Genomic DNA, 144,179 nt, shown 5'->3' with positions numbered 1-144,179 from the left:
TTCCCTTCTTCACTACCCATTAAAAAAATCATCATTTACTGTGTCCCTGATGCTGCCCTGAATACATTCAGGAAAACGTGGCAGGTAATAATAGTGGCTACCTATCCGTACCCTCAGTGTCAAGAGAGGTTCCTACAAATCATTATGCATATTTTTCTTCCAACAATAGGCTTCTCAGGAAATACCTTTTCTATCATTATTTATGTTTTCACAATTTTCAAAAAGATGGGTTTCAGTGATCTTTTCCCACTCTGTTTCCACAGCTAGCTCCATTATTTTATGATTTGCTGTGAAGTATTGGAATTATTTGCTTTTGATTGGAAGGAAAGAGTGGTTAAATCACTGTTTCCAAAGAAAGATGTCTAATCATAATTTACAGAGATCCAGTTTAGAAGTCCTGTCAAACCTGAGAAGGACAGGTTGTGGATTTCAACAGCAACTGCTTCTCAAAAAAGCAATCAGTCCCTTAGAATCAATGTACAATTAGGGTCATCCTGCCTAATTTTTGGAGTATCACATATCAAAGGACTTTATCCAGCATTTTCTGCAGTGTAGAAGAAGTACTTAATGCTTGATGATGTTTCTTAGATACTCATTCTCATTTAAGCACTAAAATGATAAGTCAAAAATCTTCCGCTACCATAGTTCTTGGTAGTTAATTAACTGTTCAAATGTTTCACTCCATTCTCAATCCGAATTGATTTGTCATCAGTTTCTAGAGCTTGGCAGGCACTTTGTTCTCTTAGGTCAAAGAGCATGTACTGACAGATTTATTGCCTTCTGTCAGTATATTCAAAATTTCTATTTGTATATATATCCAGTATATCCAATATTTGTATTTGCAAACAAATTAGTCTCAGTTACGACATCTGAAACCAAACTGAAAATCTCTCACTTCTTTTCAGAATGCTTAAAAGTTGCTTGATAGATTTAGTAGAAATATTCCAGTAGTGGTCTTCTCAGTTCTGCACATGACTGTAACATCACTTCTTTTTTCCAGCTAAAGTTCCTGTGAAGGTAGATCCAAGTACCATGCTCATCTTCACCTACAACACCACACCATATATTTGCACTTGATCTTCTATAGATCATGTCCCAGCTCCTATCTCAGAATAATTTTTCCAAGAGACTATTTCTTACCATATATATATATGGCCTTTTTCCTTAACTTTCCATGTAACTTTCTTAAGAAGCAAATTATTCATAGGAATGCTCCAAATGCAGCAGTAGAAACCTATTGGTACATTTGACCCATCCTCCAAGTTTCATGTTGTTTGAAAACTACATGTGTGTTAATTTTTGTTTTCTTTTGAGCCACATTAGCCAGCTCAGAAACATTGGCCAAGACTAACAAAAAGAAAAATCAGATGCTTGATGATTTGTTTAAGAAAAATACAAATCACATATATGCTGCACTTAGAAGCATGAGTGGAGTTTCAAGAAATTAACATTTATAAAAATATACTGGTATCATTGCTTTCCTGGAGACAATCTTAGCAAGTTAATAAACTTGCCCACAGACCAATTTTGAGGACTTAGTATCCTGAGTATTCGTGCCACAAGATTTAGGGTGTTTAGATATTGCAATTACTTGAAGTTTAAATAATGTTATGAAGATTTTAAACTCAAACTGGAGAAGAGGAAACAGCCAAAGAGCAGAGAAAAACAGTCATCAGTCATTCTAACTGAGATAAACAGAGACTGAATAGCTTCACTTCAGTATCGTTTTTTTGGTTTTTTTCCTGGCAAGATTTTCTGTTTTCAATTTCCTAGACCAACTTGTTGATTTTTAAATTTATTTTTTTTTTTTAATATTTGCCTGTCTAGAGAGAACTGCACATGAACCTAAGGGAAAAGGAGATGTACTCAAAACAGTAGCACAGCATAAAATGTTCAGACACTGGATAGGGATGACCTCATCCTATTTTGCCTGAGTTGACTGTCTGTAAGGAGTGAGCTTGCCATTAATGTGTTCCAACAATTCTTTGGGGAAATGAAGTTCAACATTAAGAGGCATAATGCTATTCCTCTTTGTCCACAGTAATACAGTGGATATTTTGGAAGTTTAAGATGAAAAAAAAAAAATGAAAGGAAACTAAAAGGTGAGTTCTCCCAAAGAAATATTAGGGAGGAATTATGATTAACATCATAAATTAATATATCCCAGCATGTACTGTAAGCAGTAAGAGAAATTTTTCAAGATACTGTTCCACAGTAGGGAAAATCTTGAACAAATTAGAGCAAATAAATTCACTCCTGAATGCTTGCACTCTTGTTATGACATCATTTAACAAGAATATGGCTTTTAATCTCTCTTCTAAGAAAAACTAAGAAAAAAGCTGCTTTCACATATAAAATGAAACTGAAATGAAAATTATCTAATCTAAAAGCTATTTTCTAGAGAGACTATCTCTGAAAATTCATCTCATGCTGTTTGTATTCCTGTTTTCTGTCCTCCAGCATGCTTAAATGAGTTTCCCAAACCCATAAAGCTGCACACATTATTCAGCTTTATTATCCCTCTCCATAAAATCAATCTTGTCACATTAGTCAAAGTCTGAACATCTCAGTCTGTTTTTCTCTTACCTGTTTATTAAGTTCTGGGAAACAAGGTATGTTCCTCACATGCTTACCAACAAAAACCTTCTCAGAATAATCAGGACTACCTTTCTAGCTAACTGGGAGAAGATGATACATGGCACTAGCAGAAGCAAACTTCTTAGTTGTAGTTAGGCACATCCAGAACTATGTCATCCACTTACACACATTGACTCCAGAACACAAATCTATTTTCCCATCAAGCTTGGACATAGATTTTCTCCTTTTCTGAAGGAAGTGAGAAACACTGGGGTCTCAGATTGCAACAATTCTACATCTTCCTCCTCGTTGCAAAAAGGTGTGGGTGCACACAGACACAGAGATAACCTCTCTTCTATGTTTTGAAAGAACACAGCAACGAAACATTTCCCCAAACTACATCTTTTTTTGTAATTCATATTTTCAAATTAAAATTACTTTGATTCATAGAGGCATTTATTTGGGGTTGTAGGAATTTTTTTTTAATCAAGACAACATTGCATGGTCTATAAATTATGTTTTCCTGACAGTTCTTAACACATGAATCACCTTCTAGATGGTAAAGCAGAAAGCATGGTGGTTTCTTCCAAAGAAAATGGAGAACAGCTTATGCAAAATGTGCAGCCTGGTTAAAGTCTTTTTTTCCCAGAAGAGCAATAGAACAGTTCTGAGTAGTCCTAGAAGGAAGGGAAATGTTTTATTCTCTTTTTACCTTTGCTTCAGAAATAACATCTGTGCCAAAGACATGAAGGGATGGATGGGAAGTGTTCAGAAGTGGAAAAATGAGCAGATTTAGGTTGTTCTAATTCAAAGTGTAATAGGAAAATTAGAACTACCATAGAGACACAAAAATTATGAATATGAATGAGAAAATTTTATATATAATTATTGCATCGAGAAGTATAATTAATTATATAATGGGGGAGAGATTCTTCTTCCTAAACATTCCTGAGTAGAGTACCAGGCACCTTGATACACAATCACAGGAACTTCTGTATTTTAAGCAGTTCAGTTTCTTCACAGAGATGTTTTCCTCTGAGGAAAATTGTAACTTTCTAGAAGGCTGACAGACATAATTTTTAAGATAGATATCTGTGAAAAAAGTCACGATCATCACAATTTGGAGCAGAAAACATTATTTTGCATTGAATTGACTCTCTATTACAATATAATGTAATATTGTCCACTGCCCAATAATAGAAAATTATCTCCATAAGTCATCCATTAACCAACAACACAGGACCCACTAATTCACAAGAACATAAATATTTCTTATTATTCATGTGAAGATAAAACAGTCTGAAATGTGTGAGAAATTGAATGATGCAGTAATAAAGAATAGACCATGTACAAATACAAAAGGGAAACGACAATTGTCAGAGTTCCCAAATAGTCTCATTCTCTGTCAAAATAAATCCATTCTCTGTCCATTCACTGAAGCAAACAACATGACTGGAAGGAATCTCTTCAATCGGTGTACTTAGACCTTTGAGGAACCTTGTGGAGGTTTATTTCATAAACTGATTATTTCTTAAAATTAACTCTAATTTCCATTCTGCTCTTCTTGTTACTATTGAGTAATCATCATACACCTTCATTCTTCAGAACCTATATGCTTTCTTTTGCTATCCAGCTGAAATGTATTTACACTCCCTGAAATCTATCCTGAATTTGTTCCAATATTCTCTTTCAGTTTAATTTCTGTTTTTCTAGTTCTTCCTTTTCAACACTATGACCTGCCCACTCAAACAAACTCTGCTTTGATAAGCCAAATATAGAACAAGGATATTTTCTGGGGTGGTCTGAAGTCTTGCATCCCACATGTGTACCAAGGTTGAGTTACGACTCTTTCCTGGAAAGAGACCGCAATCATAGACAAGTTTCCAGAGCCTTGGTCAATAACATTGATAATTCCTTTGCTCTGGTAGAAACATGTTGTTCAATATATCACAGCATTTTGTTTGTTGTTTTGAAATTCTTTACTGAAGCCAAGATAAGGGAAATTTATTGTGTCTCTTTTTTTAGCAAAACCCAGAATTCTCATCAGAAAAAATGTTTGGGTTACTGGTTGTTTGTTCTTGGGAAGTGCATGTTGCCTTTTCTCCATTTCTCAAACACAGTTCATGGGTAAAGGATTTTCTTCTTCAAATTACATTGTAAAGTCTTTCATACAATCACCTCAGTCTAACAGAATCAAATTCTATTTTATCCTCTCTACAAGTTGCATTTAACTTATGTCCTCTCTTCTCTTCTTCCCCCACCATTTGGCTGTAAATCTCACAAATACACTCATGTTTAAAGCTATCAGAATATTAGAATTCTGCAATGAAATATATCTCACTCTCCCCATATACACACTTTCTCCCTTGGATGATAAGAATCTTGAGATCAGCTTCCACTCAGTTCTAGCAATTTTTAATCAAGATATTGATTGAATGGAATTTCAGATACAGCCGTTTGCAAGATAATACCGAAGCTACTACTTAGAATTCCTGCAAAAAGGAAAGTAACTGTTTCTTGTATTAGGGAGCAGCAAGAACAAGGCTGGGAAGATGAGCTGGGAGCTGCAGATGATCACAGCAGAGGCTTTCTGCAAGGCCCAGATATCTGAGCACACCAGGATATTGATGACAGCTGTTCTGTTGGCAATCCCAGACAAAAGAAGGTGACTTATCCAGTCCAACATGTATCTAAGGGGTCCAGAGAGGCAAGAGACAAGCTGGAGGCAAGACCAGAGACAAGCCAATGAGATAAGAGACAAGACTAGAAAGGTATGCAGTATAGCTTAGGCAAGACATAAAATCAGCCCCAGCTTAAGCCGAGCTCCTGGAGTAAAGGACAGAGGACAGGGAGTGGAGGTTCCAGTGGGAGGTCAGTCAGGACATTAGGGCCTGCAGGTCACTACCCTACTTCAAATCACTGCATAGATTTGACAAAAAGCAGACCTAGAAAGGGAAAGGATGAACTATATAAACTTGAGAAAGAAGCTAATAATAGCATATTCAAATTAATAATTCCTTGATGCTCACCCCTTCATAGCCACCCACTTCTTCAGGCATCCAACAGACAATAGAACCCCTTCACTTTTTGTATTAATCTTACAGCATTTTAGGACTCGCACTATCAAAATATCATGACAATAATTTCTAAAATTATGGTGCCAAACCTACAGTCATGGACTAGAGTTTATTATTTTCATTAGGATATGGCTCACCTGTCTCCAAATAAAGAAAGCAGTGATTTGCCAAAGATTTTCTCCATCTTTGCACCATTTTGGCTTTCCATTATGCCTAGATACAACTGTAAAGAAGCCTATTTGTCTCACCATATTAATAGTGATCTCCTAGTAGAGACCTTCTGCATAACAATTTATCTAGATAAAATGCAAGTCTTAAACCATCAAAAAAAAGAACAATTTCTAACATTCACCTCAGTCTTCTGCCACTTTCTCTTTTTAAAATTGCAGGCACATTTGATGTCATTTCTAGATTCTCAGTAATTGTAGTGGCTGGATTTTTTTTTTACTGTTGAGAATCTCACCAAAGGTAGTACAAGGTGAAAATATTGCTACAATGTTGCAGAAGATAGACTGAGGCTGTAATAACCGGTAATGCATATTTGGATTTTGAAGGATTCTGGGATTTACAGGTGGAAGAGCATGGCCTGAAGCAGCAGGAAGGTGTTCAACCACTAGCCAGGGAACACCAATGACAACAGCTTCCACGTGTTTGAAAAAGAGTGGGGCAGAGCTATAGGAAATAAATAAACTTCTATCAGGTAATTTGTCATGGTTTAGGATTGATAGTCCCCAGTTTAGTGGTCCTGCTGAGACTCTCCAAACCTCACTGTCACTCTCTCCTCTGCGGTGGGCTGTAGCGGAGAATTGGAGGCACCAAAGGAAAGGGGTTGAGGTAAGAACAATTTACACAAAACAGCAATGAGATAAGAAAACAAACAGTAACAGTAATAATATTAATAAAGAAACTGTAGAATATAGACTTTGATTCTCATGCAAAAATGCTCACTGTGAAGCTTGACCCAATCCCTTCCACAGCCATACCACCCTGACTGGTCTCTCCATCTCAGAACTGATGATGCCCAGCCTCTCCCTCCAGCCCAGAAGCAGGGCCACACAACCACTCCCTCTGCCATGCTTACTGGACTGCAAGGAACCCCTCCTCCTTGGAAGGGACTCCTTCCCCCTGCCCTTCTCTCTGTCCTCAGCAATGACATGAGTTGGTATAGAACAATCTCCAGGTCCTGGACATGGCCACTGCAAAAATTAACACTGACCTGCCTGGAAGCAGGATATAATTACATAAAAAAAAAAAAAAAAAAAAAATCTCCCCATTATTTCCTTATACAGTAACATTGATGGATTGTGGATTGATGGGTGGACAGTTTTGGATGGAACCTCCAAATCTACGTGTTTGTATACAGGGCTTTTTCTGTTTCATAGTCTCTTTTCCACTTTCAGTTGACTGCATTGACACAAGTGTTGCTATTAACTTTCATCACTGAAGTGTTTTACATGAGGAAGTACAAAATCTGGTGACACAAACCTAAATCAGGACTGCAGTCATAGTGCTTTAAAATTAAGACAAGGTTGATTAGGGAGCAGTTTTCTTTCTCTCATCTTGCAGACAGCTCAGTCTACATTTTGTAGCTGGCTACAACTTCTGTCAAGAGAAAGCAGATGGGGACATCATGATATTTTCATAGTGAGGATCCTGAAGCACTGTAGGACTAATAAAAACAAAAAAAACCCTAATGATATACAAACTGCTAATACTTCCCTTGTTGTAAGAGGCAGCTTTAATTAAATATATTTACAGCTAACTAACTGCAGATTGGAAGGAGTACTGAGACTGAAAGGTTGCCAGTGAAAAATAAGCAGTGACAGCCAAGAGTCACATTGAAAAAATAAACCAAAACAACAACCCTTCTTTTTGGGCAGTGCCTGGGGAAAGAGACGATTTCTCACAGGTGATCTGCAAAGTTTTGCCCATTTGTGAAACTTAAAGCATAAAATATGGCTCAAAAATAAATAAATCCCAGTAGCAGAACCCAAGGATGCCAAATTCAGATGGTGGAGGCTTCAGCTGCAGGGTAGAAAAGGTTCCCAAGACAATCTTGCACTGCTTTGAAATGTCACCTCTCACTCACTCTGTCTTTATTTAGCTTTCTCTTGAGATCTGCCAAGGCCAGTAGCATTTCCTCCAGAAGAACTTTTTTATAAGCCAAGGAGTTATTCCCAAAGGGAATGAGCCTTTATTAGGGAACAAAAAGGGCATCTGGTTCAAATCAAATAGTAGATCAGAGAGCAGGAATATTTTGTCTTTACTGATACAAGGCTTCTGCAGTTTCCAGTGAACAGAATGGGGCACAGAATGCCAATTCAATTAAGCAGCACTGTTTCCTCTGACTCCAGCAGGGAAGTTTGCTGTTGCAAGGCAGAGACTCCTGGGAGCTGCTAGCTACTTCCTATGTGACGCTGGGCAAGATTCTTCATATTCTCATGCTACAGTTAGCTGGCAAGAGTGTTGAAGTCTTAATTAACATGGGAGAAACATGAAGGAGACTGTAGGAAAAGCACAATTTTGTCACCATAACATTCCCATTTGGACTGGTTGACACATCTTTTGCTCCTATTGATCAGATTCCAAAATTGCCTCAGTTTTAAAGAAAATAAAGTGGGCATTTTAATACGCTAATTTATAAAGTAACAATTATGCTACAGCTAGTCGAGTTGAGTCTAGGGGCTTCTTGAAAGAAGCAGTCAGGACTCTCTGAAAGAAATAATCAGGACTCCCACCTCCTCTCTGTCTCAGTCTTGCCTCATGTTCATGCTTTCCTGAGTGGTTCATGAGCTGGTAGTGCTCACTAAAGGCAGGAAAAAACTCATCTCCCCACAAGAAAACGTGGATTTATAGAGCTGACCTGTCTCAGTCAGGTCAGCTGAGATCTTGAGACAAGGTGCAGCAGGAGCACAGTTCCAAGGAGCTTGTGTGGAGTGGAAGGGGAATGGCAGCTCCATCCTGTGATGTGGCTGTGAGTTCCCCATGTCCATCTTAGGTCCAGGAAACCTCCCCTCTGTCCAACCAGACATCCCCACAAATTATTCATTTTTTGAATAAGAATCTCAAGACCAGATCTTTTTAAGATGCAAGGGAGAACCATCAGATGGCAAGAGGCCTCAGAAATCCAAAACAATTTTAAAAACAAGCTCACCAATGCCTGTTTGGCACTCCATGGTCCTGGAAGCTGATTCTGCTGCTTTCTTTTGTTTACTTCTTTCAGAGCTCTTTCCAGGGAGATAGACAGCTGATAAGTGAGCCTGGAGTTTTTGCACAGGAAAGTATAAGACTAAATTTAAAGTGTCCAATAAATATTTAGACCATTTCATCATAATCATGCTACAGCATCAAGAAAGCTTGCACAATTACTACAGGAGATGAAGGGCAAAAGAGAAGGGAGGAATGCAGTGACATTTCAGAGGGAAAAATGTTCACATTTTCAACTCTCTGTGTTTCTTCCCAGTGACGACTGTTAAGGAAAACATAAAGTGGAGAAAAAAATTGCTTTCAAGATAGAATTTCATCTGGCTAGTGTACATCATTGATTGTTCTCTCATTTTTTCAATACTGTTCAATCCTTTTGCAACAAGCAAGAGGGGACAAAATAAAGGGAAAAAAAAATTCCAGTTCACTGGAAAAAAAAATCATCCATCTTCTGGTCATTAAGCCTTTGCTTGGCCTAGTGGAAGAACATGACTTCAAAAGCTGGATTTATATTTTTATTTAATTAAAGTTATTTAAGTGAAAGCTGAATGTTGACATTGCAAAATCAGTAGTATTGCCTCTAGTAGAAGGGCCTAGAATGAAAAATTGCATCAGTAGTTGTTTTGGTCCAAGGCATATTCATACTCTGTTTTAATGTTTTTAAAGTAAAAATCTACCAGTAAAGGAGAAAAAAATCTTCCTCATGCTTAGTTGTTCCATGAAATTAAAACTAGCTCCTGCAACTACTGATGAATCAGACTGATATACCTACAGTGCACAGGCATAATAACACGATTCCCTTTGTTTGGCTTTAAATTAAGAGTTATGATTAGTTATCCTGTGGTAGTTAAAAGTCAGAAATTGTTCTTATGATCTTCCTTGCTTTTAGAGGAAGACTGGTGAGAACCAAACTATATTTCATTGTAATTTTTTATTTTTGTTCTGCTTGTTCCCACCCTCTTTTGAAGTCCTCTGAAGTTGGAACTTGTCATATTTGTTATATAATAATATTTGTTACATAATGATTGCGTAATCTTCCATTTTTACCACCCTTAGTCCTTATTTTTAAGGTTCAGCCACTAAGGGCCATAAAATAAAATAAAAAAAACCCAAAGCTTTCACTCCAGAATAGACACATTGAGTTGATCAGCTGAAAGGACCTGTCAGGCAACATTGCAAAGATAATTCTGTTTCACCTTAAAACAGGAGAACTAGGAGGTACTACCAAAACATTGAATAGCATGCATTCACATTGATTAGCATAAGAGAAGGCATTTGTCCTTCAGAGATCTGACCTGTTATCTTCAAACATATGTTTGAAATAAACTAGTTAACCCCAGAGGATAAATCGAAACATTTAACATACCACTAAATCCATCATGAACCTCTTACAGATGAGAAGCTAACAAACATATCCCAGACTATGTACTTTGGAATTTTAGCAGAGAGAGACAAGGCAGATGCTTTCTGACCCATATTAATACTGATGTTGGTTCAGAACCAAATGCAGTGTGTTATCTATGCTATTATGTGTGCAGTGGCTCGGGTCCATTGGAAGCTGACCACTTGCTCTCCAGTGAGCATAAGGATATGGTTCTGGTGCAGCAGGTGTGTTTTCTCTCCATGCTGTGCATCCATCCCAACCAAGATGGCTCTCTAGCACTTTTCAGCTGCTGTAAAGTCTTCGCTCTGAACTGAGGAAAACCAGAAGAAAAGCTAAGCAGTGTAGTCCTTACCCAGGAAAAGTACTGTAAAACTATTGTTCACATAGGAGTTAGCAGAGGCCTTTCTCCTAGGAAAAGGGAGTAGGCTGTTGGTCTTTTTCTGCAGCAGGTTCTCAGCAGAAATAAATAGACTAATCAATTGCCCTCATTCTTTTCCCTACTCTTGTCATGGTCTTTTCTGCTAATTGCACATGTTTCTGGAATTCAAAAATCTGGAGATTTTTTTGAGATCTAATTCATTCAGGACACAATGGAAGAGGAGGCTGTTACCTTTAATGAAGAAACAGTAGTAATGGCTGTGATCTTGAACTCCAGTTCCTTTCTCTGTAAACTACAGAATTTTTAGGAATATGTGTATTTTTTTTCTTCCCCCTTCCCATGCCTACACCCCCTCCCCCCTTCCTCTTTTTTTCCTTGTAGAATGTCTAAACCTACAGTGGTAAAACAAAGTTAAAAAAAAAAAACAAACAAACCTGAAATCAACATTGAGCCTATTAGGATGTAATTTGCAATGCAGGATGAGTAGATTTTGTAAAAGATATGGGAATTGTCTGAAATTTTAATCCCTCAAGTTATCAGACTCACCAGGCTACAGTGATTGTGAGATTAGCAAGGTTAGACTCTCAAGGATCAAACAAAACAAAGACTGTGTGCTTGTACAATGATAAACTCCATGCTACCCTGGTAAATGACTCTTTGCATTCCAGCTTAATAAGTGAAAGCAGGAACAATGAGACTTCACTGACAACATCAGTTCTTCCAGCTTCATTGTCCCTTCCATCAGTAAGGTGGCCCATTCACTCATTAGCCTCATGCATTAAGAAGTAGATTTACCTCTAATGTACTTAGCGTCAAATAATTTATGAACAGCTCCATCCTCAGAGCAGAAGGGACAGGAAAACTTGAGACAGTAAGTTATTTAGCTGTCCTAAGCTTTCCTATATTGCATGTGGCTCCAGGGTCCCCATCATAAAAAGGACATGGACCTGTTTGAGCCAGTCCAAAGATGCTCAGAGGTCTGGAGTTTCTGTCCGGTGAAGACAGGCTGAGAAAGCTGAGGTTGCTCAGCCTGAAAAAGAGAAAGTTCCAGTGAGACATTCTAGGATCCTCCAGTACATTAAGGGTCCTACAAGAAAGCTGGAGAGGGACATTTTACAAGGGTGTGTAGTAACAGGACAAATGGGAATGGCTTTCATCTCAAAGAGGGTAGGTTTATATTTGATATTAGGAAGAAACTCTTTGCTGTGAGGGTGGTGAGGCACTGGCACATGTTGGCCCATCCCTGGAAGTGTTCAAGGCCAGGTTGGATGGGGCTCACATCAAGCTGGTGTAGTGGAAGGTGTCCCTGCCCTTGGCAGAGGGTTGGAACAAGATGATCTTCACAGTCCCTTCCAGCCCAAACTATTTTATTATACTTACTCACTCATTCCCTTTAGGTTCCATATGATTTTCAGTAGGTCCATGGACAGCCAAGAGAACACACAAAGAGAAATAGTTTAGACACCTGAATCCCATGAATACATTTGCTGTAAATAAAACAATTCTTGGGGTTGCAGAACCAAATGCATTTAGCTCACACATGACTTTATATAAAATGTGGGAGGCTTTATATAAAATGTACAGCCTTATAGACTGTGATTTTGTTTATAAGACGAAAGGGATGTTGTGTCCATCAGAAGGGCTTCTTCCTTTTTAAACAGTCATACTTTGGTAAAAAAAAACCTTTTACCATTAATTTTTAACAGGTTTAGTTACCATGACCCAGAGGAGTACAAGTAGTTGTGTGAATCTCCAGAGCACTGATTAATTTTTATGCAGCTGTGAGAACTGTTATAATTCGCAAATTTTACACCAATATAAAATAAAGTGACCAAACCACTAACTCTGAGTTAACGCCATTAGACTTACAATAATACTTTCTTGGATACACAGCTTACAGCTGTGAGATTTACAGCCTTTGCCCACCCAGGACAGGCCAAATTTTCCTTTTTATTTTTAAAAAACTATTAATAATTCATATTCATGGACTGAGCATTAATTTGTTGTATCAAAATTCAAAAACAGGGTAAATTTAGCAGATGCTCTGATAAACATCTGTAGCTCCTGGTAAAATAATAAAAACAAAATTTGTTTTCTTGGAAGGTCAGCCTAAATGTCGCCTTCTGTTTGCCTTATCCATAAAGATAGGATTTATTTAGAGAAGCAAATCATATAACACTTAGTGTTCTAAATTCCTAGTCCCAAAGCTACCAAGAGTGTCTCCTGGCTTTCTTACAGCTTTTGTGGCTCATCTTTGCAATTGTTGCCTTTAATATTTAAAAATAAATGCATCAATACTCCTTTAAAAAAACTGAGAAGGACATTCTGCTTTTAAAAAGAAGCAGTTATACTGTGTTCTGCTTAAACATATTGCTTCTAATGAAAAAAATGCAATGTGCAAAAAGAAGAGCTTGGGTAAGGCTATGTGTACAAAAGTGATTTTTTATCAAGCAATAAATGGCATAACGGTTTATTGCTTGATAGTCATAAACCTGAGGCAATTTACTTCTCAGCTGAAGGTGTCTAAAACTGGCTATCACCACCCTTCAACAGGCAGGTAGGAATAACAACAGAACCAATCATTTTTAATCATACAACCAGACTTTCAAGAATCTTGGCACAAATTTAGAGGCAAGGATTCCTGTGGTCTCAGAATCACCTACACTGCACTCCTCCACTGGTTGTATGGAAAACAACTCAGCTTGCCTGCAAGAAGCAGCCTAGTCACAGTAATTCAGAGCTTGAAACGGTGATTTCTCAATGGGGAATCAGAATACAGCCTTAGAAACAAAAGAAGCAGTGTTACTTCAGATCTCTTATCTAAATAACATTAGATGTTTTGAGAATTCAGACGTGTACACAGAATAGGTCTAGAAGAGTTAATCTTTACATTGGATAGTCACAACCCCCTGAATGTCAAAAAGTCTTTTTTTTTTTTTTTGCTTTCATTATTTCATTGTTTTAATTCTCCCAGCCATACTATGATGTTAGTGCCTACTTGATGTATAGGGTTTTAAAAATGTCTTTGCATATAAAGTATTTTAAAATATTTTCAATTATGCCAATGGGACAGTATAAAAGGGAGAAAAAAAAATCTATATTTATGCTTACTTAAATTGTCAGCTTAACAGGGAAGAAGACTATAGGGAACCTGAGCTAATCAGTGTTTTGTAAGGATTATTGCTGTATAAATAATCTCTGAAACTCTTTGAAATTCTGGAATTGCTGACTATTAGTTATTTTGTATAGTAAAAGCCTTAGAAGGCCAAACTAAACAAACTCATTTATTTTAGTGCCATTATTAAATAGAAGAACACAACCATGGATCCATTACCAACCCTGACATAGTTCAGTGCCTCAGCTTTCCTACTGCAGGTCACAACTGTTCAAAGACCTCTCATTTCTGTCACATTACATAAATAAAAATATTTCTAGCAGTTTCACATTTCCTGTTGAAGAGAGCTTGTAAAAAGGAAATGCAGTTCCAAAGCCATATTCTACCCTCAGTACAGAACACAAGCTTGGGAAACACCTTCAGAATTCATTTTGAGCAGTCTTTTTAAATGCATGCTGCCAGCAAAAGCTAATACCATGATGGAAGCAAAATTGTCGGTGTGAAGCATTCTGAGATAACGACTTAATTAAATACTTCAGTTTCAACACAGAAATGAACTTTAATAACTATTCATATTAAATAGTGATGCATAAATCAGGACATATAGTCTCTAGAAATACAACTTAAAATACCATATCTCTGTTTCTCAGCTGGGATAATAAAATAACCAAAGAAAACAGAACTAGGGGTATTTACTAATATAAAGTAAATGAGCCGAAGAACAGTTCTTACTCAACTTAATTACTTATTTGATTGCAACCTGCATTGCAAACCTTCTCAAGTGCTATATATTGAGTGCACAGGTTGAAGTCCAGAGTTGGAGTAAGAATTAGAACTGTATTTTAAGGCTTGATAGTGTTATGCTCCCCCATATTTCTCCATCTGTGTTTAAGAGGCAGTATTTTCTTTGGCTGTAAAATCAAATAACATAAAATTATCCCCCTGGCTTAGAATGCAAGCATCAGCATCAATGCTAGCATTTACTTTACAGAACAAGAAATAGAGATAAAAGTGAAAAGTGATAAACTTTAGGGTGATGTAGCACACTTACTGCATGTTCTTCACAAGTGCATGCCTCTTCTCACTATTGAAAAGAGCCAACACAAAACATCCTCAGAGTATATTTCAGCATTTATATGGGGCTTTTATGCAGCTGCCCACTTCTGGCATGGTAGGCTGGGTAACCTGTCCAGCTGCAGCTCAGTTCTGTGGGTTTTAGGTGATAAATTACCATCCACAGATACTATTTCAACTCAGTGTGAACAACTTTGGCCAGAATGTCTTCTCCTGTCTGCCAATAAATGCATCCTAAATCATTATCAGATTGTCTATCCTTAATGTGCAATCTGGTGCTTGACCTAAGCAGACAGCATGTAATTTATCTGCATAATATTCTTAGCCCATCTGTGTGACCAATAACATGAGCTCTTCACATTTGTCCAGTCTTTTCCAGGCTGTTTCATTAAAAAGATATAAAGATTACAGAGAAGTAGAGTTTTAGACACAGAAACTACCTTGCTACCTTTGTTAGGGTATCAAATTTATATATTTGTATATATAAGTTTAAAAATGTTTTTAGATGGACTAAAAATATTTATAAGTATAATAACAGGGTGTGATCATATCCAGTGGCCAGGCAGTCACTCATCCTTTTAAACTTTTTATTCTGAATATGTCTTTTAATGGATAGCTTCCTAAGCATATCAGAAAGAATAAATCCAACATATAATCACATGACTAATTTTGGCTTCCTTGGAGACATGGTATTGGTACTGAACCTTGAACTAATGAAAAAGATAATGTACAAAAATAATGATTAATTATATATTTGTCATTTTTTGTTGTTGTTTATCAAAATCATTCTTTGTTTCATCATGGATTTTGACAGATTCACAACAAAAGTTTAGATTAATGAAGTTTTCATAAACTCTGCTGGACATAACCTAATGAAACAATGTTTTTTAACTACTCAAACATGCAAATAAAAGGATAGTTGTTGATACAGTTCCAGTTTAAATAAGATGGATCCAAACCAAATATCTGAGATCTAAAACAGAATAGGAACTAAGTTGTACACCTTGATTCATGGAAGTATTTAGCCTGCAAAGATCCAAGCTCTCCCTCAAATCTGTAGAGAATTCTAATTTCGCCTCTTGAGCATACTGCAGATCACTCACTATGGGACCAGAGTCACCAATCACAGACATTATTTCTAGCAGAGACTTGGAAACAGTGGTTCCTTAGTTCAAGCTGTGATTAAATGTTTTTGCATAGAAAATTCTTGGTTATGTCTCTGGGATGTCAGTGCAATCATGGCAATCTGTGTCATGGAAAATGAAGGTAGGGCCAAAGAGAATAGTCCTGTAGTAGCTGTTTCATTAACTCAGAGATGACAAGTTTAAGAAGGGCCCAGGTGTTAAGCAGCTGACCTCCCAAAGAGCATCTGCTTATCCATTTTTGTTTTGATGGTGATTTATGGCTGTGATTCTTGCATAGCAAGTAACAGCAATACTGCCTCAGGCCACATGTCATAAGACATAAAGAAAACAAGCCTGTCCAGGAATTGTATTCCACCATTTTCCATCACAGATGTGCATTCTATAACAAAATAAAATACAGATTAAGAGACACATGCCTAGCTACATCACCTCCTCACCTCCCTTCATCCTTGAATTCCTCACACACTGGCAAGTGAGCAAGTCACTCTCCATGCCATGGGGAAAAGGCTGATGCCCAGCTTGCGTCAGAGGGGGCCAGCCCCTTAGTCTAGAAGGTTCTGGAGGGGACTTGAGAATTTAGGTGAATTGTGAAGGTGCTGAGAGCCCCCAAACAGAGCAGGTTTCCCATTGTGGTATGTGCCATTCTCATGGCAAACATCCCTCTGCTGGAAAGAACCAACAGTGTTAAAGCAATCTGTGGCAAAAAAACTGCTCACATCTGCCTTTCCTCCTCTGTAACCCCAAGAGGGTAGAGTGGAGAAAGAGCAGGAATGTTCAAGGCAACTCTAAGCATTTTAGCTAGTAGTAGTGAGATTTTTTTTATTTATTATGAGTTTTAAACAGATAGAATTTATGTTGAGTGCTGTGTGGGATGTGCAGAGCTCAGCCCTCTTCACAGTGTACAAATAGAGATTCCAAACAAACATACTTTAAGGTTTTGCATTTAAAAATAAGTAGGAGTGTGTTTGACTGATCTCATACAGTTTCTGATATGGGACACAGGGCCTTATTTAAGCAATTACAGGGTAGAGGCACAAGTGATACTGGAAAGAGTTATAAGGTTTGTGTTATTGTAAACACAATTGTAAATTGTTATATGTAAAAATTATTTACTTTTGTTCCATCTCTACTGTGGAGGAGCTTTCAATTAACTTTATTTGGTTTTCTCAGTTAGTTAAGTGGAAAAAAAAAAATCAGTGACATCAAAGCTCTTCAGCACCTTGTTTAAATGTGACTTAACGATTGAGGAATGATACCAGACAGTTCAGCCTACTGGCAACAGAGGGTACATTCTTATTTAAATTGAATTACCTTATCTTAGTTTTATCTTACCTTATCTATTTTTTCTCTAGAGCCTTAATCTGTTCTCCCTATATACAAATACATTTATACTTATCCACACACAGGCCCATTAGAAATCACTAGAATTACTGGGAAGCTTGCTTGCTTGCTTTATACACGTGGTGCAAAAATTAATATCACACATTGGATGTGTTAGGCACTTTCAAAGCACTCCATAAGATCTCTTCATGAAAACATTGACATTCTGTCAAAAAATTATAAAAATAATAAAACTGTCACTGCTCCCTATGGATCAAGAACTCACCTGAGGACATGACCTGAAAAGATACCATCAGTGTGTACTACTTGGGCTGAATGTGCAAGAACTCTATATATTTATCCATTAATATTATGTGGTCCTGATATGAAATATAATAATGACTGGACTATTATACACTGCCCTGCCCTTTGCAGAAGGATCACTGTGTTACACTACCATAAATCAAGGGCACAGTTTAAGGGGTAAGTCAAAGGAGAACACAGCAGGTGCAGAAGACAGCAAAACAAGTGGTCTAAGTCTAAAGAAAGCTGTCCTTGTCCAGAGAAAGGAAGCAATTCTCTTCAGCACTCAGCAGACAGACAAAGCACTGTCACAGTGTTGGTAAAGCTCCTTTCCAGTTCCCTGGAGATCAAAACTCATTGCTCAGTAGAGACATGCCTATTGAAACTGGTTTGTTTGTAAAAGTAACACTTTTACCACTGGAAACAGCAGAAAGAGTTAGGTAGCTAAAATACACTCAACATAATAGAAAACATATGTCTTCTATTACAAGACCCAGCTGTAAGATCAGGGGACATCACCTACAGTCAGCATTGCCAAGTTCATGTAGTTTCATCTATTGTCTTTAAATAGTCATCCAGTTATCCCTATTGTGCTTAGTTTTCTTAAAATAACAGTTTGGTAAATATTACTTCTTTTTAATAATACTTCACCTTGGAACTGTTTGAGTGTCCATAACATGGAGATGAAATAACAATGAAGGCAGATACCAAGAGATGCTGTTCTGTGTTTTACTCTTATTGCTGGACTCCCTTAATGCAAGGGAGAGAGATTCAGTGAATGCTTTCCAGGTGTCCAAGCTCCATAATCTCAGCCACTTTCAAGTACACAGTTGTTAGTTAATTTTCCTCTAGTCCATTGCCCCCACATTCCAACATTTTATGAGAAGATTAATCCATAGGTATCTTCATAAACAAGAAAGTTGGAAGGAATGGCTCCATTTCTTTTAATGAGCATTCATTGCAAACCAATAATCCCTCAGAGTCTCCAGTTTAGCTCTCTTAGAGGGAAAAGAAAGTTCACCCTTCCCTTTAGCTCCTCTTTAACTTCACTTCCACTGAGGCTCTGCCCTAAGCACAGTCAACCCTGGCAGCTGTTACTCTCTGAAGAGGTGACAAGAGAGGGTGAGGAGGCACTTCATACAAAACCTCAACCATCAGAAGCACATCTAGCAATGGAAGTGTGGCTGCTAGTGGAGGAACCAGGGAACTTTGCCATGTCTTGTCCTTCGCCACAGACAGATAGTTTCTTGTCTCATTTTTCCAAAAATATCACCCAACCAAGGAGAATAAGATTCTACATATCTACATATCCCCAGTATTCCAAAAGAGGAACTCCGACCTTCAGGAGGATATGTTGTAACCTGAACTTCAGAGCTAAATCTAACATCCATAAATTCAGTAGCTCTCCAGTTTTTCTTGTTAATTCAAGCTTTCTAATAAGTAAATATTTAAATCTAAGAGCTGTCCTTGGAATGCTTTTCAGACTGGGGAACTGACGGGACAAATGAGGTAAATAAAACTAATTGTCTCTCTTTTGTTACATATTGGAATAGTCTAGCATTGCACCAGGGGCTAATTCCACAGTAGTTAACATACAACCATGCCAAAAGTGTTTTCAAACTCTGCCAAGAAATTTCAGAAATTACTGACATTCAATCTTTATATCTTATTTAGCAAGAGATCAGTTTTAACCTTGCTTTGTTGTATAAGATGTTCTTTTCCTGGTTTAAGGGTTATAAAAATATTTTGATTTTACCTTTGGATGACAACTTAGCTACCAGAAGATTGCCAAAATCAAGCAGTAAAATATATCTATGAGTTAGCTCCAAAGAATGCAGTAGGGGGGAAAAGTAATTAAAAAGGCATATTTTAGCATTTAAACATCTAAGCTACTTTGAACATGTTTTTGAGGTTTAATCTATAAACATGAGGTACAGTTACTTTCTTGATTTTTTTTAGGGAAAGATACAGTGTAATTGGGACTTTTACCCTGAGCCAAACGATATTTGTTTAATCGAATTCAGCAGCTGACAAAAAGGTTAGTATCAAATTCCATGTAGACTTTCCATGGCCAACCATTTCTACCACCACAGACCATTTAAGTCTTAATATATTTATCCTCACATAGTTATCCCTTTGAGGCAGGGCAGTGACTACATCTGAGTTTCCCAATCTCTCACAACAAGTCTAGGAACAGAACTCTGGCATTGTTTGCTCTGTCATAGTAGTTTTTTTTTTGAGAACAGTTTTTCACATTAGACAGCTATTTTGTTTTTGGCCCCACAGCACTGACTGAGCCAGACCTTGTTTACAGTTTATTCATCAGAATTCTTGAAACCAAGACACCGAGGTTCACACAAAACTGAAGAAGTACAACAGTCAGAACTACATTCCAGGAATCTTGCCTTTCATACTTTTTATCTTCGAATCAAGCATCCTGCTTGCTATAAGAGGTAATAGAAATCATCCAAAGTAAGATATGCCCTACTAACATGCCTGTTCATGAATAATACCACTGAATACATGAGTTGATTTTCAGCTGAAGAACTTGTTACTATGTATAGAAAGAATGGAGAGAATTGAGGATATTTAGGGAAATGAGTGGATATCTAAGAGATATTGGCTTCAGTCCTATGTCCTGTACTAGTACAGCAAGGCATGCTGTCTGATTGCTATGTCAATTGTCTCTCCCAAAACAACAGGAATTGTGAAACTTGTCTGGGATTGTGAAGTTTTTTGGAAGCTGAAATTAAAAAAATGTCATACAAAGAAGACCAATATTTTCAGCTAGGAAGCATTTCCAAGAAATAAATGCACATACTTTGTAGAGAGGAAATACATATTTTAAATCATACAATGCATTTATACAGTCCTGGATTTCCTCACAACTTAGATAACTTGTCTAATCTTCAGATGAACAACTTTATCTATAGTATTATTATTTAAATTAAATTCTAGAAATTGGAAAAGAGAGTTTCATTGAAACTATTATTTCAGGAAAAATACTGGTGTCAGAGAATAAGTATTTTTGGCTCCCTGCCTTTTTACTCTTTCATTACCTTTACACTCAGAATGAACAAAGAAATCCCAACAAGCTTTACCCCATTCCGTAGCAAAAGCAAGAGAGTAACTTCTAATGATGACAGGGGAAAATGGTTATTCTGGGAAGGGCTACTCAGGAAGATACCAAAGTTTAAGTAAAACAATACTAACAATTACACTAAAATCAGTCAAAGACAACTGGAAGGGTTTGATTCCATCCTGATGCAGTTTCTAAGCATCCATTTTTTTGAGAATATTTTAGAAGAGTATTTAGAGCTGCACATCAAAAGCAAAAGCCAAAAAAAGAAAAGTTTCAGTGAAAGCAGCTGCTTTTGAAGAGCAAGCTATCAAATTTATCAGTAAAACTTCCAAATCACGCATACACACCTTGAAATCCTTTCAAGTTCACTTCAATAACTCAAACACACACACAACAACCAGAGCAGAGATAGCCCCAAACTGCTGCCCAAATTTCAAAGCATACATGTGTTCAGTAGAGATGTGCAGGATATGTGTCCCCAGCTTCTGCTGAGCCAGAACATTCCATGGTTGTCTGTGTGCTATTGAACTATTTGCCATTTAGTTCATGTCTGCACTATTTATATGTGTCTTCTTCAGCTCAGAGAGACTGTAGCATCTCAAATCAGATGTTTTGCCCTCTGAAGAAAAGAGTTAAGACTGAAGAAACAATGTGCTTGCATAAAAACTTTCAGGTTTTGTTTTCAAACTTGAGCTTTCAAACTTTGTTTTCAAACTTACTCTAAATCACCAAGCACATCATCAAATCAAGAAGAAAAGCAGAACAGCAAAGTGAAAATGAATTAATGAGCACAGCAATGCTTTATGGAAAAGAACCCCGAATCTCAGCAGAGGATTGGAGAACGCTGAAGTATTGTTTTCTGTTCTGCAACCTTCCTTGGCACTGAAATAACAAACCTACATAGGAAAGAGTATTTCAGGACAGTAGAGGAGGTAGTGATTTGGTTGTCCCAAAGAAATACAAAGAAATTATGAATAACCACTTAGGAACATGGAGTAATTAAAATAAAACACTTGCTTTTCAAAACAGATAGGCCAGTAATGAGTAAATATCTAGATTATTCTTAACTGAGGAGCCACTTAAAGAAGAACATAACAGCAGAGTTTTTAATGAGAAAGGAATATAGCCAGAAGAGCTAGTGAAAAAGAATGAGTTCCTAGAATTATTAAATCCTCAGGAAAACAAAGAAGAAAAGTCAATGATAGTAATATATTCCAATGAACCATAAAGTCTAATATTAGACAAAAAGTAGGGCAATGTTAAAGGAAAACTGAAAAAAAAAAATCAGAAAAAAGTTGTCTAAAAGAAATCTAGTTGCAGTCACTAGCAGCTTCTAGGGGATAAAAATTATTTTGTTGGATTAAAAAAAGTTTAGAAGGAATGCTCTCATGCAATGGCAGATAAGTGGCCTATCCTTATCAATTAACATGGTAATATCAAAAAAAGATAAAGACAAAGAGAAATAAAGCACAAATAAAACACACTCCTTCAGAATGACCTAAGAATATAAAAGTGAACCCAGAAGAGAGAGATCAAAACAATCTTATATAGGATGCCTTTACATATGCACACACATTGCTGTCAGCAAAATTCACAGGACAACTCTCTTGCTAATTTTCCATTGTGAAGAAATAAACATAAGTCAAGTATCCCAACTTGGATATATAACCCAGTAGAGCAAATTTCTTCAAAGGAATTGAAGTACACAGGAACCAGAGCTAAGAACAGCCTCAAAACAAAGGCATGTTTATCCACAGCTGATCTTACTCAAGACAGAAAAAGCATTACCAACAACAGTGCAATTCATCTGCTCCAAAAATCAATAATACTCATATTTATCTTCCCACATACAAGCTGGCCAGCTCTTCTCTGCTACAAAGTAAGGTGCATGGAGTGGAATCAGACAAAAAGAAACACTGTCCAGTTTCACCAAAGATGCTTCTCTAGATGGTAATTTAGCTATGCTGAACACTAATATATCTCTATGCTTTCTGTGAAGCTTCTTTCTTAGTGGAATAGGATATAGCAGGGGTCCTCCACATAACATCCTAGTTTAAGGTCTTAGTGGCTGATGGGGAATAAGTGAGAGCCCTGGTCCTGGCTGAGGGACAATCTGACAGACTACTTTATTGTCCAATGTGAAACTCAGCCTGTAAACAGATTACAGGATTCAAACATACTATCACTAACAAAGAAAATCCCATCAATAGCCCTAACAACTGCCAAAACAACTGGAGATGATAGAAAAAAATAGATACCTAAATGAGGACACACATTATATCCACTGGAGAGCATTGCTACAGAGTAGGTCTTGACTTAAACCAAGTTATTTGTCTAAAACATGCCAAACAATAGCTAAGAGATTTTTTTTATCATATTGTTTCAGTGTGCCTTTTGTCTATTATTACTAAGAATTACAGCCTACTCTTTTGTCAAGGTCAGTGCTGGAATATGTATCTAGATAGTACCTCAGCTTTTTCTAAAGCTATTAACCACAGGCACTCAGCACTGCAGACATCCAAATTCTTCTCTCTCCCTTCTTGTAAAAAGGGCTTGTGATATAATTGATACCAATTCTAGGAAGCAGAGAAGAAAAGCAAATATTTTCATTGTGGTGTTTGTGAATTCATTTTCAGTAAGTACATCATGTTATTATGAAGATGTCCGTAAGTGCTTTGCGAGCAAGAAAGAGCAGAGCATTTTAGATTGGTTGTTTGAGAGGAATACCTTTAACAACACTGACCTGAGAGTGCCTTAAATGAAGCAGAAACTATGCATCTAATTAGGTTCTGTATGTGAACCATCAATGTCAATCACTGCTCTACAGCTGATACTCACTGCAGAGTTGAAACGCTTAATTACATAGAAGCCTATTGTATTTTGTGTTTGAACTGAATAAAAAACATCCATCAGAGTTGTTCTAACCACACCATTACCGGCTGGGCTAATAGAAGGACAGTATCAACAAAATGTTCTTACATATGCTTTTCTTGTTAACCCAGATGACCAAAAAGGAGATACCTGTGTCAACAATGACTACCCTGCTGGCCAAATGAAGCTTATGTCTACACCAGATTTCTACCAGCAAAAGAGGATGTTATAGCTTAAATTTCCATAGGACTTGTATTTCAATAGGACTTACATATCCAAGTAATATTCACAGCCCCCAAGTCAGAACAGGTCTCACAGCTGCAGCTCTCACTGTAGTTAATGGAAACCTCATCTGTATAATTGTACCAATGTAACCAATTATAGAATTTGATTTCCAATGCAAGATTTCGCTGGATTGTTTTGACAGTGCTTAGTTGATAAGACTGTGGTATCCCTAGTAGTTCTATGTATTTGAACAGACCTATTAAGAGAAACAGGAAGGATACCATAGCAAGCTCTACAATAAATAGACTGCCAAAATTCTGTTTCAGTAGAAAGAAGCAGCATGTCCCTTCATACAGGTACTTTGTGTTCTACGATTCTAGAAGATTAGAGGACAAATCAAATTGAAGCAGAGTCAGTCTTCAGATGAACAAGTTAAAATTGAATTTCATTGTGTTACCATCAAATCTCTGGATCTGTATCTCCAGATCTCTGGATAAAGCCTTTACATCATGATAAACACAAGAGAAGGCAAGGAAAGAAAAAAATTTGGAAGAGACACATATCCTTGATTAAAAAATCAATCTTGTATGTAAATTTTAGATTTTTTTTTTCAGCTGTTGTCAAAGAAAGGATAACATAAGGTTATATGGTTTTGGATTTTTTTTTAGATTGCCCGCAAGAGGATGTTTTAGTTGTTTCCATTCTCAGCAGACGTTGAGGTTATAACATCTTCTATCAGACCTCCAAGAAGCCTTTTTTTCCACACTTGCAGAAATGCACATCCCGCTGGAGTCAGACAGCTCCCCCATGACAATTCCAGGGCCTTGCAGCTTCTACTCCTCTCCCCACTGGTTTTCAGACCAAGGAGACATTGCACTGCCTGGGTCTGAGGTGGCAGCCACGTGGGCCATAGCAAGATAGCTCCCTTCTCTAATGATACATGAGAGAGAACATCAGCTGTGGGACCTAGGGAGTTAAGAAGCAATTAACTGATGAAAAAAAATTCATAATTGAGAAGACATCTTGCCAAGAACAGGACTGACCTGGGGATCTTCACTCCACACTCCATTCTGCACCAAAAAATTTGGAATTTTAAGGTGCCTCAGATTGCCAGCAGTGGAAATAATCTGTGCTTATCCCAGTGAAGCATGGATTTAACAGCAATGCTGTGTTGCCTTTCACAATATTGTGTAGGACAAAGCAGTATCATACCACTCTATCAAAGTACTGCACTGCAGATAAATTTTGTCCCAGCTTGGCATTCTGCTATCTCATCTTCCAAAAACATAACTTTCTGAATTCCTGCACTATAAAATTTTACAATCAAGAGATCAACAACTTGTAACTGTATTTCCAGAAGTAATAAATTAATAAAAGCAAACTCATGCATCTAATTTCTGTCCGGTTTTGTTATTTTTTGTGGGTTTTTTCTTTTTGTAGGGGGTGACTTTTGTTTGTTTGATGCTTGGTTTTGGTTTTTTTTAACATTTTTGCAGGGGAAATACTTTGCTTAGACAGAAAACAGCCGCTGAAATTTCTGGATCATCTGAAAATTGGGAATTCCAACAGTAGCAAATAAACTCATTTATTTCTAGTCCTTTTCCTTCAACAGCTAGTAGTAGACTGATTTACTGACAAAAGTAGCTATTTTTCCCCACAGCCTGATACAAAATAAATCAGTTCCCTTTACAATGCAGTGCACAGAGCTTAATATAATGCTGCTGGGACAGAGGGCACCTGCAAAGGAACCAGATGTTAGATCATGAAGATGACTGAGCAATATACTTTTGCACAGTTCTCATTTATCTGTGAGCAGTCTGACAGAACATCTGGTGTTGGGAATTCATCAGCTATTCTTCACTGATATGCTTTCTAACAGACTGGTCTAGGGGTGACAGTGAATGCTGATCATATTTCCTTAGATTCCAGTGAAATCACAATATGTAAGCAGAATATAAAGGAGAAGAAATAAGACATGGACGTGAACAACATAAAAAGAACATAAACAAGTAAACAGAAAAACAATTGTGGGAAACAGGAAGAAGCAGGTAAAAGCATAATTATATTTATTGTATTTTAACATCAGAAACTGTGAACTGATACGAAAATATGCAAAATCATTCTATATATAATATTATATATATTTTGGCAAATAAAGTTCCGCAAACAGCACTATAGAAGCATCTACATTATCACAGATTTGGAATATGCATGTGCTTTTATCTGTGCAAAACCTTTATTACTGCAGTCTATTCTGACACCCTTGCAATTAGGCCAGCACCTCTTCCACCTCTTTGAAGTTTGGGCAAAAAAAAACAGGAGACATATCTCATGTCAAGTATGATCATGTGCTTGAGCAATGAATTCCTTTCTTTTTTATTTAATCCTTAAAGAAAGCATAATAGTTACCACACTTCTGCCTATACTTGCTTTTCACTGAAAGAGCAGTTTTACAGTTTCTTCAATCATTTGGGAAATTTCTCTTCAAATTTCTAAGGCTTTGCTACAAGGACCTCACTCACAAGGCTCTTCCCGTAAAACTGAAGACTGAAGAGTTTATTTCTAATTCTTAATCTTCGCTAGGAATTCATCACTCTGGTTCAATATTCTCTCTCACAGGAATTTAGACTTTCAATGCTGCAAGAAATTTAAATTCTTGCATCAAGAGTTGCCCCCCATATTAATTAGCAATTGCACTGCCTAACAAGAAAATTTTTTTAAAGCTTAGGTAGCCCAGAACAGAAGTGGTGGGCACAGACCTCAAACCTGAAAATGCTACATAAAATTATGTAAGTTGCTGCAGTGATTTGCCTAGTCCATGTGCTGGTAAGAAAAACAATAAAACTGCCCAAAAAAACCCACCAAAAATCCAACCCCAAAAGCAAATCATGAAAATGTCTAAAACCATGAAAATGTCTAAATCTCCTTGATAGGAAAGTTGTGGAATTCTAATATTGTAAAATTATGGAAAGCTGTGCACCATCTAGCCTTACTTTCTTTGTTAGTAAAGGTATCTGCCTTCTTCCTCCTGGCTCTGGACTCAATTTTATTTTTATGGATTCTAGTTCCAGCCTGCTCTTTTTTGGTTTTGTTTTGTTTTTTTGGTTTATTTTTTGGGGTTTTTTTTTGGTTTGTTTTTGATTTTGTTTTTTGTTTTGTTTTGTTTGTTTGTTTGTTTTGTTTTTGTTCCCACAAATTTGACAGTATTCTAGGATAAATATCTTGGGGAAACATAGCACATGGATTACCCTTTCCACTGGTACTAGTGAAGTACCAGCTTCCGTGATCTCTGCTGTGCTGCGTCAAAGGCCATTCCACTTTCTTCTGAAGGGCTGCGAATTTTTTTTCACAATTTTGTGAAAATTGTGAAAAAGAGAGAGTCAGACCTGCCAATCATGGTAGATCTGAAGAGGCCAATATCCAACTAGTACTCCTACTAAACCTCAGCTGTGACAGAAGTACAGTTCCAAACTGATCCCAAGACTGCTCTGAAAGCAATTGTCCAATGAATTTGACAACTTCTTATACTTTCTCATGTTCAATTTTAACAGTGACTGTCAGACACCACAACCTGCTACATCTCTCAGGGTACAATCTATCTTTCTGTCAAGAAGTGTTTAAAACTATTTAATCTACTTGTCTGCAGAGTCTGGTGCTCCTGTCCTTTTTTCATAACCAGAACTATTGATTATATTGCAGATTTCTTTCATGGTTGAATTGTTCAATAATGGTATGACTTGGGATAAAATCTTTTCTTCCCTGGAAGAATAGTGTTATACATGGACCAGCTTTTACCTTCTGTCCTTCTCATATTTGGCCCCATAGTAAATTATGTAGTTTCTGCTGCCACAGTATCACAGACTGCCTGAAATTGGAAGGGACATCTGGAGATCATCTGGATACAAACTAAAATATAGGAGGTTCCCACTGAACATCAGGAACCACATTTTTACTGTGAAGGGGACTCAGCACTGAAATAGGTTGCCCACAGAGATGGAGTATCTTGGGATTCTCTTGGGAGGCATTCAAAAACTCTTTGGTCTTGGTCCTGGGTAACCAGGTCTAGATGACCCTGCTTGAGCTAGTTCACTTTCTACTGCATGCCCATGACTTGCATCATTTCTAGACCATTTCTAGACCAATCTGAGAGAAATTTATTCAGCTTTATTTGGCTTGGGTGACTTCATTTGGTCATTCATATATGCCTTCACACCTTGTCATTTGTTTGTGCTACAATGATGAACTAAGAAAATAAGCTGTCCTTATGCATTTTTATATAAGCTGGAACGTTCTGACATCTGGCCAAGCAACAATCTCTCTAAGCTTTCTTACTGCTACAGAAAATACTTTTGTGACACTGTGTTTCAGCCTGCCCAGACATTTTGCATTTATTGTTCTAACAAAATTATTCAACCATATTCTATACATTCACTTTATGGTAATAAAAATACAAGAACATTTGGATTGATAATAGCTCTTACGCTATTTGTTCCACATTATTATAGATGGGTCCCAGCTCGCAGCATTTCTTCTTGATACTTCAAGTTAACATCCTGATAAGAAAGAAAAGATAAATTGGATTTTTAAAATCAGGTAAATTAAATTTTGAAGAAGGTAGGTGACAGCATATATTTGATGCTGCTGGTGGTTCATAAGCATCCAAACTCTATAGAACACAAGAGAAGAAGAGGCTTTTTTGGCCTATAGCAAGCATCTTTCTAGCAGTCTTCTAACTCATTCTCCATGTTTCTAAATTTAAACTGATTCTATCTTCCAGCCTCAACTCCAATCTGTTCTTTTTCCATCTCAGGGTGTATCACACACACCAAATATCCTCCACAGTGTTTATGCTAACTACTGAGCACTGTTACACCTTCTTCTCTTCTGGGCAAAGTATGTGGTGAACTGTCTTTTATAGCAATATTTAAAGGGAGAGCAATTATTTAGTAAGGTGTGTCTTAGTCTAGTGCTCAATCTTATGCATTTCATTGTTTATACAGAAAAACACTAATGAAGAAAAGTTAACAGATACAGTTCTAATTCCTTTGGCTTTTCAAATAAGCATTGTTTATTGACTGAATATTTCTCAAGCACAACATTATAATCTGAATTTTTTTTACCCCATTAACTTACAAGTAAAATGCCAGGTGTTTCCAGGAGGTACCAAACAAAGTTTTCAGTTTTCAGCAGAACCCTATGCTTTTGAACAAAATCGGTGTTGTACTTCATGCAAAATATTGAATATGAGAGAAGCATTGACTGTAAGGAGCTCAGTGATAAAACTGGCATATTATCAATCATTCCATCTAGGGTATTTGTCTGTTAGAGTGACTACTTCAATCAGCCCAAAGTGCAATAATCCAGTTGATTGATGCTAACAGCCTGTTCAAAAGAAACGACAGCTACTTCGCACTTCATACCTTCTAAAGCACAGAAGTCTCAGCTTCACAAGGGTGTGGTGCAGCAGAACCTGACTCTGAAGATATTGAATTCATAAAGCAATTGATATATCATCTGGGAATGTCTGTCAACTTTATTTGGAGCTCAGATTTTGATGAAGTTCAATGGCAGTTGAATGTCTGAAGCAAGCTCAGCTTCACCTATGCCTGCATTTCAGTTTTTCATATGCATGAATCTGGGAACATTCCATTCTTGGAATAAAGACTATCATCTATCCTCTGTATCTCTTCCAGGACACCTCTTTACATGTCTGGTATGTACAGTCACTGAATTTTCCACATGGCAATCTAGAAAGGGTGTGGATTATCTGGAGAAGGTTCAGAGAACAAGGCTGGTAAAAGACAAGCAACATTTACTAGAAGAAGAAAATGGAATTGTTTTCCTTAGAGAGTCAGGACTAGTGAGATGTTTATTGTTCTTTTCAAATATTTAAGAGGTAGCCCTGTCATGATAAAGGGGATAAACACCTTCCATGCCCACCATGAATAACAATATTAGTGTTTTCAATTATAGCAGTAGAGCTTTGTTATCTCTACTAACAACATTGTCCAGCACTGGAAAATAAAACCTTTCTTGCAAAAACAATGAAGAGCAAGAATGTTGTCAATCAAAGTCAGAACCTCCATCCCAGAAGATTTTAAGCATTTGTTGGATAGGTAACTTTCAGAAATTAAATCCATTTCATGTACACCTACTTTATGATTTCATGTATATCTTCATGCATACTGTCCTTTATCTGTGCCCATTTCCACCATGTTTTCTATGATTGAATTCTCCCTTTAAGTCAGGTTCAGACAATTTTTACAGGCAACCCAATCTGCTCCAGAAGGCACTTAGATATCTGTCTATGGCTTTTGATGTACTTCCAACTTTAAAATTTTCAGATAATCCAAAGAAGCATTTCAGTTGAAGATACATTGTTTGATATTTAAGTCATGGATTTTTCTGTGGCTCTGAAATGCAATTGCAGCCTCTTCAATATATGCCATTTATTCTCTCTTGACATTTCCATTGATTGTGTAGAGAAAGATAGCTTTGACTTGCAGCTAATGACTCTATTTTGCTACACAGATAAAAAATCTAGAAGAGATTGTGTGATAAGTGGATTTTAGTTCTTTTTATTAGTGTCAGGCCACAAAATTTTGATTATGCTCATTTTATTTCTTATCTTTCTTGCCAGATTTTTTGCTGCACAAGATTCAAATATATCTCTACTGAAAGTCTTATGAGAGAGAATACTGATAGAAAATTAAATAACAGTTTATGAACCTTTCTGATAAGAAAATTTTAAGCTGTCAAGATTCATCTGAATCAGTTCTGGGAAAAGAGCAAGGCTGCAATAATATAATATTTTTCTAGTTCACTTGATGATGTATTTCATTAACAAAACAATTTGCTCTAGACCTTGGAACAATTATTGCAAGGTACAATCAGCCGTTGCCATGGTTTAACCCCAGTCAGCAGCAAAGTCCCACACAACTGCTCCCTCACTTGCCCCTAGTGAGATGGAGAAGAAAATCTGAAGAGTCAAAGTGAGAAAACTCATGGGCTGAGATAAAGAGAGTTTAAGAGATGAGGTAAAAGGTGCTCACACAAGCAAAGCAAAACAAGAATTCCTTCCCCAGTTCCCATGGATAGGCAGGTGTTCAGCCATCTCCAGAACAGCAGGGCTCCGTCACAGTAGTGGTGGCTTGAGAAGACAAATACCATAATTTCAAACATCCCCTCTTCCTTCTTCTCTCCCTAGCTTTATCTGTGAGCATGACACCTTGTGGTATGGAACATTGGGTCAATTGGAGTCAGCTGTGCCAGCTGTGTCCCCTCCTGACTCTTTGTGCACATCCAGCATCCCATGGGGTGGGCTGAGGAGCAGAAAAGACTCCTTAAAGTGCTGCCCAGCAATAGTTAAAATATCCCTGTGTTATCGATCCTGCTTCCAGCATAAATCCAAAACATAAGCCTCATGCCAGCTACTGTGAAGAAAATCAACCCTATCCCAGCCAAAACCAGGACAACCACAAGGCCTATCACTCTTCACTAATGAAAGTTAGACTGATTTTGAAGGGCAGAAGAATGCTCCATTTCAGAAGAGAAAGTTTTCTGTAGTACTTTATATAATTTATTAAAATTTTTCAGTCTATATAACTTTCAAAAATTTTCCTTATGCTTAGCCTCTCTTTTTACCACTGGAAACCATGCACAATTCTCTGTTCCTCATGGTATGGTGGAAGTACAGAGAATTTTCAGCTTACTTAATCTCCATTCTTTTCCCAACTCTTCAAAATATTTAAGAAACTTAGAATATGTAATAAAAAGGCATTAGCACAATTTTTAACACTAAACAGTGACCTTGGAACAAACATCTAAGTGTCCCACATGATAAAAACCCCACACCAGAGACCCAGATCCAAGTTCACAAAAATATATGCAAGTAATGTAAGAGTTATTGTATATTCTTCTGCTAAAAAATGTATAGATCAGCCAAGGATTGATTTTCCAGAGCAAGCAGCTCCACAGGACACGTTTCCTGAATGATCAATATATTATTGCATATTCAGTAAGTGATGAACCTTGGCTGCTTCTGAGAGTATTTATCTTCCCTTCTTCCATAGAGAAGGGCCATGAGCAGTGGGTATTTGTGACCCAAACACAATCTACAGTGGCAATGTCATTATCATATTCTCCCTGGTGGCTGGAATATTCCTTTATGTCACTGTCACAAGGGACTGAAGAGATACTTCAGGATATGATTTTTACAAAGAGCCCACTCTTCCCTTTTCCTAGAACATTTCCCCAGCTTCTGATATTGAAATCATGAAGCAGAACTGAAGGAAGAGCTCATGTCTCTGTCTAGTCATTTTCCTTCTCCTCAGAACCCACATATAGTTAGGTTGTAAAAGCTTACAGAGATGATGTTTAGAAAGTGATGAGTCTCTTCCTGTTTTCATGCAGGAGTTAACTAATTGGGCTAAGAACAACTATACCAGATCAACTCAAAGGTCTTTTTAGTCCAGAATCTTATCTCCAACAGTTATAAACACAAGAGTATAATAACAAGACAAACACACTGTAATACTACAGCACCTCTTTAGACTACAGTCACTGGCTGTAAAGAATTCTGCCTTAGGAAGCCAGAGTTGATTAATGGCTTGGGTTTTTTTTTTGGTAATACACAACCTAAGACTCAGTTTCATGAGTGTAGATTCTGTGCAGAAAACCAAAAGTCTACCTAGTTATTATTGAAACAACCTCAGAGTTAATTTAAGATTCAGTGTTGCAGTTTATGTTGTAATGATTATCACTTGAAATGCTTCAAAGATGTTCAATTAAGGTTCAGATTTTATATCCCATTGCACCTGTCTCCACCACTATCACTTTGCTGCTGTGGCTCTTAAACTTCAGTATGCTCTGAATTGGGCTCAGGAAAATATTGAAGTTGTAACTTTTGGGAATTGCTGCCAGGAATAAATCAAAGATTAATTAAAAGTATTTCAGAGTAGGACTTCCTTTCTGCCACTGCTTAAAAAAGTGTACATTCTTCTTTTTTCCAAAATACTTTTTTAAAATTGATTTCTTAGCTTTAGGAATGTTTTCATTTTTTAGATGGACAAAAATTATTTTGTAAATAAAGAAATTAAAAATTGCAAAATCATTACTTAAAAAAAAAATTGCAAAAATTATGCGTTCTTTTTCTAATCTCTTGAAAGAAAAGCATTTTAAAATATTTCTTTCTTCCTGTCCAGCTTTCTTTCATATATTGCTTTCTAATTCAAATAATATTCAAAGAGAAAAAGCCAACATTGTTTGCCATATGGAAGACGACAAGAATTGTTAATGAAATACTTATGCACCAATATAACAGGTGCTAAAATGAAAAAAAAAAATAATTATTTCTTAAAATTATTGCTTGTCTGCTTCTAAAGAATCATTCTTTAATTAACATTGACCTAACACTGTCATTTTGCAGATGCATATTTGCCATTTTCTTCTTTATTTTGATTTGCCTGATTAGTCTCTGCCTCATGTAAAAATTAACCACATTAGATGCCTGTGTTCTGCCATGAATAAGAAGCTAGGAATATATCAAATGGATCAGATAATTCAGCAGACTAATACTTTCAGTAACTTCAGTATAAAGATTTTGGATCATCTCTGCAACATACTCTGAAAATACTAAAATTATATCTCAGAGTTTTGCTTGTTAGCTAGCAGATAGACAGCTGAAGAAACTCAGGAGACATTAACATGGAATAATCTATTTAGTACAACTGGCCTATTGTTAATGTAGTTAATGTATTTCTTTGATGTGAAAAATTTTAGATGCAGTGGAGATAACATAGATATTCATTCATTTTCAGATATGCATTTATTATGTCTGAAGGCCTCTGAAGAGAGACATAGTTCAGAGAGGCAAATGCATAAATTACTAGTCTACTTAGACTGCCAAAAGACAAATTATATATAAAAAAAAAAAAGTATTCAAGTTGCCCACTTTGTAAAATATCCAAGTGAATGAAGCACCTGAGCAAATTTTGGAATGCTCTGGGCTGAGAGCTGACAACCAAGCCAAGCTATGAGGTAGTTTCAGCAGTTCTAGGTTTTCTGTTTCTTCCTCTCCTAGCATGGCTCCCCTTGGATGGCTTCAGTTAACAAGCTGTGATTTTAGACTTCCAGGAAAAAAAAAGATAAAAGATCAAAGAATAAGGACATTTTAATTTTAGTTGCTTAAAAAGTACTGAAATCATTGTTAAAGGGTAAGGACATGAACACTATGTTTAACTACAGCTATAAGGAACAGCTTTAAAATACAAACCTTCTTATTTTTCCAGTCATGGAATACCCATGAACTTATTTAACTTTAAGGTGGTGTGTCAAGAAGAAAAAAAAATGTACATTTTTAGTGCTCCAGAGAGGAAATAGAACTCACATGTCTTTGCAAAGCTTCAGCTGTTTTGATTAGAGGAAGGTTTCTTTCTAAGGAAGCTGTTAACTACAGGAGTTTAAAAATGCTATTTTAAGATACAGAAATAAAGCAGTTACACCTCAGTGAGCTTCAGCACATGATTTCTGGCTGCTTTTAAAGGGGTGCAGAGGGGTTAATTGGCTTTCTGCAAAAATGCAGAAGAATATGCTGACTGATCCAAGAATTATTTTGGAGACCAGATAAGGAAATACACATGCACACACAGTTCGTGGAAGCACTGTCAGCTAAACCAACAACCATTTAAGTTGTGCATTCACAAGATGCCTAAAACCCTGTGAAAACACCATATAAACCTTAGAGGAGGAAAAGACAGCCTGATGAGAGTGGCTTGCTCATTTTATGGGTACACTGAAAGGAAAACTGGGATCCTTCTCCAAAGAAAGCTTGGAAGAGCATGAAAGGTTTCTAAGAGATTTTAAGAGAAATGTAAAGAGAAAAACATCTACTTCATGCAATTTTACAGGTTTGCCTTTTGCAGCAGATACCAGGGATGAGAACCTCTAAGCCTCGGTGACTATGGAGCTGTTTCAGTCAGCCTGAAGGCTTTGGGATATGAGTTAGGAAGTTTGTCAAAGCTGTTTTCTGTTGCAGATCAGGTCAGTCCTAGACCAACCATGTGAATGGGCTTCAGTATGAAATAGCCTTAGCAGCAGCTGTAAAAAACCTTCTGAGGGGATAGTGAATGTGCAGCAAGTCTGGTGACTTTCTGTGCATACAAGATTTATGCACCAGGCTCCAAAACCACCATGATCTTCCCTGACATTTTTTGCCCCACCATCAGTTTGCCATTGCAGAGATAGATTCATCCAGATACACATGCACCAAGGATGTTTGCTACTTTTGCCACAGTGAAAGGGAAAAAGGACAATGACAATGGTGGCTTCTCTCTCCCACAAGAACAGAGACTGAGGCAGCATCCTTGTCATTCCAGTAACATTAAGAGCACACAGTGCATCACTTTGACACTCAAGTCCAATAAGCATATCTTTCTTGGGTTTATCTAAGTTCATCACCAGTTCTGCTCTCTGCACTTCTATAAACTCATCACTTCATACTGGCACTGTTTTTATATCCACCCTGTCTGATGCCATCCATCAAACATGCAACAGAGACACTTCTTGTTTTCAAGTCTTTCCTTTATACTCATTTTAAAGCCAGGAAGGGGCGGCCAGGCCTCAGGATTCCTGCTTCAAATTTTACAGTTTACTCCAAATAAGATGGCAGTAAACTTCTGAACATGCCCTTCAGCGACAGACTTTGCTGCAGAAAGGTCTGTGCCCATTTCAGACTGTGAGTGAAAGCAGATTTCAGATATTTGGTCTCCCATGAAAAAATCATCATCATTTATAGTCCCCTGGCACAGCTGAGTCAATGTGCACAGCTGAGTGCTAGAAATGCATGAAGGCAGATTATGGCATTTGATCAGGGTTAGAGAAATGTAACCCAATCATACAATACCAAGGCAGACTTAAAAAAGTTATAACCAAAAAATAATACATTTAATTAGACCTACAGAGTGAAGACACTGGTTGATTAAAGATTAAAGATTAAAGATTAAAAACTGAGTCAACACTTAATTTCTATTTAATTTTTATGGAAATTTTGCTGAATAGTGAAATTACTTCAAGAAAGACATAAAAAGAAAAGAAATTAACAGAAGAAAGCAGATATATAAACAATAGGTAAATCCACAGTCTAGCCCTCCTAGGGAATCTCAGGGATATTTTTCACCCTTCTTTTGGCAAGAAAACATTTCTCTCATTATGCAGGGCAACACTGGTACTTTACTGTCCCTAATTTCTTACCAGTTAGTGTGCCTGACTGCCCAGAGAAGAAAACATGTTAATTTAAAAACTAAATCTCAGGGCAATTTCTTTTTGCTTCTGCTACCATATCTAAAGAGATGGATATACCGCATTTTGCAAAGTTCACAAAGGGCTGGTATCACTACTGCTATTAATTTCAGACAGCTACTATAATGACAAGTATAAATGTCCTGGGAGAAAAGCATGTTGGCAGTATGAAATATTATATTTGAAAATCTTTTTGAGATTGACCTGGCTTTCAGTTAGTGACAGCTTTAATCATAATGGAGGCTTTGTGACAGTCTTCAAATTTAAACTACTCATGAGACACACACATTAATCCTGGAGAATAAAGGCTATTAGTCCTGCTTTTCAAAAAATCTTTCAAATCTGACCAAACTCTTATCTAGCTTAGAAATAAACATCCTAAAGAACCCTAATAATGGGAAAGATAACCCAGATCATGATTTACAGGAAAACATGAATTTCCTAATGTAGAGCACTAATCCCACAAAAAAAAAAATCCAGTTTCTGTGTCAAGAGAAGTGATTTCACTCCTATTATGCAATTCTACATTTGAAGAAGTATTGCTGTTTCAAATGAATTGCTTATTTCTTCCTTAGTGGTTTCACATTTTGGCCCTCAGCATAACACAGAATTGTAATCTGCAGGTTACAAAAAATGTTATGGGAAGTTCATTCTAAATTTAATAAACCACTATTATTTAAAAATCACCCAAGAAAATGTATGCTTGTCATATACATAACCAAATTTAAAACCTGAATATATAATGTGACATCAAATCACACCATCTTAAAATTTCTTCCTATCATCTAAGGCATTTTGTATCTTCCTTAAAATAAGTCCTAAACAAAGAGATATAGCTTTGCTTTCAATACGGGTTGAGATTTGTCACTGACTTTAATAAAAGCAGGACTAAAATCTATAAACACAATGTATTCAAACACAATGAGAGAAGACAGACATCTAACCATGCAGCTGACTCATCTCAAATAAATGGTATATGGTTTAGAAACTAATCATCATCTGTCTTCACACCCTTTCTTGAAAATAATGGAATTTGAAGGAGTTTTATCCAAATATCACTACTCCGGAAATCATCATGAAAAGTGTTCTGAAAGCATTACATCAGAACACATGCCTGAAAGTTCACAGAAATTTTCTATGGAAGAGACACTGGGCAGCAGCTTTAAGAACAGGCTCAAAATTTAGCAGTTGTCTATTAAATGTAAAGGAGTACAGACCAGAATGCTAGCAAAAATCCCAAAAATTTAAACAAATAAATAATTTTCAATGCAACAATATTGCAGTACTTCTATACATTAACAAGGCAGTGTGCTAAGAAAGATTAAATTCAGCAGTATTATTGCATCCTAATGGTTCAGTGGGTAGGATACAAAACTGAAAACTCCCGCATGAAGAGAAAACAGGGAGTTTCATTGACTCTCAAAGGAGTTCACACTATCAGGACAAGGAAGGCACATGAATATACAGAGAATTAAAACCCAAATGTTGTTGGGGTTTTTCCTGAATAATTTGAAAAATGAATAAAACTTTTCAAAGCTTTTATAAATTCTATGACACAGATTTTGGCCAGGAAGGAAGTAATTTCTCATCTCCTGATATAGTTTTATGACAGTGACTTTTACAGGAGCACAGAGCAATGGAAAGCAATTGACACAATATAAGCAGATCTGCTGACCTAAAATAGAAAGGGTTGTCATTCATAAAATAAAGTGCTGAGTATCTGTTAGCAGTCTGCAGAGATCACTAAGGCACACTGATGTGTGTTGCTAAATGATGGGTAGAAAGAGAATAAATAGGGTATAGGTAGAGGGAGCTTTGTTGTCTGAGTGAGGCAGGATAGAGATGGGATGTGGCGGTCCATGCACTTGATGGAAATGATGCAATGCCACAGCACAGATGATAGTGTGGCTTGAGAACTCTGCCTTCCACTTAATTCTCTTTTATTTCATACACAGAGGGGTGTCTGGGTCATGTTACCCTAGGGTACATTCAAAAACCCTACCATATGTAAGTTAGAAGACAGATATACACAACAGCATGACATTCCTGAAGCACTGATCTTTAACTTCATAGCTCATTCACACCCCTCAGACCACTGGTCTTTTTAGGGTTTCTGGGCATCATAAGTATTTAGGTCCATGGTACAGAATTGCAGAGACCAGTGGTCTGAAATGCTACAAAGCTTTCTTTGAGATATGACACGGAGAAAATACTGCAGTCCTTTAACAAAAATACCCTCCAAATTGTTTTTGGCAAGAAATTCAAGGCAGTGAATCTGACTACCCAATCTCATCTTGATCTAGGCTGTTCATTAGCTTTCAATTCTTTCAGCTATGCCCATCTCATTTTCTGCCTCCTCCCTTTGTTCTAAGAAGCTTCATCACTTTCTCACTTTGCTTTACAGTCTTCTGCATAGTAATAGGAGTACAAATGAGGGAAAAAACAAGACCTGTTTCACTGTAATATTTTTCATTTGAGGATTGCTTTATGTGTTTATGTGAATGAAACTGAAATGTGAATAAAATTGAGTGGGTCTGTTTTATTTTATAAAAAACAACAAAAATAACAGAAGGGATAATTTTCCAGTTGACATAGCAAGTCAGAGCCAGAGATCTCAGGTTCTCAGATGCGAACCTTCAAACACCTCAGAAAGAATGATTTGCCAAAAGTAGACTCAAATGCCTGTCTGCAAAATCAAATTAACAACAGCAAGGTAAGATCTTTTGCTTTCCCTCAAATTGAAATATTGCAATAACTGGGCATATTTTAAAGTTTAAACACATATTTCCATTGCATTTGTTAAATAACACTCTTCCTCAACATGCCTTCCTGTGTGGCATATGAGAAACAGGCAAAGACATAAGGGCATATATTGTAACAGATACAGTGGATGGGGCAGTAAAAACAGAGGTATTTTCATGTCATCTCAGAAGCAGTACCAACATTGTTCACTGAAATATAAACAGATAACTTTTGTAATAGTAATAAAATTTCAAGATGTTTCTATTCTAAAAAACCAAATATTCAGGATGGAATTTCCTCATGTATAACGTCTGGTAGAAATAACCACAGAGCTCTTCTGTTGCCATGTAGCATGAATATGTAAAAAAGGTCCAAGAGTTGAGTCTCTTGCACAATCAGCTCCTGAAGCAGTAGGATCAAGACAAGGACCAACAGTCAAATTGAGCTTCACAAACATTTTTCCTGTTAAAAATGACTGGCTGGTGAAGCACCATAGCATCATTCTTTACTAATGACTCCATTTATAAAATGAAGAAATATCCCAACATCCCAATAAAATACCAGATAAAGAAGTTTGCAAGGGTACTTTATCTAATAAAAACAATCTTCCACCCCCAGCCTAAGCAGTTGGCAACTTCAAGGATTTTTATAATTTAAATATTCCACAGGCAGTATAATTTCAAATGCATTTTTAAAATATAACATTACTCTGGTTTTGCAGCAACAGGACTCTGGCAAGTTATTTAAAGTTTCTGCAGTCTGTGTTGCTCTTCAGTAACAGGAATATAATGTGTTTGGGTTTTTTTTCTGTGTATCTATATATAGAAAGTGAAGAAATCAGTAATATAGCAGCTATTAGGCATCTATAAATTATACAATATATATTCTAGGATGGCAGATTCTACCACTGCTCTAGTCCAATACAAAGCTGAATAAAACCAATTTTTTTATTAAGAATAATTATATTGTTTTACAGCAGCAAGTATCAGTTTTAGCTAAGTAAATTTACTTTTGTGTTTGTTTGTTGGAAATGAACACTAGCTTAGCTATGCAAGACCTGACCTTCAAGACTGGAAACAAAAAAGCACCAACAGCTTGGGGTGTTCATGCTGGTCTCAAAACATCCTGAAGATATAAGGATGTGGCATCTTTTGTTTTAGTGAAGAGCTGGCAGTTAATATCCAAAGCAAAAGCCCTAATAGGCATGTTCTTTCACATTACCTAAACTGAAGGCAAATGATGACCTTGCCTTAGGGCATGAGTAACATTCTTTTTTCCTAAGATGTAAATAGAAATAGTATTGCCAGTTTAGCTTTCCAGAAGAGAATGATCAGTAACTGCTGAAAACCTTCCCAGTCTACACGTGTGGAATAAAGTAGGTCAGGAAGCAGTCAATGGCAAAGCCTTTCAGAAAAGCTACCGGCAAGTGAAATGTGTGGGAAGGAAAGAAGTGGGCCTGTGATTTCTCATCCGTTCAGCCTTTCAAATGTGTAGGCTGCTGTTTAAGGTAGAACTGAGATAAACAGCTAGTTAGACATCAACTTCATAGTTGGAACTATGTTCCTTTTGAAGACCAGTTCTCAAATCAAAACCAAGGATAAGAAAACTGGAATACTGCAGTGAAAGCTGCTCACAGAACCAAGACAACCAAGGTCACCCCTTTTGTCTTCTCCTTCAGTCAACATGAAAGAAAGAGGGCATAAGCACAAGGGACCCATGCCAGTGTCCCTCACTTTGTGCTCCCTCCTAGGTACATCAAGCTGTGGCATCACAGCTTCTTTCTGGCTAACTGACTGAGTGTGTTGGCTGCAGCTGGCTGGCCTGAGCTGCATCCCATCACTGTGCTGCTCCTTCCTATCAGACCAACAGAGCGACAGAAGAGCCTGTGGCACTGCGCTTCCCCTGCAGATTTACAGTCCAACAGGATGCTATTAAAAAGCACACTGGCCTACTACAAGATATTTTGATCTCAGTAGTTTAATACACTTTTCTGTTTGAGCTTGTACATGCCTCGATTTCCATCAGCCTGGAGTAACCTCAGAGCTGCTCTAGAGCTTGATGAGCCAGGAGCTTGCTGGAGACCAGGATGTCATGATGGGGAGAGATTAGGTTTTCCTATGGAAAAGTAGTTCTACAGAAGGGAGAAAACCTTCCCTTTATTCATCCACATCACAAGGCGACTGAAAAAACAAAAATTATGTCTCTTGGCTTCTTACTACCTCAGCCTATACAAGTGCAAGATTCCCCAGTTATTATCACATCCCAAACATGCAAAAAGTTTCATTTTTTCTTTTCCATAGATAAAAGACATAAACCTCCTACCCTGCACCATTCTAGATTAAAAGGCAGTTTTGGGGAAGTTCTAACATTATTTCTTGTCATCCACTCAGCTGTGCAACTTTTCCTTTTGGGTTTAAGCTTCATTTGAGGGATGGCTTCCTTTTTTTCTTTTAAGGATAAAAGGTGTTCAGAGATAAATAAAAATACAAAAATCCTCTTAGAAAAATACTGTCAAGGCTGGCCAAAGTCCAATTAGATAGAGAGACATTTTCTGCCCTTCCTTGAATCAGAGAAACTATACTAATACGGAAAGATTTTCTCTTGAAAGATGCAAATGCCATTTAGTCACTAGGCCACATTTTGTTTAGTGCTCATCTCTGTCCTTTATGATCCCTCCCAGGCTGCTCACTCAAATTATCCAGTGGAACAGCAAGACTATTAAAATTCTGGAGTTTTCTATGTCCTCCAAATATTGCCAGCTCAGAAAACCTCTCCGCACACAGGCAAAACAAAAGCCAAATATAACGCACACATCTGTTGGGTCTTAGGAAAAATCAGTTTCCCCTGTTGCTATTCTTGTGTCCTCCTTGGACAGTAAATTCTAAATTAAGTAGCCACTACATGAAAATTAAAACCAGTTCTAAGAGCTACAGAAAACAACAGGCTTAAGTGATTCTGCTTATAGAGTGAATGCTATGGTGTTAGTGACCTGGAATACCTGGGATCTCTCTTGGTTCTGTCTTGAAAAACTCTGTGATCTTGGACATGTCTCTTCTCATTCTGGTGATAGTTCTCCCACACTATTTAGACAGCAAACCTTCTAACAAAGTCCCATCCCGTGACAAATTTGCACAGGGTCCAGTCCAGCAGAGTTACATATCTGCAAAATGCTGGCCATCATCTCTGATTGAAAAATTTAGCCATCTGCTTTCAAAGTACCTAAGTCAGACTTCAATTTTTTTGCTCCTGATGATATGATAGTGAGAGAACTAAGATATTTTTTTAATAGTGGCATAAAGGAGTGGAAGACTGGGCTGAAACAAGGAGATCCTAGCAGGTTCCTCACAGGAGGAATTCTCCAAGCAAGCTCCAGTGCACTGCTGTGTCTCCCACACAGTAGGCATGACAGGGAATGAAAGAAGATATAAGAAGTCAGGAAAGAATGCATGAGTGTCAAAAAGTCTGACCAGAGCCTCTGACACTGAATGGATGAGATTTATCAAGTGTCAGTGTAGTCAGTGGGCTGCATGTCACCGGATGCTGTCAAACTGGGGTTATTGTTTCCATGAGCTTAGGCCAGTGTAAATAGATTGAATGTGTATCATTGTCTCTCTCCAGAGAGCTGAGGACCTGACCTGACCTGACCAGACCAGAAAAAGAGCTGTAAGGAGAATGTAACCCTCAAAGAATGAATTAATTCCATTGATTTAAATGCATTACATAGGCACACCTTTGCACACACATAAAACCAGATTCTTCACTTTTCCAAATGGTAAATGCTGTAGCTGCACTTACATAAAGCAAGCATAACTGGAAATCAGAAGAACCAAACTGCTCAATTTACAGTTGCATTTATTTTTGCTGACTTCCTTGAAAGCAAAGCAGCTCCTGTCAGACTGTTCTCGGGTCATAGATGTTATATAAATAGGAGGTTAGTATGCACCAGTCAGTGGGCAGTCTGTGGCTGCCATCTGGTGGGTAAATGTAAAAATTGCATAAGGAAAAGTAATTCTCGATCATGCTTTTTAAAACCACATTTTTAAAGGATATGTGTGTATTATCAGTTTCTTTTATTTCTGGGTTAGTAACATGTACGAGGTATTCCAAGAGTCATTGTTCACATATGCAAGTTCTCAACAATTCTCCTATTTTACCCTTTTGCTTCCATAAATCATCAATTATTTTGTTCTCCCTCTCTGTCTCTCATGTAACTTATGCTCTGATGAAGAGCTCTAAAAATACTTGACATTTAAAGCTCTAAAATGTAGTTGCATATAGAAAAGCAAGAGATTATCATATGGTCCTCATCCTTTGTCTAGCAGAACACCAGCTCTGCAGGCACATCCCTGGATTCTATAGAATCTAAACAGTATTGTCAGACAATAACAGAAGGTGTTGGTTGGTTGTGATGTCCTGGAGGCTCATATTGAGACAGTCAAGAGCACCAGAAGAGGAAAAGATATGCACATTGTGAAGCAGTCTAATGACTGAGGTTTCATGCTACTCAGGATGCAATTCTATGAAATTTATATAGGATAGATTGTTCGCTTTCACTTCCCCATCAAAACCCTTTCAAATTAGCACTGTTCCATTTATATTTTCAAAATAGCATTAATTCTCCCCAGATTCCCTATTTCTATGCTGTCTTTTCAAATAACTTTGGCTTGTTCCAACAGAAGAAAAAGTTGCCATTGGAAATATTTCTTTTTTAACCCCTTTCTGTAGGACTGTCTGAAGGATTCACCCTGGGGTTCAGAATGTAGAACACAATTTCTCCAAGGACTCTGTGAAATACTGTAAGTCTGACTGCCTTTATTTAAACTCTTCAGGTGATGGAGAAATGGTTACACATTTTGATAAAATACCCATGTAAAGCCTTCAGTCAAATATGTATGGTTACAATTCCATATTTCACAGGCATCCTTATATGCATAGCACCAGACCCACCTGAGGATGCGGGTGTGCCCCTAAAGCACAAATTAATAATACAGCACATGAAATTTCACATATGTTCCACATATGAAAACTAATGTAATTTTATTCCAATATCACATTTATAGATTGGGATGCTAAATGTAGTGTACCTTCACAGCTCCTTCTTAGCAACTAAGAAATATCTAGTAAGTTCTCATCAGCTTGTATATTTTTAGTAGTCTTTTAGTAAGCAAACCTAAAGTCTGCATCAATTTCATTGACCGTCATCACCTGCTGATGGGACTTACTGTACTGATGGCCATACATACCTACTGCCCTACATCTTTTCACTTCAGTCTTTCACTTTCCATGGAGGTGCAGGAAATGTGTTTGGTTTGCATTTCTCACATCTGCGAAGAGATCTTTTTTTCATGATAATGATATTCAGCAGCAAAACCAGACTAAGACATGAATGGGACCTGATCTCTCATGCCTGCCATTCACACAGAAGGAAACAAAAAGATAGACATGGCAGATCTCAGAGTCACTGTTTTTTACCTCGTACTTGAAGGTTCAGAGTTAAATGTAATTTTAATTGAACCACAGGAGTGTAGGAATTATTATGTTATCTCCTAACAAGAGAAGAAGGAAAGGCATTTACAAATGAAGTAAGTAATCTCATACTGAGTGAGGGAAGAAGTGAACCCCATAGAACCAATTTCATTCACCCTGAAAGCTTCCAGAATCTCATTTCAGTCAATTTAGTTTAGTGCTTGTTTCAAGCTCCACTAGAATGATGCATTTCCAACATAAAAAGGCTCAGCAGAAGAAGGTTTTCCTTACACTACTGTGTAGGACAGCCAAAGTGACTGAATTCTTGAAGTGAATTTCTTTCTGAAAACAATATCAAATTCACTGATTGAACATGGAAAAACAGATGTTAGCACTTCCTTTTCACATAGAGTTTCAGAGAACTGATGACTTCTCTTTAGAGGTCAGGGCAGGAGAATGCATTTTTCCCCTTACACTGCAGGACTTTCACAAGAGGTTTTTTAAAGAGTTGTTTATTTCTTGCCTTGCCTTTCTTCAGCCTCTGTCTTTAATCTGAACTCTGTCCTTTGCTCACATTTTTTTTTCTACAGCTGCATATACTTTTATTGCACTCCCAATTGCTTTTTTTATCAAGAGGTTGAGTGCACTTCAATTTGTCCTTCACACAGTGATCACAAAAAGTTCAGGAGTCTGATTTACTTGTGTATCATTCCAATTTCATGCTGGTGCAGTTTCTTTTTAAGAAGACTAGAGAATAAAACTGCTGTGGTTCAGGCCAACACTACAGATTTGTATGCAGTACTGAAAATCATTCAAGTATTTAGGTGTCTGTTTGGGAGAGAGTTCCCAGGCCACTGGGATACTCCTCAAGGAAACACAGTGTTTGGAATATGCAGACAAATGGAGGGGAAGAAAATCCTCCACAGTTTTTACTGACAGTGGAAATTATGATATTTTCATAATAACATAATATATAGTCAGTGGAACTTTCTCTGGTAGCATTTCATTTTTCTACATGCACATAGTTCATAACTATCTTTGTCAAAACTATTTGCCTTTGCAATAGCAGCAGTTGCCCATACAAAGTATTAGTTAGCTCATCATCTGAAAGAAGATTTGAGATATAAGGAATACTACAGTCTGTCTTTGGAATACTGTAGTCTTGTGGCCAGGACACAGGGCTGGGAAATCAGAGAACTTTGTGTCTACTACAATGACCTCAGATAAGTCAGAAAGACTCTGCACTTCAGACTCTGTAAGGATTAAAAGAAGTATCATGCAAGGTTTTTCAAACAATGCAGGAAAAATGGTGCTAAGGCCAAGTATTCTAATTTCTCTGTATAAGAAAAGGAATAAAAAGAAATAAAGGAGCATGAAACCTTAAACCACAGAATTATCCTGAATAGGGCAAAAATTGAAATAGACCTTGTAAACTTCTTGTGCAAGTACTTACTTCTTACATCTGACCGCAAAAATCCCACTGAGAATTATTAGGCTCTCATTTCTGAGAAAATAAAATTCACAACAGGAAACTGTTAAAAAAATAAGCTTCATATTTTGCATTACGATGTAATCACACAACAAACACAAATATCCATAACAGCAGTACCTATTTTTAACTTGTTTTTAAAAGTTGAAGTCACTATGTCTTGTTCACCAACAGAATTGAAATCGTTTCCTGCTTCTGTCTACATATACTAAATCTCTTCCAGCTGCAATAAAAAATCTTAAAGAATAAGCAGCTAGGAGCAGACAAATAGCCAAAATGCATACAGCAGCGATAATCACAGCAACAAAACTATTCTGTAAAATTCCAAGAATGCATGCTGGCTAACTGTGACTCAGTGCCAATAAGGAGGGTTATTTAACAGGTACTACAATTTAAGTCTGTGCAAATAAGCACAGAAAAAACCCTCTTTTCTTTTGCTCCTGTAGCATGAAAAAGCTAGAATATTTGTAGGCTTCAGAGCACTCCAGTGAAGCTTTAAGGAAAGCAAAAATGGTCAGGATGCTCATCTTAAGGCAGCTGCAACACGACTAAACTGCAGTTTATTCATTTCTCAGACAGGCACATATTTTGATATTAGCTATGCTCTAACATTTGAGAGCATTTCCGTGCATACATTATTCTGTTCTATTCTCCTTGTTTTCTACACTGGCACCCCAATCTCTGGCGCAAAAACAAAAAGAAAATGCACTTTCTGTACTTCCAATATGGGAGAGATCATTGTCGTGGGAAGGCAAAAGCTGAACACAGACACAGAAGAATTTCTGTATATTTCTGTAAAAACTTCTGAAGCCGTAAAATGATTCGAGGCAACTCAGCCATGGTGAAGTCGATTCTGCAGTAACAACAAGCCATTTCTGTTCTCATGGTGCCATTAACACAGGGCACCTTGAGCTGGTGTGACATTCTGATGCTAGAAAAGGGGCAGATACTCTCTTGATCACATTTTGTCTCATATGAAGCTTGTCTGACCCCTCCACATATCAAATCAACACCATAATCCAGCAGTAAATTGAAGTTGATAGTAGTAAGTACTGTACCATAGTGATGAAACCTAAAGAATCCATTCATAAGCAGTCCAGTGAGTATGACAACTGGAAGAGAACTGAGTTGTGAAGCCAAGAGCAGTACTAACAGCAACACCTCCTCATTCAATATGAACAGCTTTTAAATCAGCACAGCACCTTCCCATCTTGCAGCACTGGAGTTTCTGTTAGAACTGGCTACAACTGAGAATTTCCTCCCCTCTTTCCATGTTTAGCACAGATCCTTATGGGCCTTTACGCTAGCTCACGGTACCTTCCTCATCCTTCTTTCACAGTGAACTACCCCAAAATGTTGGACTATTTGAAAAACCAAACTCCCTTCTGCAAACAGATGGATATTTACTTCTATGACCTTTGTAGAAGTTAGTGTTTCAGCATTTCATTAGGAAGCCCCAGAAGATGGGAGCACAATTATTTCAGACACAATTACAAGCATCACCATTCAATACAGAAGAAAGCCAACAAAAGAGTGCACCTGAACAGGTAGTTACTATGGCAAATTCATCACCCTTTCCTTTAGGCTGTAAAAACTGAATCCCTTGGAAATCTTTAAGAGCTAGAAGAAGAGGAAAGAGGATACAAAAAGAACCCAGAGAGGAAAGTAGGATAAAATTAATGAGCCTTTACAGAAGAAAAGCAGCCCTGCCCTGCTGCTTTTTTGATAGTCACCAGAGTCATAGCAGAAGGTATCTTATCACAGCAAATACCCCACAGATCTCTAAGCTAACAGCATAGGGTCAAGGCACAATCCTAACAAGGCAGGTAAAAAACTCGACTACCAAGAATTCAAGGAGGTAAGAGAAACAAGGACAGACTTTTTTAGTAGGGTCTGTGTTGATAGGACAAATGGAAATTATTTTAAACTAAATGAGGCTAGATTCAGACTAGATATAAGGAAGAATTTCTTTACTATGAAGGTAAAACACTGGAACATGTGCTCAGGAAGGTTGTGGATGTCCCATGCTTGGATAGACTAAGGCCAGCTGATGTAACATTCTGAGCAACCTGGTCTAGTTGAAGGTGTCACTGCCCATGGCAGGGTGGTTGGATGAGGTGGACTTCAGAGGTCTCTTACAGTCCAAACTAGTCTGTGAACCTATGATTCTAGGACTGCCTCGTGCTTTAATTAGGCACAGAAGCAGTATTCTGATTTCTTTACACAGACACCTGTAGGGAGAAAAATATTAAGCAAGCTCACATTTTCTTTCCAGTACATTGCCATGTGTGGCACCTTGCAGAATGGGATGTTTCAGAAGCACTGTAGTGACTTGTGAAAATCAAAAGCAGCATGGTTTCTAGGCACCTTCAAAGTTTTATCTATGTACTTTCTAATGCAAATACAATGAGAAGAGTATACAGTGTGAGAAAGGAAAACATGAGTTATAAACTTACTTATTATTTGCATGCCCTATATGAATAAAGTGTGAAATTGATATTCTGAATTGTTTGAAAATATGAAGCTAGAATAAAGTGTAAGAAAAGGTTTCTAGGTGAAAAGTCTTCTAGGTTTCATTTCATGCTCTTCTATTGACATTTTATAACAATATATGCAATTTATTTCAGTCATGAAGTATATAATAATGACTTCTATCCAAACCAAAATTTAATTAGTGATTGCTTCTATAGCCCAATAGAGACTTGGAATGCAGTAATTTGTTTATTTCTTTTTTTTTTTCTTTTTTTTTTTAAGGAAATGATTTAATCCTACAGAACCCCTGGGAAAGAGGCAAGTGTTTTTATTTTGCTATCTGTTCCTTAAATTTTTGACAGAGAAACACAGACTTTAACATTTACAAAGCAGCCCACATCTTAATCCACAAGCAACTCTCTATTAAAATTAGAGAGTCATAAGAAAACATTAGAAGGAACCCCAGAAAGTAAACTCAGACCAACTCCTACTCAAAACAGAGCTAGGATCCAAGTTAGATCAGGTTGTACAGGGCTTTGTTCAGGTGTTTGGAGAAGCTCCAAGATTTTTTATACCACATCTTTGGGCAGCCTGTTTGAGTGCTCCCATGCTGAAGGCTCTGTAATAATGAAACTTCTAGTTGTTTAAAGAAGGCTTGACCCATTTTCTCAGTTTGATAGAGCAGTCAATAGCAGGTGTCCCCCATGATGTCTCCTTGCTGGCCTCCTCTTAGACCCTGACATGATTCCACAGAACTCCATGCATTTAAGAATCTTCCTTTCATTCACTTTCTCAAAGTTAAAAATGTATCAAAGACTGGCAGCTACAAGAAAACACACCTTTATTTGACAGGTTATAAAGGCTGGCCTTGGACACCACAGTAATGTTACCTCCACATTAAACTGGCTGTTCCTTCAGTGGGTAGTAAATGACATAGCTACTTCCACCTTCTCTCTTTTCTTTCCTAAACAAAAGAATTTGGAACTTCCTAATTCAATCATCTGTCAAAATAGCTTTGTGACTCAGAGTAATGAAAGGCTACTGCAAAAACTATCAATGAGACAACTTGTCCCCACGCTTTCTTAAGTCCCAAATCTGAGCAAAATCAGAAGCATAGAATTAGTAGGTATACGAAGAAACCTCGCCACAAATATTTCCAAGTGTTATGTGCAGTAAATTATGGTGACAACATTTTCACATGCTGAAGGGCTAACAAAGAATAGAGTTATGGAGTGGGTATATAAAAACAAAGTAACACAGAAGTTGAACTTGTATCCATGTTTGGACAACACCTTAACATACCAGCAGGTTCCTTAACAACTTCAAGCAAAGATGCTACCATTGGTTGCAACTGGAACTAAGGAAAACAGTGTAATGATACTTAAGTGGATAATCCTAACCAAACCACTGACTAAACTTTGCGTCTTAAAACCCAGCAAGTTTGTTTCTTCAAGCAGATGTATTGAAAAACTTTCATACATTCCTTGAATCTCAGATAAAAGAAAAAAAATATTTCTAGTACTTTGATTACTAGAAGATTTTTCACAGAAACAGAAGAAGAATTAACTTTTCCTACTTTTGGCTTAGTGAAATGGCTTTGCCTACAAAGTGACCTATATGATTCTGTATAGAACAAGCATAACATTTAATGCATTTATCACAACTGCCATTTACTCTTGAATAAATTTTTTCTATGACCTTTGCCTGCTGCTATTGTAGTAGTGTTTAAAGTTCATAACGTGCTGCCCAAGCTGCAAGCACACTGGAAAAAAACTACATATAAAACATCTCAAAGCAGTAATTCAGAACTTCTAAGTGGTGTGGGCAGGTCAGTTCATTTTAGAGTAATAAACACCAAACTTTTAATAATATTCCCATCTCAATTGCCTCACTGCTCCTTTCCATCTTATTACACTTGAAAAACTGTGGCCATAAACCACTGGGATTGATTAAATCCCTCTAGAATACTAATCAAGAGATATGTTTTTGTTCAGTGCCTAGTCCCATAGAGCTTCATTAACCTAATTTCCAAGTGCCTCAAAAAACAATTAACTGATCCAGCAGCTCTCCCAAAGATGTTTTATGCCCAAAGGTCCCCTGGCCAAATTAATCTTTCTCAGAATACCAGAAGACATGTTCATTCTTCAGTCTACTTAACACTGCCTTGGTTTCATCATCCACCAGTGAATAGCAGAGGGGTAACAAATACAGGCACATTGTGCAGGTACAGGAAGGGGAACAAAAGTAAACAACAGGGCAGAAGTAAAACCTTCCACCATGCACACTTCCAAATTTATGATCCCTACATATTACAGGGGAAAGCTGGGGATTCCAGAATGGTTTATACAACTGTCAGTAAGCTGATGGCAACTTGTCAGGCGTCTGAGTTTGACTTGACAATGTGATGGAGTACCCTGCTCAGAGTATCAGAAGCAGGGCTTCTGCACAGCAGGGTCAGACTGCATACAATAGTCCTGGAGACAGGACCAGTATCACAAATATATTTATTTATTTGTTTGTTTATTTATTTATTACCTTCTGGTTGGTCATTTGCAGGGTTTTTTTTGTCTCTTAGAAAATTTCAAAGCATGTTACTATTGTGTTATTGATGTACTGCTTTTTGAAGCAAAGACTTCTGCTTTCCACAGTAGCCCTCTAGTGTTCTTCTATCAAGATTTCCTGGTGTGGTAGGTTCTTAGGTTCTGCAGATGAGGCAAGACAAAGTCCAATGTCTGGAATTCATCCTAGGTTCAGGTTTTGTCTGCATCAGCAAATAGCATGGCACAGTAGGAGCAGTGAGTGCACAGTCCTTGCACTGCTGCTGAGTACAGACTGCCTGTACTGTATGTGGACATAGGTACAGCACAACTTCAGACTTTTTGTGTTAAATGTCAGCTGTCTCCCTAGCAGACACCCAAGCAAGGGTTCTGAGGATGAAAATCTATGCAGAGCTGGTGAGGTTGCCTCTTCAGGCAAAGTTCCACTCTGTTCATTGCCTGAAAGGTACATACTCCTCCCAGTTATGAACTCTGAACTGAATGGAGAGGATTTTTCCAAAATCATGCAGTGATAATTTTAAGAGGTGGAAAAAAAGGACACCAACAAAGTCAGAAGCGGACAAAGTTTCAGCCTTGCCCTCAAATTGTCAAGTGAGTGTACCCACTCTCTTTGGGGCAGTGCCTCCATAAAACGGAAGGAAACACAGGGCACGGAGATACATGGTAGCCAACCCACCCTCACAGCAGCACATATCTCTCTGAAGAACCTTAATAGCCTGTCAGAGTCTGTCAGGTATTGGAGTAAAATGTTTCTTAAAGTGTATATTTTAAAACATTGACTTTTTACATTTCTTCCTCCTCAGATTTGCCCTGCTGGTGTTGCCAGCTCTGGTGAGTGACCTGTGGAGGATGCTGTGGCATGGCACAGTGTAAGAAATCCATGGCAAACCAAGTGTGGAAATCATCGCTCTGCATTCTCACGGCCCTTAAAGAAAAACCAAAAGAACTGTGTGCCCAGCACACAGTGTGGCCAGCAGGAGAGGGAAGGGATCATCTCCCTGTCCTCAATACTGGTAATATCAAACCTTGAATCCTGTGTCCAGTTCTGGGCCACTCCATTCAGGAGGGACATTCCAGTATCCAGAGAAGAGCAATGAAGCTGGTGAAGGCTCTGGAGTGCGTGTCCTGTGAGGAGCAGCTGAGGGAGCTCAGGGGTGACCTTTTCAATCTCTACAACTGGCTGTAAGGAGGCTGCAGCCAGGTGGGCATCAGCCTCTTCTCCCAGGCCACCAAGAACAGAACAAGAGGGCATAACCTCAAGCTGTGCCAGGGGAGGTTCAGTCTGGACACTAAGAAAAGTTTCTTTGGGGAAGGAGTGATTAGACATTGTAATGGGCCCAAGGAGGTGGTGTAGTCACCGTCACCATCCTTGGAGATGTTAAAGGAAGGACTGGATGTGGTGCTTGGTTCCATGGTCTCGTTGATGTGCTGGTGTTCAGTCATAGGTTGGACACAGAGGTCTTTTCCAGCCTATTTGATTCAGTGTCTCTGCGAAACACGGGGCGGCGGGACACGGCAGGGCTGTGGCGGAGGGGCAGGCTGGAGCTCAGCCTGGGCCTGCCGGCGGCAGGCGGGGCCGGGCGGGCCGGCGGGAGGGCCTTACCCCGGCGGGGAGAGCGGGGCCGGCCCGCCCGGCCTCAGGCGGGAGCCGCGGGCGCTGTGGGCCCAGGGCAGCCATGGGGACGTGGCTCGGCGGCCGCTCCGAGTCGGCCGGCCCCAGGGCAGCCGGCGGCCGCTTCTGGGCTGTCGTCCTGGGAGCAGCGGCGGGGCTCTTCCTCTTCGGGTTCCTCATCGGTACGGTGCGGACTAACCCTCCTTCGCATCGGGGGCTCGTCCAGCCGGGGGACGGGGCTCAGGGCCGGGGTGGGGGGAGAAGTGGGTGGGTTTCCAGCGCCCTGGAGTTTGTGGCAAGGGTGCCCGAGGTGAGTCCGTGCTCAGCCGGCCGGCACCGCGCTCCGTGCCTCCCTCCCTTCACAGCGGGCAGTCACTGACCCTCGCTGGGATGTCCAGCTCCTCCGCTGGAACAGGATTTTCGTAGCTTTGCCTTGTTTTTCTATTTACTTCTTGTTAAAGTAAGTAGGAGTAAAATAGTGTCGTGGGCAAGAGAAAGGGGGTCTGGGTTTGTGAGGAGGGGACGAAGGATGTACCTACCCCTAGATCCTACTGCCTTGAGACAGCACCAGCCGCAGCCAGAGAGGCAGGAATGTGAACATGGGGCTGGAGGGGCACGGGCAGGAGGGGAGAAATAGCCTTTCAGTGTCTCACCTGCTCCTCGTCCCAAGCAGGCAGGACTGAGGGTCGCTGCCACAAGAGATTCCCCCTCCCTACCTTCCTTTTGGTATCACATATGAATCATGACCAGCTTACAGAAGGAAGGAAAACAAAAGAGCCGCTTGTATTTTGCAGTGCCATTTGGTGTGTACTTGGGATTGGTGCCATTGGGAAGCCCCGACTGAATTCCTCTCTCATGTGGAGCCTTTCTCTGTGCCAGTAACCAGTGCCTCACTGGTGCCAGCTTGTTACCCTCTTGAACCCACTGGTTCTCTCATTCACACTACCCATATAGCTGCTGTGGTACATGCACTGAACGTGTCCAGTCTGACCTGAAAATGAATGTCAGGAACACTTCTCTTTCTAGCCAGCTGTTCCTCTCATCACTTAATCCACTAGTGCTTGCTCAGAAAGGGAAGGATTCCAGAAAGGAGCCAGAGAGTGAGAAAGAAGTTACAAGACATAGGTTCCTGAAAAAGTGTGCCTGTGTATCTGTGCATTTTTTATAAAGCTGCTGCCTTATTATTGAGGCTACTGTATGACTGACAGCATGATGTTCTGATGCTCAAGGAAGATAGATAATTCTCCTTTACATCTACAGGAAAAAAAACTGATGAATAAATATAAGATAGTATTTTATATCACTCAACATTTACCTAGACAAGTAAGTTCTCTTGCCATTTGTTGGACTAATACTGCCATTACTTTGCAGCCTGCATTAGGTGGTATCTGCTTATATGTGCTGAAATAAAAACAGTTCTAAAATGTAAAACAGTGAAAATCTTGTGGTGAGACCGAAGAGAAGTGGTGTGTGTCATGGGAATATTGCTCTGATATTTTTACTTTTGTATTTTCATGTGTTGTACAGGCTGGTTTGCAAAACCTACAGATCAGAAGACATCTCTGAGTACTCATGAGGACATGAGGACAGCATTTATGGCTGAAATGAAAGCAGAAAACATCAAGCAGTTTCTTTAGTAAGCAGTGTGTAGACTAATCAGTTCAGACAAGAAAAAAACCTTCAGGTGGGAGCCAGCCCAATGATCACAGAATCATAGAATTGGTTGGAAGGGACCTTAAAGATCCTCTGGTTCTAACCCAGCTGCCATGGGCAGGGACACCTTCCACTAGACCAGGTTTCTCAGAGCTCTGTCCAACCTGGCCTTGAACACTTCCAGGGCTGGGGGGTCCACATCTTCTCTCTGCAACCTATGCCAGTGCCTCAGCACCCTCACAGTAAAGAATTTCTTCCTAATATCCAATCTAAACCTGACCTCTTTCAGTTTAAAGCCATTATCCCTTCTTGTATGACTAAATGCCCTTGAAAAATGCCCCTCTCCAGCCTTGTAAGCCCCCTTCAGATACTGGAAAGTGCTATAAGGTCTCAGAGCCTTCTCCAGGCTCAGCGGCCACAAGACTCTCAGCCTTTCTTCTCAGAAGAGATGCTCCAGCCCTCTGATCATTTTCATGGCCTCCTCTGGGACTTGTTCCATCAAATCCTTGTCCTTCTTGTATTGGGTCTCAGAGCTGAGCAAAGCACTGCAGCTGGGGTCTCGTGAAGCAGAGCAGAGGGGCAGAATCACCTCTCTGACTTGTTAGTCATGCTTCAAACAGTTCAAAACAATGTAACATGACAATATAAGTATTTTAAAGTCTATTAAAATTTAATCAATGTAATAAGTATTTCTAATTTAGTAACTTAGAAGCTTTAACTGCAAGTACTTGTACTTAATTTGTTTGTTTTAGGAAACTTGTAAATGGATTATTTTTCTTTTAAGAGAGTGTAGTATTTGTTAAAATCTTAAATTTATTCCAGTCAGTAATAGGCCACAAGTTATTGTATTATTTATTGATAGGAATTTAATTTCAGTTTAAAGAAAATGCATCCGCTGTTTTAGGAATGATCAACAAATTTAGATTAGCCTCATACTTCCAGTCTGATTACATAGCATGGAGTTGTGCAAAATGAAGTTACTAAAAGACCATTTTCAGTTTATAGGATTGTGGCAATCTCACTGTTTAGTTTTAAGTGTATTTGCCATGAACTATTGCAGATAAATTAGCTGGAAAGTGTGGTTTCTTTACTACATAGCAGTCATATAGTACTGGACTATAACATACACATTCCAAACCAAAGATTTAGGAGTTTTTAGAATCTTACCCTGTGTTTTGGCTCCGGCAAAGTCAACTATTGTTAAACAGCTCTGTGGAAGGACCTTCCTGCCCTCTAAACTCCCTGCCTCTATGTAAGCAGAAAGCATTGTACCTCATTTGCTGTCATGTGGCCAGTCCTGCAGTGAAATACAGCAGATGTTTAGTCACTGCTCAGAACTACCAGTACAGGCAATCAGATTAGAAGAGAAAATGAAGAAAAACACAATATTCAGTTAAATGGGAGTGTAATACAGGGAACTGTTATTGCATAAATCAACTTCTAACAAAAATGTGCTACTTAAACACTTGTAACTCCTATAGAAAGCAATCATTCTTGCTCACAATAACACATAAGTGTGCTTTTGGTTCAGTATATGTCATCCAGAAGACGATGCTATCACTATAACAGTGACTTTTAGTACGATATTAGATTTTGGAATGATCAGAGGAACGTGGTTTTATCCAGCAGCATTTGGCTGCTAAGGATGTTGTCTAGTTTGGAGAAAAGGAGGCTGAGGGGCAACCTCATTACTCCCTACATCTTCCTAAGGAGAGGACATGGCAAGAGAGGTGCTCATTTTCTCTCCCTGGTATCCAGTGATAGGATGCATAGGAATAGTTCAAAGCTACACCAGAGAAAGTTCAGACTGGACATGAGGAAGCATTTCTTTACCAAGAGGATGTTCAGATTTGAAACAGGCATTTTAGAGAGGTGGTCAATCACCAAAAGCTTGTCAGAAGACATTTAGACAATGTCCATAACAACATGCTTTAACATCGTCTGCTCTGCCATGGTAAGGCAGTGGGACTAGATGATTGTTGTAGATCTCTTACAAGCAAACCTATTCTATTCTATTCTATTCTATTCTATTCTATTCTATTCTATTCTATTCTATTCTATTCTATTCTATTCTATTCTATTCTATTCTATTCTATTCATGTATAGTTCTTTCAAAGTGGCTTTCTTTGATGGCTTTGCTCTTATTTGAACTCCAGAATTTAAGTTTTTCCTAATCTCACACCCCTTCATAATCAAAGATACAATTTCCTTCATTAACACCAGCTGGTGCCACACATGCTTCTTTGGCATGTTAATGGCATGGTCATATGATAGAATGAGGACATCATGATGACAGCTTCATTCAACTGAGGGTTTTTTCAGCTGGCTTCACAACTGGGCTTTCACAATGGTCTGGACAATTTTTATTTTATTTATTTTTTTAAGACAATGGACTGTTCATTATTTATGGTCTCTTTCACTGTTTGTTATTCATGCTGGCATGACTTTTAAGTCACAAACTGGTGATTTTTTCTGTTCCTTGTTTATATGGTACTCAAAACTCTCACTTGCCAACAAGACACACTTGGGGTGAACTTTTAGATAAACCAATATTTGTGCCAAAATTAATTAAAATCACAGGATTCAAGGAGAATATCTAGTTAAATACAAGTAAGGATCAGAGTAATTATGCACATTTCTAAATTGAATACACAAAAATAACTGTACTCAGTTATTTTATCATTTCACAGTTATAAGGTTTTACTGTGTATAGGAGTGCATAGGCCTACTGTAGTTCAGAAGACAAGGAGTAAAGGACGAGACCCTGTAGCTGGTGTCATCACACCATCCTTGCTAAAACATGCTGTAAGGAAGATTTAAATACCTGTGCTAGATCAGGACAGCCTGAAACCCTTCATCTCAGTTTATGCATACAACATAAAAATATGTAGATGCAGGGAAGTCATAGTCCTTTTTTAGCCTGAATATATCTGATCAGCAATATGAGGTTTATTTCCAGCTAGGCTAAGAGGAGTTCTAATTATGATCTTCAGTGCCTGACCCTGCTTATTTCTTCCTTTTCTCTAGCAATTTTACACAGCTTCCTCACCTAGCAGGAACAAAGGAAAATATGCATCTGGCACAGCAAGTCCAAGCTGAGTGGAAGAAATTTGGTTTGGATTCAGTTCAGTTGGTTCATTATGATGTCTTGCTCTCTTACCCTGATGACACTAAGCCCAACTACATCTCAATAATTGATGAGCATGACAATGAGGTACAAAAACCACCAGTTTTTCCAACGAGGGAACAAAATCACTTTCCTACACCTGGGAAGGCTGTGAGGAAAAACTGTCCTCTGTTCATTTAATGGTGTTGGGTCTGGTACAAAGCTCACAGAAGTCAGGGATTCCAGTTTACTTTTATATTTTGCATCTTTGTTTCACTATATATGTCTTAGAAATACTAATATTTACCCTGATTCATACAATATCCTGGCATATGGATTAAAAAACAATTATGTAAGGGAATTACTTCATGTAATTCAATTGTTTGAAAATTCCTCTGTTACTTAGAAAGAGGAAAGAAACCCTGGTCAGCACTATTCTTTGCATTGATTCATTATTCAGTATCGATGATTCTGCTAAATTCAGTTTCTGGAAGATTAGAATTTAGGTCTCAAGATGTGCTATCACAAGGGGAATGAGTTTGTTATATCCTGGCTGAAGTGTACGTAGAAGCTTCAGGAATGAACCTGAAGCTCATCTGCTGTGATGATGATGATGATCTTCTGTGACCTAACCTGTTCTTACCTGCTGTACCCAGACCACTTCTGGGAACCCTGTGTTCATTTATGCAGGACTGTGAAGAATGGAGATGGGATTTCTAAGTTCACACATTGAGCATGCCTACTGGAAAAGAGGCCCAGTGCTTGCTAAAACTTTGCCCACTTCTTAGGTAGAACTGTAAAACCAGAGTCCTTTAGATTGCAAATACTTATGAAATGTGCTTGTGAATAGAAAGTATTTATTTTCTATATTGTCTTGTTTACCTTATTCTTTTTCTCCTTTCCCATTAGATTTTCAACACATCACTGTCCGAGCCTCCTCCTCCAGGATATGAGGCTGTTAGAGATGTGGTGCCACCCTACAGTGCCTTTTCAGCCCAAGGAATGCCTGAGGTAAGGTAATAGAATGTTACATAGTAAAAGAAATAGCGGTAGGAACAGGAGTAGGAAAAGAAGCAGAGACAGAAATAGAAATAATAGAAATGGAAAAGATGGAATCCCATAGTGTACTGTGTGGCATTGCACAGAATATCAGAGAGCAATACAGAATATTTTGAAATTCCTTAGGCTTTAGTTCATAACCCAACTTATCACCAGTAGGAAAAGTGACCTGGCTTCGATTTCTTGGGATTATTGTGATGAAGCAATGTTCAAATTGAACAATCATATATATGTTTAATTTTTTCCTCTAGTTTGAGTCAGAATTGGATTTTATTTTTCCTTTTCCTTAAAAACTATGGTAATAAGTCTTTAATATCAGCTTCTGTAAACTTCCTCAGACATTTCTGTAACTATGCACCATTATTTCTCATCTTGGTGAGCAAATAGACTGTTACATTTACCCAGCCAAATGAACAATCTCACTTTTCAAAATGCTGCTTGCCCAAGGCTCACACTGACAGGTATAGCTGCACAGTGTTGAGTATGCTTGAAAAACTTTTGCTAACATTTCTAGCTAGTGATAAAGGTGTTGCTGTGATCTGAATTTAGCACTAATCCTTCATGTCTTGTTTTAAAGATAGTATCAGCTGATGGGCTTTCTTTGATAAAACTGGCCTGTGTAACAGGATTTTTCTGTTCTATAATCATTAGGGGTTTCAATTAATATTTTGTAAGATTAGAATTTCTTGGTGGTGTTCTCAGTATCTTTCCTGTTTATATGCAGAATAATTTAAGTTAACAGAGCCCTGGTCCAGGCTCTGTTTTAAAGTTCCATCTGGAAACATGCTAATGCTTCTACTAACACAGCTCGGTATTATAGCAAGAGTCATGTACTTTGTGATGTTTGTTAGTAAGCTTCAAGTCCACAAAACAAAAGGAATACAGTATTCATTTGCCTCAAAGAAAGTTGGAAAACCAGGCAGATAATCTACCCAGGGACATATGAGCTTTGAGTGTTCCAGGAATTGCAGTGGGAATTTCAGAACAGTGTAAGATAAAATTAATGGGGTTTGACCTTTTATCATAACATATCACCAAAGAAAGACAGAATAACTTCACTGCTTTGCTTGGTTTTTAGAGAGCTACAGTAAGTGATGAGATGTGGTAAATGATGAAAACAAGTTTAAAAAGCTTCAGCTTTCTTCTCTAGGAAATAGTTTTATTTTAATTAAATATAGAAACTTTGTTTCCAATAAAAGCAATACTTAAAGACAAGATAGTATTTTCCAAATGTGATGCTTATTTTCACCTTATTACATAATAGTTTGACAAGACCTCCAGGTACTTGTCTAGTGCTGTTAGCAGTAGCAATCTCCAGTGAACAGCAAACAGCACAGGTTTTTAGGAATACATACAGGAGCATGTATAAAGTTCCTCAGTAGGAACACTCAGTGGGGCCAAGGCTCTTCTGGGTTCTTGCAGGCCAAGAATTTTATGTTCAAAACCACTATTGTCTTATTAAGTCACATACTCCTTTCAACATGCTCTATGACACTACTGTTTCAAATCCTGCCCCTTTCTCTCAGGGTGAGTTGGTGTATGTGAATTATGGCCGCACTGAGGATTTCTTTACGTTAGAACGTGAAATGGGAATTAACTGTACAGGAAAGATTGTTATTGCCAGATATGGGAAGATCTTCAGAGGAAATAAGGTAATCTCTGTGTGTAAAAATGTTGCTGCCTTTCTCATTGTTACTCCTGCTTCAACTGTGCTGCCCTTCAGTGTTTTCAAGAGACTGAAACACTTCCCTAAGGTGTTCTGGAGATTTTAGAGTAACTGAGTTTTCACAGACCTGTGTTCAAAGGTGATTCTTTAGTATTTCTAGGATAAAAGAAAATCAGTTGGAAAATATTCCGTATTTTAATATTCATTTGCATTCTATAAATTGTTCCAAAATATCATTGATAGAGTCATACACTCTAATTCTGAGCTAGATTGTTCTTCCCTGTTGGTTCAGCTGCTTTTTTCCTATGTCTATATTGAGTTTCTTTATAATGGTTTCTGTACACCAGACAGAGACTATAGCTATGTGGAAGTTATTTTAAATTCTGTATTTGGTTATTCAACATCCCTGTCATATGAATTTATTTTTAAACTATGGTTTTTGCAGATTTCCATGACCTAACAGGAAAGGACATAATCCTGTACATACTTCAGGCATGCACTCAAGTTATTTTCTCAACAGAGATGTAAGAAAATGGTCTATTTTAAGAGTTTGGCCCTTGTACAATAACTATTTTGACCCTAATTTGAGAAGAACTGTAATTTTTATTTGTCAGTTACCTAAGGGTGTCAAGCACTGAATTCACTGGATACCAATTCTTATTATATACTGTTGATTAATCTTGTGTGAAGCTTTTAAATAGATAACTCATTGGTTTGCATACCTATTTTCACTGGTGAAAAGTGGTATATAATTCATATTCTGGGCAGATAATATTTTCACTAAATTGTTTTCCACTCCTAAAGATACTATTTGAATTGAAAAGACTTAAAAATTGAAGAAGTTATTACTGTCTATGAATCTTTCCTTAAAATGAAACACAAATATCTTAGAGTTACTAGTATCTAGAGAAGCAGTTTTTCCTGTGGCTTGGAAATGATATGCCCTCTTTGACACAAAGAGCTATTCCCATTCTTACAGTGATATTGCTAATGAGTGCTTATAAACTGAAGAATTTGATAGCCTATATAAAATCTGGAGAACTGTTCTAGAAGTTTTTCAACTTCCTAATGGTGTGAAAAAATAGGATAGAGAATGAAGGCAAGTACTGTATTTCCTTAAAAAAAAAAAAAAAGGAAAAAAAGCTATGATATTTCTGAGTTAAAATGCCCAAATTTAAAACTGTTGAGGATTACTTGTCACTCTGTCACTACCCATCACTGTCATGTCTAGTAGCAAACCAGATTGGGATGTCAGAATGATATACATTATACAATAATAAAGTCACACAAGAACACTTTTAAAACAGCATGTGGGTCAGTCCTTCTGCCATAATGAGCCTAAAATGCGGGCTCTCTGGAGTTAGTCTTGTTCACAGCCAAAGGCAGTTTCAATTATATTTAATTCAATTATATTCAATTCTCCAATTATAATCTTCCTGTGTAGAACAAACCCTGAGATACATTCAGAGATGGTTTAGATAAATAAGGTAAGTACAAGACTACCTGAAAGATACTGTTGCATTAATGTGATACAGTTTTTTCTGTTCCTGGCATGTACAGTCTGATAGTCAGCTGATTGTATTGATCTGGATGACAGAATGCAAACTCAGGTTATGTAGCAATTGTGGAGAATGTTTTTCATGTCACTGATGTTATCTCCTAAGTACAACTCAAAGCAACAGAAAACCTTATACTTACATATGAAAGCTAAACCTTTTCTTTTCATATGATATCTGCATATATATTTTTCAGGAAATTATGAGACAGTTGTGGGCCCTTGACTAATCCTGCAATTAATACTTCCTTTTGCCCCTTGAACTCTTGGGGTCAACCTATAAAGGAGTGGATAGGGACAGGAGATGTGCTTTGCAGGTGAAGAATGCTGAATTGGCAGGTGCCAAGGGAATTATTCTGTACTCTGACCCTGCTGACTACTGCGCTCCTGGAGTAGATCCTTATCCAAACGGCTGGAACCTTCCAGGTGGAGGAGCCCAGCGTGGGAATGTATTAAACCTGAATGGGGCAGGGGATCCTCTGACTCCAGGTTATCCTGCAAAAGGTGAGTGACTCTAGAGAAGGCATTCTCTGAGGGTCTGGTATCAGGAAAGGGCAGAGGATGTTTTCTCCCTTATACCAACACACTTTCTTAGTCTTTGTTGCTAAAAGAGGCAGCTTCATTCTGTATTCACCACCTTCACCTTAGGCTTCTTTAGCTGCTTGAGTTGTGCCTAAGCTGTTTCATTTAGCAACTAAACCAGATCATTTTGATTTATATTCATTAAGAACTATTTATGCCAGCACTTGGCCAGCACATCTGAGAGAGACAATCACCTCAGAAAAAGTAGTGCTTATGTGATGGACAATGTTGCCTCTTGGCAGCAGAACGTGTGCTGGAAGGGGACACATGTTCAAAACAGCAGGTAGAGCAGGCCAAGAAGAAAATTTCTGGTCCTCATGCTATAGTCAGTGATCACACAGGTGAATCCCTGTCTCCCTCAATCACAAAGGGTCCTGTGAATGTTGTATTAAGGATGAAACTATTCTATATATGCTTTTGTCCATGTACTGACAGTTAAGACTTGTAAAAAAAATTTATTTGTATTTGAGCTTTGTCAGAACACAATCTAGATTTTGTTTTGTACACAAAAATGCCTGTCCAGAATACTCAGTAGTCCAGTGTATAAGATTTTTTATGCATCTCTTTATCAACTGGCAGATTTTTTTGGTTCCCAGCTGAATGTTCCAAGCATCACACATGGGCTCCTTCTTTGCTTTGTTCTTTATGTGTAGCTTAGTCTAAGCTTCTTTCCCATGAAGACAAATATTTCTACTTAAAAGTATTTCAGCAGAAAAAAATGAACAAATAATTTTAGAATTTCCAGCCATGTTTAAATGCATGACTGCAAACACTATGGGAGAACATTGATTAGTGTCTCTCTGGAAATATGTTGATAAAGAACAAAGAATTAAATTACTGGGAAGATATCAGCTCAACTTCTGGGAAAGTGAAATGATTTTTCTTGACTCTAGTGTACTATGTGACTGTGCTATGAATTGTACAGCTTCTTTCTGAGACTTGTAAATATGAAAATATCTGTCTTTTGCTTTCAGAATACATGTACCGATTAGACAAAACCAGTGGTGTAGGCCTCCCAAAAATTCCAGTTCATCCTATTGGCTATCATGATGCAGAGTCATTACTGAGGTAAGTGCATGGGAGACATGAGGTATTTTTAGCAGAATGTTTTTTGAAAGTTACAGGAGTATTTGAAAAGTGGCTAAAAAGACTCTTGCACTCTGCTTCTCCTGTAGCTGTTGAAATAATAGGTTTGTTTCTCATTAGGACCTCTGCAGGAGGTAAGTGTGGTATCTATTTTTACATATGAGGTATGTTCAGACTTATCTGGAAAAAGTAATTTTTAATGTGGGCTGATATGTCTTCAAATTTTCTTTGATGTAAAACTTTTTAGTTATCACTGTTGTCAGGGTAACTGCTCATGATGATAAAAGTATAGGTTAAAAAACCTCTTAACCTCTTTTATCTACTGCCAACAAGTAGTGATAGAGTAGATTACTTTGTATAAATATGATGTAGCCAGAAAATTCCATTCAATAAGTATTAAATAATACTAGAACTTGGTTTTAATAATTATAAATGAAACCTAAATCCTTTAAAAATACTGGGTCCTTGTTTTCACTTTTGTCTTGAGAAGACATAGCATCTTGTTATTCTTGCTATCATATTTTTATATAAACAATTTACTCAGTGCCTGAAGACATGTTGAAGTGTTCTGTGGAATAAAGTTTGTCTGAAGTATGTATTTACAGTATAAGACATGCTTTCATTTACAATAAATATATTTTGCTTCCTATGAACCAGAAGATCCAGCATACTCTCTTTGTCTCTCAGAAGTTCGTGTCAAAAATAAAAGTCCTTCAAGAGAATAAGTCTGGGTGATTGCAATCCCCTGAATTGCTGCATTTCCAGTTTTGTTAACAGGAAAAACATGGCACTTTTGACAATGGAACAAGAATGTGTGACTTGGACTGATCTGGTCATGTTTCTCTGCTTTAGCTGTCTGACACACATCCACTGTCTGTGCTAGGAGATTAAACAGTGTGCAGGGCCAGGCACCATGAAACTATTGCCTGTGTTGTTAAAGTGTTGGAATGGCCCAAGTTGCTCTCTGCTAATTCAAATGCAAATACAGTTCAAGGTAGTAGAATGTTCCAGGGACCATTTACAAGAGGCATTTTATATGCAAAACCTCTAGGTCAGCACTGTTTTCCAGGGTAGCTGTAGGCCATTCCAAGCTGATCTCTATGCCCAGGGTTATTGCTCTATGTTAATTTACAAGTATTAGTGCAGCTAAAACTCCAGATTATTCTCCTGCCAAACCTTGTAGTATAAATTGTCTAAAACAAAGACCAACTCTGGTTTGTGTTTGCATGGGATCTAGCAAAGTGTGGTTTCTGGTTCCTCATTTGTTTGGTGCTGTTGTAAGATGTCTGTAACTAACAATGATTTTTTTTTCCATAACAGTAATATGGGAGGACAGGCACCACCTCATAGTAGCTGGAAAGGAAATTTGAATGTATCTTACAACGTTGGTCCTGGTTTTACAGGAAATTATTCTACAAGGTCAGTTTTGTTTCCTAAGGAGAGTGGTTTTGGGATCAGAGAAATAACAGGTAGAGCAATAGAGTTTGACCAAAGATAGAGTCTCTGGGTTTATTGATATCATTCCTCTGATTTTGGCTATTTTCTTTGCTGAAATATGCTCAGTCCAAAGCACTAGTATGTTATGTCTTGATTGGATGTATATGGCCTACTTGCCTTAGTTTCCAGCTAGTCATGAACTATATGAACTATAAACTATTTGTTGAGAGTGACTTTTTAATTATTTTTTTTTTTATTTTTGAGAACTTTTGTTTTCTTTTTTAAATTCATGTAAGTCCATCTTCTGGACTATTACCTATTGACTTATATAAAGCAGTATTAAACTGTTTAAATTAAACAGCTGATAGATGCCAATTTTATTGCTTCAGATTGTTTTTTAACTGAATTAGTAATTACATGTGTATCAATGTTGTCTGAGTAAAATGCACTGACTTCATATGAACTGTTTGACTAAATATAATTGTTCATACTGAATTTTATATGAACCCTTGGGGCTGAGTTGTTGTACCTTCAGCTGTGGTACAGATAAACAACTCTTGATGCTGTAAAAAAAGTCTCTTGATGCAACTCAGGTTGTATCAGGTTCTCTGATGCTGTCTCCCTATCTGACATTCCAGGGAGAGAAGCTCTGATAAATACTATGCTAGGGAAGTATTCTTTGCCTGCCTATTACACATAGTAGTATGGACTGTGCTGGAATGTTCTGGTTTTGGCTAGGGTAGAGTTAATTTCCTTCAGTGGCTGGTATGAGTCTGTTTTTCATTTTTCATGAACACAGGGTTGGTAATACAGAATTGTTTTTGTTATTGGTGAGCAGGGCTCACACAGAGCCAAGGCTTTTTGTGCTGCCACACTGGTGAGGAAGTTGGAATGGCTGGGAGGAGACAGCCAGGATAGGTGACCCCCAACTGCCCAAAGAGATATTCCAGATCATCTGACAGCATGCTCAGTAGATAGAGTGGGGGGAAGAAGGAGGAAAGGGAGGACATCTGAAGTGATGGTGTTGGCTTTCCCAAGTCACCATTACATGTGATGGGACCCTGCCCTTTTGGAGATGGTTGAACAATTTTGCTCTGCTTGTTTGTGTGGCTTTTGCTTTGTGTATAAAATTGTCTTTATCTCAACCCATGAGTTTTCTACCTTTTACCTTCCAGATTTTCTTGCTGCTAGTGGCAGAGTGAGTGGCTGTGTGGGGTTTTCTTGCTGGCTGGGGTGAAACTAAGACCTGGAGTCAGTTCTGATTTGCACCAACCTGAAGAAAATTAGATCTATTTACCTTTTTAACATTAGATGCTTTCCATTTTTCTTTCACTATTTCAAATTTACAGACTAGCTGCTAGAAAAAGATCTTTGGAGTTCTGATCCTGTTGTCTGTATAGATCTTATGGACATCAGAAATATTGCATAGGTGTCAAGGGCTAAATGCTGTTCTCATTTTTGCAAGGATGAATACAGAAAAAAACAACACTGTAATATTTTCAGATTTACTTTGGTTTAATAGGTGATAAATTTGGTCAAAATGCTTTCCTTGTCATTTATATATTGTACACTTTTGAAAGGTGTCAAGATTTTTATCATCTAATCTGGTGTTTTTATCATCTAATCTCCTTGTGTTTTCTTCCCAATACACTAGAAAGGTGAAAATGCACATTCATAGCAACAATGAAGTAAGAAGGATTTACAATGTGATTGGTACCATCAGAGGCACAGTGGAACCAGGTAAAATCATTGTCCTTCAACATAATCTGAGTGACCAGTGACCTCTGCATGTACTTCGTGGTTACAAAGGGGACATGAGGAATATAGTTTTCTCTGAAATACTGTATTGTATGATCTTTTAAATGGTGTTTGCACGGCTTTCATATGGTTCAGGGTTTGTCAGCACTTTCATTTTAAATGCTGATTTTCAAGGGGGAGTCATAAACAAGATGGAAATATTTGTCTGCAGGCAAGTAACTCTGCAATTGAAATAATATTTTTAAGTGGATATTCTCCCCTAAGAAACATGGGAATGGATTTTGTGTTCCATTGGAAGGCACTATATCCACCGTTATTGACTTTTTATCTATCTTACAATCTCGTAACCAGTGTGATTTTATACTCTAAAAAACCGCATATATAGACATCCCTAGAATGATGATAAGATCGTTTATCTTCTAACTGCACCACTTTCCTTTTGCCTAAAAACAACTGTTAACCATATTATAGTAGCATGGAAACCTAGTCTGAATTTTATCTCAATAATCATATCTCTGTCATGATTTGGACAAACCTTTTTTATGATTGATTATATATATCCAGAGAAATACTGCATTCAGCACATGAATTCACAATGTTGTGAATTTCTGTTCTGTACAGATATAATTAGTGGATCATCTTCACCATGAAACACACTATTGTGAAGTATGGAAAAATGCTTCTCTCTTTAGAGGAAGCATGTAGTATATTTAATAATAGAACTAACAACATAGAGCCTGAGGTTTTAAGTCTCATGGGATCCAGTTACCGGGTTTGAAAAATTCTTCAACACTAACTAAAAATACAGAAAAATGTCTCCAGAAATTTAAAACGTTTTCTTCCTTTCTGTCACGTATATTATAAACTATTAATCTCTGTTGCTTGATACATACATGTAAAATTAGAAATTACTTCAAGTTAATATCTCTGTGTCAGCAAAAACTATTCCTAAGTAAACCTCCAAAATTAATTTCTCTAGACAGATACGTCATCCTGGGAGGCCACCGTGACTCATGGGTGTTTGGTGGCATTGATCCTCAGAGTGGGGCAGCTGTGGTTCACGAGATTGTGAGGAGCTTTGGAAAACTGAAAAAGAAAGGTAATCTAATGAAAGAATAAAGCACATCAAAGTAGCTGCTCTCAGCAGTGCCCATTGATTTCTGTGAGATTTAAACATATGCTTGAAATTAAAAATGTGTATCTCACTGTTGTCTTGAATAAACGCACTGCTGTGCACCTTTGTTGTATGTGAAGTACTTCTGCTCAAGAGGAAGTACAGCTACAGGGACACAAAACAAAATGGGGGATGCTGAAATTATCACAACATTTAGGTACAATTGACTACTCTGTATTTGAGGCTGGTCAGATTGGATATGTTGGTGGTGTTATAATACTGACACAGTGGTGGACTGATAAAGGCTTCATCAGGGCCACAGAGAGAGCCTTCTCAGCACTTGACTGTGGCTTGGAGGCATACTCGAGAATGAGTGAAGGATGTCAGTGTAATGCTGACAATGAGCTTTGCAAACATAGTAGGAGGTAATGGTTAAAAATACCTCATGCCTACTTGCATTAGAATATAGGAACAAATGTTAACTGCACCAAGTTATTGTTGCTGTCAGAGAAAATGCTGTCTCCCTATCTGACATCCCATGGAGAGAAGCTCTGACATAAATACTATGCTAGAGAAATGTTCTTTGCCTGCCTATTACACAGAAAACCTTTTGACATTTAGTTTTATTTCTATTTCTTCCCAGTAACTGAATATCAGGGGAAGCTCTCTGGAATGCAAATGGGAAAAAAATTAAAATTTAAAAAAGAAAGGGAGTAAAAGATGAAAAGGTTCCAGTAGGTTCAAAGAAAACTTTGGGCTGAGATACAGCATCAGGGCAATAGAGGTTGTTCTGTTTGGCCTGGGTTTAGATTGAATGGAGGACTTCAAGTGAAAGATTTTTCTTTTGAACGTGATCTGTCAAAGTTACAGAGAATTCCTTAGGTTTTGAAATCTGGTATTTGAAAGACAGGTCAAAGAAGTTCTGTAATAGATATGAAAATATGCCACTTTTCTGTCAGAGTAGAGGTTGATATATAATGTATACTAAACTGAACGTAGCAAGACGATTAGAAAAGCCTTCTTTCAAGAATTTGTGCGCAGCACATTATTTTTCCTTGGTCTGAGTTATAGGTTGTAGAAAATTTTCTTGCATTTAAAGGTGAGAGACCAAGTACATTATTTTGCCCAATATTGAAATAGAAGCAAGATTGCTACAATAGAAAATCATTATTAAATAAAGTTACTAAAGTCTCATGTATATCTCTTTCCCCACAGATCATGGTAAAAGATGAGTCCCCAAAAATGCTATGTTTTCACATTAGACATGTAATGAGCAGCCTTTATTTTTGTAATACAGTTTTCATGGTCTCTCATTTCAGGATGGCGACCAAGGAGAACAGTGATATTTGCAAGCTGGGATGCAGAGGAATTTGGCTTGTTAGGATCAACAGAGTGGGCTGAGGTAAACCAAGAGTGTTCAAAAAGAAATTTGCATGGTAGCTGCTCTTTGAGAAAACTGCACTAGAAAGAAGCACTTCTTCCCTCCCCCACCCTTTTCCTTAAGCATGCATTCTCTCTCTCCCTTGAATTTCCTTTTGAACTACCAAGAATCTCTAGCTCCTTGCAGTATATCATACCCTTCTCTGAAACAGCTGTTTCTTTTGTGAATGGGAAGATAGTTCTGGGGGAAAAATGTTTATCAGCATTTTCTTCCTTTTTTTCTTTCTTGTAGGAAAATGCCAAAATATTGCAAGCACGGGGAGTGGCTTATATCAATGCAGATTCTTCTGTTGAAGGTACATGGATATGACTTGTGTTTTACAGAAATCTTGATGGTATGATGGGGAGGGATTTTGTGTTGGAGGTTCATGAGACCTTCAATGTGATAATTTTTGTTGCATTAATTCAGAAATGAATATGGCTTGGAATCATAAAGTATCCTTCAGGTATTTGTGTTGTTTCAGGGAAAAAGTCCTTTACAGTAGCTACACTATTTGGGAGGTCATAAGAAAGACAAGAATTGCTGCGCCCTGAGTTCTGTGACAACACTTAAAAGTCAGGTTCTTCTCTTATAATGTGCATAATAATCATGGGGACATAAGTAAAGCTTTTAAGACTTTCTTCAGAAACTGGGCTCTAATTCATCCTAACCAATGAAATGCACTGAGAAGATCATAGGAAGACCTCTCAGCTTGCTCCTTATAAAGAGTATAGCTGCCTAGTCCCTTTCTTATTAATAAATAACAGCATGGAGTTGCAGCTGAGGGAACTTCCTTCTTCCAGTATATAGTTTTTCATGTTTTTTCAGGAAACTACACACTGCGAGTGGATTGCACACCACTGATGTATAGTCTGGTTTACAGTCTGACTAAAAAGGTAATATCACTTGAAATTTTTAGCTGGTATGTTCTTGCTACTTGATGGGGCTCTGTCTGTAAAAATACGGTGTCAGATCTTTCTTTTCTGACCGTTTTTAGGTCAGTAGCTAAGGAACTGGAGCTCTTTCCCAGGACAGATAAGGGGATTCCAAATTTACACCATTAAATTATTAACTATTCAGGATTAGGGGATTTTTCCACTCTTCCTGTGAAAGCATCCCTTCTAAGAACAAAAGCATAAGAGCATGCTGTCAACCACAGTACAGAAACATATACCTACCTGGCTGTCCAGATCCACTAGTAGAATGCCTGTGCTAGTAAGAGGCTCTGACTCCCTTTAGGAAGGGGAAGAAATCAGGGTGGCTACCATGTTTTTGTGTGATGTGACAGGTTTGGTCAAGTTGCTCAGCTTCAGTGTAACCTGTTAGTTATTCTTTTTCTCTGACCATGATGCTCTCACGCATTTGTGTGGCACACAAAATTTAGAGGTAGGGACCTTTCTCAGGAAATTGCCACACCATCTTAGATGTAAAATGTTCCTTGCTTTGGGAGTGGATCTTAGTCTGGCATTTTATTTCTGGAGTTTTTTTCTTTTTTTTTTTAAACAGTGAACATTTAATGAGTTTTTGTGTATGTTTTAGATACCGATCAAATGTACATTTGACTACTGTATATATTCTGTGAATTTACTTTTATCTGACTTTATCTGCTTTATGTATTCAGATGTTCAATAATTTATTATCTCTTGGAAGCTGGCATTAGACTGGTGCAAAAGTAAAAGAAAAGTAGTAAATAGGTATAATAATTTTCTGGAAATTAAAAGACAGCAAATAAAATGCAGCTCTTTTAAAAGTAGGTACCCAGATAAGCAGACTTGTGTCCTGAACTCAAGAAGAGTTGATCACCTGCAGTTCCCATGGTAACCTGCTAAGTGAAGGTGTTCAGAACTGTCAGGAAATCAGGTCAGCAGAGTCTCAGTGTGGACACCGAGAGCAATCATTAAAATCTTGACCTAAATACCAGTAAAAATGTTTGTGTAACCCTTCCTCGAGCTGGGAAGCAAAGACTGAAGAATGCATGTAACCACAGCTTGTTGGTAGCTGATGTCTGAAGAGAATGCTGATGAGGAAGCATGTCCCATGTGATCCCATCCATAGTTAATCTGTGGTAAAAAGTTTTCATGCTAATAGGTCTAATGTGCTAATCTGTGGAAGATTTCCTTCATGAACAAAACTCCAAATAAATAAGTTTTAATTTGATTCCCATTGTGGAGTAATTCTTAGGTAGGTGATAGATTAATAACAGAATATATATTAATAATCTTTAATAGATTCAAAATAGTAAAACCTCAGCAGTCCAACAATATAAAGGAAAGATGAAGAAACATCCACTGTGTTTAAACTGCTCAGTTACCTGCAATTAGTCAGTGATAGGAATCAACTTTAGAATAATTGTGATTTGTATATGTCTCTAGCAGCTATGATGATATAAACACCAGGTACTGTGTCCTTTGCCCTTCTAAGGTTGCTTCTGCATCCATAAACATATTTTTGTGAACTGAAACAAGGTAGAAATAATTTTGAATTAAACTAAGACAAAATTGAAATTTTCTGCCAAAGTAAAGCAAAATGTTTTGGTTTTGTGAGGGATTTCTCTTCTGAATATTTAAATTAAATGGCTGAAAAATCTCATAAAGAAATATCAGAATTTAAATATTGACTTGAAATGTTTTTCTTTCCTTATGTTTTCTTTCATCTAAATTTACCTCTTTTTTAGCAAATAAATTATTCTTCTGGAAAATGCTATGTATTTGAAGTGTTAAAATGGAAATGCAGAAAGGTTGAGGGACTTCAGATGATGTACCTCATTACTCATTACTCGTAGGCTTTGTCTGATGACAGGTTGTTGACTTTCTGCTTGGTAACATTTAAAATTGTGTCCTTTGTCTTTTTTTCTAGATACCAAGTCCTGATGAGGGGTTTGAAGGAAAATCTCTTTATGAGAGCTGGTATAAAAAAAATCCATCAAGCGAATATAAGGAGGTTCCCAGGTCAGTGACAAAAGAAAACAAATTACATACCAAATGTTATTATAACTTGTAGAGTGTGGGTTTTAAAGAAATATTCATGAAAAACTGAGTCCTGAAGAGAAATGGTGTGATTCTCAGCTGGTATAAATTTCAGCGATGTAATGATTGCAGCTCATACACTATTGTACAGCAGGTTTTTGAAACTGCCTTTGAAGATGAACAAGAGGCTTTATTTAATTTATAGAGGTTTAGACAAAGAAGGGTAGTATGCACAAGCCAGAGGCAATTACACAAGATGTTAACTCAACAGCTTTCCTTTGCATTTTTTTCTAGTCTTCTGAAAAGCCTCTCAGTTTGGGTGGCGGGGGAGCATACCAGGCAGGATTTTATGAGTTTGTCCTTCAGATTTACTGGGAGGTTTCTACAGAATCTCAAAAACTGATTTTATTCCATGAAGCCATGCTGGTACTGCTGTGATTTCTCTGAGCTGAGAGCTTTGGGTAGTGGAAGTTCAGCAGGAGGAAGGTCATTGGTTCTTGTCAGTGATAAAAAGACAGTGAGGTACGTTCTCCTCTTGAGAACAGGATATCTCTGACCCTGAGAAGGGTGACTTTGCTCCTCTGAGAATGCAGTTGATGAGGTGCAGGTAGTGCAGGGGTCAGAGGTTCATGGTTCATGGTGTATTGGCAAACGAGAGCACACTGGGAAAAGACTATGTAGTGATTGCTGAATAAATAACTGCCATGGGATACTTGGAAGCAAACTAAAATTATTCCTTAAGTATTGTCACTCAAGGCATTTTCCTCTTTCTTGTTTGAAGAATAAATAAACTGGGTTCTGGCAATGACTTTGAAGCATTTTTTCAACGTCTTGGCATTGCTTCAGGCAGAGCGCGTTACAGTAAAAATTGGGTAAGTGTGTGTCTTTGTAGTTTGGTCTCCTTTGTAACTGCCTGAATAACATCACCTGTAAAGGAGCCATTTAGACTTCCAGCTTTTTAGGATAGTACAGTTCAGCATGTCAGTGGTGTCTAATTGCTACAACTCTATGTGCTACCTCAACACCAATATGTAATAAATAAGAATGATCAACTTGTTGTCACTTAGACAAAAGTACTTTTGCTCAGGGTAAATGGATGTGCTCAAAATTACCTGTGACTGATTAAGGCTTCTGAGTAGCTTATGGTGACTTTTGAATGATTTGTAACACTTTACAAAGCTTGGAATTCAAAATGGTTAATACTTTATTGAAAATATGGGTTGGGCTCCGGAGCATACTGTGAGAGGAGAGTAACTGAGAAATGTTCAAGGAGAAAACTATTCAATGTGGTCATTTCCTCTGAAAAGGAAGGAATGTCCAAGGACACAAACAAATGATTATTGAATCCAAGAAAGAGAAGAAGTCCAATCTCGCCTGGATTTAGCCAACTGAAAGTGATATGTCTGTGCTTAGCTACCTTCTTTGGGCTGTGTACATGGTCAGTGGAGAGAGATTTCTCCAAATGACCATTCATCTCAGCATAGGTTAATGTCTAAGAGAGACATTACTGACCAGTTCTGCTTTGACTGTCTACTCTGGCTACACAGGATTAGTGTGACCTGAACACTGAAACTTTACCATGCCTTGAATACCACAGCAAAGATTTTCAAAAATCTAAATAGACATGTCTGAATAATGGTTTTGTTTTGGCTTGGTTTCCTTTGTTTCAGAACACAGAAAAATACAGCAGCTATCCAGTTTACCACAGTGTCTATGAAACCTATGAAATTGTGGAACAGTTTTATGATCCCACGTTCAAGAATCATCTGACAGTCGCTCAGGTACGGGGAGGGCTGGTGTTTGAATTGGCCAACTCTGTTGTGCTTCCTTTTGACTGTAGAGATTATGCATCAGCTGTGAGCAACTATGCTCACATCATCTATAATTTGTCAAGGAATCACGAAGAGGAGCTGGCAACATACAATGTATCCTTTGGTATGTATAGTCTTTCATCACATTCTTACTCTGTTAATGCTAACAGTGCCTAATACTGAATGTCTTTGTCCCGACCCGTTATTTACCTTGTATGAACAGTAAATAAAACAACAGCAATATCCTCCATTAATTTGAAATGGGAATATTTTATCACTAGCATGCCTGTGTGGGGACTATGCCATTGCCAAATAGAGCTAACACTTAGAGTTGCATGTTCTTTGACCTGTGCATGATTCACCCGTATTGACAGCAATGTATCATTGTCATGTTTCCTTTAAAACAAAAAATCACACTGTTTTGCAGCTTATCGTGTTGGATAATTCTGTGCCTGAGGAACCCTTTTTTTAATTAGCAACATTATAGAACATTCAGTTTAGGATTTGGCTGCTAATGGCCAATATCAGGTACATGTGCATGCGTGTACACTCACACACACTTTCTCTGTCTTTATCAAAACTCTGTGTGGAGGGGCATAGCAGTAAAACACAGATTTCTGGGATCTATAAAATCTCAGACATACCTGAACAGTCTGGTTCCATGATCCGGTTTTTAATATTTCTGTACATTTTTAAGTAGCAGATAGTAAACAACATTCACAATGATACTAATTGCTATTGTTTCTAAGAGAGGTTTTCACATAGAATTACAAATTATTTAATGTAGGAATATGGAATTATCTTCTTTTCCTTCAGCAAGAACTTTTAACAGTTCATGATTATGGTGGAAGATAAATCTTTGATTGTAAAACTTGATTTGTTTGAATTTGTTTGAATTTGAGTTAAATACTTTCCTCCCACTCCCTCCAGATGCTCTGTTTTCAGCTGTGAAGAATTTTACAGAAGTTGCTGCTAGCTTTCATGAGAGACTGCAACAAATAGATATCAATAAGTAAGTTCAGCTCTTATTTTCTTCCAGTCAAATACTCCAGTTAGTCCTCTGAGCTCAAGAGGGCTTACTCTTCGCTTACTGACACTTAATGGAAAAAAAGAAATAAGCTATAGTTGTGGCAAGCTTTTTGATGAGCTTTCAAGAAATTCTATGCACCATCTATGCCAAAAGGCCTAGTTTGCACTTGACTTACTTCTTAATTTATTCTTTGTAGGCCATGCCCAGAATGACAAGCCAAATTTCCTTTTATGTATACATATATGTATGTTCCATTTCTTGGGAAGAATCTAATTTAGCCATATGCTTACCCTTATGGAACACTAACTGAGAATAAAAGCCATCTTTTTAATGGCAGCAACTTTCAGATAAAGGAGTTAACAGTAATCTATTATGCAAAAGATGACATTTATGACATATGACATCTATGTGACATTTTCAAAATGGCTTTATTGATGGATGGGCTAAATCTATGCTTTAATTCAACCAGACTGTTTCAGTTTCTGTTTACACCACCATAAACTTGAAAAAATTTCCTTAATAGTAATAGACTTACTCCAGGTTTACTGTGATATAAATTTTAACACTTTGTATTGGTGAATGCCTTTGAAGGTCTACAAGTCACTTTGGATGTAAACCACAAAGCCCACATATATTCTGTGTAACCTCGTCACAGCTCTTTTATTTGTTAAGCATCAATAGTATGTGCAGGGCTATTAAAAGCACACAGACACAGATGGTCTCTGCTCTAGGGAATTTAAAATCTACCATCAGTAAAACACAATTCTCGGATGGCTCAGAAGAGGATTTTAACATCACAGAGTTCCTTTTTCTGGTATGTTGTGATTTTACATAAAAACAAATGCAATATTATTGAAGTAATTTGTGGCTGGCTGAGTTTCTGGAAAAGAGGGTCCTTAGAAAACTGTTGTACAAAAGAAGAGAATGGTCTGCCTAAGCATCCCCATGGAAAGGAAATAAAGGAATAAAAGGAGAGAAAAAAACCTGAATCCCTGTCTTTTGACACTATCACTTGGCCTTTAAAAATAGCTTTAAGCTTTAAAAATAGGTTTTATTTTTTTTCCTGTTATGAATTAGTCTCTGTCACAGCACAGATCAGCATAATTCTATTATGCAGGTTAGCTGACATGTGCTGTCTTTTGTGGGCTACACTTGAAGTTCAACATCACAGATATGCTGTTCTTCTTAAATCCAGATATGTATGCTTGGATAGGAGTATGGCAGATGCACTGCAGGTAACATATTCAACATATTCCCTTTTTGTTTTTGTGTTTTTAGCCTGCTTACTGTCCGGTCACTAAATGATCAGCTCATGTTTCTAGAAAGGGCTTTCATCGACCCTCTTGGATTACCTGGCAGGCCATTCTATAGGTGAGAAAGGCTTATTTTTCACTTTCCTCTTGAAGTGTGCTATGAAAATTCCTTTAAGATTTAAAAGTCTCTAAATAGAATTATAATGATTTTATTTAACACAGCAAAAGTACATGAGAGAGGAGGAATAATACTGAAAAGGGGAAAGGACATTGGGGAAAACCTCAGTGTGATGCACTATATAGAAAGAGGAACATTCTTGTTGGAAGCCTATTCAGAAAATTTCTCTTGGTTTGATTTGGCTTCTAAACCGATGTAAAAGTTTAGCCCTGGAGTAATTTTAAATAATTTTAATTGAAGGAACTTCAGGAAGTTGTTATGTAATTGAAGCACCTAAAAGTTGATCAATTTTAAGAACGCAGCCATGCAAGTGTAGTGTGGAGGGAAGTGCTGAAACAGCAGGGAAGGAATTCAGTGGTCCTCTCATCCAGCTCAAGAAGTAAATCTTCTTTAAGAGGCAGTGAATCAAGTCTAGTTTTTGATGCCTCTACCAGTCTGCATAATTCAGAATAGCAGCCTCTCCTATAAACTAACTGAAGAAGGAGAAATCTAGACCTGCAATCCTTGTACCTCTCATAGCTCATGCTTAAAATCTGTTAAGTCTCTTGTTAAAAGTCTTTTTTATGTCAAAGCATACAGGTATCTGTTGGAGACTGTGTATATCTGTGAGAAAAAAAAAGCTGGCTTTTTAAAAATCTTTTCATTTCATCTAAGTTGAGAGAAAGGAAAATACTTTAGTTGACTTTATCTCAAGTATCTATAAAGCTGTGGAATTCATATGGCATATGTTATTCTCTTGCTTCATGGACTTAAGCTACTATTGTTGCAATAATTTATTTATTTACATCTTCAGTGTCAAGTGTTTACAGCTGGCTTATAAAACATAAAATAGTATGTTTCATTTTCCTAATGCATAATATTGTTATTTTTGTCCCTTGACTTCCCTGCAGACATGTTATCTTTGCTCCAAGCAGCCACAACAAGTATGCAGGAGAATCCTTCCCAGGAATCTATGATGCCATGTTTGATATTGAAAGCAAAGCTGATCAGCATGAAGCCTGGGAAGAAGTGAAGAGGCAGATTTCCATTGCAGCCTTCACTGTGCAGGCAGCAGCAGAAACACTGAAAGAAGTAGCATAAATATGAACAATATAGGCATCAATGAAGACTAAATGTGACAGTTTACAGAAGCCTTAAAAATGGAGCGCTTGAAAACACTAGGAGGATTATGACAAAGAACACAAATCAAAAAAAATCTTGGTCTTTGCAAATAATATACCCAAGTGGAATGCATTTAGTAATGTTAACAAGGTAATGTACTCCATTTTCAGAGCTCAGGATTTAGATATCTTCTGAATTGAGACTGATAATGTTTCAGGTTTTCTCTCAGCTTTGTATTTTAAGAATTGCTAACCACTGGATTTACTTCCAGAGTTTTGAATTTTTCTAGCTTGATTATTATAGTGATCTCCATAGTTATTCAGGAAAACAGAATTCATTTCATGTTTCTGTCAGTTACTAATTTGGTTGTTATCTTTTCGTTATTTACCCTGGGTATGCATGATTATACCTCAAGACAGGCCTCTCAGTCCTCCTTTTCCACAAAGATTGAGATGGATATGGAGATGGGAAAACTGTCTCATACCATATGCAGGATGGATAATAATTGTAACAAGTTTGGGGCAACTGGCCCATGACTCATCCATGACATTCTTTTCCTCACATGCTGAACCTTGCAGCTGATTGCAGATAAATTTAAGCAAGAAGCTTTTAGTCACTGGAATAAAAACAAGGCAATACATCTTGTCAGACATATAGTCATCCCACAAAATGTCGTTCAAGATGAAGACCCCATTGTTATTCTTTTAACCAAAATCTACCCTTGCTATGCCTTGTCCCTCTGGAGGTGTTTTAAATATGAAGACAGAAGCAAAGAATATTCATCATGTCCTAAGTTACAAAGGATACCAAATTATTACCATTTTCATAAAGTCTGTATATCTGATTATCATGTGCTGCTTACTCTTACGATGGACCATAACTGTCTTGGGACAACCAAGATCAGACAGATAAGACTCAGAAAATAAGATCCCTTCATCTGAAATTTTGCCACTGGACTATTACTAACCTCTAGTTCAGCTAGTATTTTGTGTGATTTGATGTGCCATATTAGCTGAGGCCTCTACCATGTCTTAAACTACTGTCCTGTGATCTGATGGTTTTCAGTACCACAGCATATTATTTTCTTTAGCATGAGGCTTCATTTAATCATAAATATTTCTGCACTTCACATTAAAGCCTTTTAGACATGTTACTATAATTAAATCATTATTTTGCTTAACTGTTGGTCTTTCTGCTAAAATAATCTAGTTTGCCAGATAATGGGAAATGCTCTTATACCCATAGTTATTGCCCAGTTACTTTCACATTTTTTATGAAACTGATTGGAGTAAAATGATGAAGATGTCTTCCCCCGAATCCAGTGCTGATGGGAGACATTGCTGACTCTGTTTTGTCACTGCTGGCTGCTCTACTACTCCACTTTTACCAGTGGAGAATTCATGACATCATAATCCACCTCTGAAAAAAATTAGTCAGCTTAGTTTGGTTACCTTACCCTAGATGATTTGTTATGCAGCAATCAGGACAATGATAAGCCAAATCCACCATGCAGAGGGGAGTAGCAATAAACAGCTCCTGTTGACCAGGTGGATGCAATAACAATGTTTTTCTTTTGCTGAGGAGGATAAATTGAAGTGTTAAACTCCAAAATTGTGGAGATCTTTTCCTACGTGACCTGTACGCTGCTCCAGCAACTTTTTCTTTCAGTCCAGAAGACATAATTTTTTAATCTCTGGCCTAAGCATAGCATTGTTTCATTTAAGTTTTTTGGAAATAGTTAGCAGATAATATACAATGTCCTGGCCCAGGACCACACAAAATACAGAAGTAGTTACACTCTTAGACTACAGAAACATCCATTAAAAAAAAAATCTAGGCCTGTTCCCTAACCACTGCAGGGAAGAGGACACAGGAACAGAAATTTTCTCTCTCCTGTTGACTACGAGCTGGGGACATAGGCTTGTGTGAACCTCATGAAGTTCAATGGGTGCTGCACCTGGGCCAGGGAAATTCCAAGCACAAATCCAGGCTGGGCAGAGAATGGATTGAGACTAGCCCTAAGGAGAAAGATTTGGAGGTGTTTGTGGATGGGGGAAGCTCATTGTGACCTGGCAAAGTGCACTCGTGGTCCAGAAAGCCAGCTGCATCCTGGGCTTCACCAGGAGAGGTGTGGCTGTCAGGCTGAGGAAGGAAATTCTGTCCCTCTGGTCTGCTCTCGTGAGATCCCATCTGCAGTGCTGTGTCCAGCTCTGGGGCCCCAATATAAGAAAGACCTGTTGTAAGGAATCTAGAGAAGAACCATTAAATCACAGGCCTGGAGTACCTCTGCTGTGAAGACAGGCTGAGAGAGCTGGGGCTGTTCAGCTTGGAGAAGAGAAGACTGTGGAGACCTCAGAGCACCTTCCAATACCTAAAGAGCCTAAAGAAGGCTGGAGGGGGACTTTTTATAAGGATGTGTGCAATAGGACAGGGAGGAATGGCCTTAAGGTGTCCCTGTGTTCAGTGCACAGTCCTTTACTCTCTCAGCCTCACTGGTTACACTCCTCTTGTGGAAAAAGGGGTCAAAGTTTGCAAGCTGCACTTGTCAGCTGCCAGCAATGTAAACTTTTAGTTGGAATCTGGTAATGATCTCCTGAAGCTCAAGATAAGAAAGACTCTGACTCAAAAGTAACATCTACTAGTGTTTTAATCTGATGGAAAGACTGAAGAGGCCGTGAGAGAGTTCAAGGGACTGTACAACTGGCAGAGTCAGAAGGAAACTACTGATTTGAAATTGTGGTTGAACATTACCCTGTTGCTAGTTTTCCTGCCAGGGCTGTCTTTCCCACAGATCAGGGTCTCTTGATCTCTCAAACCACAGGTTCAACCTTTAGTCAGACAGTAGGTCAAGCAGCACAACAGTGCTGTATCTTTCTTGCTGCAGATATAAAGCTTTAGGGCCCAGTTACTGAGCAACTACAACCTACGCTTTACAAGCCCTGGCATTCATTCTGTGTTTCACATACCATTACTGCCTTTACTAGTTGGCTGAATAGCAGAATGATGCATTCAACACACAAATGCTTGCTAGTTTTGCATTTGGCATGTGTATCCTTGCCAGTTTTTGAGCTTTTTTAGTTTACCAGGCAGTTATGTGTTTAGTTAGTTATGTAGGTAGAGTATATGTAGCTACCTGCAAGGGCTCCTAGCTTCAGCTGAACCTCACTCTGGTTTTCACTGTCAGAATGAGGAATTCTCACTGCTCCTGAACTCAGCATGAGGCATATGCAGTAACTAATAATTTTCATGATAATTCTAAAACTGATACTAATTCAAAGAAGTACAGTATGTTCAGGACTTGATGGTGTGGACCCTTTTTCTCACCTGTGCTAAGAAAAGGAGTCTTTTTACACTGTAATATTTCCACAGTTTGTTTTGCATGATTTCTCTGACTACTTTGGGTTGGTCTTATCTCCTTTTAGCCTCGAACCTTTGATTAAGTGGGTGTTTTCAAAATTGAGTAAAATACTCAGCTCTTATCAGAAGTGCACTTTTAGAGGTATCTCACACTGGTAATATCTTAGTTCTAGCTGGAAAAGCCCCATGTAAAACAACAGGGTGGCTGATGGATGTGGCCTTGATTTTGCCAGGAAAGGACTCAAAGGAAGATGAGTCTTTTGGGCTACTGATCATCTCAAGAGCTCTGAGGTCTCTCCTTGGGTATGAAATGAGATGATCAGTAACAGCTAAGGGTAAGATGAAGTTTGGGTTGGAGCAGCTTCTTCCACCTTCTCACACATGTGACTTTGCATTCCTGACATGCTTTATTTTGGATCTCCAATGTCAGGATCCTTTTTCCCTGACTCCAGTTATTCTGAGGAACATTTGTAAGACTTTATACTACACCTTTGGCTTTATGATTGAGTAATGTGTGTGTATATGTATGCATGCAACCAAACCTCATCTTGCTTCTGTTCCACCTGGGTGAATGGTAGATACTCAGCCTTCATATGCTGATTTTCTTCCAAGGAGTTTGTAGGTGAGACAACTCAGGGATACTCCCACAACCGGTCAGCAAACAAATACAGAATATTTGTATATAAAACAGATACGATCCCAGGGGGACAACAAAAATTCTTGTGTAGTAATGTCAATCTTTCCACTGGCCTCCACAGCACACCAGGCTGATTCATAGAATACAATACAGCAACTTGGGTTGGAAGGGTCCTCCAAATACCATCTAGTCCTCTCCCCCTCCGCAGTGAGCAGGAATATCTTCAACTGGACCAGGTGGTTCAGACACCTGTCCAAATGACTGTGAATGTTTTCAAGGATGGGGAATCCACCACCTTCCTTGGAAACTTGTGCTAGTGACTCACCACCCTCACTGTAAATAAATTCTTCTTTATATCTAGTCTGAATCTACCCTCTTTTAGTTTGAAACTGTGACTTGACCAATTGCTACAGACCCTACTAAAAAGTCTGTCCCCATCTAGAATGGGTTTGTGTGGCAGCATTTTCATAGTGAGGGGCTACAGTGGTGGCTTCTGTGAGGATCCCTGGAACCTCCCCCTGTATCTGGCAGAGCTAATGCAAACCAGCTCTGAGATGGCTTCTGGGCAAGGCTGAGCCCATCAGTGGTAGTGGCACCTCTGGGATAACAGATTTTAGAAGGGAAAGAAAGTTACTGTGCAGAAGCAATTAGAGTCAGACTAGGGAGGAGTGAAAAATGTGTGAGAGGAACAGCCCTGCAGACCCCAAGGATAGTGCAGAAAGAGGGGAAGGAGGTGCTCCAAGTGTCAGAGCAGAGATTCCTCTGGAGCCCATGGTGCAGGTCATGGTGAGCATCCTGGCTGCACAGAGCAGTATTCAGAAGTCTCACCTGACCTGTAGTTGTTGCCCCAGACCAGGACACAAATTTTGCCCTGTACAGATTTGCTCTGTCTAAAGGTTTAGGACCCTCTGAGCTCTTTAGGAGCTCCCAAATGGTACTGGCTATTTTTCTGTCAGAAAATCAACATTCTCAGTACAGAATAATTCAAGTGCCTAAAGTTAGGTGCTTATCACACTTTTGATACCCTAGGATGTCTGGCCTGATCCCAGGATGGCCCCTGTGTTGCATATGTCAGCCCTAAGGCACAAAGGACTTGGGAGTAAAGAAGATTAAGCTGAAAAAAATGGTTGCAATGAAGACATCTTAATTTTTCTCACCATCCAAGTCTATTTTATTTTGTAATAAATTACTTTTCCCTGAGTGGAATCTATTTTGCTAATGATGGTAATCAGCAAGCGATACACTTGTGTTCATTTCAACCCATGAGCTTTTTCATCTTATTTCCTGCCCCAGTCTTGTTGAGGAGGGCCTGTGGTTAAAAGTGGATTTACACTGTACATTATACTTGCATTTAATTGTAATATAATATACCCCACATAACCCATGCCATGTAGGAACATATCACAACTAATAACTAATGGTAATAGGACTTTAAGTGGTAGAAGCCATTTGGCTGCTGCTTCTTGTTCAACCTCAGCATTGTTAATGCCCCTGTCACTTTAAAAAGACATTCACGTAGAAATAAATGCATTTCATAGAGTCTCACTGTTGCTATTCTTACCTTCTTCCTCCACTGATGTTATTATCATGTGAGGTCTAATTCTGATAGTAATCTCCAAAAGCCCCTGTCACTTTACTGTCTATTATGTGCCAGTCCTACACCTGTGGTGCTATATAAATGCTAATAATACATCAATATGCTCATTCTTTATGAGTTCTGTAGGTGGAATTCCATCTGGTTTGTATATGTCAATTCAGATGCTGGTGTGAAATGTCATTGCTGTTCAGAATTTGTCATGGTTTATGAGCAGTTGGGAAATGACAGGAAAAAAATCACAAGACTGGACCTGCTTGTCATTTGAACAAAGACTTCCAGCCCTGTGCTTATGACAGTGGCTGTGGCTTGTGTGGAATACCTAAATGGTGTAATTTTTCTCTGAATTAATTAATTAATAATTAAGTAATTAGGATATTAACCATTTTTTTCAGTTTTTTCTGAATATTTTCAGCTCATCATAATGTATTTAAGAAAGTTTTGATACTCAGAGTACTGACATTTCTTTCAAAAACTTTGTCTACTTTGGACTTTGGGAGTGAGTGATAGGAATTTGGAACATGCCCAGGCTCCCAGAAAAGCTTTCCTGATGTCAGCCATATAACTGGTCTCAAATGGACAGGCCCTCAGTTCCAGAAAGATCAGTCTTGGCTTCCATGTAGCCGTGAAGGAACTTGGCAGCTGGGAGTGATGTGCACATGTGATTATTCTATTTATCTACTAGTTATCTACTGAACATATATTTTAACTATTCCCTGGGCTACAGTTGTTTCCTTCCCCATGAGATACTTATGGATTTTACTAAATTAGACTAGGAAAACTTGATCTTAAGAACCTTGTAATCTTAAGTGCAAGTAGCTAGAGAATATAGCAAATAAATTTATGACTTTTCCTAGCTGCAAACTGGATGATGTCTGGAAGTGTTCTTTCTGGCCAATCTAAATTATGTTCTCAGATGCTCTAAGTATACATTTTTTGCTAAGGATTAATGTTACCATAGATTTAAAAGGGAAGAAATTCAGTGTTTTGTTGGTAAAGAGGAAAGAAGTTTTCCCTTAATTTAATCTCTTGGCCACTTCCACTGGAACAGATTGTAAACAAGCCTAAAACAGGAACTTTCCAAACCAGAAAGTCCTAATAATTAGTAGAAATTAGCATCTTAAATACTACACGTACATTGCTTGGTGCACTGCCTAGATACAGATTTGTTGCAGAGATACACACCCAGCTACACAGGGGCTGTCTGGCTGTCATCAACATCACTCTGGGATTACGGCTGGTTAGGAACTGTGAGAACTGAGAAGCAAAGGAGGCAGGGACATCCCTGGGGCAGAGGGTGGAATGAGGAGGAGGAGGAGGAGGAGGAGGAGGAGGAGGAGGAGGAGGAGGAGGAGGAGGAGGAGGAGGAGGAGGAGGAGGAGGAGGAGGAGGAGGAGGAGGAGGAGGAAGGCAGCTGCCTGCCAGCCCTCAGAGCTTGCCAAGCTGCCGGCCAGTGCTGACCAAATGGCCAGGAGCCTCCGTGTGTGGCTGGTGTGCCCTGGGCTGCTCGGCTGTTTCTTGCTGGGTTTTCTTACGGGTGAGTACAGAGACCCAGGGGCTCAGCCCCCAGCTCCTTTCCCCTGACACTTGTGTGCAACTCCTGTTGTCATTAACTCACCAGCAGGGAGATTATGCTGCTTCTTCAGGGACGTGACAAAGTACTCGTCCCACTGCTTTTTTAAGCTTTTCTGTCTGGCAGCTTCAGGGAGCAGGGAACAGAACAACTCTGTGCTTCAGTCCAGAACAAGCTCTGGTGAACTGACAGCTTCCCAAAACAGGCAGCCAGGCATCCAAAGAGTAAATACAAGAGTTGGAGACTTCAGTGATTGCAAAATCTCACAGATTTTTTATTTTTAATTTTTATTTCCTGTTTTTTACTGAAGATAATTTTAAATGCTCCTTTTCAGTAACTATTTTAGAAATTAAGGGTAGAATGTAGAGGAGGAGTTTGACTGACAGCCAAGTTACTGAAGTTTTCGTCATGCATAATGAACTTTACTAGAGGTTCTTTTCTGCAGTCACTTGCAGCATTTGATTTTAAATTAAAATACAAATCCTTTTTAAACTTGTGTTGTAGCACAAACCTAAGACAAAAGCATGAAAGAAAAATCCATGAGGACTATTAAATATATAAAATATCAGTTTAATTTAGGAGATCCCTGAGCTGCTATTTTCTGGTGCTTGTGCTGTGCTTATACATTTCCCTGATCATCACCTTTTGGCCTTGCTCCAAAACAGGATACTAGGCAAGATGGACTTTTGGTCTGGTCAAGCATCACTGTTCAGTTCAGAATGTTACTAGAAGTGTAACAGGTCATATAATCTGTGCATGTGACAGTAGCTTTTTTTGTCTTGCTTATGAAAATTTTCCCAGTTTGGGATTGTCTAGCTATAATAATAAAAGGATTTTTGTTGTTGTTATTGTTTTTAAGACAAACTCATACAGTTGATGTACCCTCTCCTAGTACAATTTATGGCTACTGAATAAACATTTTAAAACTGGCTTGGGTGACAGTTAACTTTATTGTTTTAATTATTAAATAGACTAAATCCACACTTCCCCAAGTCTGTGATTATTACAGTGCTGGCAAGGTGGCTGTTGAGTCCTAGACCTTCACTTTAAATAGGCTTACACATCTATTTTAAAATATATGTGTAAACTAAATAAAGTAATTTCACCATGAATACCAAGAGTTCAAACCTCACACTACAAACAGTTAATTGAGAATTTAAACTATAGTTTAAAATTAATGAGAGAGGAGTCTGCCTTAAAAAGGGGATTTACAAGGGATTTAGAGCTTACTCTTTTCATTATGTCACTTTTAGGCATTTCAATCAATGAAATACATTTTATTCTCTGCTTAAGCCCTCTGACACTGACAGAGGGTGCTCTAAGCCCTGTTCATCATTGTGGTTGTAACTGTTTAGTACCACAGGTTGAACCTGTGCTCAAACATGTGAGGGCATCCTTGCTAAGTAAGAAACATTTCAAATGTGTTTCAGGCTGGTATACAAAACAGACCGAGAAAAACCCCAGCTCTTCAGATGTCCATCAAAATGTGAGACAGAAACTTGTGGCTGAAATGAAAGCAGAGAACATCAGGAAATTTCTTCGGTAAGCCTTGTGCATTATTTTTTTTTGAACAATTTTATCAGTCCAAAAAGCCAGAGAGTGATAACATCAGCTCCAAGGAAGGGCCTCTGAAAGCAGAGCTTTTAAGACGCTTTGGAAGTATTTCATTTGTATGCAATGTCTGAGGGAAGAAGGGAGAGGCTTGCAACTCTTCTGTTCCCCCCTCCCCATTTTTGAAGTTGCCTTTTTGAAGTGGTTGTACTGTCAAGTGTACTTCCCTCAGCTGCATTACTGCTAGTGCTTACCATTCTTCATTATTTCCCATCTTCATGATTGAATGAAGTGTGCCTTTTTAATTTTTCTTCACAAGTATCTTAAGCTCTAACCTCAGATAACTTTGTTTTCTTTCAGACTGAGATGATTTTACTGTGTTGATTGACATGAGTTACATCTGACTGATCATCTGTTCAGTGTCTCTTTAAACTTTCAGTTTGAGCAGCTAGTCTAAGTAAAAAATTAATCTGTTAAAAATTAGTGCTACAAAAAAATACATGGCACTGAGCTGCATTTATACTCACAACTTCTAATTCCTTTAGTGTGGCCATACTGGGTAAAGTGTTGTTGATAGGGAGCTCTGACATCCCATTATATCCTGCCTTCTGTTTGAGAGATAAAGGTCTCTGTCAATGGCCATTGTGTGTGTACAGTTGGTTAAGGCTTGCATGAGGTAACTATTATAAATATACATTTTTTTTTTACATCCACACAGTTCTTTCAAAACATCTAAAATGCTAGGGACATAAAAATACTCTTGTTTTGCCCACTGAAAATTAAAAAAACCCACATTATTGTGTATATTTTCTATAGAGGAACAAATGTATTCACATGAAAAGTAAATAAATACTAACTCTGGTTAGTAAAATGTTTGTATTCAGCACGTAAGTCAGCAGCTGCATCAAGAACATGAAAGGATTACTGACAAATTTGATTTCTATACATTTATTCTAAAACCAAAAAGTTTCATACCTAACATAAATTAGCTTTTAAAGTCTACAGGCCTAATCTTATTTTGTATGTGTTGTTTTCAGTAGATTGGAGAGTTCCTGAAAATTATGTTTGAGTGAGAATCTAGGCAACAGAGCATGAAATTACTGTAATTATGCCAAAATCTCTTGGCCATGGGATATTAATGGTCTCTCATTTGTCTGCCTGCTTTGGTGATGGGCCAAATGCCTCATGTTGTTTGGGTTTGGTTTTTTTTTTTCCCTAAATTCAAATAAAAATCAAGAAATGCAGAGAAATTGTATTAACACAGTATTCAAAAAGTTTGTTGGAAGCAGAAGAAAATATGAACTTGAGAATTTTGATCCATATTCTTAGTTTTTCAGACTACTACATCTGCTTTTATCACGTGGGGAAAAAAACTTATGAGTCTCAGAAAATGCAGACACTTTGTTCTTAGCTCTGGAAAAGATTAAACTGCTTGGAAGGGAAAATCTGAATAAAAATATAATCATGTGAATTTTTCCTGATGACATATGTAGCATTTAGTATGCTTAAAGAATTAAAAGGTACTTAAAATACTAGTGAGAATTAAAGTGCAAGAAGCAAATAAGCACCGGGGTTTGGCAAAGGTTTCTTTCCTCACAGTTTAAAGAGAGGGAATGACAACAGCAGAGAGCAAAAGGTTGTAGTCTACTTAGAGAATCTGAATGCATTCAAATCCTGGGGCTGTGAGGGACTCATGTGAAAGATCTTTATGTCATGATCGTGATGTTGCTGTAAATGAGAAGTTCTGATGACTGAAAGAGGCCCCAGGTGGCTGAAAAAGGCTGATATTGTGCCTCGCTTTTAATAAGGAATACTTGGAGGGGACTCTGAGCTGGTCAGCTTCAGGTTCAGAATGGTGACAAAACATCCTTCTGGAACCTGTTTTCAAACACACAAAGGACAGAAATATAGTTCAGAAGAGTCTGCATTTATTTACAATTTGTTTGCGTGGTCAGCATATTGCCTTCTGTAAGGAAATTACTGCTACGTGCGTGAGTGAAGACTTTACACTTGACTTTAACAAGGCTTTGAACATCATTCTCCTGTGGGACCTGAGGAAGTACACACTGCAGAACATGGGTTGAAAACAGTCTGAAATGACAGGCTGAAGGGATATTAATTATGGTATTTGCTACTGCTAATTAATGGTGATTGCTGGCATCTGACATCAGTGGGGCAGCCATTGACAAGTAGCCTATTGGGAATTGGAAGCTGATGCAGAGTACCTGGCTGACTAATGAGCTTTCACCATTCCTTACTTGTTCAGTGGGCTGAACAAACTGCACACAGATTTCTGTAGGGTAGCCCAGAGGAACTAGATTCTGTTCGTGACTATTTATCACCATTATGTGTTATATCTGATATGGAAGTAAATGTTGGTAAGAATGTTTTGTTATTCAGGTTTTTGATTAAGGAAAAAGAACAAACCTGTGCAAATAATTTAATGTAATGATTTTCAAAGTAAACTTATTAGGACACGTTATGACAGCAGTACAAATCCATTATCAGATACCAGAATTATCTGGAAGGCTCTTTTCTCAATGCATAGCTTTCCTGTATTTATTTCTGTGTCTTGTATACTGCTGATGTTCTTTTGCTAAACCTTTGCCATTGGTTTTCACTGCTTGTGTGTAGATGTGGCTATTGCAGTTATGCAAAGAAAAAAGTTCAGTTGACTTATCTTAAGGCCTCAGGAAAGATCTTCTTCTCTGAGTATATTTTGTACATGTCCTGATGCAGACTCTGATAAGCAACCATGTTATACAGCTCAAACTTTAAGACCTTACTGTCTATGCAATGTGTCTTGAAGACTAGCTTTATACACACTGAACCTATTTCACTATTGTATCTCTGCATTTGCTGCTTACTAGTGGTTTTCTGTTTTATTCTAGTTCATTTACCAAGTTGCCTCACCTCGCAGGAACAGAACAGAATCTTCTTCTTGCCAAAAAAATTCAAGGCCAGTGGAAGGAATTTGGACTGGATTCAGCAGAACTTGTTAATTATGATGTGCTTCTTTCATACCCAAATGCAAAGCAGCCAAACTACATTTCAGTAATTGATGATCAAGGGAATGAGGTGATCTTTTCAATGACAAAACTATGTTTATGTAAAACCAAAAAAAACCCCAATGACTTCCTGTTAAAAAATAGTGTCTTCCTCTGTATTCTCATCTACTCAGCTCAGCATGTGCTTTATATTATTAAAAAAACCCAAAATCCAGTGCAAAATGAATTCATATTTAGAAATGGTTTCCCAAGCTATGCAGAAAACACAGCAAAGTGGCTGAGACCTCAGTGACTCATATGGAAGAGCAAGGATGTGTGGAGAAGCTACAGTTAACACCAGCAGACCATAAGGTCTTAGAAGGGTTCAGCTTAAGAATACATCTAGGTTAATATCCCGTTCCTATTAACAGCTTTAAACGGATGCACAGGGGTGTTTAGGAACAAAGAAATGTATTTCAGGCATGCAGCTCTTCCAGCATCTAGCTGTTTTCAGCTCAGGGCTTCTCTGAAAGTGCTGCAATTAATCTCTTGAAAAATCCTCCCTAGACCTTTTCCAAGTCTTTATCCAGTCAGTGACCCCTATTACATCTCTCTTCCAAATACCTATCCAAACCCTGCTTGAACATCTGTACAATATTTGCTTTCACAATATGCTGAGGTAAGGAATTGCAGAGATACTCCTTTTTTTTGCAGTGTCTCCTAAGTTAGTGTTGGAAATACTATGAGCTAGTCAGTCTATAGACATCTTCTCCCTTTTGAATACCCAGGGAAATAAAGAAGTAGATGTAAATTTTAACAAGGATCCTGAGCAAGGAGAGGAGGTGGAACTGCTAGAGAAGCATCATGGCACATAGGTAGGGATGAAGTGCCAGGGTAGAAAGTAAGGAATATGTGCCCAGGGATGACATGACTTTAGAGGTGGAAGGATGAAATTCTTCCAGAAGCCCTGTAACAATGTCTCAGCTACAATCTCACAAGGTGACAAAAGGTGGACATGCACCTTAAAGCAACATGAGTGCTACAATACATAGTGATAAAAGGTAGCACGTTTAGCTGAAGTATTACTAGGCAAGAAATAAAGAGAATAATAATGCAGGAAGGAGAAACCTCGAAAGACACCTGGGATGGCATGGATGAACCAGATGTCTTTCACTGTCACCACCTCTTGGCAATTTTCAGCTGCTTCTTTTCTTTAGGTTCAGGCATTGACTGATGAACTTCTTCTGACACATGATCTGTCTCTGTATTCATATCTGCATTCTATTACAAAATTTCAGCTCTGGATCTCTACCCGGTTTTTTGTTTGAACTTATGTGTACTAGTTAAAACTATTTTTTGCTATCAATTTATGGAAACTATAGCTTTTAAGTGCTGATAAAGCTAACTAACTTGGCAAAAGCCAAGGTTTTTGATACTTTTCATGCACAGGACTGCAGTATTTTCAAATAGTAATTATTTGACAAGGAGTCTGATGCACAGAAATGGAATAACTGTCTTTTCTGACTTTAAACTATAATTAGCATTTGCTTAGTGTGTGAATCTGTGCCTAGAATATTTGACCAAAAACTGCTGTTATTTTTTGGATAGGTTTTCAATACATCATTGTTTGAACCACCTCCACAGGGGTATGAAAATGTTACTGATATACTACCACCATATAATGCTTTTTCAGCACAAGGAGTGCCAGAGGTAAGAAAATAAATTATGCAATGGTACTATTACCTATTTTTTGAAACAGTTTCTGGGACAGATTGCTCCAGCTTCTCAAAATATTTGTTGCAGTAGTTTTAATTACCACTTGTCTTAATTAAAGAACACTTAGGCCCAGATAAGCCACGTATTATGCAAAAGTTAGAAGACTTTTATGACCAAAAAAAAAGAGCTTTCTCAAATTGCTGGAACTCTGAATCACGTAACAAGTGAAAAGTTTTTATCTTGATAGAAAATTTTGGATACATCTCAGATTGCTTCATATTATTCAGTCATATGTAGAGGGCTTGGTTAAGGCACGGGTAGAAGTGGCAGTATTTATATCAAGTTGGAAGACATTTTAGAATAAATGAATGCTTTCAAAAGCTGCAAAAGTTCCTCACTTAAGCTAATTCACTATGGAACAGGTCAAGGACAACACTGCATTGCATGAATGAGTGAAACTATGTAGTAGTGAGTGTGTGTGCAAGGCACGCCATTGCTTTGTCACAGCCAGAGAAGTTTGTCACTTTACCAAAGTACTCTGGTTTATTTTCCAGCCTGTTTTTAGGACTTTTGTTAAGTGCAGGATAATATCCAAATGTCAGAAGTTTGAGCCAAAGCTTCCTGTAGAATATTGTGGATATGTTTTGTTATTGTTTTTATGGGCACCAAGTCTCATTTTTAGAAATGAAAAAAAAAATTAAAAAAAAATCCGCTATGATACTTAGTGAATGAAACTGTCTTTCTGATAATGGGTGTTTTGTTTGTTGGCTGACCGGTTGCCATGACACTGCTTTTCTTTTCTGCCCAGGCAGAGCTGGTGTACGTGAATTATGGTCGTACAGAAGATTTTTTTAGGCTGGAGCGTGAAATGGGAATTAACTGTACAGGAAAGATTGTCATTGCCAGATATGGGAAGATCTTCAGAGGAAACAAAGTAAGGGTTGTGTTTTAATTTTTCCTCCATGGGTCAGACACTGTTCATGATAGAGCTTGAGAGAATTAGTAAGGGCTGCTTGTTGGAACATATGAGCAGAAGGAAGCATGCAATGTATCCATTGCAATCTAAGAATAATTTCTAAAACAATAAAACCAGATGGATGTATTAAACTCCTGAGACAGAGGTGACTTCAAACTCCCCTGCAGCTGTTGCAAGAGAATAGTTTAGGGAACTGAGTAGTTTGTAGAGCTTAGTCTTTTGATAGTTGCTGTCCATAGAACGGCAGTACTTCGAAATTAATGTCATTTTGACAAGGAGTCTGATGCACAGAAACTGAGTAGCTATCTCTTCTGACTTTAGACAACAAATCTGGCAAAACTGGTGACAGTGAGGCAGGGAGGATGGTGGTCAGTTTTTGTGCCTCATTTTTATGTTCTGTGCTTTATTTCATAGCCTTGAGCTACAACTAAAGGTTTGACACAAATAATGAACATATTGCATATCACTATGCTTGGTTCTTTTACTAAATCTGGAATAATTTTCACTCTTTCACATACTCGTCTTCTAAAACTATGTCTGCATGGAAACAAATCTCAACATTCGGATTTATTGCTGCATTAAAAAAAAACAAGAAAAAAACACATCTTAAAAGCAAATAATTTCACAGGTTAAAAATGCCATATTAGCAGGAGCCCAAGGGATCATACTTTACTCAGACCCTGCTGACTACTGTGCTCCAGGAGTAGAAGCTTATCCAGGTGGCTGGAATCTTCCAGGTGGAGGAGTCCAGCGTGGGAATGTTTTAAATCTGAATGGAGCTGGGGACCCTCTAACACCAGGTTATCCTGCCAAAGGTGAGTGCAACTTCTGTAGCCCAGGCCATCAAGCACTTTATAAACTGCTGCTGAAAGTGTGACACTAGAAATTAATTTATTTTCAGTACAGATACACAGAAAAAAGCTGCTTGAAATTCTTATTGACAGTAGTTAATTTTCTATTGCAGACTAAGTTCTATCTGTGTCATTCTAACTGGTTTCGGTTAGGCAGGGAAATAAAGTTTCTAGGAAACTCTTTCTATGGTCCCACCCTTGTGACACTTAAAAAAGCAGGATGTGTAGGTTTACAGACTGTAAAGCAACAGAAAATTACTGAGAATTTATAGCAATTTAAAAATATCTGTGTTTCTCCAGAGGACCAGTTTAAACTAGATTATACTTTGCCATCAAAGAGGATTAATAGCTTTACTTGGAGGTATATTTCCTTGTCAATCATAAGTTCCAGGCAAAAAAAAAAAAAAACCAGTTTAAAATCCTTTTTAAGGGGAATAAAATTCCTGTAGCTAAAATAAGAACAGTCTAGGGTCTTTCAAAAGTCAGCACCATGTGCTTCTCTTGTCCTTGTTAACATCCTAAACTCAGTCTGAACTAAGATGCCTGCCAGTGCTGGCTGCTGGTAGGATGGCTATACAGGGATGCTTCTGGAAAGCTCATGGGCTTGTGTGGCCACTGCTGGGGGCATAAGACAATCTAAACCTGGAGAGATTGTGTGTGCTGGGCCCAGCAGACTCAGAGAGACACTGGCTGTCTCCAACCCAGGTAAATGCATCTGTGGACATCCTCTGCAGCTTGTCAATTAGCTGCTCAGGTGCCATCTTCATCTCACACATCAGCTTGGTTTCCCCAGAGCCAGCCTGGAGGAGATGTTACAATATGGCTGGACAGCAAATCTAGCCTTGCATCAAGTGTGGGGGCATCTTTTGCAGTGCTGTGGTTTACTGGGTTACTGGGTTTGAGGTTCTGTCACTACAGTTTGTTTTTCTAGAGGCAGTGTGTGAGAAATGATGTAAGAATTGAAAATAATCATGAATGCTGGTGGCAGCTCTGCTCAAAAGTGTTTCCAGTTTGGTAAAAGTTGCAAGAGCACTATAAACTTGACATTTTGTTCTGGTTTCTCAGAGTACACTTTCAGGTATAAAGTTAATGAAGGTGTAGGGATTCCCAAAATCCCGGTTCATCCCATTGGATATCACGATGCAGAAGTATTACTGCGGTGAGTATACATCAGTCCTTCTCTCCAGAAGTCAGTATTGACAAATGTGCAGACAAATTTTTCATATTAAGATGGCAAAATCTATGCTGTTACTTGCATTTCCTACTCTTTTGTAGTAATGTGTGCTTCAGAAAATGTGAAAAATTCAAAGCAATCTGGTTTTGCAATAATGCTTTTAAGAATTTTGTAAAATCACCTAGGTTTTGCTGCAATAATTATTAAGAGAATTTAAGGTTTCAGCATAATGGTCAACTTCATTTGTCTTGTTTTTCACTTCACAGTGCAATGGGAGGACCTGCAGCTCCGGATAGCAGCTGGAAGGGAAGTCTCAATGTGTCTTATAACATAGGGCCAGGATTCACAAGCACCTCTTCTACAAGGTCTGTTTTAATACTTGCCTATTTCATACAGTATTCAAAAAAAAAAAAAAAAACAACAAAAAACAAAGGCAAAAAAACCCACCAAAAAACAAACAAACTCTGAGGAAAAGACTTTAAAATAATGCACCTAGAGATTCTCTGGAGATATTTACTTCCATCTGCTAGGGTTCCATTTGGAGATAGCTATTAGAATTTGAAAATAAATTTCATTAAAAATGATCATAAGTTAGCTGATCAAGCCACATGACTATGGCATCTGGCAAATAAACCTAAATTGCAATAAAGCTAAAAGTCACTTTTCTGTGACTTTTCCACCTAAAAATAGTTTCAGTTTATATGAGGTATTAGTCAATGAGGACTGTTAGTTAGGACAATTAGGACCCAAATGAACAATGTGTAAAAATGGTGTATCATTATCACTACTCCATCTCCTGGATAACAAGGGTATGTCTGAATATATAATTTTATAAAGACTGTTTTTATCATTGTTCTCTTCTATGCTGCTTTAACACTAGCTGAAAATGAATAAAGTAGGAATAAAATAAGAAAGCATATTTGACATAATTGCAGTGTTGTTAGGAGTTTCTTGAAGAACAAGAGTGAGAAAGCAACATGAGTCATCCACAAAACTTGTATTTTTGAGTGGAGTTTTTAAAGTCTTCCTACTTGATAGAGTAAATTTTTTTTTTTTTTTTTTGTAAGTATGGATTAATTCTACACATACTTCTTTCTCAGAGTTTATCAAAATGAACCTTTTGATTCTAGGTAGAAAGTCACTTGCACATGGAAAATGTGCATGTAGACACACATTCAAGGCACTGGTGTCAGTTATTTTCTGGGCAAAGATCCAGTGGCTGTCCTGAAGTAGGTTTACATTTTGACAGCTATGCAGATTTGCTGCTGAAAAGTTAACTTCAAATGTGGAAGTCCTGAGGTTTTGCCAGACACAACCCCCCCATTGTTTGGTGCTTTGTTTCTTCCACAGGTTAAGGGGGCTGAATACTGTATCCCTCTGAATACCTGGATTGCCTTTGTTTCTCTAAAATTTCACAAGTGGATTTTACTGGTGGGGGACAAAGAAGAAAAACTGTGCTTCCAGTAGAAGGTTTTCTGCCTCCAATGAAAGATTCCCTGCCCATGACAGGGAGGTTGGAACTAGATGACCTTTAAGGTCCCTGCCAACCCAAACCATTCTGTGATTTACAAATCTTGATCACTTAGATCTGCTGTCCTAAACAGATTTCAGTTTATTCCTGGGTGAATATTCCTAATGACCTTTTCTCCAAGTTCTAAATTATTACATTGACCTGTGCTAGAAAACCAAAGTGTATTCTTTATAAACATCTGCATATCCACAATTATCATTTTGGTCAAAATGTAGATGTATTTTTAATTACTATGCCACTTTTTCAGTTTATTCCTCTAGTACACAATTATCTGACTGGTTCCCATAACTAAAAATTCATTAAATTCTGTAAATCTTTGCAAATTTATAGACTGGCCCTGCTCATAGACTTTTTTCTAAGACATCAGCAGCAGGCTAAACTGAAATGAAAAATGGGACTCTGAGACAGCATGACAATGCTGAACACACATTGGATAGTTCTGAACACACAAAGCAGATCAGAAGCACAAGCTGTCTGGTTTATGTGTTATTAGCATTGGCTTTTTAGTGGCTTATTACTCAGAAATGGTTATTCTATGTTCCCTTTCATTTCAGAAAAGTCAGAATGCATGTTCATACAAGCAATAGAATAACACGAATTTACAATGTCATTGGCATCCTCAGGGGAGCTCAGGAACCGGGTGAGCATCAGCTACTTGATGATTTTAATTCCTTCTTTCTTTTGTATTTGTTGAAATTCTACTTGTGTTGTAAGAAACTTGAAGTTTTTTAGAGAATCATATAATATGTAGTCTTGAGAAATTCTTAATAGTTTTTCTGTCCTTCCCATTGTACTATTTGTCATTGGCATTCCCAAAAATAGCATTCCCGTTTAAATACAGTGATAGATATCGGAGAATGTTTTTTTATAATGCCTAACATTTTACTGCAGGCTTCCCCTTACATCAGGTATACATTTTTGCTTTTGCAAAAATTAACATCATTCAAATTACAGAAAGCTAGTGATGGTTTGGGACTTTAACATTGTACTATTGATACATAGTAGCAGGTCATACACATGAAAGACTTTTAGATGGAAAAATATTTATTAAATATTTCTTGTCTTTAGTTGCATACCTTAGTAAAGTAAGTGAATGATTGCAGATCCCCTTAAAAAATAAACTTGTAGCACTGGTATCAAACTTCATATTTGATTTGGTACAAGTAAAGATGCAGTCAAGGGAAATCACAGGTAATCCAAGTGCATTTTTAATTATGAATTGACACTGTATGTTTGTTTCCAGACAGATATATAATTTTAGGTGGCCATAGAGACTCTTGGGTGTTTGGTGGTATTGATCCAACGACGGGTGCCGCTGTTCTGCAAGAAATTGTACGGAGTTTTGGTAAAATGAAGATGGAAGGTAACTTGCTACAGATGTAAAATGATGGATAGGGAAAACAGCAGCTTTGAGGATCTGTGCTTCCATAAGCTGTTGTATTGATTTAACTTTTCACCTCTACAGAAAGTTTAATTTCTCATTATGAAAGATGTAAATTCATTGAAGAGATGCATATGTATCATTGCATGGTAGTTGGCTGAATTTATTCCTTCATCAGTGTAATGGCACCCTTGTAGCTGTGCAGAATGAAAGTATTGCATTAATAGGAAATGCTTCTGCAATATGTTCCTCTAAGGATTTTAGAGAGGATTTTTTTTTTTACTGTTATATCAGTTAAGTGCTGCTTTTAAAGCAATTTCAATTAACTGTGGTCAGTAGACTTTTAAAGTATAAGTTGAATTTTCAAGTTTAACTATGTAATTGCAGGTTGGAGACCTAGGCGAACTATTATTTTTGCTAGCTGGGATGCAGAAGAATTTGGATTATTGGGTTCCACAGAGTGGGCTGAGGTAAATAAAAAAACTGTAAAGCAAACCTTGAGAGTGTGTTGCAGATGACTGCAGTACCCAGGATTTATTCCTTGACTGAAATCAAAAACTTCATGGTAAAATTGGAACACAACAAATTTCTTCAGGTGTTGTGAGGCATTCATTTTATTAATTACATAAATTACCTACCTGCCTTCTTGCAACATAAGTGCACTAACTCTTCTAAGATTTAAAAATCTACTTTGATTCAAAGCTAATATTCCACAGGGGTCTCTATATGGAAATCTATCCCATAATTTAAAAGAAAGATAGCATTTTATTTAACCCAGATTGGTCTGACTTTCTATTTGAGATATAAATTTAAGTCCAGATCCTGAACCTCTGATCCATAAACATCCATAATCATTGATTTTGTATGAAAATCAATCCTACTGGGCCAATGAAAGAATAGGTAATCTATGAGTGAATAGATCAAAATTCCTGTGAATTCCAGCATTGTAGAGTCTCAGGGGCAGGACAGTCAATTATTTCTGTAGGAGGATCCCTGACTATATACTTGCCTGAAAGAAGAATGTTGGGAAATTCAGAGGTGAGGATCTGGGTATTTTTATCTTCCTTTTTCTATTGGACATGTTATTTTTATCTTCTTTTTCCTGCCTGAGAGAAGAATGTTGAGAGATTGAGCTGTGAGGTTCTGAATACTTTTATCTTCCTTTTCCTGTTGGGCATGTTCAGTTCGTAGTGGATTTGTTCAACCCCAATAAAGAATACAGGTCTTACAAGAGTTTTCATTGCTTTGTAAAATCCAAATTTGAAATACAGCAGGAAGAAAATTGCCTGATGAAACACATTTCTGCTGAACTATGTAAATTTATTAGTACTGAATGGTTTAACAGAAATGCGTTTTCTTGTTCTTCTATTAGAATTTTAGTTACAAGTTAATATTTAGGTGGGTAAATAGAGCTTTCAGAAACAATAAAACAAAAAAAATTGTTTTAGTTTAGTTTATTGGCATGTATTTCAGCAAATCACAAAATTACATAGTAAAATGGCACATGTCAGAGGAGGTAACAAACCCAGAAAAATGCTCCCAAACACCAAAGGGATTCCATCATTCTTCTGTTAAAAAATCTGAGATTTCTATTCCTTTAGATTTGCACTATTTTTTTCACCCATAAACTGTTTGTCTTCCAGCTATAACAGAATGTCTTCATCTTACTGCTGGTTTATGAAACATTAGATGAAGAAAAAGTAAATTAAATTATTTTAAGGCATTTACAGAGAAATTTTCAATAGGTGAAGTTTCATCCCACCTGAACTCCACTGGCAGCAATATGTATATATTTTTATATGTATGTTTATTTGTGATTTCTTTGTCTATGTATCTCTGCATAAATATAGGTGCTGTCAAGAAAAAAAACAACACAATTGTTTTAATTATGAGGAATATGAAACAATGATACTTAAAATATAAATTTCTCTTGAGCAAGTCATTAATAAATGAGGGAGTTTTCTTATGTTCTATTTGTTAAATATTGCTACTGCTTTTCTGTAATGGGTTTTTTAATTTGCTATCTAGTAATCTATCGTTCAATATTTCATGAAATGGCAGGTGTATAAGGTTAGAAACTGTAAGCACAGTTCATATTTGAATATGTGTTTTAATATTTTTTCCTTGCTTCATCGTGGTGGTATGTATTACTACTCTTTTAGACCTAAATTAGATTCAGTTTCTCTACAGACATTCCTCACAGCTTACATTCCTCTTCCCTGCAGCTGTCAGATCTGTCATGTATTAAATCTCGAGGAAAATTAACCCACAATATCCACCATCTTCTGTGTAACAGAAAGAATTCAACTGTGGCAACATCCTTTAGCTACACAGACAATCTGCATTGCTCATAAACAAAGGAATTCCTTTATGCTGCAAATATTGTTTTGCAAATATGCAAAGCCCCATATAAGCAAGTACAGTCGTGCTCCCTCCCATCATATTCTTTTGCAGGATCTCCTCTCCAGTTTTTTTTTTAGGTGTCAATTTCACTATGTAGTTATCAATTACCAATTACATTTTGAGCTCACATGACTTACAAATTATTGGTTGGGTTATAAATTGAATGAATCAAACAATTGCTAACCTAATTAAATCTGTCACAAAGCCAAAATCTTGTGAAATACTTACTGATTAGAATATCAATTCCAAACATAATTACCAGTTTGCAAAAAAACAAACAAGATGTCTGTATATATTTAGCAGAAAGCACTGCTTAGTGGACTCAAAATAGTCAGTCAGCTGCATTTTCGTACAGATTTTCAGCGCTTTGACTTATTCCTTTTTGAAATGGAAGGCTGTAGTTATGGCAGGACTGCTTGGTTTATCAGTGTTAAAATTGAATTCAGTGCTGGGAGCGCCTATGAAAAGCTAGGGATTAAAAGCATGGAGGAATTCTGGCTGACCTCACAGTCCCATGTTCAGAAAGTCCTGAAGTCCAGAGCTAAAATGCATGTAATAACCTTATTTTACTGTGTTACAATTCTATTCAATAGTTTTCCTGCTCCATCTTGCTCCTGTGTGATGCTGCACGTAGCACCTATGTTTTGTGGATGTTTTCCACAACAAATTAAGTCCTAGAAAGGAGTAATGAATTCCACATGCCCAGATTATTTACCCATCCTCGAACAACATAATTAGCAAGGTACACAGTGGTAATTATTCTGACTGAGATCTTAAAGGTAATGATGTAAAAAGCAATGCACTTGACATGCTCTTAACTAAATGCCACTAATAAGAAGTAAGATTTACACATTTACATCCCTAGGAAAATGCCAAAATCCTTCAGGAACGGGCAGTCGCTTACATCAACACAGATTCTTCTATAGAAGGTGAGTCTTGTATTTTAAACCTTACCTGACTTTACAGGTGTAATTTTTATTAGTTCTCCATGAATTATTTACTGTGTGAGATAGGTATTGTGCTATACAGAGTAAGTGTAGCAAATACAGAATTAAGTGGAGAAAGAGAACAATTGAAATTTTCATGCTGCTTTCTTTTGCAAATATTGCCATCCATGAGCTGCAGTCCATGTGTCTGAGTCCAGAATGTCTCCTCTGGAGGAGTTTATTATTCTGTAGCATTCTGTATGTTAAACTGTCTCTTAACTGCATTAGGTTTAATTTACAATTGTAGTTTTAATAAATGACAATCTGCTCTTTGTTCTCGTCACAGCTTCAGCTCCTTTCCCTGTGGAGTTATACTATTTTGAGACAACAAATTAATATGATTGTAAGACTTCAGGCTTACACTTTGTGGGGATGGGAGATGCTTTGGTGCTTTGAGCCAGTGTGCTCACCTTTGTTGATTGCCAGGAGCAGGACTTTAAAAAATGAGCACTGAAAAGTGTTTCACAAAAAAACCTTTTCCACCATTATCCAATTTACTGTATCCTTCAGATTATGAGAAGAATACGTCATTCAGGAATGCTGCTTAGAAACTGGCCTTTTTTTTGAGAGGGCCCAACACTATGATCTACATAAAAAATTCTCTCTGAAATTATGCTGCTCTTTATTACAGAAAGACCTTTTTTTACTGTTTTCTGTTCTGAAATAATAATCAGAAGAGTCCTGTGAAGCTGCTCTGCATCATAACCTCAGTTATTCAGGGCATTACTCTTCCCATATCAAATCCAACTTATTTGTGCTTCCTGTGTGTGAATAAAATGAGTATCTACAGGCATATTTAGGAACTCTTTTTATTCCTGTCAACTAAAAATTTTGTCTGTCACAAAAGGATTGGAAAGAAAGAAAAGCCAAACCCAGTTTCTAAATGCTCAGTTGGAGCTGGGGAATAAGGAGGGTTAGAGCTGTTCTTTCATTTATGCTGCCTACATGCTGTGTAAAAAGTAGAGCAGAATTTCACGCCTAGAAAATCTCACGAATGAAATAATAGCTTTACAACTGCTTCATATTCTCACCATGGATTGTAACGCATATTTTTTAGTTGGTTTGCAGCCAACATGCTGCTGCCTTAACAATTTTCTTCTAAATCTTGATTATTCAAACATGTCTCTTGCTTTATGCATTGAAGAAAACGTGAAAGCAAAACAACTGGAAAAGAAGTGTGTAATCAGGAAAAGAACATCATGTTCAGTGCACTGGTTTAAGTATCTTGGACATCTCTCACCTGAGCAATAAAATCCCCTGTAGGCTCATAGCATCCATGTGCTCTGAAAATTATTTTGTTTATCATCATATGTTCTCCACAACACTTCTTTTATCACTTTTTGGACGGCAAATTATTTCTATTTATGCAATAGCAATTAGCAATGAAAAACTAATTTTAGCAATGAAAAGAAGCAAAGCAAGTCATTGTTTTGGAAATTTCTGTGGCTTTGATTTCCAGTTTTCATATACAGACTCCTTGGAAATATCATTAACATGATCTGGTATTTTTCCATCGTCTTGCTTTTTGCCTTCTGTTCAACGAAAGCATTGGAAAGTGTGTGAGCGACAAGGGCTTGTAGCTAATGAGGGATAAATAGGCATAATTTATAGCTATGGGAAAGCTTAATTACATTACTGTGGATGTACTATAACCAATATATTATTGTCTTGTGGTGGCAGTAGCTTACAAAGTGAGACCATGCAGTCTATTTCTGTATATATTCTGAGGCAAGATCTAAATTCTTGCCTCAGTCAAAAAGTTTCTCTAAGAAAGGAGTGCAGGGTTGAACTGAGAAGATAATGGCACTAGTACACTGAGGGAAATTTTCCATGTCTGTGTTTTATTTTCAGGTAACTACACATTAAGAGTTGACTGTACCCCTCTTCTCTACAAACTGGTGTATAATCTGACAAAAGAGGTACACAATCAATCTATTTTCTGGCTTTCTAAGAATAAGCAAGACTCCAAGTTTATTTGATAAAATGGGACTATTGAATGATATCAGATTTATTTTATTGCTGTGCTGGAAGAATCTTGATCCCACCAAAATCGATAGCAAAACATCCCATCAGCAGTACACAGTCCATGCTCACAGTTCCTCAATTCCTAAAAGGATTGAAATGTGTCACATAAGTGGAATTTTATTTGCAATATAGAGTAAAAATAATAATAATAAAAGCAAGATGGTAAAACACTTGAGCAAGATCCATTCTCTAAAGTTATAAACATTGAAGGAAAATATTTTTGACAATGGCTAGCTATCTTTTTGTCTTTGTCTGTTCCCCTGAATCTCCTCCATATCTCACTAAGCCCCTGAAATATGTGATAAATATTGAAGGATTAAGAAGGTTTTTTAAACAGGTCTAATATATGGATTTACATTATTTCAAGTGGTCTAACCATGACTCTTTCACCTCAGGAGACATCATCATAAGACTGAAAGGCTGTGATCCATTAAAATGTGGAATTTTATTTGCCATATGAAGAATTAACCAGATGAGGCACCTGTCATGAGCCATTGCCACCATCCTCAGATGAGGATTCATCTCAATTAAGAGAAGATAGCTCTGTCTGACTTAAGCAACATAGGCTCCCTGTAAAGGCATTGGGTAGAAATAGGTGCCTTTTGGATGAGATTCATTTGACCAAATGTGGTTGTTTACCTTTGTATGTACTGAAATCAAACTATTTCCCCCCCGATCTTAAGTGAATTCTGGTCACTTGGTCCAGTGTAAAAATCTGCCCTGTAATGGCACTTGGTAGGATGACTCCAGGTACCAATCTCCCATCCTGCTAGATGCGTTCATCCCGAGTTATTTTCAAACACAGTACACTTTTACCACCTGAAATGCCATGGTTTAGATCTGGGGAATTTATCTATCCTATACCCATGATTTAATTTTCTTTTATTTCTATGTTGTATTTTCCTATCAATTCTTTCCATCTTAACCTTTCATCCTTGCAGAGAGAAGAAGCTGTGCTTTTCAAATATTAGCTCTGACACTTGGCACACTGAAGAGCATTCTCTTTCGTCTATAAAAATTTTTGTGTCCTTAGTGCTGCAGGGCCCTTGATAAAATAATTTACTTTCTGTCTGGAATAAGCCACTAACTCAAGAAGACATTTTACTGCAAAAGATAAACAAAGTTACAAAAAAGTGCTCTGGAATAAAAAGAGTGCCTCTCTCTCTTGATCTTAACCATTCAGCTGTTTCTGGTTTGAGTAGAAAACTTCCATTAAAGTACCATGCAAAGTACTTGAGACTGACTTGAAAAAATAAATGTCATATTCACTGTTAAAATAGCTAAAAAGCTATTTTAGCTTTCAACAGCAGAAGCATGATGTAAGCAATAGAAAATCTGGTAGCCTGACCCCTGGTTATGCATGTCCAAAGGAAAGTTATTTCTATTTATACTAAGGTGTCCAACATCCAGTTATCCAACATCCAAACATCTCTTTGCTCTTAATTTTTTTAGTGAGCCAGGTCTCAGAAAGAAGTGTAGTGCACACGTGAAGTGTTTTCTTTCAGAGAGTTCTGCATTTAAGTTGGCCCAGCATAACATATGGGACATTTAGCTGTTGACTGTCTTTTTGGCTCTGCCTTATTGACAGGGTTTACACATTTGCTCACCACCAAACAGTGTCTGCAATAGTTCAATTCCACTGTGATTATCACTGCTTCTTCTGCATTTATACTTAAAGAACTCTTCATCTTCTCTTGAATTAGCAGGAAGCTTATGCTGATCCTAGATTTGGATCTAAGTCAGGGCAAATATGTTTTACTGTGCTCTCAGTGTTGTATGAAAAAGCTGACCAATGTTTTTTACATGACCAGAGCTGTTAGAATAACATCTTTTCCAGAGCATAGAGTGTTTTTGCTCCCATATGTCAGAGATCAGCTTGCTCTTATTAATGTGCATTTTTCACTTTAGCCCTAGGACTTGACCAGAGTACCCTGAAAATGACAGCAGCCAAGCACTTATTTCACAAAGTTGTTGTTTTCCTGCTAGCTGCTGACAGAATCTCAGAGGTCAGAACCCTTTGAAATTTCAATTTGGAGTCTGTATGCTTTTCAAGACCAAATTTAAGTCTCAACAATATGGAGGGAGCATGTAGGTGTCCATGAACATTTATGATTTGTATTTCAGAAAAAAATTATTCCAATCCTCTGCACATCATAATCAATCTTATATTTAAAGGACCATGTCTATTAGAGGTTGTTTAAGTGTAGGTGGAGACCAGGGCTGAGGTCTTGACTTATTTCTACTCTGCCACAGATTTTCTAAGAGCTTTGGTCAACTGATTTTATGCTCTTTCATATATACTCTTCTTTGCTGGTATCTTGATGGCAGCACTAATACCTTTTTCATCCTGGTTACAGAGCTTTTGGGGTTTTTTTGAGGCAAGGGTGAGACCTACATTTGTCCATATGGTGTCTTGCTCAATGATTCTCCAGGCTTGGTTGATTCCCCTTGGAACTGCTATAATATGATTGGTTTGGACACTTCCTTCTAACACAATTCTTTTATACCTTTCCTATAGAGCAAGCAGTCAAATTTTAGGTTTAGCCTTGTTGAGAGACTATTGCTGCTATGCAGAGCAAACAGGCTTGTGGTTGTCATCTTCCCAAGCCTGCTGAACGGAAAGCAGGTTCTGGTTTCTGGAGGAGCCCCACAGAATTATATATGCTGTTGTGTGTGTACATGCACATTCCCCCTGTAGTAGATGAGCTCCAGGTAGCATTCTTAAGCTTTTAACCTGTTCTTCCTACTGTCTGTGGTTGGTTCCAAGTGCCTGTGAGAAGCTTTCCTTGTTTGGGAACGCATAAACGTGTGTAACAAATGTCAATATTCACTTCCCTGCATGAGCAACGCTGCTGATTAAGAATGGGGAGCTGCAAAGATCTCCTTTGGTAATGAATCAAGTTAAAGGTACTTCTAATGAGATTAAAATATTTCCCTCTCCAGATTTCAAGCCCTGATGAAGGTTACGAAAATAAATCTCTTTATGAGAGCTGGCTTGAGAAAGATCCCGCATCTGAAAATAAAGCCTATCCCAGGTAAGCTGTTAATATGTTTGGGGTTTTTTTACCCCAATATTTTAATCATATCATGGTTACTCACTAGAATTTTTTGAGATGTGCTATTTATGGCAGCAATACAAAACCTTTTAGGACAAGGTGACTCTCCAGCAATATCTTTTATAGTAAAATAAAATAAAATTTTATTATATTTATTTAATGGTGGTGACATTCCAGCAATACAGTGAAACCTCACACTTTCTAAAGACCTTTTTATTAGTAGAAAAGCAATTCGAAAGCATTCAAAAAAAGAAGGGTGGGGAAAGAGTTCAAAACATAGTCACCGACTAGATGAGATAAAATCAAAATTGTTATGATAAGCAAACAGTTGAAAGAAGCTGCCAAGAGCAGTGATTAAAAAGTAGTAATTAAAAAACTTGAGATAATTATTCCTTGTTTATACAATAGGTGTAAATGTGTTACATTACAAATCTATATAAGGGTGTATTAAGACTTCATATTTGAGGGTATTAATACTCCAAAACACTCTTTCTGCCTGTGACTCAGGCTAAATTTTATTCACAGTGTGACATTACTGACACAAGATAAACAGAACTGCCCCATTTTGTGATAAGACAAAAGTTTTCTGCATGTTTCTGGCCCTGCTAAGATGAGTTTCTGGATTCATTAGACTCACTGAGATTTCTCCCTTTTGAAAAAGCTGCTAGATCTGATCTTTCTTAGTTGATGCACATAATTCCTTGCAGAAATGTACACTAACTTCAGCTGGAACAGAAGAAATTTCGTGGGGTTTGTTTGTTGGTTTTGTTTATTTATTTCTTTTTAACTGAGAAACGCAAAATATTCACCAGGCCAGACAAATAAACCTAAAACTTAACTTCAAACGTAAATACTTGAGAATGGAATGCTACGTCTGTCTGCTGCGGTTTTCCTACCCCTGCCATGCCACAGCTCCCCATCAGATGGCAGCGGTGGCCCGCCCGTGCCTTTCGCACTGGGAATTATTTATCGGTCTGGGATTCTCCTGCGGAATGTGCCAAGTACACAAACACATCTGTCTTTACACACACTGCTGCCCAATTCGTATTAGTTTGGAAATAGATGATTGATGTTTTAAGACGGCAGAGACATGTCTGGTACGATTTTATGGCTCCTGTGCATAAAGTGTTTGTTTGTATTTTTAATGTCATCGCTCCCATAATTAGGATTGCTACGATTAAAAGATCTTCCTAACAATATTGGATACTGAATCAGAGTGTTGGAATAATATCAGTTCAGTAATTAAGCTTGCCACTCATCTAGTCTTTGATCCTGCTAGTGTCCCTGATGTGCCCTTCAGAAGAACTGACCTCAATTCCTCTGAAAAATCTGCATTTTGCATAAATTACTACCATAACGGCTCAATAAGTGCTCTCGCTAAGATGTTGTCTTTTCTACATGCAGAATAAATAAACTGGGGTCAGGCAGTGATTTTGAAGCTTACTTCCAGCGACTGGGAATTGCATCAGGCAGAGCTCGTTACACCAAGAATAGGGTAAGCCTGACAGATTGCTTGAAGAAGTTTGGTAGTGCTGAGCAGTCATCCTGTTAAAAGCACTCATTCATAATTAATAAAAAAAGCTTCAAACCATCGTTGACTGGTTTGTATATCAGTGACATTCCTTAATTTAGCAAGAAACCTAAATGTTTGGAGAATAAAACATGTTACAGTGATGTGTATATTCTATAGGATGTCAAGTTCACGAAAAGGTATTTATAGAGTCTGATTGAAGGTGGATAGTTTGTTCCACCATGCTATTAATAGTTCTCTTAATATACAAATCTTCCATAGTTCAGAAACAGCTACACAAGGTAAAAAGGGGCTGTGATCAAGGACTTTTGCTAGCCAAACTCCAAACTGCTTTCACTCTTGGAGAAGGCAACCTCTGTGCAATGGAACTGAAGGCAGGTCTGTGTGGGTAGAGAGAAGGAAGCCTGCTCAATTAATCCTGTGCAACAGTCCACAGATTCAGATTGGATTAATTTTTTAATGGGAACACACAAAAATGAAGGATAGTATATTGTGTTTTGTAGCTAATAGCTTTTTTGATTTGGAAACCATACAAAACATGAGAGTCATAAAGTGATCGGTACATCTTTTAACTGCAGTCAGAATGCAGGGCATTGATAGATTTCCTTGCTCTTTTTCAGAAAGCAGACAAATTCAGCAGTTATCCTGTTTATCACACTGTGTATGAGACATTTGAGCTAGTGGAAAAATTTTACGACCCCACCTTCAAGAAACAGCTGACAATTGCCCAGTTACGAGGAAAACTGGTTCATGAACTGGCAGATTCCCAGGTCATTCCATTCGACTGCAGAGACTATGGAGAAGCCTTAAAAGGATACAGCAACAGAATTTATAAATTAGCAGAGAAGCACGAAGAGCAGCTGAAACTTTACAAAGTATCATTTGGTGAGTAACAGCCACAGGACTGTTTCTTAGGTGCATTAATTAGAATCGTACAGAGACATGTCACATCTGTCATAGCTCTGCAAATTAATTCCTTTCTTTCCTGTTTGAATTTTGCCATCCAGTAAAGAGCCTCTATTTTTTTTTTCTTTTTCTAACTAGAACACAGTTTTAATGCATTATTGTTGATAAGAGTGTTGTAACAGTTTTCATGCAAATTATTAATTACAGAAATTATTACAGTGCTCATGGGCAATCAAGGACCTCAAATGTAGGACAAAGAGGTATCTCTTTGTGAAGCGAGCCTGCTACCCACTTCGTTGCTTAAAAAAAAAGACAAGAGTTTATGGTAACTGCTTGGAAATTGAGGGACATAGGTGTCCCTTCCTCTTCATCCAAAACTTGATCTGACCCTGGAGAGCTTCACCATCTCCCTCATTGCCATTTTTAAGCCACAGGATCACTTTTCCAGCATGAATACATCCATTTGCTGAGCACCTGAGCACATTACTCCAGAGCCCATAAAATGGGTCTAAAGCAGCAGAGTGCTCTGGATCCCAATCTGTGAGAGCTTCCACAGTCATTTTCTATCTCCCCTTTTTTTCTTTTTTTTTCCTTCCTGTCTTGATCACTCCTTGTGTTTCTGCACCAAGGAGATTTTTCAGCCAGTCCTACGTCACTTGCTATCTGATGAACCCATGATTTTGAGATATAAACCACCTTTTGGAGATGCAGTCCTTATTTGCAGTATGTGAAACATTGTAAGTAACTCAAATTGAACCCACATTTTTGGGAAATTAAAAATTACATTTGAAATGTCATGTAATGGTTTAGGTGAAAAATTGTTGACTATTTTGAAAAGACACCCTTTTTTGTAAAAAGGCCTCTTGAGACAGAGGAAGCCTTGTGTGATAGATCATCTGGTCTGAGATTCTGTAAAACACAAAGAGTTATTTCAAAACATTCTCGTGTTCACTGCAGCATGTCCTGTAAGATCAAATCTATTTTTTTTTTGTGGTAGTAGAACATTTATCAAAATATCCGTAAAATAATTTATTTTCATTGTTTTGAGTTTCTATTTTTAGATTAAAAGTTGCACAAACTACCTCCTGACCAATGCATCTATTCTCATACCTAGAATCTAAAAACAATCTTCTATTTTCAGCTTTTTTTTTTTTATCACCCAAATAACACTGAAACCTCTCCTCAATAATTTTATAAATGTGCCATTTTGATTATTTTTTTTACAAGGCATGTTTTTCAATCTTATTATTTTCATGGCTCTTTTCTGATGCTTGATGAATTTTAAATTATTTCTTGAACGAAGCTATAATTTTTAATTTTTTATTTATTCTACTGCACCAGAGTGCATTAAATAATATAGGGAGGTTTTACAATACTGTGAAAATTAAAGTTTATTCCACCTTTCATAGAATTGCTTCTTGACAACACTGAATGTCAGAAAAATTTTAAGTCTAAATCTTATAATTGTCCTTTAAAATAATAGGTTAAGGTTTTTATTTGCATTTGGATTCACATTGTAGCTGTTCATCTGCAACAATGAAGGCTGGAACCTTTTTTTTTTTTTTCATAAAATATGTGCTTGCAGTCATATGCTATCAGGAAATAATGTTTTCAAGTGCGGAAAAAAGAAATGTAATGTTTTCTAAAATAACCAATATTGACAGCACTGAATAGCTAGTGAACATGAAGTTGGTACATATTTTTCAGATGATGTTTTTATTTTTTTTTCCCCTCTCTTAAATCCCCTCCTACTGCTTCTGAAATATAATCTGCAGCTGCAGTATGGCCATGATGTCAGCAGGGCAGAACTCTGTCCTCTGGCAAACTTAGAGCTCTTGCCACAGGGTTATGTACAAGTGTGAATTCTCACCCCCACAAGGCGATGTGTCCCTCTGAGCTGCAGTCTGTAAACAGCTTGCATACATAAAATCTGTGCATCCAACTGCATCAACTAAACAACAGTACTAAGACAAGAAGAAGCAAGTGCAGGCTCATGATGAATAAATAAGTTTGCTAGAAATAGAAGAGCAAATGAGACTGAGGAACAGCTTTCAATAGGCTGGGAACAGAAAGCCTGTCACGTGAAATTGGGTGATAAATCTATAAACAGTGAAGGGATAATAGTTGCCAACAGAAGACTGGATTTAGGAGATGATCTAATCATATGTCCAATCTTCCTGCACAATCGAAGAGAAGATACTCTGGTTTAGCCAAAGTTTTCTGAGACTTGTGGGCAAAATTTACAAGTTTTAAACTTTGCTTCTTTCTAATTGAGTTGAGTTTTGGTGGGGCCAGAAGTTAGCCTCGGAACATCCACCTGTGATTTATTCTACAAAAATTACTTGCATAAATTGATACTTTTCCCAGGTCTGTATTAAATAGAGCCTTCCACAAAAAACCAATCACAGCTGCTACTGCCATTAAAAGGAATCCTGCTGCTTCCCTAACTAAGTTATTCCACATGTGTCAGACGTACTGGGATGGGACAGGGCAGGGAAAAGCAGCAGCCATTCCTGCTAGCCTGCCTGCACACAATCAGGCAAACCCCTGGGATGTGAGTGGCAGTGCTGCAGGACAGCACGGAGGGACGTGACAGAGACACCTCCCGTGCCACAATTCCAGCGTGCAGCAAGCACAGCACTTGGCTGCTTTAATCTGCTGTGTCTGCCCCTGTGTGCCATGACAGCTGTGCCTTTTGTGCCTCACCTAGCACTGTTCAATGCATGTATCACACTCTCCTGTTGTGCTGTCAATGGGACATCTTTCTCCTAGAGCGAAATCCCGCTGTTCTTCCACAGCCTTCTGGAACAGCTGGTATTTCTGATGGAAGCCAGGCCTTTTATACCTGAGCACTGCAGTGCATTTGTTAAACAGGAAACGGCAGAGCTCTCAGTTTGTAACAACAACCAATTTTTTGCTTGCAAAGCAGAGGGAAGATGGATGGCTGTGAAAGCTTTACCAAGCACTCTGCTTTACTGATTGGTCTCATTGCAAAAGGCATTTGCTAGTAGTGCAGTTCTTTAAAGTTTGCACTAGGTAAACCAATCAATTATGTAAAGACAACAAAATTAATGTTATTATATCAGTAAAACAAATGTAGTTCTTCTCCCACTGGGCAACTGAAAGGTATATTTGGCTTAGTAAATACCATGAAGTTGTTCATGTAATCCTTCCATTCCTAGATCCTCTTTTTTCTGCTGTGGTGAACTTCTCAAAGGCTGCTGCTGAATTTCACAGGAGACTCGAACAAGTTGACAAAAAAGAGTAAGTCAGGAAAAAAAAAGTTTTATACATATGTATATGTATATATTTATGTCCTGGTTTGCCTTAGGTACCCAGAGTGGCAGTTCTTTATTTCTTCTACTACACAAGGATTCTCTCTGATTAGTGTAGAACAGAGCTCTGAACCCTGAGACAGGCAGTATCTTTTAAGATGAATTATCAGATACAAGAATGTTTCCTGTGATTGATAGTAGGAGCTGTACAGCTTATTACTAGTATCAGGTTGTCATTAAAATTACTGTAATACATGGAAAGGCAGGTAGCAATGAAAGAGCTGGACTGAGATCTCTATTTAAACACCTACACTTGAGTGTTGTAGGTGATGCCAGAATTTGTACTTTCAGCACACTTCAAAGACAGAATATCTGAGATATCCCTATGATATTGGAAAGCCTAAGGCCCCTGCAGTACTCCTGTGCCCTCTGAGTGCAGTGACTGCAGGCCATATATGGTACCAGTTGTGTTTAGGCAGCTGAATCCCATCCTTACTATGTTACTGCATAGGTTAGAACAAGACTATGGCTATTTGGCTTATGGGTGGAACCCAAAATTTAGCTATCTTCATCTATGTAAATCTCAGTCTTCCTCTCCCCTCTGTTAAGTAGCATCTTTCCAGTGCCATTTAATACTAAGCAAGTATCTGACACTCTCAGAAAGTTTCTCGCTTTATTTTGCATAGTGTGAAATGTTGTTTTCTAACACAGAAATGTCAATTCATTAAAACAATATGGATTCAGCATCTCCATTTGCAAAACTACTACTGTTTTTTTTGTGAACTGTAGATCACACTTGTCTTTTTATTTATTTTTCTGTCAACAAAAAAAGAAAGAGAAGAAAAGTGCTTTAAATGAAACTGGAAGTCATGTTTCTTCCCTCCTGTGCAACATTTCTCTGTCTCCCTCTCATGCAGTTCAGTTGCAGTGCGCATCATTAATGACCAGCTGATGTTGATAGAAAGAGCTTTCACTGATCCTCTGGGCTTGCCAGGAAGGAAGTTTTACAGGTGAGGCTAAAAGTTTTTTACCTGCTGTCCAAGTCACTCTGTTTTTGCAGCTGACTGGTCAGTTGAATTGCTGTATAGGCCTAACAGGATTTAGAGTTCAACACATTGCTTTAAGTACAATCCAGTGAGTAGTGAACTTTGTTTATAAACCTTAAGGAAAATTCCTTGCCTACACATCAGTCTTGTGGAGCCAAATTCCGTCATTTTGTCTTTTTATCAGCTGTGGTTAAGCAACAACACCACTACACTCTGACTTTTACTTGTAGATATCTAGTCCTACTGCTGTTACAACTTGCACTTGTGATTGTCTACAAAGTGAGGATTGAGTGGAGAATAAATGAACTGTATTGAAAAAAACAGGTGAAAAGAGGGTAGAGTGAAAGGGAGACAACAATGAGAACAGATGTGTAGTGAGGGTGAGTTGAAGAGAGAAGCTGATAAGGGAGAGCCTGGAGAGAATTTGGAGAGGGAGTGACCTTTCAGCACAGAATAAAAGCCTGTGAGCTGTGCTACAGAGCACCATCTGTCCCAGCTTTGGCTGCTTCCATAGGTGCTCTGAAAAGCTTAAACCACAAACTACTATATCCTTTCTAGAAACCCAGTGCTTTTATCAGGAACACCTGACAAGAAGCTGGCTTTCAGTGTCAGAGGTGTGAGTACCTCATTTTGCTCTCAGTATCCCCCTTTTTCTATCAACTGGATATATCTGACTCACTGATAGATGGTCTTCATGCCATGCCAGAAGTCTTTCAGGCAGGTGGAACTGGGAATCACATGTCCATCCTCCTAGGATAAACTGTCTTTGAGAAGAATGAAGTAATTTCTTTCTAGAAAATTTCTTGTTGGGTGTTGGGTATCATTTGGAGCTGTCTGGGTTTTTTTATTATTAGTTCTTGCTTGCACTGATTAATGTAATTTTAATATTTCTTTTCATTTGGGAGGACTCTTTCACATGGTGTAAATGTGCTTTGATGCTTCATAGTTAAAATCAGTTTAAGAGCAGATTTGCAGCTATTCATTATTTAGGAAAAAAAACGATACCAAAACATAAGATTGATATTTTCTGCAGTTCTGATCCAATATGATCACTTCTTTTCTGGAAACTTCATGCTTTTCTCAAGAATTCACCCACAGATTTTTTTCCCCTTCTTTTAAATGCCTTTCCCAGGTAAGTAATCTGCTGACCATCATGCAGCTACTTAGCTGTTTTTGAGGTTCCTATTCCATTTCTCACCACACACTTATAACTAGTTTTACTCCCCATTCCAGATTGTAAAATTACTTTGACAGGTTTTTGAGCTCCCATTTTCAAAAAGTGTAACATGATTTTGTTCCTAATTAGACAAATGTGTCATCACTTCCCAAGGAGAAGGCCACCTGACCTAAATTTGTGCCCTTTCCAATAGCTTTTGCTCTTGGGACAGTTCCTGTTCTTTTAAAGACCAGTTCCCTGTGTATTTAGTAAGTTCTGATCTTCCTGGAATTCACAGCTGCTTTATGTAGTACACATAGAGTGAACACACACCCCATTAATAGTTTCCTTTCTTTAGGATAATTGCCTTTTTCTTCTTTTCCCACAGACATGTCATCTTTGCTCCAAGCAGCCACAACAAGTATGCAGGAGAATCCTTCCCAGGGATCTACGATGCCATGTTTGATATTGAAAGCAAAGCTGATCAACACAAAGCCTGGGAAGAAGTGAAGAGGCAGATTTCCATTGCAGCCTTCACTGTGCAGGCAGCAGCAGAAACACTGAAGGAAGTAGCATAAGATGATGGCTTTGGAAACTCCCATAGCGGAGCGTGGCACGCAGAGTTGTCAGGCTGTCACAGAAGCCCAGTGTCCCTTACTGCCTGCCCCACTGAGGCTCCAGCCCCCCAAACCACATGGTAGGTGAGCAGCTCTGTGTGTCAGAGAACTGAGCTAGGACTTGCTGCATCTCTGGTACTGACAGAACTGTAGCTTTATGAACAGCTATGCATGGAAGAAAATTTGGTTGTGGGGAGAAGTGGGAAGTGGGGAAGCAGGAACTTCAACTAGAATTTTTTTAAGAGATCTGCCAATTTTGAGGACCCAATGTTTTGGATGTACAATTACAAAAACTATAATTTGCCAAGATACTTGCAAATTTTGTCCATAGCAGTGATCAACAGGACACCTTTTGAGAGAAAAAATACTCAGCCTGTCCATTTTTCTTGTTCTAACAGAAGACACCAAAGGCATCCCCGCACTTCAGAATCTATCCTGCAGGAGTGGTGAACGCCCTTTACATTTGCTTTCTTTTCTTAAAAAAAAATAAAAAAACTGACTTTCCTACTAACTCCCAAAGCAGTATTGGCCTTTCTTGATAATCAAGGAAAACAGCTGCTTATATGCAGAAATCCAAAAGCTCAAAGTTCTCAGTTGAGTGCATGTCCATCCCTCTGAAAGTCACTATGCATCTCCTTCCTTTATTTCCACTTTGGAAAATAAAGATTTTGGGGTGTAACCAAAAGCTACCTCCATGCTCTTTTTGGCAGTTGCTCTTGTTCCAAACCCATAGCAGCTTTTGTTCCTATTTTTTCCTGGGCAATCTTTTTCATATTTTTTCCATCTGAAGGAGCTGGAGGACATTGTTAATAGTAACAAGCATGGGGCTTGAGATAATCTCTTCATATAAGACCTGAAGAAAGTTTTCCACCAGGAGCTGATTTTACATTCAAAGACGAACTGAAATGCTTAAGAAGGCCATTTGTACACAACTGTTTAATTTGTATAAAATTTGTATAAAAAAAAATCTTACTTCATTTGCCCTTTATATTTCTCATCTACATGCTTTAAAACTAATAAAACCAGAAGAATTTTACTGAATCACATTCCATCTTGTGGGAACTGACACCAATTTCTCTTCTTATGTAAAATATACTACCATTTTTCTCACAACCATAAATTGCACCAGGTTGTGGAAATAAATTTTTTTTTTTTTTTTTTTAAGGAATAGAACAGATGTGGTACTAAAAAGGACAGAATTAGAGAGGCAGGACAGAGTTGTTCTCATCTGATTCCTTGAATTCAAAACTAACTTCCTGTGGGAGGTTGTTTTGGGGTGTATATGCCACCAAGAAGAAAAGTTTTTACTAGCATCACTTCCAATAAGCCTCCATGACAGATGAGGAATTGTGTACTTGTGGATGGTGTTTTCAAAATTTACTGTTCAATTGCTTTTTGCAGATCAAGCCTCAGGCACATGAGGAGGAAACTACACTTCTACAGTACATGGCTCTTCTGCTGGGAAATGGAGTACAAAACTGACCTTGCTAGCCCACACATAAGAGACAGTAGTTGATACTGGGGCAAAGAACAGGTGATTCTCTTCCTCTTCTTCCAGTTCTGAAGTCCCAACAGAACTGGGATGTGGGCATGAAGGTGATTAAGGGCTGCAGTATCTCTCCCATGAGGGTAAGACTGAGACAGCTGGGATTGTTCAGCCTAGGAAAGGGAAGCCTCTGGAGAGGCTTTATTTACAGCCTTCCAGTATCTAAAGGGGCTTCAAGAAGGCTGGAGAGGGACTGTTTACAGGGGCATGTACTGGTGGGTCAGGAGAGAATGGCTTCAAACTGGAAGAGGGTGGGTTTAGAGTAGAAGAAATTCACTGTGAGGGTGGTGAGGCATTGGCACAGGTTGCCCAATGAAGCTGTGGATGCCCCATCCCTGGGAATGTTCAAGGCCAGGCTGGATGGAGCTTTGAGGAACCTGGTTGAGTGGAAGGTGTCCCTGCCCATGGCAGGGGTGTAGGAACCTAGAGGCTCTTTAGGGTCTCTTCCAACCCAAGTCATTCTATGATCCTATGAACAATGGCTACATTTTTGTTGTTCTCTTTACTTTTACCTAAATGGGGACACTCAAAGTTATTAAGTTCATCTCCACAGCTGTAGCTAAAGTTATTGCTTAAAGATATCTTGTAATGATGTGACTGGCACATAACTGCACTGGGGGTTTTTTTCCCCTTTCTTCAAACCATGTGCCCTTCCTGTTCCATCCTAACTTTACATTAACTCCAACAGGCAGTACTGAATGTGCCCCCAAGGGAGGGTCAGGATATCAAGATGGTGGAAAAAGCCATTAGTGCCTCTTCCTTATGAGTAGCAGCCAAATTTGGACTTGTCAGTGGTTGCTGCTGCAGGATCATCAGAGTGCAAGGCAAACAAGGAGTTTACACATTGAAAGAAAATATTTGATGAAACTTCCTTCTTCCTTCATTTACAGAAATGTATAAACCAGCAAACAAATGTTTCACCAGTAAACATAACTCTTTCAGTGGTAGCTAGCCTTTGAGGTTCTGTACTATTACCTCGCTGCTGCAAAAGAATATAGCATCTCTCCATGCTTCCCTGTGCAGTTTGAAGGTGTAAGAATAAATTACAGCTCCCAGCAGGCTGAATGCACAGCTGGCATTGATTGCTTTGTTCCTCTTGTCAACTTAATTGATAACTGCGCAAATGTGAGATTCATCATGACCAGCTACATCCTGAGAAGTATACAAAAGAGATTAAATCTATTTCCATTCCTGTCTAAAAAGTTCTGCTGAGGGAGAGTGATAGCCAAACCCTTATAAATAAGGAAACCAAACCACTTATAAACAGCTTATACTAACTAGTTTCCACAAAAACCCTTATTCCTGGTATTGAAAGGATCTGTTACTCAGAGCTCCAATTGCCTTTCCTTTCTCAATGAGCAGAATCTTATGCTCTACAAATAAGCAAAAAAGCCTGTGTTGCTGTCCCCCAGTCCAAAGTATAGCTCTGCCTCCCCTTAGTTCTGAAGTGTGGAAGGGAATTTTTCACTCTCTTTACAAATGGATAACACTGGATCACCTACTCTGTCTTTGCCCAACTCCATTTTCCCAGTTCCTTCATTCAGCCTGGCTGAAGCAATCAGTAAATCTTACAACTGGGAGAAACTGACTCTTCATCCTACACTGGAGCTGCAATACAATCTGACAAAATTAAACTTGGATGGACCAAGTATCATTTGGATATTTGGGTTATCAACTGCCTCTTTAGAAAATCAGTTCCAAAGGGACAGTGCCTGGAAGCTTATTTCAGCTTGGAGATAATTTTAGCAGGATCTGTTAGAGTAGTACAAGAAGTAATAGTTTTAAACTGGAGAAGGGTCAATTTAGATACAAGTAGGATTTTTGCAATGCAGGTGAGAAAACACTGGAACAAGTTGACCAGATTGATGGCAGATGCCCTACCCCTGGAAACATTCAGGGTGAGAGTTCTTCAACCTGTTCTAGTTGAAGATGGCAATGGGATCGGACTGGATGGCCTTTAAAAGGTCCCTTCCAACCCAAATCTTTGATCCTATGATTCAGATTCTTTTATGGTTGAAATACTTTTAGTTTGCCTTTGGAAAGAAATCTGTAAGCCTAGGTGCTGGAATCTCCAGGTGACAGTGTCAAACTCATCTGGGGACCTCTTTCTGCGGCTGGTAGAAATTGGATATGCTCACCATGACCTGGTTTTTTTCCCTCCCTAAATTCCTCTAGTATCAGTAATGGGATTTCAGTGTACAGTTAACAGTGCTATTCAAAAAGCTGAATGATTGTGAACATCATGAACTTCCCTATGGCAGAGCAGAGAAGAAAACACTAATTAAATGAAATACAGAAAACTTGCTTCTGCTGTTTGGAGCAGAACCAAAGTGCTCTGTTCCTCACTGAACAGCACCTGCTGACAGGAAGTGTCCTTAGGGAAACCAGTAGGAGCTGAATTTAGCAAGCAGTCTTTAGTCTTTAGTTAAGGTAAAATATAGTTCCCATTACACCACTGAGACTTGTGCCAGTTAGAATCTATGAAGTCAAGGATGCTCCTGTCAGCATCAGCAGTGTTTCTCCTGATGGATGCTGCTCTCTTAAACATCTTCAGCTTGGGGAGCTCAAGGAATCTAGGAGGAGGAAGAAGAGGTGGAATAAGAGTGCTTTGTTAGGCACCTCATGCAGGAGGGGCTGGACCTGGTTCAAATAAACTCCAAACATGTTCCAACCTTTAATTAAGGGAAAAAATGGGAGAGGCAATAATAGAAAAGCTTTTCACAGGAGGGTATCGGATAAGAATAGACTTGCTAAGTTTACATGGCACCTTCCCCAGATGTGCTTTGCTAGCTTGCTGACAGTGCAGCTGACATGTTCCTGATGCTGCCATCCACACTACTTCCAAACTTGGCTGTACTTTTTAGAAGGAAACCCAAGTCACAGTTGCTGGACACAGTGACTGTTGTGACAACGCACCCTTATGTAACCCGCAAGAAGCAGGAGCTCAGGCAGAGGAAACATGGTCAGCTGCAAACACAGAGCACTTAAAGATTTAGATCTCTGTGGTCGCTCATACATTCAAATATTTCTGGAATCAACACCTCCCGCTAATGAAGCACTGCTTTTGCTTTCTCAGCTCTGTCTCCTAAGCTGTATTTCCATACTCTCCACCAGAGCCCGCAAGCCTGGACACCTCCTGCCTGCACTAAAGCTCTCTTCAGTCTGCAGCACACACCATATTATCCTGGCAGTAGCCTTACAGAGTGTGGGTACTGACAGCAGTGGTAGTGTTGTCCACTGCCATGGCAGAGGAGTCAAACATAAACATCCTACCTTATTACAGGCAGAAAGAAACACACTTTGTAAGGAAAGTTCATTGTCGGTATGCTCGAAATCTTAACTGTGTGATCAAAGAATGATTAGTCTCTATTATTAAAGAAAAAAGGAAGAAAGGATAGTACAACTCTTTCAATAGACAAGCAGTTAAAATATTCATGAGCTGTTTCTCTTTCTGGAATCTCCATTATCCAGAAGCACCCCTTCTCCAACCATCTCATGTCAGTAGTCCTCTATACCACATCGCATGCCAGTTTTCAGGGCCCCTGCATGTATCCCTCTGCAATGTGGCACTAAAATCAGAATTATGCTGCTCTACACATTAAACCTGCTTTAGTTTTAATAGTTATATAAATATGTCCACACCAAGCAACTACAGAATGAGAAACAAGGTAAACCAAGTAAGACAGTAGCCACCTGGACATGAGAAAAGTTTTAAAAGCCAAACAAGCCAGAACAAAGCTGCAGGCAGGTTAAGAAGTTCAGACAAAGCAAGTCTGGCAGGCTCCGGGACCCTGCAGAGCTGGAATGAAGCTTCTGCCAGGCTACCAGTCACGGGAATCCTGTGTTCATTGAACTGTCAGCAGAGATTGGCACCTGGGGATGTGGGGGAGGCCCCAAGTTTTTTAAGAACAATCATTAAGGACAGATATTTATCCATATATATGCTTAGTGTCCAGTCCTGATAAACCTGAGAAACTGATTAAATTAACCCAGCTTTTCTTTCTGTATTTTCAAACCACCCCTGCTCACCTACTTCTGCCTGACTGGACTTTGGTTTTGCAAATATTATCCTTGTTATCTGCAGTCCGATAAAAAACTGTCTGGCCTGAGGACCAGATACTTGTATAGGATTCAGAGTGTAACTGCAGGACTTGGCATGTGCCTTTCAGAAAGCATTACATTCTGTTTTGTGCTGAAACACAATGACCAGAATATGGAGAAGCTCTGGCAAAATCAGCTCTCTCACAGCTACTTCTCAGTCTACACAAAACTATACTTACAACATCAGTGAAGAGCACCTGCAACGCATGGAGGAAGAGGAATGACATACAGAGCCACAAGTTATAAATAGTTACGCTTATTGAAGTACTCTTATGGGACAGTTTAAGGTAAAACATATGTGCATTATATAATACAAATGTGAAATACAAAAACTCATTAAAATTACACGTGGTTTAGCTTAAGAATGATGCACTCAGAATTTGAGTATTGCCACTAAATCACACTGAATTTTTGGCCTCTTTTCAGCGTACAAGTCCCAATCATACCCAAGTCTTCAGGCAATGTGTGTCAATACAACTGTTTAATAATAAATGCAATAAATTTAACTTGGTGTTTTGTAAAGTAAAATGTTGTTGAGGAAAAATAACAGCAAAAGAAGCACTGACCAATGCCACTGTGCTTACACAGCAAGGAGGTGAACCCTTATAAAGGTACGTGAGGAAAGTATAAAACACTGTCAAGTTTAGCAGTTGGGAATTGTTGCTTTTTATTACCCTTAGCATGTCCTCTCTGAATTATTTTTCAACAAATATGTGACAATCTCTCTCTTAAAAGCTTATTTTCAACTACATTTCAATATCCTCCATCCATTCATTTTACCAACCATCTCTTCTTTACAGCCGTTAATTGCTCTTGAAAAGCACAAGGATCCCACTTAACTTACCCAGTAAAGTTAAACTCTGGTAACAGAAGAGCCAACAAGCTTCCAGTTCACAAAGCTGCAGTTAAAGAACATAAACTACCTCTTTATTGTAGGTTTACCTCTTTATTGTAGGTTTTGCTCTTGAGTAGACACTCCAAATGTTAACTGTTTTCACTATGGGCACAACATTTAAAATTTGGGTTGTTTATGTACATCGCGATATAACCTGATTACAAGGCATTCCCTTGAAAAAAAACCCTAAATTAAGTCCCTTGGGGTACAGAAGCACACTGTATCAACTCTGTCTCATTATACACAAGCCTGATTTCCAATTAAGGAGGAACAAATTAGATTAAGCACATTAGGCTAGAAGCACATTAGGTTAGTTTTCTCCCAAGCATGGAATTCAGCAGTAATATTGCAGTATAAATATTTATCATAGGTTTAAGTCACATTTCAGAGAACAAGGTTTGTGGACCAAAAATATTTCATAAAGCATTGTAAGGTAACAGATCTGCCTCCAGGTAGCTTTAAATGAATTTTGTTGCAATGCAGCTTTCATTAAAATTTAACAAGGAACTAATTTTTCAAATGCTTGTTTCCAGTAGGTAACAAAAATATTTTACTCAAAAGGGTATTTCCTTTTTTTGCTTAACACTCATTTGACTGTGGATTAGTTTGTAATGTCTGTGACAACACCTTGGTTACCCTCTGGTTAAAACATCTACCCAAACTTTGGGATAACACTAGCTATTTATTACCATAGAAGATACCAGGCTTCAAGAGGTGAACCCTTTTCTACACTGAGTGAATGCCAGAGGTTTTGAAAAGTATCTTCTTTTTCCAAGAAACCAGAAAAAACATCTAAGCAACAGTACCTTCAGCAACTTTAGAAACAGACACTGTATCTAGAATTACTCCACTTCTATATGGTTTGTGACAGCTCAAAATTCTTGGACTGAACTGTTTCTGTGAAGGAGACAGCCCCTCATCTCAGTAACCACAGTCAGATTTCTGCAAAGCTCACATACTCTGACTGGGCTGCAGCATTAGAAAGCAATAAGCAAAGAAAGGAACAACAGGTGGGGAAAAACCCCTTGGAGATGCAGTTTTTCTCTCATTTAGACTCACATGTAGAAAACGTCCATTTATATTTTACTTTACCAAACACCTTGCAAACTAACAGGGAAGTTCTCACTCATAACAAAAGGAATCAAAAACCAACCCCAAATGCAACCAGCATGTAATAAGAATTTTATTGAATACATTTAGAAAAAAACTAGAGCATGAAGACATGAGATTAATTGCTGTAAGTTTTATGAAGGTGCAGAATCAAACAGCCATGCGAAAAGCCATCTCCTCTTCAACTGTAATTCAAGACTCTTATAATGGCAAAATTATTACCACCCCAAAACAGTGTTCCAGACACATAACTTACTTTAAAAAGGATCTCCTTCCTGAACAAAAGTAAAAAATTTAGTAGCAACTGGGAAAGACCAATCATTAACAGGTACAGTATTTAATCAATACTCATGCCATGTTTAAAGAATGCAAGCCAAAAACGTATCATTATGTAGAATAGGTATATTTTTTTTTCCCAAGGCAAAATTCCTAGTGAAACTAATTCCTAAACTACTGAAATGGTGACTTGATAATGTACACAATCCAGAATACCATCCAATGGAAGATTTTTTTGTCAAATTGTGTCAGTGCCATGTATGGCCTATGAGTCAGAGTAGGAGATCAGCGCTGTGCTTAGCAGTGTATTAACATTTCACATAAATTCCAATTCCTCCAAGAAATGTTGTTAGAGATACAAGATCACAGAATTGTTAAGATTGGAAAAACCTCTAAGATCACCCACCAAGGTATCACTACCACCATGTTCACCATTAAATTATGAACTTAAGTGCCATACCCATGTTTTTTTTTAACACCTCCAGGCATTGTGACTGCACTGCTTCCCTGAGCAGCTTGTTCTAATGCCTGACAACCCTTTCCATGAAAATCCTTTTTCCTAACATCCAATCCAAACCTCCCTGACACTTGAGGCCATTTCCTCTCATCCTATCACTTGTTATCTGGGATGTAATGTTAGGTACGAAATACGTTATGTTAGATAGGAAAATGGGCTTAGACACGAGGGAAAAGATTTAAGATTAAGATTTCTGTCATAAACTTGCACACCCATGCAATTTTTTGTATTATAAAGCAATCGTGAAGGTGAACTTTCATATGCACCTGGACAGTCAGTTCTGACTCATGTGACATGCTTGTTTACATGTGTAACATGTAAACCCATAGTGAAACACACTACAGTTCTTAAAACACTTATTTATAAAAATATAGTTAAGACTGTATCAACTTAATCAATTTGATAAATACAGCACAACATCTGAAAGCATGAAAAAAAGGATAAATTCAATACCAAGTATTCCTGCTCATACTGGTTTGCAATTTAGTGTCGTATTATTAGACAGGGGAACGCCTGTGATCCAAAATCACTTTGCGTACTTGACAAGTCTTGCTTTTGGGAAAGTATCAATTGTGATTGGTTTAGTACACTACAGCTGGCCTCACTTTCTCTCCACACTTACCAATAAAAGTTACAGCCAAGCCAATATTCCATCAAAGTGTCTGCTACCATTATGCATGTCAAGATGTCACTGCATGAAACACGAGGATCAACCCTTGGTGTGTTGAAGCCTGTTGTGAGCAACTGCTGAAAACACATGAATTCAGTGAGTGATGCAGCTCTTGCAGCTTCAGGATAGATGCAGACATATGGTTATAAAAAACTGCTAAGAATTGCTGCAGTTAGTTTATGGCAGTCCAGGCCATCTGAAGGTTTATCTTTTTATTTTGAAAAGCATCCCAGGCCATAGAAACTATGCTGTTACTGTAAAATCTGTACTTTCTTGCCTAACCAAACCTGGTGGAGTTTTTAGGGGTTCCTTAATTTGTTTGCTTGCTTTTTTAAACAAGTAAGTTTCAAAAATGGTTGTACTGCCACTGATGGGGAGAGTCATTATAGAACACCTGAAGTATTGTTAGTTTTGTGCTGAAAGTATGAACAACAGGAAAAGAGCAGGAGGAATGCATAAAAACCAAAAGCAAATTTGGGGATTGTGTTTACAGGAGCATTCTCCCATTTATGGCCAAGGTGACTAAGCTACCAGCAGAAAATAGTTTGAAAGAGTGTAACAGTAGTTACAGGATCCCAAAGACTGCAGCATTCACAGCAGATGGTCCAATCATCCACATTTCTCTCCATTTAGGGTGTAGTGCACTAAGGCAGAAGACAACTTACTTAAAAACAGAAATTCTGTTTTCCCAAGGAATTCCATTTTTCATGCAGTTCTTTAAAATGGATTTTACATTATGTAAGCCTACTGCACATGAGGATGCAAATTAAGTGAAAATATGTTTTCCACATTTTTTAAACATATTTAGGATATTTATATATCCATATGGATAGACAAATTTGAACTTGCTTGTTAAACAAGAACTTCATCCTGGCATTTAAGCACTGCTAATTTTGCTGTCCAAGTTCAGAGTTCTGCACACACAAACACAGACGGCATGCTAGTAGCTACAGCTATCTAGAATTTTTTATCCTCTGATGTTCTCAGTGCCATACTAATAAGTACTCCACTTGTTGGTTCAGAACACATCAAGGAACATCTGTTCAATTTTCACAGGACCACTTGGCAGGCACACATTTTATAAGCTTGTACCCTATCACTTTGTAGTACCTGACATTTTCAAATTAAAAAAAAAAAGAGGAAAAAAAAGGCATTAATAGAGGTTAACAGAATCTATACAGCAGAACTTAGAGATGAAATTTTGTAGAAGAGTCCAAGGGAGTATGAAACCATACTTAAACTAAGTAATCAAAAACAAAGGATATTGAAGTGAAGGTAGAGAAGCACCAAAACAATTTTACATATGCGTTTGTATATATATATGTTTATCACCAGTGTTACTTGCTTTGTCTTCAGGGATGGTTTCTTTGGTAATGTATTTCCTACTACTTTAAGCATGAAGTAGGACTTCAAGTACTGCTAGAAGTCTGAGCTCAAGTCAATTCACACTACTGGAAAACAGCAAGATTCTTAGAAATCTGTTATTTCACTTCAGAATGCCTTTACTACACCCTGACACTAGTGTTTCTCCTGACACTATTCCAGATCTGCCAAGGCGGGTAGATGAGCATCCATACATTTTAACCGTCCACAAGACCTTTTGTTTAGATATATATGATTAGGCACAATAAATAATGGTGTGCATTTTTTATTACTTTTATAGGAAATCTTTTTTATTTCAGCTGCAAGCCAAAATTAAGAAACTATTCCAAGCAGAAATAGAAAGCAACCTTACCGTGTGTGTGGCTGCTTGGATAAAAAAAATTTAAAAAATCTAATTTTTAAGCTATCCTGTTTTCAGCCATGTACCTTTACTGACAAACTGAAAAAAAACCTAAGGTATTGATTTCTAATTATGGTCTGCTCAAAAGATACAGTATTCTTTTAAAGTATTTTGATTCAAAGGTACAATTATAATTTAAGACAGACATTTTAAAGCATGTTGTTTCTCCCAAGATTTGTCCTGTATATAACTACAGTTCTTAGATGACCATCCTTGACCATCCTCAGAGTCAAGAGATACACACATCTATACAGAAATTGTTTTACCAAGACACCTACAGGGTGTGCTGGCTTCTCCTACATATCACATATCAACCTACTTTGAGAAGAGGTCTTGAGATTTTCAATGCTGTAGAATAGAACAGACTATATGTTCTAAAGGCTGTCAAACATATACAGCACTTTGGTAATTTTACAATAGTTTGTTGTTTGCATACTCTTCACAGCTGAAATGCTAAGTTATATAACCATTTCACTGTCCATTTGCTTTTATATTTAAATAGCAAATGTAAAAGAGTAAAACAAAAAATCCCTTCTTGCCACCTTTTTTAAAATTTTAACCTGATCTGCTTTGACACATGAAAGACAGCAGGACTCAGCAAGTACTGAAATTCTTCCACAGCCAACAGTATTGAAACAAACCTTCATTTCAGAACACGAAAGTCTACAACTTCATATTTCTGTTTATGTAACCTTTTACTTTAGATGTGGAATTGCATGCTAATCAGTTCAAACTCAGATTTTTTTTATCTGCATTACTGTATGCTTCTTAACAGTGGTGAATTTAACACAGGCAACTTAATGCATCCAGTCTAAACAGAACAGCTGAAAAATAGAGAAACCCACTGTGAACAGAGAGCACATCTACTGGGATAGCCAGTGCATGGTAAGGAAGGTTGCAAGCAAAGGGCAATAGCTGTTTACTCTAAATTCCCACAGAGACATTGCATCTAGCATAAACATACCCATGGGAACAAGAGCAGAAATAACTGTCACCCATTCAAGTTTACACCCCCATTTACTGTGCGTCAAATTTCTTTCTAAAAGGGAACAGATGATCTAGCATTAAAAAAAAAAGAGATCTATATAAAAGTTAAATATTTGATTACAGTAGCAAGTCACCACTTCATCATGGGAAATAACTTGTCTCTTGGAATTATTATTGATCCGAACCCTCCTGTTTTGGTTGTGTGTTGGATACTGGTAACTCCAGGCTTGCCCATAGCAGGGGCTCTGCTTTTCTCATGGTGAGCTCAATCTTTGTAGCAGTCATGTTCACATAACTCCTCTTTACATCAATCACCTGGAACAGAAAAGGTGTTTCACACTTCAGTTTAACAGACTGATAGACGTTGGGGAATTAATTAGGGAGTACCTCATCATTAAATTTCAGTAGATGTTTATTTAGGTAGATGAAGATCCCTCTGGTATCTTGAAAAATCAGCTGTTTCCCATTCCCAAGCTATGGAATGTTTATGACATAAACATATTCCTATGCAACTCTAACATATATTGGCTGCAATACATAAGCAAGGGTTTTCTGCAACACTGCTACCACAGTGTTGGGATCAAAAAGGACCTTGGAAGCCCACCTTCTATACAAAGCAGTGCCCATTATGATGTCACACTGGATCTCCTGGGTCTTTATATTCAGATCTGAATGTACTTATTCAATGTCACATAATGGAAATTCTTTCAAAGAACAGAGTAATGAGGAAAACTTTGAAATTCCATTTTGAAAGAGAGGAAGCTAAAGGCTTATGTCCTGACTTCCTTCTGCGATTTTTTTGTTTGATTTTTTGTTTGTTTCTTTATAATAGAAAACATTTTTTTGATACTTACTCCCCATAACTTCACACTGCGATGAAACTCCTTTTCTCCTTCAAATACAATATGGATATTTACCTTAATAGGAAAAACAATAGAAAGTAAGGAAATTTTATCATGTTAATAAAACATCTGTCACCTCAAGCATGTTAAAACAGAATATACCATGTTAGGACTTGGATCCTACAGTGATCAAAATGATAAAATTGTCCCTCAGAAATAGAAGTGAGTATTTATTTTAATAGATTCTGATGCAGTTGCAGTCAACAGTGACCAGTTAGTTTATTGTTCAAATAAAGGAATCAGAGAAGCATTTTGACACCTGTTTAATATTAGCAGCTGTGGAACAGCATGTAATGAAGAATGGTATCAGATTAAGTCAAATACAAGTAAATGATATATCTATAATTATTTATGCATATGGTAATGCAAACCCATCACGCTTGGGTTTTAATTATGGAAGTAAAATGAAAGATTTTTTTTCCCATACTGTATTGCAGTTTTTAAAAAACCCACACATTAAAGTGCAGATGTCCAAACAGAAGGGAGGGAGAAAAAATCTATACATACTTGAAAAAGCACAAATGCCAAGAAAAAGCAGCTAATCAAAGAAGAGTCTTATGCTATCTCTGCCTTGTAAATAAACCTGAGCAGATTTTCCTAATTTCAAGTTGCTAGTCCTAAGGCAGAGGCTCACCATTGTGCTATTAGCTTCTACATAGCTCAGATCAGGGACGGAGTTTTTAGCGTATACAGAAATAGTCACTTCTCCTCCAGTCTGGTGCCAATCGTGCCTGCATGGAACTACTTTTGTACCCTGCATAAGGAAAAAAGGTACACAAAAAAGACTTAGAATTACATTGATTTTTTTTTTACAGCATTAACAGCATAAATTCTCAGGACTTTTTTTAATAGCCGATTAGCATAGCTAATAAAGGACTATATTTCATCTTCACAGGAGATTGCAAGACTCCACTTGCAATTCTTTTAATCAAGTATTTCAGTATCTCCCTCTCAAACAAACTACAGCAAAAAAAATGTTACTTGGTGGATCAACTTCCTTTTCTAGATTACAGCTAGCCAGCAGGTTATAAAAACGAACTGAACTAAGAGAAAGAATGCCATAACTCCTGGAATGCTTCATATTCCTGCAAAAAAAGTATTACCCTCTGTTCTCTGATGCAGAAAAAGTAAACTGTGAAAAAACCCTCAAAATAAAAACAAAAAGTTAAATTAAAAAGCCCCCTTGTTGGATAGAAGCCCATTATCTGAATACACATACAGTTAATATACACATGGTTTCTTTAAATGTGGGTAAATTCTTTACTCTCTTTTCGTCCACTCTCCTGCTTTAGGCTCCCACTTCAGCTTTTTTTAATCCCTACTTTCTTCACTTGCAAAAAATTCTTGAACAAAAATATAAATCTTCAAAGCAAGCAATTATATGACTTAAAGGTAGTAAAAGATTTGTGAAATAATTGCTCTAGAATGAGGTAACAAAACTACAGTTTTTATAATATACCTCTATTTTCTTCTGTTAAACATTGCTGATGTTTGCAGTGTCAAACACATTTTTCCTCAGCAACAGACAATATGTTCATAACAAGAACTTTGCATTCACCTGTATCCATTGTGTGACCAAATAATGTTTTTCAAGTGTTTTGGTCCATTATTATATTCTATAATACTTTTAAAGGAACAAGTATACCTGTACACAGACTACTTCACGCTCCATTTCTTAGTCTTCCTGCTGTGCACAGTATCCTCCACAGACAGTAGTGATCTGTAATAGCTCAGCTACAGTAATAATGCAATCCAGCTACCACCTACATTTCAGTATTCAAAATTCACAATGGCCAGTTACAGAGTGCAATCTTAATGCTACTTACTGCATCCTTTTTAGTCCATACGTGCGCGCCTCTTGTGCAGCCTTCTTGAGCTAAAAATGTATTGAAGTCAGAAGTTTTTCTTTTACAACAGCTCCAATACTTCATCCTTGAAAGTTTGCAAAGTAATTAACAAACAATATTTAGGACACTATTTACTGTGAACATTTAAGGTCTTTCCCTTATGCAGTATTTCTGTTACTTTAGTATACCCCCTTCAAGCACTGCTGTTTTTGACTGAAGAGGGAATAATACTGAATAAATCAAGACAACAGCTACAAAGAAAGCACAAACACACAACAGACTAGTTAAAAAAACCTGAAGCTAACTGAATACTAACCCTTCACAGAACACAGGTACAAAAATGGAAGTTAGCTGAATACTAACCCTTCATGGAATATAGGTACACCAGAATGGTATATACATACTTCTTCTGTGCTGTGTGGTCCTTCGTATGTCTGGTGGGACAAAGCATTTAAAGTGTATTACTGTTACAGGAATTGGAATGAGGAAAAAATTCAAACAAAACATAACAAAAACCAGAAAGAATGTCCAAGGTATGACAAAGGTTTGGGGTAAACAATCTATATCTAATGGCTTGTTCTAGCTTTTCAAAGTAACCATTCAACCTTCCTTCACAAAAGGTTCTCTGGCACTGCTAAGAAGCTGTACTTTGTGTTAGTTCAATGGCACACATCGATGGTGACACCATCTATGCTCATAAAGCATAGATCCTCAGAGATTTCTGTCTTTAAAATACTCTGAGCATTCAGAGAAAACAAAAACTTAACTTGAAAGTAAATCAAATTCATCATTCATAAAACACATGGATTCTCTAATGAAAGTAAAATAAACAATATACAACTTAGCCACTGAATATCATATCAGTTCTTCCCAACACAAAGACTGCCAAAGTTCTCCCACCAGAGCTTCAGTAGATAATGCAAAATCTGCCAGTTAAAACAGCTATTTAAATCATACTGTCCCATTTTGCACAACACAAGCATGTCAGTGTAACTTTCACTTTAAATGACTATGTAATATAATGACTAATTTTGGTGCTAGAAGTGTTAAAACACTGACTTTAATTCTTCTTGCAGGAAGCATTAACTGTTAAGATCTGTAGATGCTTCTGATCTATACACAGATCATCAAGAGCAACTCAAGTGTTATCAGTAAGCCACCGCTCACCAATATTACATTTAAGCTGTAATAACAATATTACAGTTAAGTTGAAACACATCAATACCATGGATTTGACAAGCTTACTAATTAGTAGTTCATGACAGGTTTAAAAAAAAAAAATCTTTGACCTTCTGCAAACAATTCACATTTGTCCATACAAAAGTGTGTTATCAAGTGTGCATTTGTTAAATCAAATGGACTTTGTGCCTTTTCCAAATTAACTCATAGCACACAAAAACACAAATCTGCTCATTTAAAAGCTGAGTGGCTGGATTTAGAGTACAACTGAATCACTTACTTTTGAACAGCCTGCATTTTTACATGCCGTCCCAATCTTGATTTCATCACTATCTTCCTCTGAAAACAGAATATTATTGAAAATAGAAAATGAATTGTATAATCCACTCAACACTTTGCTTTTATTAAGAACTAAAATGAGCCAAGGAAGAGGTTAGAAAAACCTCCCTCTTCAAGATTCTATTTTCTGTCTGACATTGAAATCTGCCAGAGAGGTACAAAGAAACACTCCAAAAGCTGTATTACCTATGCATCAAATTCTAGGCTCTATATCTTTACACATTTTAAGTGAGGTAAATAAGAAAAGATGAAGAGGATCATTACAATCACAGGGGAAGAGAACAATCATTCATCTTGTTCAGTTTTGTAAAACTAAGAATGTAGAAGGCTTCAACTGCTGTCTATAAATACACACAAGGAAATAATTTGGATACCATGGAAAAAGAAGAGCTAAATTAGTTTGGCACAAGAACAAAAGAGCATAAAATAACCACAAGTGTAGGTTGAAATTACGAAGTTTCTTAAAGAGCGGTGTAGTTCTGGAACCAAATTCCAAATAAAATGTGGGAAGAAGAAAGAGGAAAAACAGACAAGGGAGAACCAACTAGTCTTCAGAGGAATTTCACCAATCTATGAAAGCTTTATATGATATCATCTCTGCAACAATAAGGAGTAAAGTTCATTTCTTGGTAACTCTATCAGTCACATATTCAGAAACGGATGTTCCCATTGTGTCCATTCTAACCACGAAACCTTAGAAAAGACCCAGTTCAGATAATGCTAGGAACAATGTACTGCTCCTGACAACCAGGTCTCCATGTTACCCACATCTGAACTTCAGCCATCATTCCCTGGACTGGAAGGTATTTCCCAGATTATTAAGAAAAAGAACTTAATTAGAGGAAACTATCACTTCAGGAACTACAAGATCAGCATAGCATTTATTTGTGTGACACTTAGTGTCACATACCTACTTAATCTCCCTGTCTCCTTACCTCTTCTTCCTTCATTTTCTGATGACAGTTTCAGTTTATCAAGTGCTTGTTTCAAGGAAGCTGACACTTTCAGCTGCAAATTTGTCATTGGCTCATCTGGGCTAAAAAAGTCCAAGTATTAGTGTTAACTTACTTCATGAGAAAGAATTTATAGAAGACAAAGCAGTAACTTTTAATCTTCCTACAAGGCTCTTCCTTTCAAACCTCTCTTCAATAAACAAACTATATTTGTAAATGCCAAACCTTACTGTTTATGAAAAAACAGACAAGAAACTTAGAAGGCAGTCTTGGCTTTCCACGGGAAATCCTAAATACTCTACAAAAATAAAAATAAATCAGATACTAAGGAATCTAAATACAAGCACCCCAAAATTATTTTTATTACTGTTTAAAATATTTAACACAGCTTGTAGTGGCATTTTAAGCTATGAGGTTATAGACTTCAATTTCTGCTTCTTGTGGATCTAAGTGCTGAAAGATCAAGTACTTCTTTGTCATAACTGGAATTATGATCTCTTATTTTGAAGCTTAAGATAACATCATCATTGCTACCAAAACCAAGGTCTTCTAAGGTTAATTTTGGAATTTCTACACCATATGAAATGTACACTGAATAACTTTGCAAGCTTTAACTTAGCCAACTGACTACAAATTTGGAAAACTTAGTTTTATATACCATACCTTGGCCTCTTAATTGTTTCCAACGGTTTTGGTGCCTGAATTATGTGTTCTTGAAATTTAGGTTTCAGTTCAGCTAGCTCCTTTCTTTCAGAGGTAGTTTTGACTTCTGGTTTAACAGGCTCAGGAGGTTTCTCGCTGTTATGGAGACCCTTTGTACAGCCCTATTGTGGAAAGCATATGTTTTTATTTATATATAAATGCAGCGTGGTTCGTGTGCATTAAGAATTAACAAAAACTGCAACAAGTTTTCTTGACTCATTTCTTCAGTTCCATCTTCTCCTTTAGCCCACGCTAAACACTGGCTGCAAAGGAAACCCTACCACTGAGGTGGAAAATATTCTCATTTTTTATTCTCAAAATAATCTAATTTTGGATATAAGTTAAAAAAAAAAGTGCACACTTTCTGTAGTCAAGCAAATCAGCAATTAATGTTGACCATCCCTCTCTATTAGCAAGTAGTTCTATCAAAACCTGTTTTGATAATTTTAACAATTAAAGCTTGAAAATGAGCATTGACTTCAGCATTATATGAAGAAAAATTGAGCATATAAGAATTAAGACAGTTTTAACTGAAGTAGGCTAATTTAAAACATGTAAGCACATGCACCATTTAATATTAATCACTGTCACTTGACAAGTATGAAAACTGTAAATAATCAGGAGTACATACCACAATGCTTAAGAAGTCAGAAAAGTCCGTTGTTCTCCTCTTACAACATGACCAGCCCTGTGAACATTTTGGAATAGAAACAACACAGGCATGACTACTAAACTTGACAACAGCTTAAAAAAAAAACAATCCATTTATTAAATTCCCCTAAAGGATGTGGCACATCAAAATTAGCAATTGTTTTCTTCCCTTCTGTGGATAATATTATCATCTTCATTTTTAGAAGCCAGAGAAGTCTTCTAGTTTGCTGATGCTGCCTTAATCAGAAAGTACAGTAAATGTGAGGCAATACTTCCCTGACAAGTTAGGTGCCAACTCTGTAGAATAGAAAATAGAAGTGTTACTTTGTCTCATCAAGTAACATGTAAGCAAAACAACAAATACTACACCTGAGACCAGGCTGACCTGTGGCCCAATGTACAGGCCCTCTTTCAAAAATGATAGGGATTTTTTTTTCCTTTTCTTGAACACCACTCAAATCTTTTAATTGCTTATTTCCCACCAACAGAGCTGGATATGTGCATTGCACAGCTATCCAACTACATCAATCAACAGCACTTTTTATTATATAAACCAGAAATTCAATTTTAGAGCAAATTGCCTTGCCACTGTGAATAATATATCTTAGAACTCAAAGAACCGTATTAGAGGCAACAGTTTGACTAATGCACCACCGCTTTGAAAGCTTAAGTGGTACAACACAATTGGTTTTAGGTAGGTGGTTCTAAAATACCCTCAAAATATTAACCATTTCCACAGTTGAGGAGACAAAAGGTTCATCCTGCACATCTAGATTATCTAGAACTCATAGGAGGAAGAAAACTGCTCATTTGTAATTATGATAAATTTTTAATTAGGTCAAGAGGCAGGATAAAGAGATGGGGGAAAGTGGTGCTTGTTTTAAACAGTGAATATGTAAGATTATATAAGTAAATGTAAGTTTTTGAGCTAACTGTATAATTTCTCTCTTTATAATTATGTAGAATATTTTTGTACTGTACTGAGTACAGCTATAATTTTGTAGATAAAAAAATTACCATAGTCTAAGCAACTGTACGGTATTTGATCTAAGATTATTTGTGGCACACAATAACTGATTCTGAAGTCAGATGCTGCAATATAAGCAACAGCTCACAGTAAACACGCTGCCCAGCACAAATACAGAAGCCTTCATAAGGCCAAAAGACACCACATTGTTGGGATGATATGCACTTCCAGTAGCATCTAAGTAACAAGAAAAAAAAATCCCCACTCACTCCCCTCAAAGCTCAGCTAAACAGCAGTTTAATGCTCTAAGAAAAGTCACTTAGGCTACATCGATATTAATAAAGTGCCAGGCTTCATTTTTGGACACCAGATTTCTGACTACACACAATTAAATTATTAGAATAATTTCCTGTACTATTTCAGCAGTTGTGTCGCAAATGATTCCCTGTAAGCACTTTGTATGCATCCAGTAGATCCTGAAGAGGGAAAACAGTTCAGCACAAAACCAAGGATGGGCTGTGCAGTTGGCTTATGCACTGGAGACGTGCCATAGGTATATATGACTCATCATTGAAGATGCAGTCCAAGAATGCTGGACAGCTGCGTAAGAGGCATGGGTGACCAGTCACAATTTAACCAACATCCTCAATTGGTTGATTAAATGAACATGACTGTTTTTTACAACAGACAAATGTCACATACACATTAGTGCCCTGGCCACATTAGACCACAAGCAGCTGCTCTGAATTCCAAGCAGGTTAATTAACTGAAAGAGTATGAAACCTCTCAATGGCTCCACAGTCCTATTTAGAGGACCTAATTAAACTGGTGAGAGACCTAAAGTCAGTCAATCAACAGGAAACAAGTCATCTAGACTTGCATGGCATTTAGACCATATGAGTAGAGTTTTTCATTTCTTTTTCAGGAATGAATAACTGTGCTTTTCTAATTTCATGGGCTTGATCATGATGGACTGAACATCAGTTTCTCAATAGTGAAAGATCTGGAATGAAAAAGATGAAAAAACAAAAAGATAATCCTTAGAAGGACAGTTGCATACTTACTTTGAGAGCATCATGAAAAACAGGCACACCTGGATGGTATGTGCATGAACCTAGAAGACAATGATTATTATTAATATTAAGGCATACCAAGGATCTTTATTCATATGATTACATACCCAGCAAAAATGTCACATTTGCAATTCATGTACACTGTGAGGCTGCCCCACTTCCCCAAATGCACATCATTACTCAGAAAAATCCAGATTCCACAGAAAAACCTCTCTGAGTACATATATTATATAATCCTATATATATGATATATATATGATATATACATAATATATGTATATATATTTTATATATATACATATATATATGTATATATATATGTGTATATATATACATATATATATACACATATATATACATAAATAATCAGGTCTTCTTTCTCCTTAAGCATTATACAACATAAACTAGAAAGCAGGTTCTAAGACAAACCACTACTTCCACATGCAGCAAGTAAACTTCCTGTGGACCATCCCTGACCTTCATCAGTAATCAGGCCTTACTGATAATTTTGCAGAAGAAGGTAACCCAATGGCTACCTGACAGACAGAAAATATTGCTTTACCACTTCAAATACATCTATTTGAACCTGATCAGAGCTTTCTATTGACAAATATTCTGCTAAAAGTCTCTGAATGCAAATAATGAGTTCATGATTTTAACCGTAATTACTTTGTTCTTTTTTCAATATTTGTAGTATCCTAAGCCACCTAAGGACTTGAACTCAAAGGTTAGTCTTCCACATGCACAATTTTGACATGTCAATACTATTTATTATTAATAGATTCTGTACAAACACTACACTGGAACACAACCTCCATTAATGAAAGTGTTTGTATTCAGAGATGTTTATCAACATTACACAGCTGTTCTCTTTTACTTGTGTTCCTTTCACATGTAATAAAACTGCTCTGATTATATAACTTCTCACTGACATTTACTGCATGGATAGTATTCTACTGACTTGACTCTAAACAACATCTTCTAGCTTTTAAAACAAAATTAGAAACACTTAAAATTAAAAATGACACAAACAGTAATAATGCACATAATAGGAAGCTAAAGAAAAAATGATAAATAACTTCATTAGCAATCTGCCCACAGATATTAAATAAGCAAAAACCCAGCACACACTTGATTATTTTTATCTTTTTTATAAATATGTAGATTTTAAAAAAAATCTTGTTTTGTGTAATTTTCTTTGATTTTATATTCAGTGCCTAAGTCTAAAGCAGCAATACTGTCCAAATATGCAAATTTTGGGACATTAGTCCTTCAACAAGACTTACAAATATATCCATAAACCTCTACCAATTCCTTCAGTTTCAGGAGGAAAAGCTAATGCTGGTAAACATCACAGGAAAATTAAATAGGGAAAAAGTGGCTATTTTGCATAGACCAGGACTTCACTGTTAAATCAAATAAAAATAAGAATAGAGGTTATTCTTTTCCAAAAGTATGAAACTATGTCATTAGAAGCATCATGAGAGTAAAAATGAACTGTTTTGTAGCAAGGACTGTATCTGAGAAGACTTAAATGACTATTTCCAATTCTTCACTAGAGAGATGCTGTTAATAACAACAACCATTTCAGAGACCAGAACCATCTCATAATCAAGTAACTCAGGGGTGGCTCAAGGCAGACAAAGACAAGTGCCTGGCTGTCCATCTGGCCAAGGGCAATCCTTTTTCTTCACTCCCCAAAGCCTGCTCTGCAGAAGGTACATTGTGGAGCAAATGACAGCCCACTTGTCTGCTGCCTCCTCAGGGCCCTGCAGGCTCCACAAGAGAAGGTGCCAGGACAAGGAGCTCTGCAGTGCCTCAGCAGAGGCACCAGGATCCGTCCACTGAGCAGCCTGACCACTATCCCTACTGAGTCCAACAACTCTTATCTGACACGAGGGATCCCTTCTCACACTAGGTACCAAAAACTGGGAAATTAGGATACAAGCAGACAAAAGCATAGTCTAGTTCTGAGTTGTATGAGATCAGATTGCTGCAGCCTTTGGTTGCTATTCTACATTTTCACTGAATAAAAAAAACCAAAACAAGTTACCTCTCCACTGCTGTTAATACCTTTCCTTTATCAGGAAGACCGAAATCTTTCAAAATCATTTCTTCTAACCCTCAGATAATTTTGGAGACACTCGTACCAAAATTCTTTAAGGTTTTTGTTTTCGTTCGTTTGGAGCCTTTTTGTTGTCAATTTCATTGCCAAACTGATCCTATTGTGAACACACTGCTATCACCTTACTGCTACATCTTTAAAGCACTTTATTAGTAATTTCATTAAATATCAAAGTGGAAATTTGTAGGGGTCACCCAAACACAAAACCTCATTCTCTGTAGCAATCTGTGAATAATTACATTTACCTTCAGAACTGCTTATTTTAGGATACAGTGATTCCACTACATGTTCCAGCCACTTACTGAAACAAATTTCGTGGCATGACATTGTTTTCCCCAACCTGAGCACCACAGAGTTAGCATATGGCCATGCCAACCTGACCTAGTTTAGTACATCTTGATCACAAACCGTAAAGAAGTGTTACTTTTAAACGAATACAGATCACCAAGTCCTAATAGGATTTTTTCCTTTCTTTTCAACAATCTCAACAAAATCAAAAACCTCATCTGCTTTGCCTTTTGGGGCAAAGGGGTGTGGGGATGGTGGTGTAAGAAATCACTAAATGTAACGATTCCACAACTGTGCTTGCTTCTGCTGTTATTAACATTAGCAAGTCCTACTCAATATGCTCCCCTCTCTATGCAAAAACACATAGCTCAGAAAAATAAACACTCTTTTTCGCCACGGCTCTAAACCACGGAAAATGCACAGGCTAGAACATGTTAGCCTACTTCTAACCCTGGGGGTCACTAAAAATTTAATTAACGCAAAAAGGGCGTTCTAGAAATTCAACCCACTGAGTTACTTTATGAGCCAGGTGAAGGAGAGCCTTCTGAAAACTCTGATCACCCTTCTGCAGCCTCTGCAGAATTATGAAACCCCAAATGACAGAGCTTTAAATACGTTTCACCAGGAGTCCTAGCACGCACAGGAGAAGCGCTGCAAGCGCTCAAGGCACTTGGGAGAAGCAACACTCGTGAGCCATTCAGGCACATTTAATTACCTGCTGCAAGTCCACGCACTAGAACTAAAAAAATGAACAAAACCAAACCAACCAAGTAAGCAAAAAGCCGCTGGTAACTGCGATGAATGCAACCCCCACAGAGGCCTTCAGCAGAGGAGCTTATGCTGGCCCTGAGGACCTTTGGCACAGCTGCCCCACACGCGTGTCCCCGGGGCAGCCGCAGCGCCGGGCCAGCCCCGGCCCCACACGCGTGTCCCCGGGCCAGCCCCGGCCCCACACGCGTGTCCCCGGGCCAGCCCCGGCCCCACACGCGTGTCCCCGGGCCAGCCCCGGCCCCACACGCGTGTCCCCGGGCAGCCGCAGCGCCGCGGGGCCGGGCGGGCCGGGCTCGCCGCGCACCGCAGAGCGCCGGAGGCCGCCCCGCTCCCCGCGCTCTCAGCGAGGGAGGCACCGCGCCTCGGCCCCCGCACCACTCTCACCCTCCGTGTTGTTCTCAGGGTCGAAGCGCTGCCCGCAGCCCCGGTTGTAGCAGAGCAGCGACATGGCCGCGGCACCTCCTGCCCTGCCGCCCGGGAGAGCCGAACTCGGCGGAGCACGGCGGAAGGAAGAGGGAAGGAAGGAAGGAAGCCGGGCAGCAGCACCGGGGGCGGGGCAGGTCCCGCGGCGGAAAGAGCCGGCCGGAGCCTTCCGGAATCTTCACGAAGCTTCGGGGGACGGCGAGAGCTGGCGGGCGGCGGCGCAGGCGCTGCTGCGGGGCCGCCGAGCGACTGGGCCCGGTAGCGGTGCTGCGGCTGTGGGGTTCGGCCCCGGGAGAATTCTGGCGTGCTTTCTTTGTAATTTTTCCTTTTCTTTTTATATTTTTTAATTATTGCTTTTTTTCCTTTTTTTTTCTTTTATTTTTCCTTCCATGTGAATTTGATTTAAAATAAATGCTTGTGTGTATGTATTAAATGGCTGTCTTATCTGCACTGAAGCGCAGATGCCAGCATCAGAAATCTACTCGAAAACCACTAATTTATGTTCTCTTAGTTCCCTGAAAGTTTACCTGGATGCTTCTCACAGCTGACCAACTTCTATATACTCTGTAGTGTGTGTTATACAGGTTGCATTTAAAATCATAGACAAGTTTACAGTGGAAGGGACCTTCAAGATCATCTAGTTCCAGCCCCACCATGATAGGCAGGGACACTTCACCGGACCACGGCACTCCCAAGTCCCATCCAACCTACCCTCGAACACCTCCAGCCATGGGGCATCCACTGTCCCAGTGCTTCATGACCCTCACAATAAGGAATATTTCCCTAATGCTGCGTCTTAAAACTTCCTTTCGGTTTGAAGCTGTTCTTTCTCTTGTCACTACATGCTGTTCTAAATACATAGCTACAGACATCTACATTTCTGCATGCGATTACAAACTGGTTCCTTATAGTTAAACATATTTTGAACAGCTTTTAAAATAGAATTGCCTAGGTACAGCATATGACAAATCCTGAAGCACGCAGAATGAACAAAAAAAGTGCTTCTTCAAAGGGAGTTTCAGGATGCGAAAAGGATAATCAGGAGACTGCTTCCGATGTAGCCCTGAATGTCTGCAAACTTGTGAGCTGGTGCCTGATGTCTGCTGGCATCTTTTTATGTGTGTCTCACATAAAGATACGCATTTGTTTGAGCCATTGAATACCGAGTGCTTCCTTCTGATCTGCAATTCCCATTGAATTGAATACTCTTGTAGTTTAAAGCAGAAAAAATCCCATACTCTTGCTATTTACCAGAAGCATTTTAACGTATAAATGCAAGCGGTAGTAAGAGTTTTGAAAGAAAGGGAAGATGTAAGAATGCTTCTCTTTCTATATAAAAGCATTTAATTGTTTCTTTTTGTTAGATGTCTTCTAAAATAAGTAGAAGATCATCAGAAATGTTGCATACAGGTGTATGCGTGTCATTACCATAAGGTGAAGAACTGTTCTTAAAACCTAAAATTCATCTCTTTCCCTGTCAGTGAAAGTGCCACATGAAAATAAAATGTGATTTATATCCATAAAATAAGTTTTGTGGTATTTCTGTGACCGTGGTTGCATTTCAGCCATAGAGTGCAAGCATACATCCGCTTTAGAAGGAGCCAACATTTTATTGGCTTTGTGCAATGCAAAAAAAGTTATGTTTTTGCAGAGGCAGCATCGATTTCTGTTCGAAGAATATTTTTTAAAAGTTCAAGAGGAGTTATTTTAGCAGTGTGGTATTTACTGCAATAAACTGTAGCATTCCTGTGACGTTGGTAATGGAGTTTGGTTCTAACACTCAGAGGAGGCTTGTGAAAAGAAAAATACAGTCCATGTGTTCCCAAAAAGTATCATGTGTATATTCCCTGCCTAATTGCTATCTCACTGATATGGAGACTTGCCTTTATATCTTCCAGACAGAAATCAAAAAATAATGCATTTGCTTCATAATTCAAAATTCTACAGCGTGTCGCATTATAGAAAATTCATCTGATAGCTCAGTTTGTTGTTAATTTTAACACACAGATCTCCAAAAGTTACTGAGCTGTATCTGTCATCTTTGTAAGGGATGTTAAATAGAATGAGGCTTTCTGTTTCACAGAACACTACAGAAGCAAATAATGGTTTGTAATCAGCTCTTGAAATTGCATGTATTTGGCTGCACAAAACACTACAAATTGACAGTACATAATCCTAATCTCACAGAAGTCTGCACAGCTTCAAAAAGGCATTTTCAGTGCTTGATAGGAAGGAATGAGAGGCTTTCAACCCAGTTTTAGAAAAACAGAAAGTAACTTGTTCAAGTAAGATTTAGATAATCATCTTGTAGGCATGATAGACTTAAATCTAATTTATTCCTGTATATTTTGTGTAGAAATCTTTCATTTGAGATTCAGAGTGATAAGGAATAATGGGCTCTAATGGATGATCACAGCATTTTGGTTCCCTAGAACTTAAAATATGGAAAGTATGTAGAAAAATTTTTATGTGTTTTGTCCTTTATTTTCAGTTGCAAAGTCTTCCAGAGTTTTGGCTTCCAGAGTATTAGGCAAGCTTTTATGGTGCCTTTAGCAATTGTATTTTGTATTAGGTGTTATAAGACATTTTATCGGAGAAACAGTGAAAGATTTGTGAGTGTACGCTTTTTATTTTAATTATATCTGCTCTATTTTTCTCATGCCAGAAATGTTATGGTTAAAAAATTTTTTGGGAAGCAGTGGGAAACAAAAAATTGTTTGGGAAGCATATATGCTCTGGATTTTATGTATGTATGATAGCAGAGGAATTTATATCCCCCCCCCCCTTTTTTTTTTTTAACTGAGCTAGATTCTGTGCGATGATTTCCCTGAAGAAAGCCGCCCTGAATTTTTACCAGTTAAAAGTCATTCCATCTCATCCATGGTTAAGGGGACTTAGGTGTATTTCCAAGCATTGGAAATGGCATAGTTTCCCTGTAGAACTGGAATCTCTATAGAAGCAGGATGTTTCAGTTGACTTCTCAAAATGCAGAATCTTTGCAAATCTGATTTGCTTGCCAGTTTGTTGGGTGAGGAGTCTTTCATCCTGGAGTCTTCAAATCAGGACATTGTTCATGCAGAATTGCTGAACATGGGATTGCAAAAAAGCCCCCAACTAAACCAGTTTTCAATAAACCTGAAGGAGAATGAGGAAAAGGTTTTCAAGACTCAAGCTTCAGGCTAGAGCTGTTGTGTCACGCCAGAATATTTTTGCTTCTAATCAGAGGCAGAGGACATTTTGTTCCCTCAACTTCCTTGGAAGAGAGAGGGAGCCCTTGAAATTTAAATGGATTCTGAGGACTCATTTAAAATCAAGGCAGGTAGCTCTGTTTCTGATCTGAAAATATCAAAATGTGAAATAATTAAACAAATCCTTTCTTTAGGAAGCTTAGCAGACATTTAAAATACAAGTGTAAATCTTTGTAAAGCTAAAAGCCTGCAGAGTTTGCAAGAAACTGTCCTGTTCAACTGAATATGTTCAGATTTGATGGGCAGAACATCTTAAAATGTCACATCTCATGGAGAAGCAGAACAACTGACTTTTTAGGAGAGAACACTTTTCTCTCCCTTCTGTGATTTTCAAATGCCAGGTTTTCCCAGGAGGTAAAGGAGATTAAACAGCATCCGCTTCTAATAATCCACCAGAGTGCTTGCTGCTAAAGCACGACCTGAATTTAAGTAGATGCTTCATTAAGGCTCACCACCTTCTTTGATATCACACTTTAGCACAGGCTTGCTGTGCGATTGTTGGAATTCATTTAAGACAGAATTTTCAAAGGTAATTTTCTAAGTAATCTAGGTGCCTGCAATATCTAGAAAACAATATTTTAGGCAGTTTTTGGATGTCTGCTTTCAGGTGCTGCTAAGGAGACTTGAAATTTTGTTACTGGGTTTAGTAGGATGTGGGATAATATGTTGATGCTTCCCCATTTAGATTTTTCTATGCTTTGGACTTCACTGCAGAAAGTAAAACCTGTTTGATGTAATCTGTACAGCCATTCTCCAAAGTGCTGCTTTGTCATAACTTGTAGGGATGCATGTATTAAAATGACCTTTCTTATCATTCCTGCAGCTGAAAAAAAAAAAAAAAGCTGAAAAAAAAAGAAAAATTGACATGCTACACAATCTGTGAATAATTAAACATAAATGCTAGGTTGAAATTTAAAGAATTAAACTCCCTAGATGACAGAAAATAGTAAGATAATTTGTGTAGCTACATACAGCACACTAATGCTGTGACCTGAAGCAACTCAAATACAGAGGTTATGGATTACAGGAATACTGGCGGGAGGAAAACTGAAATTAAATGTGCCATCCAGAGGGACTTTAGCAGGCTTTAGAGGGGGGCCTGCGTACACCTCATGACACTCAACAAGGCCAAGTGCAACATCCTGCACGTGGATCGGGGCAATCCCAGGCACAAGTCCAGGCTAGCAGAGAATGGAGTAAGACCAGCTATGAAGACTTGGGGGTGTTGGTGGATAAAAAGCTCAACACAACCTCGCAATGCACACTCACAGCCCAGAAAGCCAGCTGTGTTCTGGGCTGCATCAAAAACAGTGTGGCCAGCAGGGTGAAGGCGGGGATTCTGTCTGTCTGTTCCCCTCTGAAGAGATCTCGCCTGCTCTGGGACCCCCAGCACAAGAAAAATTGGAGCAAGTCCAGAGGAGAGCCATGAAGATGCCAGAGGGCTGGAACACCTCTTTCTTGAAGGCAGGCTGAGAGAGCTGGAGTTGTTCAGCCTGGAAAAGAGAAGGCTGCAGGGAAACCTTGGAGCATCCTTTCAGTACACAAGAAAGGCTGCCAGAGAGGGACTTTCCACACAGACATGTAGTGATGGCACAAGGGATAATGGCTTTAAACTGAAAGAGGTCAGGTTTAGATTAGGTATTAGGGAGTTCTTTACTGTGAGGGTGGTGAGGCACTGGAACAGGTTGCTCAGGGAATATAAGTGTTCAAGTCCAGGTTGGATGGGGCTTTGAGCAACTTTGTCTAGTGGGTAGCAGCACTTCCCATGGAAGGGGTTTGGAACTGGGTGACATTTGGGTCCCTCATGCAACTTAATGGTTCTATGAGTCTCTAGATCAGATATTTAAAAGTTACGGTATAGTAACATGTTCACTTGAACTTGGTGGATATTTTCATGGAGTGTTTGAGCTTCCATCTCCAGCTTTTTGTCCTTTTTTTATTCTTTTCTCTTGGAGTTGACTAAATCTGGTTGAAGTTCTGAGCACCGGTTTCAGCAAGAGAAAGGGCTTACATTAGAAGTGACCTGGCCTTAGTTCTGGTAAATGATGGTGATCTTTACTTTGCTCCTTTTCACTTTGCTGATGATCACTTTCTCTTGGTCAGTATTACCGAACACATTCAAGGTGCTCTCTTGGATAGGTCCAAGATATTGGACATATCTGACATTGTTAGATATAACAATATAAGGGTATTTTGTCTGGCTACTTACATAAGAGCAAAAGAAAAAAGTGCTGCTTTTGTTTGGCAACTACAGGAGTTTTAAAATAAATTGTGAAAATGGTAGAAAAGGTCATAACACAGCTAAGGAAGCTATGATCTGGTTATGCTCTTTTTTTTTTTTCCCAGTGTATTTACTGCAAGCAAGTGTATTCAAGTAAAAGCATCTCTCTAGCATACTGATTACATTTGTTTCTGATGCTGTGAAATTAGTGGGACTAACTGCACATGCAGTGGGAGAAATGTGCAAAAGAATTTACAAGACCACTTCTGTGAAGTATTTTTCATAGTGCTGTTAACAATGGATTTCTCTGTTCATTTCTAAACAAATAAATTGGATTGAATCACAACACTTTTTTTGAGAGGGATAAGGCATGGAAAAAGCCCACTTCGTTTTTTGTCAAGAAGTTTAATTTTGGTTATGAAAAATTTAATTCTTCCTAATTACAAAACAGAAGCGTTTGCAAAATGACAGTTTGAGTTTTTGTGTGTAACTCCTATTTATGTATTAAAGAAGATGGGGCAGTAACATGTGAAGAGTGCAGACTGAAAAACAGCAAACGCATTATGAACTCAGTGTATGCTGGTTAAATAAGTGCTAAGAATTTCTGTCAGCCAGAAGGTGGTAGCAGAATTCTCCTGCAACAGCTCTGGATCGTGTTCCAGAAGGCATTCTCAATACAAAGTGATTTTGAAATGCAGTTCAGAAAACATATTTTTTTTAGTAGCAGGAACAAATAGCACTGACATTTTTTTTTTCATTTGGCAACATCTTTGAGTAGAAAAGTGTCTGCACTTATGCCTGAGATGTCATGAATTGGGAATGCATGTAGGATCTGTTACTTGCGTTTTGTCTCTGTTTTTTTTGCAATTGTAATTATGGTTTTTACAGACTTTTTAATGCCAAAGGGAGCCATTTATGGGCTGAAATGACAAGAGATTTATTTTCCTCATAGTATCACAAGGCTGGAAGATGTCAGTACCATGAAAAGCCCAGATAACACATTATTTCCATCCAGAGGAACTCTGCCATTTTTTCACAGATATAAACACAAATGCAAAGAGTGATACCCATCGACTGGGACTGATGCAGCAGTCCAGTCATACTCTTAT

General features: G+C 37.9%; 3 protein-coding genes and 1 long non-coding RNA gene across 11 annotated transcripts; 2 read left to right on the top strand and 2 right to left on the bottom strand.

Moving 5' to 3' along the window:
* Nucleotides 1-25,805: 25,805 nt before the first annotated feature.
* Nucleotides 25,806-52,389, bottom strand: LOC147654280 (uncharacterized). The gene is made up of 2 exons (XR_015284846.1): nt 50,758-52,389; nt 25,806-28,309 (listed from the first exon to the last, which is right to left on the bottom strand). It is a non-coding gene; the product is annotated as an uncharacterized LOC147654280 (long non-coding RNA).
* On the top strand, nt 52,156-78,347 carry LOC147654279 (putative N-acetylated-alpha-linked acidic dipeptidase). 4 transcript variants are annotated; one of them, XM_023921185.2, is made up of 19 exons: nt 52,395-52,574; nt 53,920-54,028; nt 57,073-57,259; nt 58,061-58,162; nt 59,737-59,862; nt 61,749-61,935; nt 62,988-63,081; nt 64,420-64,518; nt 66,191-66,276; nt 67,274-67,393; nt 68,728-68,810; nt 69,081-69,144; nt 69,657-69,724; nt 71,685-71,776; nt 72,576-72,666; nt 73,465-73,729; nt 74,536-74,617; nt 75,914-76,006; nt 76,957-78,347. In XM_023921185.2, the coding sequence occupies exons 1-19, from the start codon at nt 52,457-52,459 to the stop codon at nt 77,144-77,146; spliced, it is 2,256 nt and encodes a 751-aa protein (XP_023776953.2). In that variant the 5' UTR covers nt 52,395-52,456; the 3' UTR covers nt 77,147-78,347. The 4 variants fall into 4 exon arrangements, 3 of the variants coding, with proteins under 3 accessions (XP_086738290.1, XP_023776953.2, XP_086738291.1); XM_086882165.1 differs by having other exon boundaries at nt 52,410-52,574; nt 53,920-54,076; XR_015284844.1 differs by lacking the exon at nt 53,920-54,028 and having other exon boundaries at nt 52,156-52,574; nt 73,465-73,575.
* A 524-nt stretch (nt 78,348-78,871) lies between these two features.
* Nucleotides 78,872-114,007, top strand: LOC111924890 (N-acetylated-alpha-linked acidic dipeptidase 2-like). Of its 4 annotated transcripts, XM_086882166.1 has the most exons (20): nt 78,872-84,052; nt 84,117-84,292; nt 85,759-85,870; nt 88,771-88,957; nt 90,475-90,576; nt 91,391-91,516; nt 92,187-92,373; nt 93,475-93,568; nt 93,850-93,948; nt 95,669-95,754; nt 96,358-96,477; nt 96,883-96,965; nt 99,764-99,827; nt 101,736-101,803; nt 104,853-104,944; nt 106,370-106,460; nt 107,117-107,381; nt 110,585-110,666; nt 111,595-111,687; nt 113,268-114,007. In XM_086882166.1, the coding sequence occupies exons 2-20, from the start codon at nt 84,220-84,222 to the stop codon at nt 113,455-113,457; spliced, it is 2,214 nt and encodes a 737-aa protein (XP_086738292.1). In that variant the 5' UTR covers nt 78,872-84,052; nt 84,117-84,219; the 3' UTR covers nt 113,458-114,007. The 4 variants fall into 4 exon arrangements, with proteins under 4 accessions (XP_086738292.1, XP_086738295.1, XP_086738294.1 ...); XM_086882169.1 differs by lacking the exons at nt 78,872-84,052; nt 88,771-88,957 and having other exon boundaries at nt 84,187-84,292; XM_086882168.1 differs by lacking the exons at nt 78,872-84,052; nt 84,117-84,292; nt 85,759-85,870 and adding an exon at nt 88,051-88,257.
* A 7,190-nt stretch (nt 114,008-121,197) lies between these two features.
* Nucleotides 121,198-137,885, bottom strand: CHORDC1 (cysteine and histidine rich domain containing 1). Of its 2 annotated transcripts, XR_015284845.1 has the most exons (12): nt 137,563-137,885; nt 133,986-134,035; nt 131,935-131,991; nt 131,265-131,425; nt 130,584-130,684; nt 129,590-129,648; nt 128,494-128,564; nt 128,110-128,215; nt 126,918-127,037; nt 126,236-126,298; nt 122,298-125,696; nt 121,198-122,238 (listed from the first exon to the last, which is right to left on the bottom strand). XR_015284845.1 is itself a non-coding variant. In XM_086882170.1 (11 exons), the coding sequence occupies exons 1-11, from the start codon at nt 137,624-137,626 to the stop codon at nt 125,553-125,555; spliced, it is 996 nt and encodes a 331-aa protein (XP_086738296.1). In that variant the 5' UTR covers nt 137,627-137,878; the 3' UTR covers nt 121,198-125,552. The 2 variants fall into 2 exon arrangements, 1 of the variants encoding a protein (XP_086738296.1); XM_086882170.1 differs by having other exon boundaries at nt 121,198-125,696; nt 137,563-137,878.
* Between the last annotated feature and the right edge of the window lie 6,294 nt (nt 137,886-144,179).

Source organism: Cyanistes caeruleus, chromosome 3 (genome assembly GCF_971803275.1).
Source record: "Cyanistes caeruleus chromosome 3, bCyaCae1.hap1.1, whole genome shotgun sequence".
Classification (NCBI taxonomy): Eukaryota; Metazoa; Chordata; class Aves; order Passeriformes; family Paridae; genus Cyanistes; species Cyanistes caeruleus.
Note: the sequence above shows the minus strand (reverse complement) of the source record. Positions and strands in the feature narration are given on the sequence as shown.

Bases quoted from the DNA above. Each gene is read 5' to 3' on its own strand.
- LOC147654279 (XM_086882164.1), top strand. From the start codon at position 52,156: ATGTTAAAGGAAGGACTGGATGTGGTGCTTGGTTCCATGGTCTCGTTG. The intron at 63,082-64,419 runs GTAAGTGCATGG...TTTCCATAACAG, and splicing joins GATGCAGAGTCATTACTGAG to TAATATGGGAGGACAGGCAC. The intron at 66,277-67,273 runs GTAAAATCATTG...TAATTTCTCTAG, and splicing joins CAGAGGCACAGTGGAACCAG to ACAGATACGTCATCCTGGGA.
- LOC111924890 (XM_086882166.1), top strand. From the start codon at position 84,220: ATGGCCAGGAGCCTCCGTGTGTGGCTGGTGTGCCCTGGGCTGCTCGGC. The intron at 90,577-91,390 runs GTAAGAAAATAA...TTTTCTGCCCAG, and splicing joins CAGCACAAGGAGTGCCAGAG to GCAGAGCTGGTGTACGTGAA. The intron at 92,374-93,474 runs GTGAGTGCAACT...CTGGTTTCTCAG, and splicing joins ACCAGGTTATCCTGCCAAAG to AGTACACTTTCAGGTATAAA.
- CHORDC1 (XM_086882170.1), bottom strand. From the start codon at position 137,626: ATGTCGCTGCTCTGCTACAACCGGGGCTGCGGGCAGCGCTTCGACCCT. The intron at 129,649-130,583 runs GTAAGGAGACAG...TTCTGTTTTCAG, and splicing joins AGAAAATGAAGGAAGAAGAG to AGGAAGATAGTGATGAAATC. The intron at 126,299-126,917 runs GTGAGCCTCTGC...TTTCCTATTAAG, and splicing joins TAGAAGCTAATAGCACAATG to GTAAATATCCATATTGTATT.